General features: G+C 41.2%; 3 protein-coding genes across 3 annotated transcripts; 1 reads left to right on the forward strand and 2 right to left on the reverse strand.

Annotated features, from left to right (window-relative positions):
* The first annotated feature begins 1,365 nt into the window (after positions 1–1,365).
* On the forward strand, positions 1,366–3,922 carry LOC144462221 (uncharacterized). The gene has a single exon (XM_078166037.1). It carries the CDS (start codon positions 1,512–1,514, stop codon positions 3,375–3,377), a length of 1,866 nt encoding a protein of 621 aa, XP_078022163.1. The 5' UTR covers positions 1,366–1,511; the 3' UTR covers positions 3,378–3,922.
* Positions 3,923–11,736: 7,814 nt separating this feature from the next.
* LOC144462219 (retinal guanylyl cyclase 2-like) lies at positions 11,737–69,772 on the reverse strand. Its single transcript, XM_078166028.1, has 24 exons — positions 69,628–69,772; positions 43,786–44,035; positions 43,391–43,621; positions 41,440–41,595; positions 41,109–41,251; positions 40,595–40,750; positions 40,305–40,454; positions 38,842–39,061; positions 38,571–38,646; positions 36,658–36,742; positions 36,430–36,546; positions 36,240–36,323; positions 35,786–35,962; positions 32,546–32,699; positions 29,955–30,098; positions 29,645–29,793; positions 29,347–29,510; positions 28,708–28,831; positions 27,196–27,264; positions 26,607–26,781; positions 25,570–25,668; positions 25,379–25,464; positions 13,303–13,388; positions 11,737–13,112 (listed from the first exon to the last, which is right to left on the reverse strand). Exons 2-24 carry the CDS (start codon positions 44,024–44,026, stop codon positions 13,025–13,027), a joined length of 3,174 nt encoding a protein of 1,057 aa, XP_078022154.1. The 5' UTR covers positions 44,027–44,035; positions 69,628–69,772; the 3' UTR covers positions 11,737–13,024.
* An 11,105-nt stretch (positions 69,773–80,877) lies between these two features.
* LOC144462220 (eukaryotic translation initiation factor 4E type 2-like) lies at positions 80,878–111,731 on the reverse strand. Its single transcript, XM_078166029.1, has 7 exons — positions 111,569–111,731; positions 97,277–97,367; positions 92,025–92,159; positions 91,764–91,868; positions 89,996–90,148; positions 88,835–88,971; positions 80,878–81,066 (listed from the first exon to the last, which is right to left on the reverse strand). Exons 1-7 carry the CDS (start codon positions 111,583–111,585, stop codon positions 81,027–81,029), a joined length of 678 nt encoding a protein of 225 aa, XP_078022155.1. The 5' UTR covers positions 111,586–111,731; the 3' UTR covers positions 80,878–81,026.
* Positions 111,732–117,506: the final 5,775 nt, after the last annotated feature.

Consider the following 117,506-nt stretch of genomic DNA (forward strand, 5'->3'; position numbering starts at 1 on the left):
CATTGATTAAAAAAAACACACTCAATTCATGGGACACAATTAACCATAGCCACTTTAAACCCTAACACATGGACCTAATTGGCATTACCACAAATTAATGAATTAATTGACTAAAAATACATTCTCTAAAATTCTTAAAAATATTAAATAGGGATGGCATTAATTAAAAACACACACAATTCATGGGACACAATCAAACAACAGAAGACAAGCAGGATTCATACACAGGAACACAAGCAATTTTATTCAGGATAAATTAAAAACATGATTGGCAACACTAAAAACATAAATAGGAATCAAAACATTAGACAGATAGTTCATTTGGCATTATTCATAGAGGGCAAATCATTAATTAGGGGATTAAAATTAATTAAACTCATCCAGGGATATGTAAACATAATTGATCATACTTAAAAACATAAATAGGGATCCATAAATCAGACACATAATTAATTAGACACTATCTAAAACTGGGAAATCATTAATCAGAGGGTTTAAACCTGTAAAACTCATTATTTGGCTACATTAAAAACAAGGGAAGGGAAGCGGGGACTCACAAGGGGTTAAAAAATCTTGGCAGAGCACATGACTGATCATTGGTGACTTTATTGTTATACAATAAAATTAATTTCAGCAGGTTTTACTGTAATTTTCATTCGGAACAAGCTCAGGCTTATTCCTCCATTAGTGTGTGTGTGCTCAAACCACGTGGGAGGAGCCTGGACACTCACTCACTCTCTCACAGAGCTCACTTCTACTGCAGCAGCCAGAGGAGAAACAGCTCACTGTCTCAGCTCCAGTAGTGGGTCCAAACTTTGCAAGAGTGCTGGTCCTGAGGAAGATCCATATGGATCGAAACGTCGACAGACAGCACTAGATTCATTAGGACTAATTAAGGCTCAGCAACAGTTTTTTTCCCCTTGAGGGCAAACTTTTTCTCCCTCCCTTTGTCTCCTCTCTTGCCTTTTCTCCTCACTTCTCCCTTGAGGAAAATCCCTCCCTTTTGGAGTTTTTTTCAGTATTTCTCCCTCTTTCTGACTGCTTTTTGATTACTTTTAACCTTTAACCTTACCCCTTTTCTTTTTATTTTAGACATCTTCCTTTCCCCTTTTGGGAAAGCGCTTTTTGTTATTCATTAATTTTTTATAATTTCTATTTTCATTTCCACTATTGTTTTCTTTACTTTGTTTATATTTTTTATATAACAAAGGCTGCCCCAGGGGAACATTAAACACAAAAACAGTAAAGGACACTTACACACAAAACACAAACATTAAAGGACACTTACACACAAAACACAAACATTAAAGGACACACACACACACCAAACACAACATTAAAGGACACCTACACACAAAACACAATATTAAAGGACACATACACACAAAATAAAAACAGTACACACGTGCACACACATCTACATTAAACATAAAAAAACAAGAAAAATAATAAAAAAATACACCAAATAAACAAAAAACGTACAACAAAACACCACAAACACGTACACAACCATGGCTGATGGTGCCTGGACAACAGTCCAATATGGCAGGAAGCGCCACAACAAATACAGGGGGGGGCAGCATGGCTGGGGTGCCCCTGGGAGGATGGACAGTGCACCACCCTTCCCCTCTAGCAGGGGATGGGGTACAGTCCCCTATCCTAACCAGCGAGTGCCTCCTCCTTGGGTGCCTCGCTATGCTGGTCCCCAAGTACCCTCATATGCGGCCGCATTAAAGGGTCCCCCTTACCAAAACAAAAAACGTCCCCCTTACCAAAACCGAAAAGCCCCTGCATTCACTGCTCCACCGACGGGTGGGGTGGGGGATGTCAGAAGACAACCAGCTGACCCAGCATTTGGGCGCCTGGTCAGAAAAATGCATACTTTGATTAAAATGGTACACCACCTTCAAAATGTGGCTCCTAAGCCAGATAGACAAGAGCCTAAAATGATCTCCAGGATGGTCCACATCTTAACGACAATGATTAAACCTGCCACTCCCACTGATCACACAATGGATCTCATTAAGGGTAATGCAGAGAACTGGGGTTATAACACACTGACCATTCTCATGGACCATTACCAAACGGGCCTGGAGACCATTTTACAGGAGCTCACGGGAATGCTGATTCCACAGTGGAAATCAGCTTTCCAGGTAGCTGTGAGGTGGGCTAAGAGAAACCTACCACGCCTACCACAAGACGTAGTGGACCACGCCGAGGCTATGATAACGGACAGAGTGTCGGCGAGAGGTGGTCAGGTCGCCCCTCAGCAGGCACAGGTACCACCTAACCCGGCCACCGCCGCCACCCGTTCCTCGCAACAGTCCCCTCGGGGGGCTACAAGCCAAAAACATCCGTTTCAGCCGAACAAGAACATGGCAGCGGCCACCATGACCGAACCTTTTGAATATAAAGGGGAAGAAGTACACTCACCCATAGGGGAACCTCCTTTAGAGCGTAGAGACTCCGCTTCTGGGAGTCGCAGGAGAACCAGGGGAGTAGTACTGAATGAGGTAAACCGCCTCCCCCCGAACAATGATGACAGCGACCCTAGCGACTGGAGGGTTACAGAAGCTCCCGCTAAAGAGCCCACACACCGACAGTCTATGACTTTGATAGAGGACGAGGACGAGGAGGAAGAAGGACAAGGACAGGAGGTGGCAGAACCTGAAATCCAGGACCACGATGTCTCGGCTGAGACCCCTAGGCCACCCAACAGGACCTCCATTGTCACAACCGCCCACGTCCACCGACAGTACTTGGACTCGGACGAGGAGCTCTTTGATGAGTCATCTCAACACCTGACGGCTTCCACACCGCAACGTAAATTCCAAGTCCACAGGCACATCAACACTCAACGGAAGCTTACGGACTGGAATCTGGCAGTTCATCGGAAAAGACTCATCATCGGAGACTCCAATCTTTGCAGGTTACCAGATTACACCGACGCTGATTTGCAGATTGACTGCTTTCCAGGCGGACACTTTCGCCACGCCCAGGCCTTGATGGAAAAGACCTGCCCCCCTAGTGATGTCACGGTAGAACTGATTGTATTGGCCTTTGGTCTCAACAGCAGGGCAAATAAGTCCAAGGAGACTACAGTTAAGAACGTACAGGGGGCAATAAGGTCTACTAAGAAAAGGTTCCCTTATGCCAAAATCTGGATTCCCCTGGTGAACTTCTCAACAGAGCTCCCCCAGGAGGAACAAGAGAACTTGCACACCCTCAACGAGTACTTGGAGAGAAACCAGAACTATATTCCACTCTTGCCTGAGGACGAATTCAGTACTGAAACAGATGATGTACATTGGACGACACATACTGGAGAGGCCATGTTCCAACATTGGATGAGTGCTTTAAACTTGACCTCCCTCTAAGTCCAGTAGAGGAGGGGGTCAAAGGGACACAGTCCCTAGTTGCGCAGAATGTAATGGTCTTGGCCCCAAACTTCACTCTCTCTGGGCCACAGCGTGACCTTTTAAGTAGAGGCTTGACCTTTGTGCCTACATTAGGCCTAAATAAGGATCAAAAATTACAGTTCCAAGCAGATTTGCAGAACTATCACAGAAAAATTAAGTTGGCCACATATTTCAGAAATTCCCCCAAAAAACCGGCACGCCCCTTCGTAGGGCCTTCAATTTGGTCCCCGCCAGACGAAAAATTGCCACCTGATGTCAAACGACTAATTAAAACTGATCTGGACTCGTTTGACGCACACTTTAAATTAATTAAAGAAAAATGTAATTTATCACTGTCTGAACAACATGCCCTGAAAGAACTCAAACGCGCTAAGCACATTGTCATCAAACCTGCAGACAAAGGGTCTGCCGTGGTAATCTTGGACAGGGACCAATATATATTTGAGGTCGAACGCCAACTTAATGATACGGTGTATTACAAAAAATTGACTAAACCTATATATTTGGACACTATCCCTTTAGTGGATGAAATTTTGAAACAATTAAAGATGAAAAAATTTATTAATGGCAAGCAGGCCCGATACTTAAGGGGTGATTTTGAACCGAGAGAGAGGAGGTTTTACATCCTCCCCAAAGTACATAAAAGCCCAGAAAAATGGACGATACCATTTCAGCTCCCACCTGGGAGACCAATCGTTTCTGATTGTGGGAGCGAAACTTATCGCACAGCTGAGTATTTAGATTTCCATTTGAACCCATTGGCTTCCAAGCACCCGTCTTATGTTAAAGACACATATCATTTTATAGAGATGGTCAAGAACCTCACAGTCCCCTCTCAGTCATATTTCTTCTCAATGGACGTAAATAGTTTGTATACTAACATTGACATACAGGCAGGACTGGCTTCAGTCAGAAAAATCTTTGACAAATACCCTGACCCCAAGAGGCCTGACAAGGAATTGTTGCAATTATTAGAAATCAATTTGATGAGGAATGACTTCATGTTTAATGGACACTATTACTTACAGATTAAAGGCACCGCTATGGGGAAGAAATTTGCCCCTGCGTATGCCAATATTTTCATGGCTAATTGGGAGGAAAGTGTATTTGCCAAATGTAAACACAAACCCAGCCACTATTTTCGCTATTTGGACGACATATGGGGAATATGGGAGGGCTCCAGGGAGCAATTTCAGGAGTTTGTGGATGTTTTAAATTCCCATGATCCCTCAATCAAACTTGAAGCTGAGATACATGAACAGTCTATTGACTTCCTGGACACAACGGTCTATAAAGGCCCTACATTTGAGACCGATAACAAATTGGACATCAAAGTCTTCTTTAAAAAGACAGACACACATGCATTGTTGTACAAAACAAGTTTCCATCCAAAACACACCTTTAGGGGTATTGTTAAATCACAGATATTGAGATTCAAGCGCATCTGTACTCAGCAGGCAGATTTTAGGGAAGCAGTTCAAATCCTTTTCAAGGCCTTGAGAGGCAGGGGATACTGCAGGACATTTCTAAGACACTGTTTGAAACAGTTTCACAAAACACGAGAGAGGGATCAGGGGAATTTAATCCCACTTATCTCCACATATGGTTCGGTCAATGTAATTTTGAATGGAAAGTTTAAACACAATTTTGATAACATTATAGGAAAAACAGACCTGCTTCCTGATACAAGGGTCATTTCAGCCTACAGGAGGAATCCTAATCTTTGTGACCTTTTGGTTCGGGCTAAGTTGCCCTCATTGGCAGTGGAGAAACCCTTAATGTTGGAAAAACAGTTCTCCAGACTGCGTTTTGTGAAGAATTACAGTGATAACACTGTCATACAGCTCCAACAGGGCTTCTCTACCAAGTCTAAGAATTGTATATATTTGTTGTACTGTCTTAAGTGTTACATGCAATACGTGGGTGAAACTAAAAATACATTGTCCACACGTATGGTGCAACACAGGTATAATGTCAGACACCAGAAGGAAGTCGACACACCGTTGGTCAAACACATCCTCCTACACGGCATGGACTCGATCAGGCTGGCAGGATTGCAAAAAAATGTCAACTGGACTGATCGTGAACGTAAAAATATGGAGAGATTTTGGATTTATCAGTTAGGAACGATGGAACCTGATGGGTTGAACTTGAAACGCAATTGAAGCTACAGCTTCGGAGCTCAAGGCCCCATACAGTCGGTTAGCTTGAATGCTATACTGTACACATGATTAATGACTGAGCCTCATGACGCAAACTCATGATGTAACTAAAAACGGGATTCGAAAACGTAGTCTCTGGACCAAGGCCCCTTGGAGTCCCGTTAGCTGAACTGTCACACTGTTTACAGTAGCCACAGTAGCATAGGTTAACTTGAATTCATGAAGTGATCAAACTGTAGCCTCTGGGCTTAGGCTCATGAGCGCCACATTGGCTTGAATGTTATGCTGTTCCAGCTGGATCCTTGAATTTGGACCTGACCTTTGACCTTTACGTAATCACAGTCTTCTTCCCTAAACCTAGACTTATGACTCAAGACGAATCATGACGTCACTGTTGACATGCATGTCAGTGTTGCCCCGTATGTTAGTGTTTTAACTGCCTAAACCTAGATTATGACTCAAGACGACTCATGATATCACTGTTGGCACGTATGTTAGTGTTTCTAATGCCTAAACCTAACCTTGGCCTCCATATTATTTGGAGACTACACCCAACCCAGTTTTTAACCTAAACCTAACCACTTTAAACCCTAACACATTGACCAAATTGGCATTTCCACAAATTAATTAATTAATCAATTAATTGACCAAAAATACATTCTCTAAAAATATTAAAAATATTAAATATGGATGGCATTGATTAAAAATACACTCAATTCAGGGGACACAATTAACCCTAACCACTTTAAACCCTAACATATTGATCTAATTGGCATCACCACAAATTAATTAATTAGTTGACTAAAAGTACATTCTCTAAAAATATTTAAAAAATAATAAAAAGATTAAATATGGATGGCATTGATTAAAAAAAACACACTCAATTCATGGGACACAATTAACCATAGCCACTTTAAACCCTAACACATGGACCTAATTGGCATTACCACAAATTAATGAATTAATTGACTAAAAATACATTCTCTAAAATTCTTAAAAATATTAAATAGGGATGGCATTAATTAAAAACACACACAATTCATGGGACACAATCAAACAACAGAAGACAAGCAGGATTCATACACAGGAACACAAGCAATTTTATTCAGGATAAATTAAAAACATGATTGGCAACACTAAAAACATAAATAGGAATCAAAACATTAGACAGATAGTTCATTTGGCATTATTCATAGAGGGCAAATCATTAATTAGGGGATTAAAATTAATTAAACTCATCCAGGGATATGTAAACATAATTGATCATACTTAAAAACATAAATAGGGATCCATAAATCAGACACATAATTAATTAGACACTATCTAAAACTGGGAAATCATTAATCAGAGGGTTTAAACCTGTAAAACTCATTATTTGGCTACATTAAAAACAAGGGAAGGGAAGCGGGGACTCACAAGGGGTTAAAAAATCTTGGCAGAGCACATGACTGATCATTGGTGACTTTATTGTTATACAATAAAATTAATTTCAGCAGGTTTTACTGTAATTTTCATTCGGAACAAGCTCAGGCTTATTCCTCCATTAGTGTGTGTGTGCTCAAACCACGTGGGAGGAGCCTGGACACTCACTCACTCTCTCACAGAGCTCACTTCTACTGCAGCAGCCAGAGGAGAAACAGCTCACTGTCTCAGCTCCAGTAGTGGGTCCAAACTTTGCAAGAGTGCTGGTCCTGAGGAAGATCCATATGGATCGAAACGTCGACAGACAGCACTAGATTCATTAGGACTAATTAAGGCTCAGCAACAGTTTTTTTCCCCTTGAGGGCAAACTTTTTCTCCCTCCCTTTGTCTCCTCTCTTGCCTTTTCTCCTCACTTCTCCCTTGAGGAAAATCCCTCCCTTTTGGAGTTTTTTTCAGTATTTCTCCCTCTTTCTGACTGCTTTTTGATTACTTTTAACCTTTAACCTTACCCCTTTTCTTTTTATTTTAGACATCTTCCTTTCCCCTTTTGGGAAAGCGCTTTTTGTTATTCATTAATTTTTTATAATTTCTATTTTCATTTCCACTATTGTTTTCTTTACTTTGTTTATATTTTTTATATAACAAAGGCTGCCCCAGGGGAACATTAAACACAAAAACAGTAAAGGACACTTACACACAAAACACAAACATTAAAGGACACTTACACACAAAACACAAACATTAAAGGACACACACACACACCAAACACAACATTAAAGGACACCTACACACAAAACACAATATTAAAGGACACATACACACAAAATAAAAACAGTACACACGTGCACACACATCTACATTAAACATAAAAAAACAAGAAAAATAATAAAAAAATACACCAAATAAACAAAAAACGTACAACAAAACACCACAAACACGTACACAACCATGGCTGATGGTGCCTGGACAACAGTCCAATATGGCAGGAAGCGCCACAACAAATACAGGGGGGGGCAGCATGGCTGGGGTGCCCCTGGGAGGATGGACAGTGCACCACCCTTCCCCTCTAGCAGGGGATGGGGTACAGTCCCCTATCCTAACCCTAACCCTAACCCCCTAACCCTAACCCTAAACAAAGGAGATTAAAAAGTTAAAACCACTAAAAAGATTAAAAAAGACTACAAAAAAGTTGATAAAAAAGACTAAAAAAAGTTGATGAAAAGTTTAAAAAGACTAAAAAAAAGTTGATAAATACTAAAAAGCTAAAAAAAATTCATTGGACTAAAAACATTATTTCATGGAGTCTAAGTTCAGAAGGTGGTACAAGGACAAGTAGGAAAGACAAGGGAAGGAGATAGTAAGAAAGAGGAAAAGAAGACAAGGAACACAAGTAGAGCAAGAAAATACACAAAGAGTGAAGAGTAAGAAGTCAAGAAAAGACTAGAGAAACACAAATCAAGATGAAAACAGAGCAAGAAGAAACACAAGGACTGAATAGAAGAAAATTAAGAGAAGTCAAGAAAAGACAGGAACAGAAACACAAAGAAGATGAAAACAGACTAAAGAAAAAAACACAAAGACTGAATCCAAGTATAAAGAAAATGAATAAAAGTCAAGAAAGACAAATAGAGTAAGCACAAGAAGAGTGAAAGACAGGGGGGAAGAACAAACAGTGTACCGGACCTGATGAAGACACAATAAAAGGTCGAAACGTTGTCAACGGTACACTTAATACTTGATATAACAAAGGCTGCACAGAGAAGACAAACAGATCACAGATGGAAGACAAATAGATAGCAGAATAGGAAAAACAGGGGGACAAACACTAAATAGAGAAAGAAGAGTCACATAAAGTACAAATAATGAAGGATGGACAGAAACACAAAGACATAGAGGTCAAGGAAGACAAACACAGCAAACACAAAGTAAACAACAAAGAGATAGATAACGAGAAGGACGAACAGGGAGAAGAAGACAGTAGGAAGGAAGAACAGAAGACTAGAGGCACAAAGAAAGCAAGTACAAGCACAAAGAAGGAAAGAAGGCAAGGGGGTCCGGTCTAGCGGGGAGTCCTACGGGGTGATGGACAGTGCACCAGTCCTGTCTCCCTAGTTCGGGGGACAGGACTTTCAGTTCCCTAATCCTAACCCTAACCCTAACCCCCTAACCCTGAATTTTCTCTAGTCCCTATCTGTTCTTCCTGGTATAAAACATTGGCTTCCCCAAATAGGACTGTTCTGAGAAAAAGGACTAGTTTCTTTAGTAAATTTTTGTACTTCAAACCATACTCATCATATTTTTAAAAATTGGGTCAGTGGTTGGTTTTATGGGTTAGGGTTAGGGTTTGGCAGTGTATCAGAATAAAAATACAGGGGTAAAGGCAAGCACAGACATTCAGATTCCATTTCTTTCCATTGTGGAACATCCCTTGTTGCAAAATAAAATTTAATAGTCCTTAGTTGTACTGCCCAGTAATACCAAGTTATATTGGGACACTTTAAACTTCCATTACTATGCAGTAGGTGTAAGTTTAAGTTAAGACTTAACTTAATTAGTCCCGCGAGGGGAAATTTGAGTGTTTTCACCCTGTTGTTATATTTTTTATTGTCTTTTATTTTCACACATAGGCCTGAAACACACACATGCACAGGACCTATATACATGCATTAATATATGGAAGAGATGACAGAGTGAGGGAGCTGCCCCTTGGAGGCGCTCCGAGCAGTTAGGGGTTCAGTGCCTTGCTCAGGGGGCACCTTGGCTGTGCCCAAGAGGTGAACTGGCACCTCTCCAGCTACGAGTCCACACTCCATATTTTTCAAGCAATAGCAAGGATAGTTGATTTCTAGCTTTGCTGTTTTTCCATGTGAAACTAGTAAATAATTTTTTTATTCTCTTTAAAAAATCATCGGGTGGAAACAGTGGGATATTCTGAAATAAATACAGTATCTTAGGAAGTGTGTTCATTTTTATAATGCTGATTCTACCAATCAAGGATAAAGGGAGGGATGTCCATCTATTAACTGACTCTTCTATTTCCAATCACGGAAAGTGTGAAAAACAAAAGAAAGACCAGGGCAAACACAACGACTTTGGTATCCATAGGTGCACCATTGTAACAAAAAACGAACACGCAAAAAGAAGTTTAGAGTAGTCACTAAAAACTACTAAGTAAATTGAAAGAAGCTCAAATTGAACAGGAGCTGCTGCAACTGCTGCCACTCAGGGGCGGCACAAGCGCAATCTAGTAATTTAAATATGACTCCAGTATTCATGAGATTGTTGAAGACCACTTTCTCAGTATCTAAAGGCCAAAATGCCCAGCTTTTACCTTTGAGACCCTTTATTTATTAAAAATACAAAGGTGGCTAGAGAATGACTGAGACGTGTTTGGCCAAATATGGGTGTATGGAGGTACAGTCATGATCCCTTTGTCTCACACAACAGGAATTAACTTAAGTATTACTCAAAAGTTTCTCTGGTTGAACCAAGAAATATCCAGGCCCTTAGACCTATACACCCTTCGACCATCTGTAGGTGCTGGTGCTGGACTGGCTTGTTAAGTGAATCCTTGGGGCTACATCCACAAAAGTTTATACACATTATCTAGGCCCACCAAGGACCATGCCCTGTGAATTGCAATTGCAGATTGTTTTTTTTTAATATATACAATGAAAGGATGATCTCCAATGACCTTTGACACTGACTGAGGCCTTCCCAGACCAGTTGCTCTTTTGACCTCATTTGGTCATCAAAGCAGGTGGACGCCTGAAACTTGAACTAGTAGAAATAACTTAGAAATAAATTAGGGCCTCCAACTTCTAGAAACTGGTTTAGAAATGTTTAGTCAGTGATTCTGCACTATTGGTCAGATCTAACATTACAGTATAGACCATTTATTTATTAAAAGTACAAAGGTGGCTCGAGAATAACTTTGACCAGGTCACTGTGGGTCCCTAGAGTCACTCTGGCGGCCCATAGAAAGCATTGCAGACAACTCCAATGCATTTTAAATGAGTGGATTCTGTGGGCCCAAGATTGATATTGTTAGGGTCTAATAAAGATAAACTGGATGATACTGAGATATTGGCCTCCAGAGTCTTGATCAAGTGCCCCCTGGTGCCCAAAAATGCAACTACCATGAATAACTGCATACCTGGATACTGGCACTGCGATATTGGCTTACTGGCAAAATGGCCCCAATACACATGAATGAATGGCAGGCCCAACATAGCAAATGTTGTGAAAAACATTCAACTTGTAGGTAAAGCCAGGCAAAAAAGGCCAACTTCTCATGATAAAATCCTAACCCTGACCCTGACCCTGGTAGTGGTTCCTAGCCCCACACCTAACCCCGGCCAAAACTGGCCCACATGTGTTTCAACAAAGGTGGGCCACGTCTGTTTCATTTCATATGGGCCGCTTCAGGTTCACATCTGTTTTGTCCAGGCCAGAAGAATGCCTACAGTGCCGGATCATTGCTAGAAGTGGCCCACATCCATCTGCTATCTGGGTTGCCTCTGTCTCCCCACACAACTATGTTGTCGTTAGTCAACATAGGGAGAGACTCTGTGTATATCCCTTCTTTCCTAACCCTTTCTGCACTTATAACTTTAGTCATCTAAAAAACTTTTATCGAATCCCAACCCTTAAAAAAACAACACATGAATGAACACATACAAAGCAAAACAATCAAAGTTTGACTCTCAAACATTTTTCTGACAAATGAGCAGTATAATTAAAATTTTATTTTATTCTTGGTAACATGGCAACAACAATAACAAAACACAACGTGAAGAAGTGTTTCACTAACATGCACTTTGAGACAAACATCGTAATCCAGCACAGCATCCTGCATTTTAACTTTATTCACTGGAACAAGAACTGAATAACTAAACTCACAACTCCGTCAAACACATCTGACCTGCTGCTCTTCACACCTGCTGTCTTACTTTTAAAAGGTGGAAGGTGCCTTCAAGTACATCACATAAAATCCAAGCTTCAGTTCAGTGTGTGAAAAAATGGGAGGTGAATTGTGGGAAGTTTCTTCTTGTGTCTTTGATTCATTCTAACCTTGTCTTCACTTATTTATGATGTTTTATTTTTTTTTACACAACAAAATCAAAACTAAAAAATATAAGGACTAACGCGCCATCATCATGTGACTGAAAAACAAATAAGTACTTTTGGTTCCAACCACATATCTGCAAACTGATTATTTATTATAACAAGCTAATCACTGCAGCTCCAGTTTGATAAAAGGTAAAACACAAAAGAATATGATGGCAGATCCTGATGAAAAACTGACATTCATTCATTCATTCATTCATTCATACATATACATACATACATACATACATACATTCATTCATTCATTCATTCATTCATTCATTCATCCATCCTTTAACAGTCTCACAAAGGGAGTCAGGAGTATTTCCCAGCATGCATGCATGCACAGTACTCTAGGACATGTGACTACAGCATAAAAACATTTTTGTGAACTCTGTGTATCCACAGCTGGATGACAGGGTCAGTAATGTCATTACTTACATTGACCTCCTTAAGACAGTATTATTATTTTGTTAGTTATTTATTTATTTTTTTATTATCATTTTATAAAGGTATCATTTTCATTATACGAACTTATCACTTTATGAAGGTATTATTCTATCATGTCTGTAAGTCGTGTCGTAGACCCGTGTGAGGCACAGAAATGTACTGGTTCAATATTCACTGGATGAAAGGATGTTGACCATTCAGAGCTGACTGACCTCCAACTACAAACACAAAGTGATGTCACTGTCCACTCAGAACCTCATTCAGATTTCACGTGTTTTGGCTGAAACTTTCTCACCAGCTGAATAAATGTCCTTAAAAATAAATTCCAGTCCTGAGGTAGTCTGTGTATGTGTGTGTGTGTGTGTGTGTGTGTGTGTGTGTGTGTGTGTGTGCACGTGTGTGCACATGTGTGCATTTATTCATTTTAATAGGTGTGTCTGTGTGTGTGTGTGTTTCTTAGCATTATTTCTTCATCTTCTTCTGCCGATCCAGAAACTTCTGTCTCCTTTCAACTGGAATCTCATCCAGACTGATCCCATGATTACTGGCCCTGAGACACACACACACACACACACACACACACACAGAGACAGACAGACAAGTTAGAAACAGAGTCATAATTTTATTTAAGTCTAAAAATAAAATTTAAAAAATTATGCTTTGCAAATACGTGTGTGTGTGTGTGTGTGTGTGTGTATGTGTGTGTTTGTTTGTTTGTTTGTTTGTTTGTTTGCTGTTACCCTCCGGTCAGGTCTGGAGGAACGGGAAGAAGTTTATCGAAACCATCTCGTCCTGTCAGCCAGTACGTGTCCATCGTTCCCTTCACCTGGAGGTCAGTCACAACAAATACGTCATCACACACCAGACTACGAACATGTAAACATCTCTGTCACAGTACAGTCCTGAACCTGATCTGTCTCAGGTTAAACAGTATAACTGTAACAAAGTTAGTTTGAGAGGAAGTCAGTTTTAAATCCAGCAGCTTATGACGTGTTGATCCAACGTTGAGTTCTGACTTTAATATTTTGAAACAAACAGAATTTCTTCTTGATATTTTTTTTTTTACATCATTTCATCATATCATTACGTCATTACTCCTGAAAACATCACCACTGTACATTTGAGCCTAAATCAGTCTATTCTTTTTTTTAAAGTTAACACGCATCGGTCATAACTGACATCAAGTTGTCAAAACTCTTCACATGTTTAGTGTAGCAAAGTCTATGTGGACCTAACTGTGACTACCTTTCCAAAATCCACAAACTTGTTCACACCCTGCCACCAGCATCCACTCCTTATCTGCAGCACATTTTTTAAACATTAATACTCATATACATTAAACACAGGATGAAGTTAAATACATCAACATTTATAGAATACAGAAAGTGAAATTAACTATGAATCATTTTAAATTCAGCTGACTTAAGTGTGAGCTGAAAACCTGTCCAGGTGTCCTGATTTAGTCTCATTAGCAAACTAAGGACGACTGCCAACAAGATTTTAACTGGACAAATGGATCAAGACCGACAAGTTGTGGCTGGGAGAGGGACAATTCATGAAGGACAGCCAAGTGGAAGCCCAACAGACAAGATCCACAGTTATTATGTTGGGAACTGTCATCTCTCTTTGACAGAGTTCAATTAGTTAGAGTGCAGCCACATTCAGCCACTGCATCAACAGAACTTGTATTCTGGTACATCACAACACGTGTTTGTCCATCGGTGAGAACTCAGCTACATCTTACACCCTTGAACCCTGACTCAACTACATCTTACACGCCTGAACCCTGACTCAACTACATGATACACCCCTGAACCCTGACTCAGCTACATCTTACACCCCTGAACCCTGACTCAACTACATCTTACACCCCTGAACCCTGACTCAACTACATCTTACACCCCTGAACCCTGACTCAACTACATGATACACCCCTGAACCCTGACTCAGCTACATCTTACACCCCTGAACCCTGACTCAACTACATCTTACACCCCTGAACCCTGACTCAACTACATCTTACACCCCTGAACCCTGACTCAACTACATGATACACCCTGACCCTAACGATACATCATTTATCTAATAAAATATGTTTACATTTTTTCATGTATCAGTGATTAAAAACGAGCATGCACAGACCGTCCTGATGAAGTCAGCTCAACATTCTGGTTCAGTCTCTGTATCAGTACGAACTGTCACCCCCAGCCAATCAGGAACTCTGTTGTAGCTGATGATGTAATATTCAGGCCATATCTTGCAGAACAGTAACGGCATTTGCTGAAGCAACAAGCGCTAATCCTAACGTTAACAGAGTAAACACAACAATAAGTGATGTTACTGCAGACATAGTCAATAACAACAAGTAAACAACAACAATAGTTTGACCTCACTGAGTTTCTCACAGGCAGAGATGTCACCATTCTTCTGAATATATTTGGGAAAAGCTTGATTTATTGATGGGCTCTGATGGTGATGAAGAAGATGTTTCTGGTGTTTTCTTAGTCTGATTGGCTGAAGGACTCTGTCTGTCAAAGTGAATAATACTGCCCACTGCAAGTGTTTGTACGAGCAGCAAGTCCAGACGGACACAGGGAGCAAAACAGGATGTTGAGCTCACGTCGTCAAGACAATTGTGCCAGGCTAGGACACAAAGGATGGCTTCCATCAGAGGGACGGACAGAATATTTTCAGGTGCAACGGAAACTGTCGTTATTGACTTGGTTATTTGTAACCATAAAACTGTGGATATCACCTTTGGTCACAGTCAGCACAATAACACTGCAGCGTTCACAAAAAATGTGACATCAATGTGTCCAGGTAAGACCTCTGTTCAAACACAAAAAGGATACATGATGTGAAGAGCTGGAGATAGACCCAGACAAACTGCCAATACATTCATCTTTGTGGATGAAGCTTGAGATTGAACCTGACATTAAACTTCACAGGACGGATACTGTGATTGGACAAAGAGAGACTGTGGATGTCCAAGGTCAAAGAGGAGCTAACGTCACACTGGGCCTCATCTACAAACAAGTGCATAGAAATGTTCTCAGTCTGCGCATAAAATACGTGCATACGCAAAATTACCATCAGATTCATGACACGTGCACACTGGCTGATTTTGTTTTTACTGCCGTGCATACATTGGTGAATCAGAATCATTTTAAACTGACAGACGTCTACCGCTCTATTTGCCATCAACACAAAGCCACGTCCCCTTTCTCTATTCCAGGTGTGTGATGGAGAAATACATATTAAAGTCCTGACACTGCAGAGTCGGGCCGTCAGTCAGAAACAGCTGATCAAATATTCGTCTCTCTTTCTTTAAACATGTCATTCTCTGATTAGCTCTGTCCTGAAGGACTGGAACATCTTCTTACGGGGTCACGTACGACGTCCGAAATCCTGCTAGGAGATAAATCAGACTGTTTTATACACCCTGTTAATAATGATCATGTCATGGCAGTAGAAACAGTGGGAGGAGCCATATTACAGGCAGATCCAATAAAAACAATGTAAACGTTTTCATGTCAAAATGAACATTGTCAAATAAGCTGGACTGGGACACTCAAGTTTTAGAGTTTAATATTTTAATTCTGACAATAATTCATGAAGATAAAAGAGCATTATTAACCTGACAGTTTTATATATTGTTGTCTCTTGAAGCCTTTTTATTGGACATAGCTTTAATATGTTCATTAAAAAGTGTTTGAATTTTCTGAGACAGCCAGGCCTTCATCATTTCTGAGGGAAATCTAAACGTGTTCGCAGATCAGAAACAAATTCAAGAAAATATTGATGAATCCCAGATTTCTAGTAAAATGTACGGTTTAAGAGCCGATCTGTTTGTGAATGAGGCCCAGAGTGCAGCGCTGCCCATTGGTCCCTACAACACATAGAGGCTTATTTCTGTTCTGGTTAACCTGCATCATCTACTTGTGCCAACGGAGGAAAGAAGTCGAGGGGCAAGAAACTCCCCTACCTTCGATGCTGTGTGAAATAATGTGTCATCCCACAACTCTGCTGCAGTCGCAGACTGGTTTGCTGCACTTCCCCGGGAGAAAGGGTGTGCACAAGGCCGGGCTAAAGTTGCCCAAGCGGCAGCCCATTTGCCCTCTTTGGCTGAGCTGACACTCTGGAGGAAAAAAAAAAAAGTTTTATTTTTGCTGTTGTGGTTCCATAAATAAAACCTGGTGAGACCGTCCTAATGACGTCAGCTCAACATTCTAGATCCCTCTCTGTATCAGTGTAAAACTCGCTGTCACCCTGCCTCATGTCCAGGAACTAAAATCCAATCATGGCCAATCAGGGATCAACACCATAGCTGACAACGTCAGCAGCCAATCAGGGACTGTGTTGTAGCTGATGATGTAATATTCAGGCCGCATCTTGCAGAACAGTAACGTCATTTCCTGATGCCTTTCAGTCTGGATTTCGAGCACATCAAAGCACTGAGACTGCACTTGTAAAAGTTTTACATGACATTCATCTGACCACTGATGCATCAAAGATTTCAGTTCTGGTATTACTGGACCTCAGTGCTGCATTCGACACAGTTGACCATAATATACTACTACTCGACAGACTAGAAAAGTTTGTGGGACTTTCTGGCACTGTGCTAAATTGGTTTAAATCTTATTTACAAGACAGGGATTTCTTTGTGTCACTTGGCAATTATGAATCTGTGCAAACGAAAATTACATGTGGAGTTCCTCAAGGCTCCATTCTTGGGCCTCTTCTGTTCAACATCTATATGCTCCCTCTTGCTCAGATTATGGAATATCATAACATCTCCTACCATACTTATGCAGATGACACACAACTTTACATAACAGTGTCACCAGATGACTACAGTCCCCTATATCTACTAAATAAGTGCATTGACGAAATCAATATGTGGATGTGCCAGAATTTTCTACAACTAAACACAGAAAAAACTGAGATAGTTGTTTTTGGCCCCAAAGAACAAAGATCAATAGTCAGTGCTCACCTTGACGCCATGACACTAAAACCTACAAATCAAGCCAGAAATCTTGGTGTAGTTCTGGACTCAGACCTAAATTTCAATAGTCACATTAAGACAATTACTAAATCAGCCTACTGCCACCTCAAAAACATAGCAAGAATAAAAGAATTTCTGTCTAAACAAGTTACAGAAAAACTTGTTCATGCTTTCATTTTCAGCAGGCTGGACTATTGTAACGGTGTCTTCACAGGCCTGAGTAAAAAATCAATCAGACAACTGCAGCTCATCCAGAACGCTGCTGCCAGAGTCCTCACCAACACCAAGAGAGTGGAGCACATTACACCAGTGCTGAAGTCACTGCACTGGCTTCCTGTGTGTCAAAGGATAGACTTTAAACTCTTGTTACTTGTCTTTAAAGCACTAAATGGTCTCGGGCCTAAATACATCCCTGATTTACTTGTATGTTATGAAGCATCCAGACCCCTCAGATCATCTGGAACAGGTTTACTCAGTGTTCCCAGGATCAAAACCAAACAAGGTGAAGCAGCCTTTAGTTTCTATGCTCCCCGCCTGTGGAACAAAACTTTATGCAACTTAAAACATTACTGTTTACTGCAGCTTACCAGTGAACTACATATGTAACTTATTGTTAGGATAATCTGTAGCTATTGTTTTTATATTTGTCTGTTGTTTTTGCTTTATGTTTGCTTTTGTTTTTAATAATCTAAAACACAATTTTATTGTTCCTTTAGTGTTTTATTTTAATGTATTTCTCTTGTAAAGCATATTGAATTGCCTTGTGTATGAATAGTGCTACATAAATAAAATTGCCTTGCCTTGCCTTGAAGCAATAAGCGCTAATCCTAACGGTAGCAGACTAAACACAGCAATAAGTGATCTTACTGCAGACATAGAGTCAATAACAACAAGTACACAGGTTTGACCTCACTGAATTTCTCACAGGAACAAACATTGTCACCGTTATTCTGACAGGATTTGGGAAAAGCTCGATTTATCGACAGGCTCCGTTGGTGATGAAGAAGATGTTCCCAGAACAAATCCAGTGTTCACTGTTGTTTCACCACTAATGACGCTAATGACGGACCAGATATGAGCAGTCTCAAAATTAGAGATCACCACCGTGCAGAACAGTGTCCACAATGCTTCAGACATGTTTTGTTGCTCTGATTGGCTGAAGGAGATTGTCAAGGCAAGTACTCCGGCCCACTGACAGTGTCTGTGGTGGAATCCAGACTGATACAGGATGTCATCAGATGGTCTCACCAGGCAGCATAAATACAAGCAGCACCCCATATTTGCTTAAATTAGACCAAATTAAATCCCCACATCATCCAGACTTTTATTATTTTTGATCGCCATGCCTCCACGGGACACAGAGATGGAGCCACCCAGAGCCAGAAAAGAACACATCCTGAAAAGTGATGCCCTGTGTGCAGCCTGTCATGTGACACTGTGACCTCCAGACTTGGTACTGTCGTTGTTGTTGAGGGCTCTGGTGCCGTCATTCTCTCTAAGATGTGGGAATAATTGATGATGAATGGCTCAATTAATAGGATGCACTACAAATACAAATACAAAATACAAACTTAAGGAGGTCTTTCCTTTAGTTAACACTCATATATTAGATATGATCAATATATCCCTATTAACAGGCTATGTACCACAGTCTTTTAAGGTAGCTGTAATTAAACCTCTCCTAAAAAAGCCCACCCTGGATCCAGAGGTGTTAGCCAACTATAGACCAATATCTAATCTTCCCTTTATGTCAAAGATCCTTCAGAAAGTAGTCGCAGACCAGCTGTGTGATTTTCTCCAGGATAATAATTTATTTGAGGAATTTCAGTCAGGATTTAGAGTGCATCATAGCACTGAGACAGCACTAGTTAAAATTACAAATGACCTTCTGATTGCTTCAGACAAAGGACTCGTCTCTGTTCTTGTTTTATTAGATCTTAGCACGGCGTTTGACACTATTGACCATCAAATTCTACTGCAGAGACTGGATCACTTAATTGGCCTAAAAGGTTCTGCACTAAGCTGGTTTAAATCTTATTTATCTGATCGTTTTCAATTTGTTGACGTTCGTAATGAATCATCCTTACGTACCAAAGTTTGTTTTGGAGTTCCGCAAGGTTCTGTGCTCGGACCAATCCTATTTACTCTATATATGCTTCCTTTAGGTAACATCATTAGAAATCACTCTATAAATTTCCATTGTTATGCGGATGATACACAGTTGTATTTATCGATGAAGCCAGAAGAAAGTAATCAATTAACTAAACTCCAGAACTGCCTTAAAGACATAAAAAATTGGATGAGCACCAATTTCCTGATGTTAAATTCAGACAAAACTGAAGTTATTGTTCTTGGCCCCAAACAACTCAGAGACTCTTTATCTGATGACATAGTTTCTCCAGATGGCATTGCTCTGGCCTCTAGCACTACCGTAAGAAACCTCGGAGTAATATTTGATCAAGATTTGTCTTTTAATTCTCATTTAAAACAAACCTCACGGACTGCATTTTTTCATCTGCGTAATATTGCAAAAATTAGGCCTATCCTGACCCGAAAAGATGCAGAAAAATTGGTCCACGCTTTTGTTACCTCAAGGCTGGATTACTGTAACTCTCTATTATCAGGTAGCTCTAGTAAGTCCTTAAAAACTCTCCAGCTAATTCAGAATGCAGCAGCTCGTGTACTAACAGGAACTAAGAAACGAGATCATATTTCTCCTGTTTTAGCTTCTCTGCACTGGCTCCCTGTAAAATCCAGAATTGAATTTAAAATCCTACTGTTAACTTATAAAGCTCTAAATGGTCAAGCTCCGTCATATCTTAGAGAGCTCATGGTGCCATATTATCCCACCAGAACACTGCGCTCTGAGAACGCAGGGTTACTCGTGGTCCCTAAAGTCTCCAAAAGCAGATCAGGAGCCAGAGCCTTCAGCTATCAGGCTCCTCTCCTGTGGAATCATCTTCCTGTTATGGTCCGGGAGGCAGACACCGTCTCCACATTTAAGACTAGACTTAAGACTTTCCTCTTTGATAAAGCTTATAGTTAGGGCTGGCTCAGGCTTGCCCTGTACCAGCCCCTAGTTAGGCTGACTTAGGCCTAGTCTGCCGGAGGACCCCCTATAATACACCGGGCTCCCTCTCTCTCTCTCTCTCTCTCTCTCTCTCTCTCTCTCACTCTCATCCTATTACTGCATCTTGCTAACTCGGCCATTCTGGATGTCACTAACTCGGCTTCTTCTCCGGAGCCTTTGTGCTCCACTGTCTCTCAGATTAACTCATACCGCAGTGGTGCCTGGACAGCGTGACGTGTGTGGTTGTGCTGCTGCCGTGGTCCTGCCAGATGCCTCCTGCTGCTGCTGCCATCATTAGTCATTAGTCATACTTCTACTGTTATTATACACATATGACTATTGTCACACAAGTATACTGTCAGATATTAATACATACTTTCAACATATTGTACCACAGTAGCCAGAACTATAACTATAATATTATTACTTTCATTAATGTTGTTGTAAGCTACTGTCATTACCTGCATCTCTCTCTCTCTCTCTCTCTCTCTGTCTCATTGTGTCATATGGATTACTGTTAATTTATTATGCTGATCTGTTCTGTACGACATCTATTGCACGTCTGTCCGTCCTGGAAGAGGGATCCCTCCTCAGTTGCTCTTCCTGAGGTTTCTACCGTTTTTTTTCCCCGTTAAAGGGGTTTTTTTGGGGGAGTTTTTCCTTATCCGCTGTGAGGGTCTTAAGGACAGAGGGATGTCGTATGCTGTAAAGCCCTGTGAGGCAAATTGTGATTTGTGATATTGGGCTTTATAAATAAAATTGAAAATTGAAATTGAAATAAAACCCTCCACAAATACTTTGAAACGATGTTCAGCTTGTCACTCTTTCATCTCGTCGTGCCGTATCTATGCTTGCTAGCTAGCTGGCTAACTTCTAGGCAGCCAGCTACATGAAGGTGAGAGCCAGCAGATACAGAAAGAGCTGAAGAATGCTTCCCTCAGCTGGTAAAGGGAGAACAGAGCTGGAATCAGACAACCAGCAGCTGAAACATTATGATAGAAACATCATGTCAAATGACTGTACAATTAATAAAAGATCTAATGTGTAGGATTCAGAGATCTTTGACAGAAATTAAATAAACTAAGCACAAAAACTAATAAAATGTGTGTTTGGTAGATTATTTCTTTGTTGTAACAAAGCTTCTTCGCAATAAATCTTATGCCGTTGGAAAGCCTGTTTATTTCCCTTTAAAATGGTTACACATTTGTAAGGAATGTGCATTTGTGGTATGAGCAGCAGAGCTGAGTATGTGGGTTGCGCCCATGAAAAATTTGCCAAATCTTCCCAACCAATGCCAAACAGCTTTTTTTTCTTTTTTTTTTTGCAAATGTCATTACTTTTTGTGCTTTGTTTATAATGTTAATACACCTGAAAACATGGTTAGTGTTTTCTTTACCATAGTTTATGTCTACACAGGGAGCAGGTCCTTTTCTACAGAGATCGCCATGTTGCACTGTATGTTTCTACAGCAGCCAAGAAGGGACAAACAAACACTGACTCTAGATAGAGACATTCATGCTTTTGTGTTGGCCACTGTAGTTCTCCTACATACTTGTCACATGGAGAAGTTTCAGCTGGTTGTAATCTGCAGTCTCACTACTAGATGACACTAAATCCTACACACCAGACCTTGATTAGAAGTCAGCCCATTTTCTCAGAAGTATGTTTGCTTAGTTTGTAGGTCTGCTAATAACGAAATTAAATATGAAGATTTGAATAAATCATACACATTTTAATTTTTATATCTGTGCATATAGGGAATGAGTTTAGTTTTTAACATGATGTCAAACAAAGTGCTGCTGTGCTAAAGGCTAAGACAGCATCAGACAGCCTGGTGTTCAAATCAAACACTTCTATGAGAGCTACACTGAAATATGTCAAGCCACAGAACATTTTGTGATTGTTCTGTATTCGACAACATATTTTAACACACAACAACAGTTTAGTTCCTGGAATACACCAACAGTTATCGTGTCACTGGAAAGTAAGGAGAGCAGAACATCTGTATAATTTAGTTGTTCTTTCAATAATTTAATAGGTGTAAACACCTGTAAGAGCATATAAAAAAGCCTGAGCTTTAAGACACTTGATGTTACTGCAGAGTAAAAGGTGCATTCTCAAAATGCCTTTCTGCTCCACTGTCTCTCAGATTAACTCATATCACAGCAGTGCCTGGATAGTGTGACGTGTGTGGTTGTGTTGTTGCCGTGGTCCTGCCAGATGCCTCCTGCTGCTGCTGCCATCATTAGACCTTAGTCATACTTCTACTGTTATTATTACACATATGATTATTGTCACACGTGTATACTATCAGATATTAATATATTATTATTAATTATGATATTATTACTTTCATTAATGTTGTTGTAAGCTACTGTCATTACCATCTATCCTGCATCTCTCTCTGTCTCTCTCTCTGTCTCTCTCTCTCTCTGTCTCTCTCTTTCTCTCTCTGTCTCTTTCTCTCTCTCTCTCTCTGTCTCATTGTGTCATACAGATTACTGTTAATTTATTATGTCGATCTGTTCTGTACGACATCTATTGCTCGTCTGTCCGTCCTGGAAGAGGGATCCCTCCTCAGTTGCTCTTCCTGAGGTTTCTACCGTTTTTTCCCCGTTAAAGGATTTTTTGGGGAGTTTTTCCTGATCTGCTGTGAGGGTCATAAGGACAGAGGGATGTCGTATGCTGTAAAGCCCTGTGAGGCAAATTGTGATTTGTGATATTGGGCTTTATGAATAAAATTGAATTTAATTGAATTGAATTGAAAATAACCTGGAAAATTTTGGACACAGATTTAAGGTTAAATCCGGGGTGGGCTGTTTAATTTTGGCTTTGTTGGGAAAAACTCCCAAACTAACCTCTGATTATAGAGATAACTGGATGTCCACTCGTCCTCCTGTCTTCAGGACACTTTGTCCAATCACAGGACATTTCAGAGAGGCCGTGTTCCTACTGGCTGTTCTACAGATGGAGATGAGCGTGTCTGATTCAGTGGAGAAAATTTCTGTTCCTGCAGTGACGACAACAACTGTTTACACTGCAGAGCAACTCAGGACGGACTGATTAGACACAGAGTCTGACAACGAACCAATAATAACACCAGTCAGTGTCAGTAAAGAGTTTCAGAAATGGAGAGAAAATGTTGCCAACAGTTCAGCTTTGTGCTAACCTGAGCTAAAGGCTCACCATAACTAATGTTAGCAACAGCCTCAAATCACAGTATGTCCTCCACTTCACTCCCCGCTGTGAAAGACTACCTCACCTAGACTAACACCAAGAGCTGCAGCAGCCTGAATTCTACTGGATCAAACCCTTTCAGGACTTGTTGTTTTTATTTTTCACATATAATTTAAATGTGCACAGATTTAGGAAACATAAAACATATTGAAGCAAACTGCTGCAGCTCAGACTCATCCTTGTGACATTAAGTGATGTGTTGAATGTCTTAGGCCTAGTCTGCCAGAGGACCCCCCTATAATACACCGGGCACCTTCTCTCCTTCTCTCTCTTTTATTCTATTACTGCATCTTGCTAACTCGGCCATTCTGGATGTCACTAACTCGGCTTCTTCTCCGGAGCCTTTGTGCTCCACTGTCTCTCAGATTAACTCATATCACAGCGGTGCCTGGACAGTGTGACGTGTGTGGTTGTGCTGCTGCCGTGGTCCTGCCAGATGCCTCCTGCTGCTGCTGCCATCATTAGTCATTAGTCATACTTCTACTGTTATTATACACATATGACTATTGTCACACAAGTATACTGTCAGATATTAATACATACTTTCAACATATTGTACCACAGTAGCCAGAACTATAACTATAATATTATTACTTTCATTAATGTTGTTGTAAGCTACTGTCATTACCTGCATCTCTCTCTCTCTCTCTCTCTGTCTCATTGTGTCATGCGGATTACTCTTAATTTATTATGCTGATCTGTTCTGTACGACATCTATTGCACGTCTGTCCGTCCTGGAAGAGGGATCCCTCCTCAGTTGCTCTTCCTGAGGTTTCTACCATGTTTTTCCCCGTTAAAGGGTTTTTTGGGGAGTTTTTCCTGATCAGCTGTGAGGGTCATAAGGACAGAGGGATGTCGTATGCTGTAAAGCCCTGTGAGGCAAATTGTGATTTGTGATATTGGGCTTTATAAATAAAATTGATTGATTGATTGATTGATTGATTGATTGAATGTGACGTTTTAGGATGATTTATGTGGAACATAATTTAAAGATAAATGGTTTCTGTCATCCTCTCTGTTGTTGTCCATCATTATTAATGAGTCAAGGTTTTCAGAGTGAGAAGTGATATCACTGTTTTGGTCGAATCACCTGAGATGTGTTGGAAGAGTTTTGGTAGTTTGACTGAGTTTTGGAGTAGACATTCACTATTTGGATCAGATGCATGTTGATGTGCAGACTGTGTGAAGAGTTTTGAAAAAAGTGGCTTCAGTATTGACCGATGCTTGATCTGTGATAACATTGATTTGAAATGATTGATGGATCAGTAATTTTGGTCACTTGTTGAACACTTCAGTTGGAGCTTGTTAAACAACACGTCAGTTCTTCAGTTCAGACTATGAAATGTTTTTAGGCTCAGTTTCAGGAAATCAGAAATCTGAGTCATGAAATGTAGAAATTAAATTCAGTTATATTGTTTTTAAAATGTTCCCTAATGTTTCATGTTGACACCATGAAGTGATATTCTACATCTCTGAAGCTAAATGTCTGAGCAGGTGAGTATACCTGTGCCTTTCTGGTGTCTATATGGTATCCCGCCTTGAGACTGGTCAGGACCTTCACTGTGCTCAGACTGATGTGGATCCTGTAGGCTGGAGACCACAAACACCACAACAAGAGAAACACTTAGCTCAGATCAGAATATTTCCTGCACAATCTCTGTTAATAAATCTCTGATGTTAGTGTTTTCTACATACGCAGTCCGGTGGCTTCCATGTGTGAGGCCGTTGTCACTGTGTCTCCAAACAGACAATACCTGGGCATGGTGAGACCGACCACACCTGCTACCACCGCACCTGAAGACACAGGTTCACTCATGTGTTTCGTCATCAACTTTAACCCAGGTAAGCTTGTTTTTTTTTAACACAGCTCTTATCACGTAGACAAAAGTTTTATTTACCATGACAACAACCAAAATGACTGATCACCTGACAGTTTCTGACTCCTCAGAGTTTACTGACCACACAGAACATGTGGTCAGTGCACAAACTGTTTATGTTTAGTAGTTTGGTTATGAAGTTCCACAAGGTTCTGAACCTGGACCAGTTCAGTTCACTTTATTTATTATTTGCTTCCATTAGGTAACATCATTAGAAAACCCTCTGTAAACTTCCATTTTTATGCAGATGAAACACAGTTAAATCCATCAATCTTAAGAAACAGATCAGCTAACTAAACTTCAGGACATAAAACTCTGTCTACAAATATAGTTTCTCTGAATGACCTCTGACCAATGACACAACCCTAAGGACCCTTGCAGAAATATTTGATCAGATAAAACAAACTTCACAGACTGAGTTCTTCCATCTGTGCAATATAACAGAAATGATCCTGCCTCAGAGAAACTGCTCAGAACATCTGTCCTCTCTGGACCGGGGCATAACAAGTCTTTAAAAACTCTCCAGCTGATCCAGAACACCGTGGTACTGGCTCCCTGTAAAATTCTTCTTCTCACTTACAGAGCTCTAAATGTTGCGTCATATCTTAGAGAGCTCATAGTGCCCCATCATCCCACCAGAACACTGCGCTCTGAGAATGCAGGGTTACTGTGGGTCCTAAAGAGGAGCCAGAGCCTTCAGCTATCAGGCTCCTCTTCTGTGAGCTGGCAGAAAAGCTGGAGGACTGAACTGTAGAAACATGACGATGACCAGCAGAGTTTTTCACATATGAAAAAGTGATCAAATGTGTGTGTGTGTGTGTGTGTGTGTGTGTCTCTTTGTGTCTGTGTGTGTACCTGTGTGCAATCCGATGCGTATTTTGACTTTGATCTCAGGCATATGTCTGATCTTAAAAGCTGCTATCGAGTGCAGGATGTCCAGAGACATGTTGGCCACTTCACCTGCGTGTCGATTCCCATTTCTGTTGGGAATACCTGAAGCCACCATGTAGGCATCACCTATCGTTTCTACCTGCAAATACCACACACACAAACACCTTACAGCAGTTTGATGGGTACATTTATTAAAAATATATTGATCAGACATGTTTACTGATGCTCAATAACTCCTCATCAACAAAATCTTTTTTAAAAAATAAAGTGAGCATTTAGACGTCAATTGAGTGAAACGCTTTGACTCCACAAAGCTGTCTTGAGTCTCCAGGTGTTTAAGTAGAGATCACAGTGACACACCTGGACAAACAAAGGTGCGTAAATCTATTTTTGTTAACTTTTAGCCTATTTAAAATTTAAACTACGGAGAGTTTCAGTAAAACTCAGATTTAGTCTTAACGAAGCTTCAAACTGAGAGGGAAAAGAAGAGGAGTTTATTAATTCAACCTGTGGACGAACCAACAGTGGTGAGAGAAACGTTAAAGGTTCCTACCTTGTAAACATCATGTGTGGCAATGATGGCATCAAACATGGTGTAGAGGTCATTCAGCAGGTCGACCACCTACACACACACAGTGTCAGGGTTAGAGATGTGAAGAGGGTGAGGGGTCAGGGTCAGTAAGTCCTTAAAAACTCTCCAGCTAATTCAGAATGCAGCAGCACGTGTACTAACAGGAACTAAGAAACGAGATCATATTTCTCCTGTTTTAGCTTCTCTGCACTGGCTCCCTGTAAAATCCAGAATTGAATTTAAAATCCTACTGTTAACTTATAAAGCTCTAAATGGTCAAGCTCTGTCATATCTTAGAGAGCTCATAGTGCCATATTATCCCACCAGAACACTGCGCTCTGAGAACGCAGGGTTACTCGTGGTCCCTAAAGTCTCCAAAAGTAGATCAGGAGCCAGAGCCTTCAGCTATCAGGCTCCTCTCCTGTGGAATCATCTTCCTGTTACGGTCCGGGAGGCAGACACCGTCTCCACATTTAAGACTAGACTTAAGACTTTCCTCTTTGATAAAGCTTATAGTTAGGGCTGGCTCAGGCTTGCCCTGTACCAGCCCCTAGTTAGGCTGACTTAGGCCTAGTCTGCCAGGGGACCCCCCTATAATACACCGGGCACCTTCTCTCCTTCTCTCTCTCGTATTCTATTACTGCATCTTGCTAACTCGGCCGTACTGCATGTCACTAACTCAGCTTCTTCTCCGGAGCCTTTGTGCTCCACTGTCTCTCAGGTTAACTCATATCACAGCGGTGCCTGGACAGCGTGACGTGTGTGGTTGTGCTGCTGCCGTGGTCCTGCCAGATGCCTCCTGCTGCTGCTGCCATCATTAGTCATTAGTCATACTTCTACTGTTATTATACACATATGACTATTGTCACACATGTATACTGCCAGATATTAATACATACTTTCAACATATTGTACCACAGTAGCCAGAACTATAACTATAATATTATTACTTTCATTAATGTTGTTGTAAGCTACTGTCATTACCGTCTCTCTCTCTCTCTCTCTCTCTCTGTCTCATTGTGTCATATGGATTACTGTTAATTTATTATGCTGATCTGTTCTGTACGACATCTATTGCACGTCTGTCTGTCCTGGAAGAGGGATCCCTCCTCAGTTGCTCTTCCTGAGGTTTCTACCGTTTTTTCCCTGTTAAAGGGTTTTTTTGGGGAGTTTTTCCTGATCAGCTGTGAGGGTCATAAGGACAGAGGGATGTCATATGCTGTAAAGCCCTGTGAGGCAAATCATGATTTTTGATATTGGGCTTTATAAATAAAATTGATTGATTGATCGATTGATTGATTGATAAACATGGTCAGGGTCAGGCTCAGTGATGTAAACAGGGTCAGGGTCGATGATGTAAACAGGGTGAGGGGTCAGGTTTACTGATGTAAACAGGGTCAGTGTCAAGGTCAGTGATGTAAACGGTGAGGGGTCAGGGTCAGTGATGTAAACAGGGTCAGTGTCAGGGCTAGCTGGGTTTTCAACAGTTTGTACCTCAATGGGTTCACTGAGAGCTGAGATGGTTGTAAATCCAACGATGTCACTAAAGTAAAGCGTGCAGTCTGAATAATGTTCAGGTTGGACTGGCTTCCCTTTCTTCAGAGCCTGAGCCACGGACCTGAAACACACATGTTTTTTACGATTTAAAACAAACTTCCATCCTTCGTAAGTTCCTGAGCTTTCTGTTGTGTTAAATAAAGCTGCTGGTTTCTTTTTGTTTGCTGTTCTCTTTACAGACATGCTTTTTAATCCTCCATTTGTCTCCATGTTGTCCTGAGTGTCAGCTGAATGACGTGAGCAACTGCTGTTTGGATCAGCAGACAACAATCAACTGAAGAAAACTGAGACACATGATGATTCTTTATGGACGTTTATTCTGAATGGACATCAGAGGTAATGAGACGTCACACTGAATTATGTCAACATGTTTCTTCGTAGAAGTAGTAAGTAAATAAATAGATGTATGTAAGTGCTGAAGAAGAGGAGGAGGAAGAGTCTTCACTTTAGTGTCTCTGCCTCCACTTCAACTCTCTCTTGTCTTTGTCCTGCTGAATGTCCATGTCCTTTACAGACCATAATATCACCACAGTTGCAACATTCTGACTGCTGAGTTAAAGTTTAAATGTGTCTTACTTTGGCAGGAGTTGTCCGACCAGCTTCTCTGTCTTGTTTCTCTCAACCTCCAGTTCGTCTGTTCGTTCTCTGATCAGATCCTCCAGGTTCGAACTGTACTGCTCCAACATTCGCAACATGGAGTCAATGATGTTTGCTCTCTTTCCTCTGTTAATGCCACGAAACTGCAAACACAAAGGACAAACCAGATCATAACAAGTTTGAAGGGCTAGGACGTTCCCTGATTGAGAAAGAGTCAAACATACAGAGACAGTTCAGGACATGAGCCAGCAGGTGGCAGCAGTGCAGCTCGTCTTACCTGTTTAAAAATGTCATCAAAGCTCGGCCTCTTACTCGGATCTTCATTCCAACATTCATTCATCAGACTGAGACACTCAGCAGGAGCTTCATCCACTGAAACCAGAGGTCTACAGAGAGGAGGAGGCTGCTTCAGACGCTCCACGATCTCTGAGAGACAGACAGACAGATAGACAGACAGACAGGTGGTTAGACAGGTTGTCTACAGAGAGGAGGAGGCTGCTTCAGACACTCCACAATCTCTGAGAGACAGACAGACAGATAGACAGACAGACAGACAGACAGACAGAAAGATGGACATCCTGTCTCACCGTGGGCAGACATGTCCATCATGGCATACGGCAGGGTTCGTGAGATCACTTCCTGTATGATGATGGAGAAACTGAAGACGTCTCCAGCAAAAGAACCTCCCCGGACTGGATTCCTCAAGAGCTCTGGAGCTGTCCACAGCAGCTCTGATAGACAGACAGGTAGAGACAGAGGGACAGACGGGTAGAGACAGACAGGTGGAGACAGACAGGTAGAGACAGAGACAGACAGGAAGTCAGTGCGTCTTTATAACCTTTGACCTTGTTATTGTTCCTTGTGGTTCATAGAAACATTTCAGCAGTAGAAACTGAAAAAACCTTCAGCCTCACATTTCACTGTCAGAATGATGACGACAGAAAACCGATCGGTCAGAAGACTCGGAGCAATTTGGCGGTTCAGCTGTAACACTGTTGGATTTTTTTTAATGTGACTCAGTTCACTGAACTGAAGCGAACATTATAAAAAAAAATGTTGCGCTGTGGAAACGGCCGCTTGTCTGTTGGACAAAATATCTGAGTGAAACACTTCCTGGTCGCAGGCATGTTAGAGGAACACCAAATTTACTCTGTGTTTCTGGTTTTGCTTTGTTGTTAAGTTCGATCACGTTTATAGAAGGAGGTCATGAGCAGCATCTTGTTGAACCTTTCATCTTTTGAATGAGACAAGTGAGATTGTACTGAAGGAGCAAACGGGTCCTGATGAGAGACAGACAGATTATGTGTTAACCTTGTTAAAAAGACAGTGAACACAGATCCTGGGTCACTTCCTGTCATCAGGTCAGATCACATTCTCACCTGAAGTGAACCACATTTTAGTTCAACATTTTTGGGCAGACCAGTTTGGTTGTTTGGTTCACACCAGAATTTGAACAAACGTTGACACCACCTCAAACCAACCGGACCACACGACAAAACACTCCACTGTTCAGGTGAAATGGACCCAAAAGCTCAGGGACAGAACACCCATAAAGACCCTCATAGACTTTATCATTGATAGCCTTTTGTTTAGTTATTCTTGGTTTAATTTCATCTAATTTGTTTGTTTGTTTGTTTGTTTATTTGCACTTATAAAAAAGAAACATTACACAGATAAGAAAGAAAATAGACAAGATGTGCAGGAGAGGTCATAAAAAACCCGAATGGGCTTACAAGCGGCCCCCCCTCCTAACAAATAACAATTACAAAACTATATAAGCTTCGGACATAGGCTTACGTCTGAGCTTATACACACACACACACTCAAATTAATGCAATAAATGATATCTCAGAATCATATGATACCTCAGAATACAATTAAATAGTCCAAAGATATATTTGAATGAAATAAGAATAAAACGAAAAACACAAATGTGTTAAAAAATCGTTAAACTCTGCTTCAGCCTTCTTTTAAATGCAGATAATGTTGAGCATGTTTCACTTAGATGTTTTAAACTGTTCCACAGCACAACACCTTGGTAGATAAATGAAAATTTTGCAATAGCGGTTCTACAGAAGGGGATATGCAAATCATTCCTCTTTCTTGTGGAATAAGAATGATAATAAGAATTAAACTCAAAATAATTATGAAAATGCTTCGGTAAAGAAAATGGAAAACATATGACTTTGTACATCAAGATTCCTGTTTGATACTTATTCACATTGTAGATTGTTAGTATTTGTAATTTTTTAAACAGAGGTGTGGATGGAGCTAAATATAGAGAGTTAGTGGCAATTCTTACAAAGGATTTTTGGAGTCTATGAATTGGCTGTAAGTAAGAAGGATGAGTGCTAGCCCAGATTAAATTGCAATAAGAGATATGAGAATAAATTAAGCTGTAGTACAAGGTTAATAAAGTACTTATTTTTAAATAGGGTTTAACCTTTTTTATGATACCTAAGGATTTTGAGACCTTCTTGCACACAAATTCACAATGATTCTTAAAACAAAGTTTCTCATCAATATTGACACCTAAAAACTTTGCTGATGAAACATTGGAAAGTAAGTTGTTATTAATATAAATTTTAATTTTTTCTGGATTGTAATTCTTATTCTTGTTCTTAAAAATGATGAAATTAGATTTTTTGACATTAAGTGATAATTTATTTAACTGAAACCACTGAGCAAATTGAGTGAGCCCAGAATTTGCCTTATCAATAAGTGAATCAATATTACTGTCAGTAGCAAAGAGATTGGTGTCATTAGCAAATAAGATAGATTTATGAGTGTAGATTAAATGTCTCTGCTCTGAACATGGTCTGGCAAATTTCTGTCTGCACATGGACTCTGCTGCAGGACTTTAAGTTGAACTCACTGGTTCCTCTGGGACATTTCAAAGCTCTGCATGTGGTCGCCTATATGCTGATGTTAGGGTGTATTTTATCTGGTTGTGTTGGTCATTGCTCCTATGGTTCATTTAGAACAGATATTAACATAAGTTTTAGTTTTTCTTTGAACTGATCTCTTTTTGTTTTACAGCTGCATGTTGATTTTTAACTTTTGTTCTGTGTTGTAACTCCTACTGCTTGCCTGTCTCAGTCAGGACACTCTTGAAAAGAAGATTTGAATGTGAAGGTTTTTCTGGTGAAATGAAAGTTAAATAAATTTAAAAAAATACCTTGTGGGTCCTCTGGGAGGCTGAGGTTCTGAGAGTGAAGGATCATGGGAAGTCCGTAGTCTGTGATTTTTAGGACAAAGCGCCCGTCAACTAAACAGTTTGTGGACTTTAGTCGACCATGACTCAAACCTCGTAGATGAAGATACTTCATCCCCTGAAAGAGAAAACTGTGTTTGTTATCATTCAATAAAGATTTGAATCAGAGAGTAAAAAGTGTCACAGAAATTAAGCATCATACAAACACAGAGCTTTGTTTTGGTTTCTGTTTAAAGGCCGGATGATAAATACCTTATTCAGATGGTTTTACAAAACTTCAGCTGTATAAAGAGGGGCCTCCGCAATGCCAGAGCAAACTATTACTAAGCTTTAATAGAAGACAATAAGAACAACCCCAGGTTTCTTTTCAGCACTGTAGCCAGGCTGACTGAGAGTCAAAGCTCTATTGAGCCTTGTATTCCTTTAGCCCTTAGCAGTAATGATTTTATGAGCTTTTTAATGACAAAATTCTAACTATTAGAGGCAAAATTCAGGACCTCCTGTCCTCAGATAGTACCTATCTAACCTTAAACACAGCTGTAAGATCTAATATATATTTAGATTGCTTCTCCCCAATTTCTCTTCAAGAATTGACCGCAGTGATTTCTTCATCTAAATCATCAACGTGTCTCTTAGACCCCATCCCAACTAGGCTACTTAAGGAGGTCTTACCTTTAGTTAACACTCATATATTAGATATGATCAATATATCCTTATTAACAGGCTATGTACCACAGTCTTTTAAGGTAGCTGTAATTAAACCTCTACTAAAAAAGCCCACCCTGGATCCAGAGGTGTTAGCCAACTATAGACCAATATCTAATCTTCCCTTTATGTCAAAGATCCTTGAGAAAGTAGTCGCAGACCAGCTGTGTGATTTTCTCCAGGATAATAATTTATTTGAGGAATTTCAGTCAGGATTTAGAGTGCATCATAGCACTGAGACAGCTCTAGTTAAAATTACAAATGACCTTCTGATTGCTTCAGACAAAGGACTCATCTCTGTATTTGTTTTATTAGATCTTAGTGCGGCGTTTGACACTATTGACCATCAAATTCTGCTACAGAGACTGAATCACTTAATTGGCCTAAAAGGTTCTGCACTAAGCTGGTTTAAATCTTATTTATCTGATTGTTGTCAGTTTGTTCACGTTCATAATGAATCATCCTTACGTACTAAAGTTTGTTTTGGAGTTCCACAAGGTTCCGTGCTCGGACCAATCCTATTTACTCTATATATGCTTCCTTTCGGTAACATCATTAGAAATCACTGTAAATTTCCATTGTTATGCGGATGATACACAGCTGTATTTATCGATGAAGCCAGAAGAAAGTAATCAATTAACTAAACTCCATAACTGCCTTAAAGACATAAAAACTTGGATGAGCACCAATTTCCTGATGTTAAATTCAGACAAAACTGAAGTTATTGTTCTTGGCCCCAAACAACTCAGAGACTCTTTATCTGATGACATAGTTTCTCTAGATGGCATTGCTCTGGCCTCTAGCACTACCGTAAGAAACCTCAGAGTAATATTTGATCAAGATTTGTCTTTTAATTCTCATTTAAAACAAACCTCACGGACTGCATTTTTTCATCTATGTAATCTTGCGAAAATTAGGCCTATCCTGACCCGAAAAGATGCAGAAAAATTGGTCCACGCTTTTGTTACCTCAAGGCTGGATTACTGTAATTCTCTATTATCAGGTAGCTCTAGTAAGTCCTTAAAAACTCTCCAGCTAATTCAGAATGCAGCAGCACGTGTACTAACAGGAACTAAGAAACGAGATCATATTTCTCCTGTTTTAGCTTCTCTGCACTGGCTCCCTGTAAAATCCAGAATTGAATTTAAAATCCTACTGTTAACTTATAAAGCTCTAAATGGTCAAGCTCCGTCATATCTTAGAGAGCTCATAGTGCCATATTATCCCACCAGAACACTGCGCTCCAAGAATGCAGGGTTACTCGTGGTCCCTAAAGTCTCCAAAAGTAGATCAGGAGCCAGAGCCTTCAGCTATCAGGCTCCTCTCCTGTGGAATCATCTTCCTGTTACGGTCCGGGAGGCAGACACCGTCTCCACATTTAAGACTAGACTTAAGACTTTCCTCTTTGATAAAGCTTATAGTTAGGGCTGGCTCAGGCTTGCCCTGTACCAGCCCCTAGTTAGGCTGACTTAGGCCTAGTCTGCCGGAGGACCCCCCTATAATACACCAGGCTCCTTCTCTCTCTCTCTCTCTCTCTCTCTCTCTCATATGTCCTGTTAATACATCTCGCTAACTTGGCCGTACTGCCTGTCACTAACTCGGCTTCTTCTCCGGAGCCTTTGTGCTCCACTGTCTCTCAGATTAACTCATATCACAGCGGTGCCTGGACAGTGTGATGTGTGTGGTTGTGCTGCTGCCGTGGTCTTGCCAGGTGCCTCCTGCTGCTGCTGTTATCATTAGTCATAGTTCTACTGTTAATATACACATATGATTATTGTCACATATGTATACTGCCAGACATTTATATATACTTTCGACATATTACCACAATAACCAGAATTATAATTATAATATTATTATATCATTATTTTCATTAATGTTGTTGTAAGCTACTGTCATTACCGTCTGTCCTGCATCTCTCTCTCTCTCTCTCTCTCTCTCTCTGTCTCATTGTGTCATACAGATTACTGTTAATTTATTATGCTGATCTGTTCTGTACGACATCTATTGCACGTCTGTCCTTCCTGGAAGAGGGATCCCTCCTCAGTTGCTCTTCCTGAGGTTTCTACCGTTTTTTTTCCCGTTAAAGGGTTTTTTGGGGAGTTTTTCCTGATCAGCTGTGAGGGTCATAAGGACAGAGGGATGTCGTATGCTGTAAAGCCCTGTGAGGCAAATTGTGATTTGTGATATTGGGCTTTATAAATACAATTGATTGATTGATTGATTGATATTCTCAAAGAGCCCCGCAGACTGAATCTCAGTCACCTTCAGACTTCACACAGTGAGACAGGAAGTTCCTGTGTGATCGGAGGATTAAACGATCAGCAGAGAAATCAGAGTCAGACCACACAAAGCCTCGACACCCAGAAACACCACACAGGACGCTCAGAAACACCAACACATACCGGCAGGTTTCAGCAGGACATCTCATTACTATCATCATGACTATTGTTAGGGGAAGTTTTACAAGTATTTGTTGTGGTAGTTTCTCAGCAGCACCTTGATGAGGTCCATGAGCAAGGACGACTTGAACATCCAGTCCAGCCTCATGTCACTGTCGGCCAGCAGGTCAGCCAGACTTCCTCGAGGACAGTGTTCAACCACCAGAGCAAAGATCCCTGAGTCCAGAAACAAACCCACGTACAGGTTCATGTTCTCATGTCGCATGTCCCTCAGCTGGACAGAGGAGAGACACAGGAGGGACATAGGAGGGACATAGGAGGGAACAGGGAGGGACACAGGAGGGACAGAAAATATAGTGTAACAATTTTATCAGTTTAATGTCAACATATTGATCTACATCCTGACAGAAGATAATTCAGCACTGATAAAATGTCTTATCTCCCTCAACTTAACACAAATACACTGTAACAAAATAATGTGTAAGAATACAAACATGTACAAACATGTACTACAAAACATGTTTATCAGCTGTTCCTACTGTTCATCATACCTGACTGAACAAACTCTGGGTGTTTTGATTGACAGCTGTTATTGTCTTTTCAACAGGAATCTTCTTTAGCCAAACCCAGTCTCCCTGGTAATAGAACAACCAATCAGAGCACAGGCAGGAAGTCAGACAGACAGACAGACAGGTGCAGGCACAGGTGCAGGTGCAGTTAAGCAGACAGGTAAAGGTGTACCTCCAGTATTCCAATGTTGGAGCTCTCAGGTGTCGTCAGGATGTAACTTCGAGCAATCGAGCGGAACGGAGTTTTGATTTCCAGAAGACTCCTCATGATCGACTCATCATTCAGTTTCTACAAAAACAACAACAACCAAAGAAAAACATCAGCAGCAGTTCATCCTTGAACACTTCATCCTGTACTGTACTTTTAGAGAGAACTTTAGTGAAGTAAACAGTTTCTAACCTTCCTGCTGACTTGAGTGTCAATGAAGACGATGTCATCCAGAGTCAAAATGAGTTTGGTCATGTTCGCTGTTCTCTTGTACTTCCTGTGCACACAGATTATTATTAGTAGTAGTAGTAGCAGTGGCATTGTGAAATTAGCAGTGGTAGCAGGTAGTCTTAGTGCTATTAGATAAACTCCTCCAAGAATCACCATCTTAATGTGATGGTGATGGGGGTGTTGTGTGTCTCTGTAATTCTTGGAGCTGAGATGCCTGGGGCAGTATCTCCTGGAAGGATCACCTGGAAAATGGCAACTCAAACCCCCTTCTGGAACGTAATTTGGGAGAGGAACCCACCAGTGACTGTCTGGTGGCCGGGCCCTAACTGATGGGGTTCGACTGGGCACAGTCTGAAAGAACGACATGAGGCCACTGTCCTGTGGGCCCACCACTCGCAGGAACAGGCACTGTGGTCAGGTGCAGTGTAAGCAGGGTGGTAGGCAAAGGTAGGAAATGGACTGCACTAGTATAGCACCTTTCTAGTCTTCTGACTCAAGGCGCTTTTACACTACATGTCATGTTCACCCATTCACACACTGGTGGCTAAGGTTACCATAATGATGCCACCTGCTACTCAATAACCATTTACACGCACTCACACACCGATGGCCATCAGGAGAAATCCGGGGTTCAGTATCTTCCCCACTGATACTTAGACGTGCAGACCAAAGGAGCCGGGGATCAAAATGCTGATCTTCTGATTAGTGGACAACCTGTCCTGAGCCACAGCCGCCCCAACCTAGGGATGTTGAACGTCTCTGGTCTGTGAAGGAATCCGAGGTGGTGCAGGAGGTGGAGCAGTACCATCTAGATGAAGTTGGGCTCACCTCCACACATAGCACTGGTTGTGGAACTAAGCTCCAGAAGAGGGGCTAGCCTCAATCAATCAATCTCAATCAAACAATCAAACATTCAATCAAGTTGATCACCGAGAGTGAGAGGTGCTGGGCAGTTGGTGGGATACTCATGAGCCCCCACCTGAGCTGCACTGTGTTTGAGTTCTCCACGGGAAACAAGAGGGTCTCTCCATGCAACTGCAAGTTGCTGATGAGGTCTCTGACTCTGGATTGTGCTTATGGACCAAACAGTAGCCCAGAGTACTCAGCCTTGATCGAGTCTCTGGGTGGTGCCCTGGAAAGGATACCGACTGGAGACTGGGACTCTGACGCTCGCATAGGCAATGATGGAGAAACTTGAAAGGCGGTGATCGGGGGGTAAAGCCTGCCTGATCTCCATCCTGGGGGAGGTTGGAGAGATTAATCCAAGTGGGCCATGTTTAAAACCCCCATTGTTCGGCAGCTGCTGGCCGGAAGGGGTCCAGTTTGGGGACCTCAGACATCAGGGGACATCATCTGCTCTTTGTAGATGATATGGTTCTCTTGCAGCTGAGTGTGAAGCTGTCAGGATGAGAGTCAGCTCCTTCAAATCTGAGGCCATAGTTTGATTCTGGAAAGCAGCGGATAGCTCACACTAATACGTCATGGTCCAGTCCATCTCCATCCCAACCCTCACCTATGGTCATGAGCTCTGGATTGTGACTGAAAGAATGAGATCACAGATACAAGCGTCTGAGATGAGTTTCCTCTGTAGAGTGTCTCAGCCTTAGAGATACGGGGAGGAGTCAGACATCTGGAGGGAGCTCGGAGTAGAGCCGCTGCTCCTTCATGTTGAGGGGGTTCAATATCTGATCAGGATCCTCCTGATCCAGCTGGTAGGAGGCCCCGGCCCCTGGTCTGGGGACGCTCGGGATCCTCCAGGAGGACGGAGCTGGTCAGAGGGATGTCTAGAATACCTTGGTTAGCCTGCAGCCCCACCCCCAATGTATAGAACAAGAAACAGAATGGACTGTGTGTGTGTGTGTGTATGTGTTCACCTGATCAGGTAGATGAAAGCTCCAATCACAGCGCAGAGCAACAGGAAGACAAAGAACATCGTCACCGTGTCCAAACCTGAAAAAAAAATAAAGTAATAAAAGACGTGTCACTTCCTGCTGATCAGTGACACTAACCTACACTCATCATGGTGGACAGTAGGGTGGCGCTCAACAGAGCTCAGACCTTCAGACACCATGGACAGATACAGCTGATAGAATTCATTATATGCTACACAAATTTCCTACCCTCCCCATAGGTCAGTGAACACACCTCCCCTGCAGGCCTCCTCTGGACTGAACCAACAGAAGCTGGCAGTGGGGGGTTTTCCTCCGGGGAAGAAGAAGGAGCGACCCATCGGCCTCAGACCTCCAACTGTCCCATCGGTGTGTGTTGGAGCAAGTGAGTGCGTTGGTACAAGTCGGTCGCCATCGCTGTCCAACACCACATACCTGGCCTCTAGGCCACGCCCCTCTTTACCTCCGTATAACACCTGAGATAAAAAAGGAGAGAAATCAGGAGCTGACAATGTGTTCATCTGTAAATTCAGCTGTCATTAAAAAGAACATGTGAACGAAGGATTGTACCCGGGAATGTGCTTGGTCCACACATCTGAATGTAACGCAGAGCACTGATGTACATTCACCCGACAGAGAAGCCGCTCATCGAGTCAGCTGTCACTGTCGGTCTGTTTATCACTTCACTGATAAACTGTTTGTTTGCTGTTGTGTTGTCTCTGTGTCTCTGGGAGAGTTCGTACCTTCAATCATCAACACAAACTCCTGTTTTCACATCTATTTCATAACCAGACCAAATGTCCAAATGAGTCGCTGTTCTTCAGTAGTGACGGACGTTACCTTGTGTTAATCACTCTGTATGAACTCTCGCCACCACGCTGAGACTTCCTGTCATTACCTCTCTGTTGTCGTGTACGAAAAGAGTCCACATCACATGAATTTAATTAAAGACTAATACATACTATCAATAGTTTTTATTAAAGCTGGTGTTATGACCCTCAGCAGCACCCTTACTGGACACACACGCTGGATGCAAAAACAATAATAATGATAAATAAATAAAGATATTCAAAATGAAGACCAAAGTATTCATGTAAAAGGTCAGAGAAAATTGTTTTATAAATTTCCTCCACACAGAATTCAAACTACAAAGGATTTAATATTTTAACATTAGCACTACACTGTTCACTGTTTAATCCTGAGGAGCATCAGGCTGTGAAAGAGTGAATGTAGACCTGAATGGTGAAACAGACTTTAACACAATCATCTCAAAACAGTTAGAGTAAAGCAGGAACAGTTGTCTCCATCTCACAGATAAAGCAAAACATTGTCATGATACAGCCAAAGACACAGTGTGTGTGAATAAATACAGCTCATGAAAGGGGCATATTCTTATTATATTAATATTTTTAACTTCAAGTTTAAGATCCCTAAAAGAACCTGAAATAAATACAAACACTCGAAGAGATTAAAATCTTTGTGTCTGCCACTCTCGACACATCAATCACTGATGTGACATCATGTTTTAATGAACAGAAATCCCGTCGGCGCTCCATGTGGTTTCGCATGACCTTTTCTAAAGTGCGAGCTCGTAGCTCTGCAACAATCTGAACGTCAGAGTAAAACACAGAGGGTTGTGTTACCCTCCTCACATTCATTATAAATTAAGCGATTATATTGAGTGAGATTATATTTGTCAAGTGTCAAAATGTTTCTGACCTGATTGAAACCCTGGAAATCAAAGCCTCCATTTGATTGGACGAGCTGTTCGCCTGTCACCCAGTGCCCGCCCCCTGCCTGACGACGCTCCTCCACCGCCTTAGCAACAAAGTACACCATGTTGAAGATGGTCCCAAAGACAGGAGACACCTGCAGACAGAGGTCAGGGCACCATGAATCCCACGTGTCCAGTTTTCATTGATTAAGGACAAGAAGTGTGTTATTGATCATTAATTTATTTATCTGCTATGTATGTGCTCTGTGTTTGTTATTTATTTGTTGTTATTTACCTCAGTAGCAGCCACAGCAGAGCGGATCTCTCGGTTGAGTTGAGCCTGGCGAAAAGCTTCGTAGAAATTCTGATCGGACGCCATGGTAATGGTCAGAACAGCGCTGTAGGCGTGACGAAGCTTCGTGCTGTTGGTCAGCTGAGGGAATACTGTTTCCTGATTGGTAAGAGGAGAGAACCAGGAAATTTAAAACAAACAAACAAACAAAAAAAAACATCTTCAAATGAACGTTATTCTGAAAAAGGACTTCCTGTTTAAGGTCTGAACCTTTTGAGGATTAACAATTATTTTGAAACGTTTAATTCAGAAAACTTAATGATCAAATCAAACGGCTTCAGTGATGTAAAAACAACAACAATAAAATTAATAATAATAATATTTGTAAATCCAGTTGTTTGGAAAATGTCTATAAATGTAAAATATGGAACAAAAGTTGTTTTAATTTATTTTCAGTGATTAAAGTTTTCTGTTAAAGTTGTTGATCAATATATCAGGTATTAAATTGATTGGTTACCTGATAAGGCATGGCATACAGCAGGGCGTCGTATGGAATAAACACGTAGCCATCGGAAACCATCCCCAGGTCCAGAGCAGCCAATAGGAGCTCTCTCTGATCCTCTCCACCAATCAGGACGGAGCTCATGCACATTATCACCACTGGAAGGTTTAAAGGAAACTCAGAGTTTATCAGTTTTTAACATGTCAGACGTAAATGATAAGAGTGTCATCAATTCTGATCTTGTTCTGTAGTCAGAAACATTTCAACCTCCTGATGATGTCACAGCGTTTTTTTTTTGACATGTCGTTGAAACTCTATGACACAACCCATCAGATTCAGATCTGACCTTTGACCTTGTCGGCCTCTCTGATCACGTTGAGTGCCTCCCGTGGTCCACCTTTGTTCTTCGTTTCCATGGTAACCACCGGACCGACCGGCAGGCCCAGAGCTCTGAGCGCTGAAGCCACTTCCTGTCCAGTGCTCTCCCATAGGTCCGACGGAGCTGATGACCAAACAGGAAGTTTGTGAAACATTAAAGTGATGACAGTTTTTATAAATCTATGAAAACTTTTTTGTTAGTTTGACTTCACTGTGATCATGTGATTCATGTGTCTGAACGATGAGTGGATGAAATAATCTGTAAATCTACTGTCAACTTTACGCAGCCCAGAGAATATTCAAACTGATAAACTTTATTGTTCTGTGTTAATGAACGCAGCAAGACACTGAGACACATTGTGACATGTTCCAACAGCCTGGCTTCGTAGTGACAGAGTGCAGGTACCAGACTGACCTGCCTGCTGTCCACACCTGTCTCCCTCTGAACATGTGTGGGACATGATGAAGCGTCATGGGACTGTTAAGACACTGAAGTTGAATAAACTTCAGCAGTTCATTTCATCAGTTCCCAAACACTGACTGGGGTGATGATGTCACACAGTGACAGGATCATGCTCCTGTCCCAACTTTATTAAAACCTGCTGCAGACTTAGAACACAAGTTTATCAGTTTGAATATGAAACATCTCTGGGCTGTGTTCGTTAACTCAGAACAATAAAGTTTATCAGTTTGAATATGAAACGTCTCTAGGCTGTGTTCGTTAACGCACAACAATAAAGTTTATCAGTTTGAATATGAAACGTCTCTGGGCTGTGTTCGTTAACGCACAACAATAAAGTTTATCAGTTTGAATATGAAACGTCTCTGGGCTGTGTTCGTTAACAGAGAACAATAAAGTTTATCAGTTTGAATATGAAATGTCTCTGGGCTGTGTTCGTTAACACAGAACAGTAAAGTTTATCAGTTTGAATATGAAACGTCTCTGGGCTGTGTTCGTTAACACAAAACAGTAAAGTTTATCAGTTTGAATATGAAACGTCTCTGGGCTGTATTCGTTAACAGAGAACAATAAAGTTTATCAGTTTGAATATGAAACGTCTCTGGGCTGTATTCGTTAACAGAGAACAATAAAGTTTATCAGTTTGAATATGAAACGTCTCTGGGCTGTGTTCGTTAACAGAGAACAATAAAGTTTATCAGTTTGAATATGAAACGTCTCTGGGCTGTGTTCGTTAACACAGAACAATAAAGTTTATCAGTTTGAATATGAAACGTCTCTGGGCTGTGTTCGTTAACACAGAACAATAAAGTTTATCAGTTTGAATATGAAACATCTCTGGGCTGTGTTCATTAACACAGAACAGTAAAGTTTATCAGTTTGAATATGAAACGTCTCTGGGCTGTGTTCAGGTGAATGTGGGTAAATGAGAATTTACAAATCATCGTGTCTGTTTTTTTATTGAAGTTTTAAACTGTTGTCAATCAGTCAAAAAGTTTTAAAACACAGTTTTATTTTCTGCAACAAGATAAAAAAAAAAAGATGCTGATGAGCTGGAGAATAATGAGCTTAAGTCACAACGATTACAAATCAATGCGTTATTAAAAAGGACACACATCGATAGGTGTGCTGTCTTTAAATCTCAAACACTGTCAACCTGCCGGGACCTGCCAGGCTAAATCTGGCACATTTACATGAATTAAGTCGTCATGTTCATTAACGTGCTCTGTCCCCTTCTAAATAAATCAACATAGATAAACATAAATGAGTCATTAATTAAAAAAAACAAAAAACATTTCTGCTTTCTGAAAAACTGAAACTGAAAACATCTTCAGTCCAGTAAAACAGGAAAAGTTTATCTGAGATTAAGATAAAGTTTCATCCATTCTTTTACATGAGACTCTGAGGAAGAGGCCACGCCCCTAATGACAGGCCACGCCCTAGCTGTGACATCACTCACCTGAGATGACAGCGACGTGTGCCCAGCGGAAGAACCTGAGCACGGTGAACAAGACTCTGCTGGGCTGAGTGATGGGCGGCAGGTTTGGCCAGTCAGCATCCAGACAGCCTGGAGAGGCAAGCCCTGCCTCCCAGTGCTGAGCCAATAAGGAGGCAGCATGACACAGGGCGGGGTTAAAGGGCCCAATGTAGGCGTGGCCATAACCCTCCATGTCCCCGAGTTCTATGAGCGCTGAAATAAAACCAGAGAAGAAACGAGACGTGAACAAGAGTCAGTGGAACTAATTGTTTTATTATAATGTGTTATTATTATTTATTTACAATCATTATTATTATTATCATCATTATCTTTATGATGTCATCACTTAGGTCTCATCAGCTGATTGGTTAACAAACCTTTAGAAGCGGAGCAGTCTTCCTCCAGCAATTTGACGTCATACCAGTAACCTCTGCTAAGACCACTGTCGCTCCGTAACCGTAACAACGCCAGGTTAGCCGCCGCTGATGGCATCGCCCGGGAGAACATGGGGTCACATGACCACGGCCCAATCAGAGCCAGCTTAAAGGTCGTTGTCCATACGTGAGTAATGCATAGCAACCACAGACATGTCCCAAGCAACCGTGTGGGAAGCTGCATTGTGGTGACCTGCAGGAAACAAAGAAAAGACACTGAGCTGCGTTCAGCTCGGACGAGTGAACGCACGTGGGTCGGTTTAGGAAAACAGGAAGTGACCAGTGTCTCCTGGGTGGAAGTTCATCCACCTCCTCTCGTCCCGCCCTGCAGGGACGGTCCAGCTCCGGAAGTTATGTTGTAGTCCAGCAACATTTCACACACACACACACACACACACACACACACACACTGTTTTTGTGTCCACACTCACAGAGGACACCGTTTTTGTCTCTACACTCACAGAGGACACTGTCTTTGTCTCTACACTCACAGAGAACACTGTCTTCGTCTCTACACTCACAGAGGACACTGTCTTTGTCTCTACACACTCACAGAGGACACCGTCTTTGTCTCTACACTCACAGAGGACACTGTCTTTGTCTCTACACACTCACAGAGGACACCGTCTTTGTCTCTACACTCACAGAGGACACTGTCTTTGTGTGTCCACACTCACAGAGGACACTGTCTTTGTGTCTACACTCTCAGAGGACACTGTCTTTGTGTGTCCACACTCACAGAGGACACTGTCTTTGTCTCTACAGTCAGAGGACACTGTCTTTGTCTCTACACACAGAGGACACTGTCATTTTCTCTACACACAGAGGACACTGCCTTTACTCTGACCACAGCGGGCTTGTAATCCACGCTGATGCCAGCGTTCAGTAGAAATGGGTTGTGACTGTTTTGTCTTTAACCTGACCAGATGACGTCAGACGTTTGATGTGGAGCCTCCACCCACCACAGCTAAAGCTCCACCTGCATCATGTATCATATTTGTCCTCCAAAGGACAGACATTAATAAGGACACATCTCTGAGGTACGTGCTTTGAAGCAAACGGTTAGCTTCCCTGATTTGGTAATGTTTCTGTCGCTGACGAGCTGCATGAATTTTTATCATCATTACGACCTGATCCTCAAACACAAGGTTACACAGTAAAGTCAGTGACACATGTTGACACAGTAACACATGTTGACACAGCAGCTCAGTGCTGCGTTGATGCAGTGACGCAGTAATGTGGTGACGCAGTGACACATGTTGACGCAGTGACACATGTTGATGCAGTGGTGCAGTGATGCATTGACGCAGTGATGCAGTAATGTGGTGACGCAGTGACATATGTTGACACAGTGGCGCAGTGACACAGTGACATATGTTGACGCAGTGGCGCAGTGATAAGTTGATGCAGTGATTCAGTAATGTAGTGACGTCGTAATGTGGTGACGCAGTGACACATGTTGACGCAGTGGCGCAGTGATGCAGTGACGCCGTAATCTGGTGATGCAGTAATGTAGTGACGCCGTAATGTGGTGACACAGTGACACATGTAGACACAGTGGTGCAGTGATGTAGTGACGCCGTAATGTGGTGACACAGTGACACATGTTGACACAGTGGTGCAGAGATGCATTGACGCAGTGATGCAGTAATGTGGTGACGCAGTGACATATGTTGACACAGTGGCGCAGTGACACAGTGACATATGTTGACGCAGTGGCGCAGTGATGAGTTGATGCAGTGATGCAGTAATGTAGTGACGCCGTAATGTGGTGACGCAGTGACACATGTTGACGCAGTGGCACAGTGATGCAGTGACGCCGTAATCTGGTGATGCAGTAATGTAGTGACGCCGTAATGTGGTGACACAGTGACACATGTAGACACAGTGGTGCAGTGATGTAGTGACACCGTAATGTGATGACACAGTGACACATGTTGACACAGTGGTGCAGAGATGTGTTGATGCAGTAATGCCGTGATGCAGTATTGCAGTGACTCAGTGACACAGTGACACATGTTGATGCGGTGACACAGTGACTCAGTGACATGGTGAAGCAGTGACGCAGTGACATCAGTGACGCGGTTACACAGTGGTGTAGTGACGCAGTGATGCTGTGGCACGGTGACACAGTGACGCAGTGACACATATTAAAGCAGTGACCAAGGACGCAGTGACATGTTGAAGCAGTGACGCAGTGACACTTTTTGACACATGTTGATGCAGTGGCGCAGCGACACGTTGAAGCAGTGACACATCTTGACACATCTTGAAGCAGTGACACAGGCTGACACACCTTGAAGCAGTGACACAGGTTGACACAGGTTGACACACCTTGACGCAGTGACACAGACTGAAGCAGTGACACATCTCGACACAGTGACACAGGTTGAAGCAGTGACGCAGTGGCAAATGTTGATGCAGTGACACATGTTGAAGCAGTGACGCAGTGACACAGGTTGAAGCATTGACACATTTTGACACATCTTGGAGCAGTGACACATGTTGATGCAGTGACGCAGTGACACATTGTGACACATCTTGACGCAGTGACATGTTGATGCAGTGACGCAGTGACACATGTTGACACAGTGACACATGTTGACACAGCGGTGCAGTGCTGCATTGACGCAGTGACGCAGTAATGCAGTAATACAGTGATGCAGTAATGTGGTGATGCAGTGACACATGTTGACGCAGTGATACATGTTGACGCAGTGATGCAGTAATGCGGTGGCGCAGTGACGCAGTAATGTGGTGACGCAGTGACACATGTTGACACAGTGACACATGTTGACGCAGTGGTGCAAGTGATGCATTGATGCAGTAATGATATGACGCAGTAATGTGGTGACGCAGTGACATATGTTGACACAGTGGCGCAGTGATGCAGTGATGCAGTAATGTAGTGATGCCGTAATGTAGTGACGCAGTGACACATGTTGACACAGTGGTGCAGTGATGCGTTGATGCAGTAATGCCGTGATGCAGTATTGCAGTGACTCAGTGACAGTGACACATGTTGATGCGGTGACACAGTGAGTCTGTGACATGGTGAAGCAGTGACGCAGGGACACATGTTGATGCAGTGACGCAGTGACATCAGTGACGTGGTTACACAGTGGTGTAGTGACACAGTGATGCTGTGGCACGGTGACACAGTGACGCAGTGACACATGTTGAAGCAGTGACCAAGGACGCAGTGACATGTTGAAGCAGTGACGCAGTGACACTTTTTGACACATGTTGACGCAGTGACACATGTTGAAGCAGTGACGCAGTGGCACATGTTGATGCAGTGACACATTTTGACACATCTTGAAGCAGTGACACATGTTGATGCAGTGACGCAGTGACACATGTTGACACAGTGACACATGTTGACACATGTTGTGACGCCCCTCCCACTGTCTTGGAGAATGTTCCAGTCAGCCTCATCAGGCAGTTGGCTGACATGGGAGGGTCGTTACCTTGCTTCGGCTCACCTGGGCCTCCAGGCTATAAAAGCTGCCTCATGTGTTCACTCACTCTCTCCCTTCCTTCAGCTGACATCCACCGGGCATCATTGCTTTTTGGTTTGCACCTTCACCACCTCCACAGCACACCTGACACACCCATGCATGGCTTTTATAACTGACTTTGCTGACCTACACATTCCAAGGATTATTTCAGTTAATTTTAGTAAATTCTGCTTGTTCTTATGTGGACTTCCTAATTGTCACATTCACTGAACCAGTTTGTGACACATGTTGACACGTTGATGCAGTGACACATGCTGACACATACTGACACAGTGGTGCAGTAATGCAGTGACGCAGTAATGTAGTGACGCAGTGAAACATTTTGACGCTGTTACATATGTTGACGCAGTTGTAACCAAGATGATTTTGATATTCATTTATATACATATCCTTTTATTTACTTATTTATTTTCTTTCTATGAAGCCCTTATATTTTTTATTTTATTGTGAACTTCCCCAAAATCCGTTTCACCTGTAAATAGGTTCCTGTCATGTTGATTTTTGTGGCGTATCTTTTTGTTTCCCTGGGGACGTCATTTGCGTTACTCCGCGGGGCTCACGCTTCAGTGAGACTGTTTGCTCAGAGTCCGTCAGCTTAGTCTCCGTCGCATGGACACGTTGTTAATCTTGATGTTAGACCGAGTAAATTTAATGTTCGTCCAGCTAATTAGCCGTGTGTAACCCGGATGCAAAATGCAGCCAGTTGCTTTAAGAGTAGGTCATAATGTTATGTGACTGCTTGCCGCCAATCAGTACAGCATAAAGTTGTTTCAGGAAATAGCCTCCGTGCTGCCGAGCCGCGGTCGTAACATATGTTTGCTGCAGGTGAGCTAACTGTTGTTTCGTAAATATAGATATACAGTACAGGCCAAAAGTTTGGACACACCTTCTCATTCAATGCGTTTTCTTTATTTTCATGACTATTTACATTGTAGATTCTCACTGAAGGCATCAGAACTATGAATGAACACATGTGGAGTTATGTACTTAACAAGAAAAGGTGAAATAACTGAAAACATGTTTTATATTCTAGTTTCTTCAAAATAGCCACCCTTTGCTCTGATTACTGCTTTGCACACTCTTGGCATTCTCTCCATAAGCTTCAAGAGGTAGTCACCTGAAATGGTTTTCCAACAGTCTTGAAGGAGTTCCCAGAGGTGTTTAGCACTTGTTGGCCCCTTTGCCTTCACTCTGCGGTCCAGCTCACCCCAAACCATCTGGATTGGGTTCAGGTCCGGTGACTGTGGAGGCCAGGTCATCTGCCGCAGCACTCCATCACTCTCCTTCTTGGTCAAATAGCCCTTACACAGCCTGGAGGTGTGTTTGGGGTCATTGTCCTGTTGAAAAATAAATGATGGTCCAACTAAACGCAAACCGGATGGGATGGCATGTCGCTGCAGGATGCTGTGGTAGCCATGCTGGTTCAGTGTGCCTTCAATTTTGAATAAATCCCCAACAGTGTCACCAGCAAAACACCCCCACACCATCACACCTCCTCCTCCATGCTTCACAGTGGGAACCAGGCATGTGGAATCCATCCGTTCACCTTTTCTGCGTCTCACAAAGACACGGCGGTTGGAACCAAAGATCTCAAATTTGGACTCATCAGACCAAAGCACAGATTTCCACTGGTCTAATGTCCATTCCTTGTGTTTCTTGGCCCAAACAAATCTCTTCTGCTTGTTGCCTCTCCTTAGCAGTGGTTTCCTAGCAGCTATTTGACCATGAAGGCCTGATTCGTGCAGTCTCCTCTTAACAGTTGTTCTAGAGATGGGTCTGCTGCTAGAACTCTGTGTGGCATTCATCTGGTCTCTGATCTGAGCTGCTGTTAACTTGCGATTTCTGAGGCTGGTGACTCGGATGAACTTATCCTCAGAAGTAGAGGTGACTCTTGGTCTTCCTTTCCTGGGTCGGTCCTCATGTGTGCCAGTTTCATTGTAGCGCTTGATGGTTTTTGCGACTCCACTTGGGGACACATTTAAAGTTTTTGCAACTTTCCGGACTGACTGACCTTCATTTCTTAAAATAATGATGGCCACTCGTTTTTCTTTAGTTAGCTGATTGGTTCTTGCCATAATATGAATTTTAACAGTTGTCCAATAGGGCTGTCGGCTGTGTATTAACCTGACTTCTGCACAACACAACTGATGGTCCCAACCCCATTGATAAAGCAAGAAATTCCACTAATTAACCCTGATTAGGCACACCTGTGAAGTGGAAACCATTTCAGGTGACTACCTCTTGAAGCTCATCGAGAGAATGCCAAGAGTGTGCAAAGCAGTAATCAGAGCAAAGGGTGGCTATTTTGAAGAAACTAGAATATAAAACATGTTTTCAGTTATTTCACCTTTTCTTGTTAAGTACATAACTCCACATGTGTTCATTCATAGTTTTGATGCCTTCAGTGAGAATCTACAATGTAAATAGTCATGAAAATAAAGAAAACGCATTGAATGAGAAGGTGTGTCCAAACTTTTGGCCTGTACTGTATGTCAATTTAATACTTACTGTGACAACCCTTAACTCCCAGGAGCTGCCTACCGTATCACCGCGCTACCGCTGTGTTCCGAGGTTGTCACTAAAAAGCGAACTGTTGAGTGTCTGAACTGTTTATATGGCGCTAGCTTAGCTTAGCCGTCCCCATACGTTTAATGGGACCGGTTAGCTTTGCGGCTAGCATTACCAAAATATGGTTTGCATTACTGTGTATACTGTGTATATTGATGAAGCATTTACCGGGATGAATGTATGATTAAGAATTGTATCAACAATGCTAATTGATAATCATGATAATGATGATGATGACAAAAACCTTTCATATTATTTGAATATTATTTTAATGCATTTCAGTTAAAGGTGTTCTGTTTATTTTGTTTACTGTTGGATTGAATTATGTGTAAAGCACTTTTGTAGCTGCACTAAGCACTTGAGATAGTGCCTGTATGAACTTTTTATGTTGATTATGTATACATTTTGGTTATATTATTATGACTGAATATGAATATTTTGATGCAATGTGTATATAGTGAATGGGATTATGATAATGTGTACACTGAATTTAATGAATGGTCCTGTTCTATACACAGGCCAGATTTGATGGCGAGCTACAGGACATGTTAACCTGCCCGGAACTACAGCCAAGCTACCTCAGCCTAGCGGCCTCACTGCCGGTCCTGGTAGGAGGCTCCTGGCAGCCATAAAAAGACACTTAAGAACATTGCCCATACTACCCCTACACCCACCAACACTCTGCTCAGATGGACTCTGCTGATACACTCACTTGAACTATTGACTCTCATAACCTGGAAGGGGGACGTATTAATTTGGGTCGTTTTAGGTTGCTTATGGTCTATGGCTTGGGGTTGAATATGAAATGAATTTGAATACTGTGAAGCTGTGGTGAATATTGAACTGAATTTCGACTGAAGTACTAATTGCTAAATGGTCATTCAAGGAAAACATTTTTTTGCTTAATATTGTTTATTTGTTTTGTTTATTTATTATATCAATACATGGTACCACACCAAATAACATTACTGCCTTTGTGTGTGTGATTCACGACTGTCCACTTCCTCCCTGAGCCGAACCAGCCTCTTCTGTCACCTAGCCTAATTAACTAATCAAATATAGCAAATCAGTTGAGCTAGCATTCAAGCTAGCACAGTCGTCTTTTATTCATATATGCTAGCTGCGTCGCGGCAGTTAGCATGCTCGCTAATATTGACGCAATGGGTATTTTGACTGTCATTTTGTGGTGTTTTGATCCTGGAGGGTATGCTAGTCTCATGGTTTGATGGTGTGTGATGGATAATTGTGATGTGTCACTCATATGTAGCTTGATATTTGCTAATGCACTGTATTGCATATGACTTTGTTTTTTGTAGAATGTGGAGAGGAGCTGGTGCATTACTGACGTCCTATGTGTTTTTTATTCTGTTCCAAAAGGTATGCCTGTTACTCTGGTTATCTGAAATTAATGCTGTCTTGTTATGAAATGTTATTTGAATTTAATCTGTATGGATTAGTTGAGAGGTTAATAATATGCACTGATTTTGTACTTTTATACTGTTTATATTTACATGCCATCTTTATGGGACATTTTTTTTCTTTTTCATTTTCACACAGTGCTTAATGCAAGACAGTTATTGTCACTATATTAATTTGAACGCTTGAGTGAGACTGTATGCTCAGAGCTGAATGTGGAGAGGAGCTGGTGCATTACTGACGTCCTATGTGTTTTTTATTCTGTTCCAAAAGGAATAAAATTCCATGCAGACCTTCAGTGCTGGTGTGTGTCTCACTCAACGCAACACAACGCAGATTTGAGCAGAATTGAGTCGGCTACACAGTGACACATGTTGACTCATGTTGACACAATGACACAGTGACACATGTTGATATAGTGACATGGTGACACAGTGACACAGTGACACATGTTGAAGCAGTGACACAGTGACATGTTGATGCAGTAAAAAATGTTGATGCAGTGACACATTTTGCATCAGTGACATTGGCGCAGTGACACATTGAAGCAGTGAGGTAGTGCCACATGTTAACACATGTTGGCACAGTGACACATGTTGACGCAGAGACACATGTTGATGCAGTGACACAGTGACACATGTTGACGCAGTGACTTGGTGACGTGGTGACACAGTGACACATGTTGAAGCAGTGGGGCGGTGACACATGTTGATGCAGTGACACAGTGACACATGTTGACGCAGTGACACAGTGACACATGTTGAAGCAGTGGGGCGGTGACACATGTTAACGAAGGGACGTGTTGACACCTGTTGATGCAGTGATGCAGTGACAAGTTGACATGTTGACGCAGTGATACATGTTGATACATGTTGATGCAGTGACACTATTGACAGATTGACGCAGTAACACATGCTGATGCAGTGACACAGTGACACATGTTGAGGCAGTGACGCAATGACACTGACACGTTGATACAGTGATGGAATGGTGCAGTGATGCTGTGTAGCAGTAACGGGTGACACATGATGCAGTGACACATGTTGACACATGTTGATGCAGTGACACTATTGACACGTTGATGCAGTGACACATGTTGATGCAGTGACACTATTGACACATTGATGCAGTGACACTATTGACACATTGATGCAGTGACACATGCTGATGCAGTGACACTTGTTGATGCAGTGACACTTGTTGATGCAGTGACACAGTGACACATTTACGCAGTGACGCGGTGATGTAGTGACACATGTTGATGCGCTGACGCAGTGATCGTCAGCTCTGAAAATCAAATATAAATATATGACTTTATTATTTAGTTTGTTCAGTGAAAAAAAAGTTGGAAATTATTTTCAATTATTTATCAGAAACTTTGTTGTGTTTTTTTATTAGTAAACATCTGCTTATCTAAAAACTCATATCATCATTACGATATTCAACAATGTTACCATTTATTGTCTTCACATTGTGCAGCCTGACAGCGTACGCCGTGTACCCCATGTACCCTGTGTACACTGTGTAGGCCTTGTACCCCTGTACTTTATGTATCTCATGTACCCCACATATGCCGTGTAACCTGTGTACCCAGCGTAGACCATGTACACCCTGTATCCCGTGTACCCGGTCTACCCCATGTGCTCTGTGTACACCATGTGTCATGTGTGTCACATGATACTCATGACAGTTTAAATTAAAGGAACACATTTCTCATGCTGTCATGTTTATGAACACACAAAAACAACAACCAAAACAACGCAGACTCAAAACTTTAAACCAAAACATCAGATTTAATTTACCAGGCCTGGAAAACAGTTTCTATCATTTCACAACCTTTCCAAGAATTTCAGGATCATGGGAACTGTTTAACTCATAAACTGCACATTTTCACTCAAAGCACGTCACGCCTCAGACACCGTTCACACGTTCACCTGTTCACACATTCCTGTTTCTACCTGTCTGTCCGTCTCTACCTGTCCCTACCTGTCTGTCCGTCTGTTCGTCTCTACCTGTTTCTACCTGTCTCTGCCTGTCTGTCTGTCTGTCTGTTTGAGACAGTTTGTTGTTTCTCGTCTTGCTCTCAGACTCTGACTGATCACACAGATCGAACCCAGCTGACTGCGGTGACCTCTGACCTCTAAATCTTCACGTTAATGCCGACTGACCCCATTAGCTAATGCTAAAGAGCGCTAAGAATGCTAATTATAGCAACAATGCTAACGCTCTTAACACAAGTTGAGAGGGAGAAAGAGGACATGTCATCACCACCCGTAGGACCAACGTTCACCTGAATATCACCTGGTGACATCATCCAGCCATTACCTGGTGACAATCAGGACAGGAAAGAGGGATGTCGTATGCTGTAAATCCCTGTGAGGCAAATTGTGAATTGTGATATTGGGCTTTATAAATAAAATTGATTGATTGATTGAATCAGCTGTCACAGCAGAGGTCTTACTGACATCATCATCAACACACCTGTACCTGACCATACTGTGACATCATCATCATCATCAACATACCAGGGCCCTATTTCAGAGATCAGGCTCAACTAACTCTGATCCTGATCTTGAAGCTGAGAAACTCTGAGTTTTCAGTTCCAGAGCCAGTGATTTCATCCGAAACTGAATCAGAGATTTGAAGACATGAAAAATCAATGTGCTCCATCAGCTGATCAGAGTGAGGTGTGATGGGAACAGCCTGCAGAGCGTGTTCACATGTGAAGTGATGTCATGTGATGAGGTCATGTGTCTAACATACAGAAACATGTTTCTATCTTAACAGTGTTCATATATTTGAATATAAAGTATTCAGCTGTAATGTGATGTTGAGTCCCATCAATGAGCCAGTTCCATCTTTGAATATATGAGACGTCTTGATCAATGACCTCATCACGTGTCCAGGTAGACTCATGAACACTGACACACCTGCAGCTCTGTGGAAATGATCTGCTCTGATTTAAAAACAGCTCCAAGTCTCCTCAGAGCCAGAGACACTTTTCTGACGGCCCTACAAACTGTCTCGGCTCCGACGATGATGATGATGATGATGATGATGTGTAATATGTGATATATGTGGGTGGAACAGGTTGTTAGATAAATGATAGAGTGTGAGATCAAACAGAACCATAAGACGTCACCTTCTCCTTACACAACAGGCCCTCAGTCATTTCTGACTCAACGTCCACCACGTCTGTGGTGGTATTCAATACATTGCATCATACTCTTATGTGGAAAGGTTGGAGCGGAAGCTCTGTATCTTGTGTTATCGGATGTGCAGAAGCTTCATCAATAATAATGCAGTTCAGCGGAACATTTAGTTGGCCTAAAAGGTTCTGCACTGAGCTGGTTTAAATCTTATTTATCTGATCGTTTTCAGTTTGTTCATGTTCATAATGAATCATCCTTACGTACTAAAGTTTGTTTTGGAGTTCCGCAAGGTTCCATGCTCGGACCAATCCTATTTACTCTATATATGCTTCCTTTAGGTAACATCATTAGAAATCACTCTGTAAATTTCCATTGTTATGCGGGTGATACAGAGTTGTAGAGATATAACAATATGGAAAATTTGATATCTCGATTATAGTGACCAAATTATCACGGTAAACGATAATATTGCGATATTTTTTTAAGCGCTGTAAAATGTCCAAAAAATAGATATATTGACATAACTTCACTAAATCTTGTAACTTCCTTATCATACTAAAATGTTAATAGCCAAAATCTTATATTAAAATGAAACTTTCACATTAAAGGGGCAAGGGATTGGCACAGCAACAGAAAATTTTATTTTAAAAGAACAAAATATCTAAACACATTACAGGAGCAAAGCTTATTTGTCTGGTGCATTTTAACAGTCAGCAAAATATGTAAACAATTTATATATTATTAGCACGAGAGGAAAAATATATATAAAACAAAACAATGCAAGAGTAGAACAAAAACCCTACAATATATAGAATAGATATCACAAATGTGCAGGAGAAACCATAAAACCCCTAAGGGCAATGGTCATCATTACACAGAATAATTCACACATTAGAAGTGTGTATGTGAGTCAGAGGATTACCTGTATGAGAAAAGGAGTGCATGTTCTCGTGTGTGTGTGTGTTAGGTCAAGACTATGAGAAGTGAATTTAATTAACCTTATAAAAATGGCTCAAGTGTCCCGTATACGTCAAGAGTTACACATTATGACAATCTCAGTAAAACCGAAGTCCCTCACACAATAACTGACGTTTGCATAGCATAACTTGCATTGGCTGTAAAGCTGTGGATGATGGTCACGGAGATGAGCAGCAGATTTGTAGTGTTGCTACCCTTCGCAGCAACGTTCTTTCTGCATGTTCTGCACACAGGATAGTTGTCCTCCACCAGCTGTCCTTCGGCATTCTTCAGAAACCCAAAGGACGTCCAGACCTCAGACTTTGTGCGTTTAGTTGGGGGGGAAATGTCTTGAGTGTCGCTATCACCACCTTCCGCCATGTTTTCATTCTTTGTGTTTACACATGCTACGCATTCACGCAGCGCCTGCATCGCGAGACTTGAATGAGGCTGTTATTACATATCCTGATAATCCACCGCGATAATGCAATTAATTTAAACATAAACGGTAATTCTTACCGTGTAAAAATTAACTGAGATTTACCGTAATATCGGTAATCGTTACATCCCTACAGAGTTGTATTTATCGATGAAGCCAGAAGAAACTAATCAGTTAACTAAACTCCATAATTGCATTAAAGACATAAAAACCTTGATGAGCACCAATTTCCTGATGTTAAATTCAGACAAAACTGAAGTTATTGTTCTTGGCCCCAAACAACTCAGAGACTCTTTATCTGATGACATAGTTTCTCTAGATGGCATTGCTCTGGCCTCTAGCACTACCGTAAGAAACCTCGGAGTAACATTTGATCAAGATTTGTCTTTTAAGTCTCATTTAAAACAAACCTCACGGACTGCATTTTTTCATCTACGTAATATTGCGAAAATTAGGCCTATCCTGACCCGAAAAGATGCAGAAAAATTGGTCCACGCTTTTGTTACCTCAAGGCTGGATTACTGTAACTCTCTATTATCAGGTAGCTCTAGTAAGTCCTTAAAAACTCTCCAGCTAATTCAGAATGCAGCAGCACGTGTACTAACAGGAACTAAGAAACGAGATCATATTTCTCCTGTTTTAGCTTCTCTGCACTGGCTCCCTGTAAAATCCAGAATTGAATTTAAAATCCTACTGTTAACTTATAAAGCTCTAAATGGTCAAGCTCCGTCATATCTTAGAGAGCTCATAGTGCCATATTATCCCACCAGAACACTGCGCTCTGAGAACGCAGGGTTACTCGTGGTCCCTAAAGTCTCCAAAAGTAGATCAGGAGCCAGAGCCTTCAGCTTCAGCTAGTGCTGGGTCTGGTAACCCTACTACTTTTACAACTAAAGTTTTATATGAACTGTTAGGGGAAGAGTCCATTGGGCCCGCTCCGTTGATCAGTATAGCGCACCGCACCGGACCTGCCAGGAAGGACTCCCGATGCATGATCGCAAGGCTGTACAGCTTTGAGGTCAAAAGGAAGATTATTCGTCTGGCAGCAGAATCCCATTCTTTAATTCATAATGGGAGAAGGATCAGCATTTACCCAGATCTCAGTGCTGAAACCATGAAGCAGAGAGCAACCTACAATCAAGTCAGATCGGAGCTGCGGAGGCTTAATTTGAGATCTGGATTTATTCACCCTGCCACTCTCATCTTGACCTTCTGTGATGTGACACACAATTTTTCTTCAAGACTTCTTCGATCAACACATATGCTGTGGAGATTAGGCTGACGCTCCTTCCACTAACGGCTGATTTATTTATTGTTTCTTTTTTTCATTCATTCATTCAAAGCTCTAAATGGTCAAGCTCCGTCATATCTTAGAGAGCTCATAGTGCCATATTATCCCACCAGAACACTGCGCTCCAAGAACGCAGGGTTACTCGTGGTCCCTAAAGTCTCCAAAAGTAGATCAGGAGCCAGAGCCTTCAGCTATCAGGCTCCTCTCCTGTGGAATCATCTTCCTGTTACTGTCCGGGAGGCAGACACCGTCTCCACATTTAAGACTAGACTTAAGACTTTCCTCTTTGATAAAGCTTATAGTTAGGGCTGGCTCAGGCTTGCCCTGTACCAGCCCCTAGTTAGGCTGACTTAGGCCTAGTCTGCCGGAGGACCCCCTATAATACACCGGGCACCTTCTCTCCTTCTCTCTCTCTCTCTCTCTCCTTCTCTCTCTCTCTCTCTCTCTCGTATTCTATTACTGCATCTTGCTAACTCGGCCATTCTGGATGTCACTAACTCGGCTTCTTCTCCGGAGCCTTTGTGCTCCACTGTCTCTCAGATTAACTCACATCACAGCGGTGCCTGGACAGCGTGACGTGTGTGGTTGTGCTGCTGCCGTGGTCCTGCCAGATGCCTCCTGCTGCTGCTGCCATCATTAGTCATTAGTCATACTTCTACTGTTGTTATACACATATGACTATTGTCACACATGTATGCTGTCAGATATTAATATATACTTTCAACATATTGTACCACAGTAGCCAGAACTATAATTATAATATTATTACTTTCATTAATGTTGTTGTAAGCTACTGTCATTACCGTCTGTCCTGCATCTCTCTCTGTCTCTCTGTCTCCCTCTGTCTCTCTTTCTGTCTCATTGTGTCATACGGATTACTGTTAATTTATTATGTTGATTTGTTCTGTACGACATCTATTGCACGTCTGTCCGTCCTGGAAGAGGGATCCCTCTTTAGCTGCTCTGTGAAATGTGAACAAAAACAGAAGTGTTGTGTTCAAAGAGAGTATCTTCGTCCTGCCCCCAGTGGAGGGTAAAATAATTCACGGCTCAGCTGACTCTGTTCTGGGTCAAGGCACCTCCTCGACGTTAACATCTGATGACCTAAAAGCTGCTCTGTGGCGGGACGCATCGCCAACACGGTGAAGAATTCATAACTACATTTTTAGACCTGCGACCTGAAGACCTGAGGTTTATATCAATAAGACGTCAGACGTCAAAAGGAAGTCCATGTGTCCATGTGTCCATGTGTCCGCCGTCATGTGTGCAGCAAACATTCTGCTTCGTGGTCCAAACACAGAGTAGACATGAAGCTAACGATGCTAAGCTAACAGCCATGTGAGGCCTGGTGGTGATCTGTGTTTAGTTACATGATTCCATCAATACTAAATACCAGAGACATCAGGTCTCCAATATAGACAAGGTGAGGACAAGACGTCCCTGAGACAGAGACAGAATACTCAGTTGTTCAGTGTAACATTTACACATCCACTGTCCGTCTGTCCTTGCTGAAGGACGACCTGTCCTCAGTCTGAACTGTCTCTTTCCTTATTCACTGTGTAGGACTTGAGAGACTAAGGCCCAATCCCAAACCGGCCCCTATCCCCTCGCCCTATTCACTCCCCCTCCGTTTGCGCGGCCACGCAGAGCTCCACCACATTAAGGGCCATCCCAAACCAATTATCGCTGAGTGCGAGTGGACTGCTCAGTCCTTAGATAGCAAGTGTGCATCAGTGCAGACTTCTGATGAGCCCAGCAGGAAGCGCAACATCACAATGGAGGAAACAATGTACAAATGTAAGAGTTCCATCTTTCTACTTTGTAAAATATTGTAGATCAAACACACACATTTGTTTTCCTCACACTGACTTTACAGTCTCAAACAAACTCACAGAATATTTTAAGGTTTTCTTATATTCAGACAGACAAGATGTGAGGAGATGTGTTTTACTAGCCTGGTTCCAGACCATAGACCCCGCCCACTCAGCTGAGTAGGCTTGCATCTCTGGTCTGGCATACTGCAATGAATTTGCGATTTATCTCATCCAAAAGATGGAAGGACCAATGATCGCCGGGGGTGGGGACGGGTCTAGCGATTAGCCAATCACCGCCACGCTGATGTCAAGCTGTACGCCGGTGGGTAACTGGTGAGGATAGCAACAATGGCGACCGCTACAGATCCTACAGACCACATTAACGATGCTATCGAGGTATTTCGCCACTACTCGTATTAATGGAGGACCAAATTAAGGAAGCTGCTAAACTGGATTTAATGGCGATGCAGCTGGGCGTGCACGACGACGGAGACATTTTAAACGGGCAGTGCTCTCTTGTTTTCGGCACCCCCAAGGCATGGATACTAATGACGTCAGATTCTGGGTGAGTCGTTGATCTCTACTGATTGGTTAGGGAAAAATCAAATTCCCTCCCCCTTCTAAATCGCCTTCAATGGAAGCCATGTCAGACTGGAGGTTCTGGGAGCTTCAGTCTGACACTCAGGCTAGTGTTTTACCTGCTTGACAGTTTCGACTGAGACTCCAGTCTTCCTCAGAAGCGTCATCCGACATGCTGCTGACGTGTTATATATCAGCTGGTAGGCTTGACAGACCAATCAGAGTCTGTCTGGCCTACCCCACCTCCCGCGTCGTTGTTCGTTCTCTGGAGTAGGGAATCCCAGGTATGCGAGAGAGTGTACTCCCCCTCATCCTGGTTGATGGTGCCACTTGCCCGCTTCCTGATCTCAATGGCCTCTTTTATCCACCGTTTGAATTTATTGGTCTCTGATGTGATTATTTTGCTCCTGTCCCAGTCCATGATGTGGTTATTTCTTCTGCAGTGATCTGTGATGGCTGATTTTAGGTTTTCCTAAAAACCTGCTGTTCTGCTTTGTCTTTTTGTGTCCTTGTGAATCTTTCTGTGTCCTTGTGAATCGCCCCGCTGTCTCTTTTTCACATTCTTTTTGATGTTCTTTTTTCCTTGTGTTGAATGATCTGCCTGTTTCCCTGATGTATGTTTTCGTGCATGATTTGCATGGTATTTCAAATATGATGTTGCATTTCTTGTCCGGTTTGAACTCTGATTGGTCTGTCAGGCCTACCAGCTGATATGTAACACGTCAGCAGCACGTCGGATGACGCTTCTGAGGAAGACTGGAGTTTCAGTCGAAACTGTCAAGCAGGTAAAACGCATCTCCTTACATCTTGTCTGTCTGAATATAAGAAAACCTTAAAATATTCTAAATAAGAAGACAGTATGAACCTTATCAATCTAAACTCACAGAATGTTTGATGTCAAAAGATGAAAACCTACATGTCCATATGCTTATATTAACTATTTAAAACCGTCTAAAAAAATCCTCATCCCATTCTCATGATTTAAAAAAATATATAATTCTGTGTTCACAGGGACAGAAGAAAAAACAAAGCAATTAATCGATCTACGGATTAAAAATGAGAGTCTCTTCACTAAAAAGAGGAATGCTGCAAAGCAGGGATGGAGATAAGATTGCCCAGATGAATTAATCTGTAAATGTGTAAACTGCGTCTAGAAAATATGAACAAGTTAATTACTGTGATTACACTGGACTGTAACTCTTATCTGACTTATTCAAGTTTATTTTTAATTTAACTAATTTTAATTAATATTTAAATGTTTTTTTAATAGCCTGTTGCTCTATTTTGCTTTCACAAAGCGTCTGTCGGTATCCACGGTTACATCTGCTTCCTTCTTCCGGTAGAGTGGTGAGGGCATCCCATCTGTTTGGCTTCTCTTTCATACATTTCCCCTTAATCAAGAATGCCCTCCACAGCTGCGAGTGTCACTTGATTTGGAGTGACACTCAGTAGTGAAGTGGTAGTGGGTAGGGAGTGGTTTGGGACTGGGCCTTTGTCATTGGTGGAGACCTCCTGTTGTCACCTGTGATGTTTGTAAATATGACTGAATCTGTATCACCTGTAACATCACTTGCATCACCTGTAACATCACCTGTAACACCTGTAACATTACCTGTAACACCTGTAACATCACCTGTTTCATCTGTAACATCACCTGTAACATCAACTGCTTTAAAGGGAAATTTGTTAATTTGTTAAATTTGTTTCAAGTGACTAGTGACATAGAAATAATAGTTAGCATGTTAGCCGTTAGCCTAGATACAGCCGTAGCGTCAGACCTGTTAAAACTGATTGATAAGGTTCATACCTTACAACATACAACAACAGCACACGTATTGCATATTGCGGTAAGCGAGTTGTGTCATTTCCGGTGTTTCTGTGACAGCGTCTCTGTACTGCTCTGGTGAATTCTACTAGCCTGCTTTCTGCTCTCTCACTTCAGTTGCTTTAACGTCTACTCCAAGTCTTAACCCACACTGGTTCTGTTTAAGCACTTATAGCTCTCCTCCTTTCTACGACTTCCCTGCTAATCTCTTAGCTGTTGTTTGCACGTTACTAGCCTTGGTAGCTACATTAGCTTTACAGTTAGCGATGGCTTCTCCCTCTGCTCTTTCTTGCTCGGTGTGCCAAATGTTCAGTTATGCCTCTGCCTCCTTTAGCGACAGTGGTAACTGTAATAAGTGTAGCTTATTTGCTGCGTTAGAGGCGAGGCTTAGTGAGTTAGAAGCGCGGCTCCGCACCACGGAAAACCATTCAGTAGCTGCGGTAGTTAGCCAGCCCCCTGTAGCCGGTGCAGAGCCACATAGCATAGCCTTAGCCTCTGCTAACTGTCCTCCGGTAACTCCCGTTCAGCCGGGAGGTTGGGTTACGGTTCGCCAGAAGCACAGCTCCAAGCCGAAGCCCACGGCTCACCACCAGCCTGTTCACGTTTCCAACCGCTTTTCCCCACTCAGCGCCACACCCGCTGAGGATAAAATTCTGGTTATTGGCAGCTCTATTCTGAGGAACGTGAAGTTAGCAACACCAGCGGCCATAGTCAAATGTATCCCTGGGGCCAGAGTGGGCGACATTGAATCAAATTTAAAACTGCTGGCTAAAGCTAAACGTAGATTCAGTAAGATTGTTATTCACGTCAGCGGCAATGACACCCGGTTACACCAATCAAAGGTCACTAAAATTAATATTGCCTCGGTGTGTGAATATGCAAAAACGATGTCGGACTCCTCTCTGGACTTCTCTGGACCCCTCCCAAATCTGACCAGTGATGACATGTTTAGCCGCATGTCATCATTGAATCGCTGACTGTCCAGGTGGTGTCCAGCAAACAATGTGGGTTTCGTTAATCATTGGCAAACTTTCTGGGGAAAACCTGGTCTTATTAGGAGAGACGGCATTCATCCCACTTTGGATGGCGCCGCCCTCATTTCTAGGAACCTGGCAAACTTTATTAGTAATTTAAATCCCTGACAACCCAGAGTTGAGATCAGGACTCAGAGTCGCAGTCCTATTCGCCTCTCTGAGCTTCTAGTTCAGTTACCCAGCCATAGTTTTCATAGTTTAATACAAATGGTGTCTGTCCCCCGACCACCTAAATTATTTAAATCTAAAATTAAACAAAGAGGAGTTGTGCATAACAACCTCATAAAAATTAAAACCTCTTCTGTGACATAAAGACAAAACAGGAGAATTAAATGCAGACTGTTAAATATCAGGTCTCTATCATCTAAAGCAGTGTTAGTAAACAAATTAATATCAGATAATCATATTGATTTACTCAGTCTCACTGAAACCTGGCTGTGTCCAGATGAATATGTCAGTCTCAATGAATCCACTCCTCCCAGTCATAATAATACCCACATTCCTCGAGGCAGCGGCCGAGGAGGGGGAGTTGCAGCCATTTTTAACTCTAGTCTGTTAATCAGCCCTAAACCTAAACTAGATTATAATTCATTTGAAAGCCTCGTTCTTAGTCTTTTACATCCAACCTGGAAAACCTCGCAGCCACTTTTATTTGTTATAGTGTACCGTGCTCCTGGCCCGTATTCTGAATTTGTATCTGAATTCTCAGAGTTTTTATCCGGTTTAGTTCTTAAATCAGATAGTTATTATTGTCGGCGATTTTAACATTCATGTCGACGTTGATAATGACTCCCTGGCTACCGCGTTTATCTCATTATTAGACTCCATTGGCTTCAGTCAGGGTGTACATGAACCCACTCATTGTTTTAACCATACCCTCGATCTAGTTCTGACGTATGGAATTATAATAATAATAATACATTTTATTTAAAAGCACCTTTCTCAACACTCAAGGACACTTTACAGAGCATTAAAAACACAATTAAAGTCGTAATTAAATTAAATAAAAACAACAACAAGAGTGACAGAAAGTAAAAATGGATGTGGGCAATTAAAGGGAATATGCAATTTGGAACAGATGGGTTTTGAGTTGTGATTTGAAATGGGGTAGAGAGTCCATGTTTCTGAGGTCCGGGGGGAGAGAGTTCCAGAGTTTGGGAGCAGAGCGACTGAAAGCTCTGCTCCCCATGGTGCTGAGCCGGGCGGAGGGCACAGAGAGGTGGAGGGAGGAGGACGACCTGAGGGAGCGAGAGGGGGTGGCGATGTGGAGGAGATCAGACAGGTAGGGGGGGCGAGGTTGTGAATGGTCTTGAAAGTATACAGAAGGATTTTGTAATGGATTCTGAATTTGACTAGAAGCCAGTGAAGCTGCTGGAGGACAGGGGTGATGTGGTGAAAGGAGGGGGTTCTGGTGATAATGCGGGCTGCAGAGTTTTGGACCAGTTGAAGCTTATGGAGGGATTTCTGAGGGGCACCAAAGAGGAGTGAGTTACAGTAGTCAATGCGGGAGGTGACGAGGCTGTGGACCAGGATAGCCGTGGTGTGAGGGGTGAGGGAGGGGCGGAGACGGTTAATGTTTCGTAGATGGAAATATGCAGACCGAATTGAAATTGATAACCTAACAGTCTTTCCACAGAATCCCTCGCTATCGGATCATTGTCTGATTACTTTTGATTTCTTTTTCCTCAATTACACGCCACTCAGCAACAGTTACTATATTAGATGTTTTTCAGATAGTGCTGTCGCAAAATTTAAGGAAATGATTACTCCGTCGTTAAATTCAATACCAAGTCCCTCAGTAACAGAGGTTTCCTGTACCGACTTTAATCATTTTGTCGATAGTGCCGTAGGCTCGCTGCGAACAACACTTGACTCTGTAGCTCCTCTTAAAAAGAAGTTAAAAAAGCCAATAAAGTTCGCTCCTTGGTATAACTCTCAAACCCGTAAGTTAAAACAAATATCACGAAAATTTGAAAGGAATTGGCGATTAACCAAACTGGAAGAATCTCGTTTAATCTGGAAAGACAGTCTCAAAACTTATAAGAGGGGCCTCCGCAATGCCAGAACAAACTATTACTCAGCATTAATAGAAGACAATAAGAACAACCCCAGGTTTCTTTTCAGCACTGTAGCCAGGCTGACTGAGAGTCAAAGCTCTATTGAGCCTTGTATTCCTTTAGCCCTTAGCAGTAATGATTTCATGAGCTTTTTTAATGACAAAATTCTAACTATTAGAGGCAAAATTCATGACCTCCTGTCCTCAGATAGTACCTATCTAACCTCAAACACATTTGTAAGATCTCTTGACCGCAGTGATTTCTTCATCTAAATCATCAACGTGTCTCTTAGACCCCATCCCAACTAGGCTACTTAAGGAGGTCTTTCCTTTAGTTAACACTCATATATTAGATATGATCAATATATCCTTATTAACAGGCTATGTACCACAATTAAACCTCTACTAAAAAAGCCCACCCTGGATCCAGAGGTGTTAGCCAACTATAGACCAATATCTAATCTTCCCTTTATGTCAAAGATCCTTCAGAAAGTAGTCGCAGACCAGCTGTGTGATTTTCTCCATGATAATAATTTATTTGAGGAATTTCAGTCAGGATTTAGAGTGCATCATAGCACTGAGACAGCACTAGTTAAAATTACAAATGACCTTCTGATTGCTTCAGACAAAGGACTTGTCTCTGTACTTGTTTTATTAGATCTTAGTGAGGCGTTTGACACAATTGACCATCAAATTCTACTGCAGAGACTGGATCACTTAATTGGCCTAAAAGGTTCTGCACTGAGCTGGTTTAAATCTTATTTATCTGATCGTTTTCAGTTTGTTGACGCTCATAATGAATCATCCTTACGTACCAAAGTTTGTTTTGGAGTTCCGCAAGGTTCTGTGCTCGGACCAATCCTATTTACTCTATATATGCTTCCTTTAGGTAACATCATTAGAAATCACTCTATAAATTTCCATTGTTATGCGGATGATACACAACTGTATTTATCGATGAAGCCAGAAGAAAGTAATCAATTAACTAAACTCCATAACTGCCTTAAAGACATAAAAACTTGGATGAGCACCAATTTCCTGATGTTAAATTCAGACAAAACTGAAGTTATTGTTCTTGGCCCCAAACAACTCAGAGACTCTTTATCTGATGACATAGTTTCTCTAGATGGCATTGCTCTGGCCTCTAGCACTACCGTAAGAAACCTCGGAGTAATATTTGATCAAGATTTGTCTTTTAATTCTCATTTAAAGCAAACCTCACGGACTGCATTTTTTCATCTGCGTAATATTGCGAAAATTAGGCCTATCCTGACCCGAAGAGATGCAGAAAAATTGGTCCACACTTTTGTTACCTCAAGGCTGGATTACTGTAACTCTCTATTATCAGGTAGCTCTAGTAAGTCCTTAAAAACTCTCCAGCTAATTCAGAATGCAGCAGCACGTGTACTAACAGGAACTAAGAAACAAGATCATATTTCTCCTGTTTTAGCTTCTCTGCACTGGCTCCCTGTAAAATCCAGAATTGAATTTAAAATCCTACTGTTAACTTATAAAGCTCTAAATGGTCAAGCTCCGTCATATCTTAGAGAGCTCATAGTGCCATATTATCCCACCAGAACACTGCGCTCCGAGAATGCAGGGTTACTCGTGGTCCCTAAAGTCTCCAAAAGCAGATCAGGAGCCAGAGCCTTCAGCTATCAGGCTCCTCTCCTGTGGAATCATCTTCCTGTTACGGTCCGGGAGGCAGACACCGTCTCCACATTTAAGACTAGACTTAAGACTTTCCTCTTTGATAAAGCTTATAGTTAGGGCTGGCTCAGGCTTGCCCTGTACCAGCCCCAAGTTAGGCTGACTTAGGCCTAGTCTGCCGGAGGACCCCCCTATAATACACCGGGCACCTTCTCTCCTTCTCTCTCTCTCTCTCTCTCGTATTCTATTACTGCATCTTGCTAACTCGGCCATTCTGGATGTCAGTAACTCGGCTTCTTCTCCGGAGCCTTTGTGCTCCACTGTCTCTCAGATTAACTCATATCACAGCGGTGCCTGGACAGCGTGACGTGTGTGGTTGTGCTGCTGCCGTGGTCCTGCCAGATGCCTCCTGCTGCTGCTGCCATCATTAGTCATTAGTCATACTTCTACTGTTATTATACACATATGACTATTGTCACACATGTACACTGCCAGATATTAATACATACTTTCAACATATTGTACTACAGTAGCCAGAACTATAACTATAATATTATTACTTTCAGTAATATTGTTGTACGCTACTGTCATTACCTGCATCTCTCTCTCTCTCTCCCTCTCTCTCTCTCTGTCCCATTGTTTCATACGGATTACTGTTAATTTATCATGTTGATCTGTTCTGTACGACATCTATTGCACGTCTGTCCATCCTGGAAGAGGGATCCCTCCTCAGTTGCTCTTCCTGAGGTTTCTACCGTTTTTTTTCCCCGTTAAAGGGTTTTTTTTTGGGAGTTTTTCCTGATCAGCTGTGAGGGTCATAAGGACAGAGGGATGTCGTATGCTGTAAAGCCCTGTGAGGCAAATTGTGATTTGTGATATTGGGCTTTATAAATAAAATTGATTGATTGATTGATTGATTGATTAAAACGTAAGTAAACGGGCAACCTTCAAGTGCAAAGTTAGTCCACTAAACAAGCTTTTTCTCCACAAAGACCGCCTCATATCGTTAGGATAAATGTCAGGGAACATAAAGAAAACAACATGTAAACGTGTTGTCTTACCTTACTGGTGTGCTGCCATGTTTGTTTATCCCTCTAGCTCTGCTTTCCAAAGCGTGGCCGAAATATCGCGAGAACAAGCAGCGATCTCATAGCGTGCCTGAACAAGCAGCAACAGCTGGAAGGCAGAACCGGACAGTAGTCTGAAAAGTTCATTCATTTATTTTATGAAAGATGTATAGAATAATGGCTGACTTTTTGCCAGACTTTGACTTTGTGGAGGAGGAATTTGATTTTGCAGAGTTTGATGGCCGCCCTTATTTATTTGAGCCAGAATACACTGACGAAGAGCTTTGTGAAATTGAAGAACGGAGGAGGAGGGAGAGAGAGGCGCAACAGGTAGAGGACGACAGAGGAGGAATGGCGATTGGTGGTGTACCTGTGAATGCTGTGCCCCAGTGCCCACAGAAGAGGAATGCCTCTGTTGCAAGGAATGGGACCGGTTGCAGCCTTATTTTCAAGGTCTGGATGTGACCGAGGACGAGACACCTCCACCTGGAGTAGGATCCAGCTGGGCTTTATCTAGAGCTTGCCAGATATATTTCGGCCACGCTTTGGAAAGCAGAGCTAGATGGTAAACAAACATGGCAGCACACCGGTAAGGTAAGACAACACGTTTACATGTCGTTTTCTATATGTTCTCTGACATTTATCCTAACAATATGAGGCGGTCTTTGTGGAAAAAAAGTTTGTTTAGTGGACTAACTTTGCACTTGAAGGTTGCCCTTTCACTTACGTTTTAACAGGTCTGACGCTACGGCTGTATCTAGGCTAACGGCTAACATGCTAACTATTATTTCTATGTCACTAGTCACTTGAAACAAATTTAGGACGATAGGAGACGGGTTCAAATAAACCGAAATTTCCCTTTAACTGTAACATCACCTGCATCACCTGTAACAGTGACGTGATTTTGTTGTTCTGTTGTGTTTTTGTCGTCAGATAAAAAGGCATCAATTAGATTTCATCATCAAACTGTTTGAAGGTGAAATCAGAGATGAGGAGGCTCACCTCACACCTGTAATCCAACACACACACACACCAGTGAAAGCTCTAAATTCGATTTGTCAGAGCAGACCTGCAGCGCTCTGATTGGCTGGTTAGAAACCAGGTCAAAAATCTCTTCCTCATTTTGTCACTTTGAGTTTCATCATCTCACCTCAGTGGACATCATCTTCAGTGTTAACATTTAAGCCACTATCCACCAGTTTAACATTTAAACCACTGTCCAACAGTTTAATATTTAAACCACTGTCCAACAGTTTAACAATTAAACCACTATTCAACATGTTAACATTTAAACCACTGTCCACCAGTTAAACATTTACACCACTGTCCAGCAGTTTAACATTTAAACCACTGCCCAACAGTTTAAGATTAAAACCACTATCCAGTAGTTTAACATTAAAACCACTGTCCAACAGTTGAACATTTAAACCACTGTTCAACATGTTAACAATTAAACCACTATTCAACATGTTAACATTTAAACCACTGTCCACCAGTTAAACATTTACACCACTGTCCAGCAGTTTAACATTTAAACCACTGCCCAACAGTTTAAGATTAAAACCACTATCCAGTAGTTTAACATTAAAACCACTGTCCAACAGTTGAACATTTAAACCACTGTTCAACATGTTAACATTTAAACCACTATCAAACATTTTAACATTTAAACCACTGTCCAACAGTTTAACATTTAAACCACTGTTCAACATGTTAACATTTAAACCACTGTCCAACAGTTAAACATTTACACCACTGTCCAACAGTTGAACATTTAAACCACTGTTCAACATGTTAACATTTAAACCACTATCAAACATTTTAACATTTAAACCACTGTCCAACAGTTTAACATTTAAACCACTGTTCAACATGTTAACATTTAAACCACTGTCCAACAGTTAAACATTTACACCACTGTCCAACAGTTTAACATTTAAACAACTGTCCAGCAGTTTAACATTTAAACTACTGCCCAAAACTTTAATATTAAAACCACTATCCAATAGTTTAACATTAAAACCACTGTCCAACAGCTGAACATTTAAACCACTGTTCAACATGTTAACATATAAACCACTATCAAACAGTTTACTATTTAAACTACTGTCCACCAGTTTAAATGTTCAACATGTCAACATTTAAACCACTATCAAACAGTTTAACATTTAAACTACTGTCCAACAGTTTAACATTTAAACCACAGTTCGGTGTATGGTTCAGTTTTATATTCTATATTCTATCCGTTATAACCAACTGTGACATTTAAACTACAGTTCAACACTGAAACACATTAGCAGATGAAGAAAATGACTGAAACAAACTAAGACAGCTGATGCATCAAACCACACACACATTAACACACACAAACACACATTAGCACACATAAACACACATTAACACACATATTGTTTACCTGTGTGTCACAGATTCATTTGTACAAACTCGATCAGTCACTTTGACTCAATAAAAGATAAAAATGTTGAAACTGCTGCAGCGCTGCAGAAAGTGCTGATGTCAGGTCGAACTCCAGAGAGACACACACACATTCACACACACACACACACACACACACACAACTCAGAAGCTTTATGTTAATCTTGTTTAGCGTTCAGGAAGACGTTTGGATTCAGTTTAGACTCTGTAATGAGAGGATGGCTTACTTTGTGTGTGTGTGTGTGTGTGTGTGTGTGTGTGTGTGTGTGTGTGTGATGGTCTGACCTCGTTTCCTGTTGAATTTCTCTGAGGTCACTTCCTCTGACTAAATGTTGTTTCCTGACTGATGACATCATCAACCTCCCTCTGATGTCACAGTTGGAGACAGTCTACCTGAGGACAGGTGACTGTCATCTGTTGATGAGTTAAATAAAATAAAATAAAATAATAAAACAAATTAATTCTTCATCAGATTCAAACTAGTGACCTGGTCACAGACACACACAAACACACACTTTTATAAACTGTATTTGCACCATCGTCTGTTTTTAAAGAGACTCACCTGAAGAGTGTTTGAGGTCACGTGACAGGTAGTGACACAGAGCTGCAGTGAGATGGACAGTTCCCAACAGGAAGTCAGAAAGACATTCATTTCCTGTCAGATCAGGTCTGGTGTCGATCAGCTTACCTGAAACAGGTGTGTCAGATGCACCTGCTCAGAGAGACTTCACATCAGATCTGAGAACAAACATCACAGTTACACATTTAATATGGTTGTTGTTGTTGTTGTTGTTGTTGACTGACAGATGATGAAACCTCACATTACTGCTCATGTCCATATACTGAGGACACACGTGTTTATAAACAGGAATATGACTCAAAGACTGTAAAGTTCTAAAAAATAAACTATACTATACACCTTAACAAACACCTTTATGTATAACATAACATTTAACATAAAGTATCACACAATAAACTATAACTACAATATGTCACATCAAGTTTAACAGACCATAATATTTAAGACACAATAAATTAGACAACGCTCTATAGCAGATAAATTATTAAACTATATCATTTCATATAATTATAGGATGAATCTTTTCTCATCACGTTCACATATTTATTCATTTATTTATTTCAGTTTAACAGTGAAACTCATCTGAACCTTCAGACAAAACTTCCTTTTAAAAACTAAACACTTAAATCTTAAAATTTTCAACTGAAAACTTTCAGTTTTTATTTTTCATGTGTTTCACTTGTAACTCCACGAATATGCCGACGTCCTCGCTCCCTTCCTCCTCTGTTAAATGGTATCTCCCAGGCGCACTACGTCATCAAACCATGTGATGTTTGGTATTGCCGGATTCAGGAAGCTCTCGACTTTTCAAAAATAACATCGTTTTTCCTTTCTTTACTATGGATTTCGCACCAGAGCAGCCTAAACACACAAAGTCCAAAATCGCGATTAGTGCTGACAAGTCATGTCATGCCGTTTTTCAACAGGAAAAGTTACTCGCGATCTTATGTGGAGCTGTTAGTGGGGACTTAGCTGGTTTATAAAAGGTAAGAGTCTCACTCCTACCACTATTTTTGGCTCAAATGCACCGTCTAGAAAGTGGGATCATAACTTTCAGGTTTCATATGGCTTTATTTGGTGATATTTTATGGTGTTTCTGTCATAAACAACATCAGCTATCATCATCACACCTGATTTCAATAAGGTACAATGTTTGAAGCTGGCTGAGTGTTGTTTGATCACTGATAGTACTGTTTTGAAGCTGAGTGACCCACTTGTCATTTGGAGCTCCGTCTGGATCTTTTCATGGTAAAAACACTGTAGAATGGTCATACTTTGAGCAGTCTTCTTCAAATTTGAAACAAGTGTTCATTGATAGTGTGCCTACAGCCCCACAGTGTCATTTACCTGCTCAGATGAAGCCACAGACAGTTATTCATCCTGAAATTCATTTTTTATTTTATTTTAGGCAAAATCTTCAACTTCTTACTGACTTCAGAGGCCCATTACTCTGTCTCTGTATCACCTAGAGTGTTTCTGACACTTTCACAAGAAACTTCAAGAAACTTCAGGGAGTTTTCTTTCTGGCAAGACCTCATACATGCATGTAGTCAGAGCAGTTCAGAAGCTACAGTTAATTTGGGTTTGTCATTTTAGGCGTTTTTGCTACAAAATGGGGGTGGAGTGCAAGACATTTATCAGAAGTTTCCTCTGAAATACTCCGTCTAACTGAGGTGTGCCAGGAGGTCAGTCAGGTTACATTTCAGCTTTTCACTGTGTCAGTGTTTCAGTGTTTCAATGTTTCAGAGTTTCAGTGTTTCAATGTTTCAGAGTTTGTGTTTCAGTGTTTAAATGTTCTGCAGTGTTCAATAAAACAATCAATTTTATTTATAAAGCCCAATATCACAAATCACAATTTGCCTCACAGGGCTTTACAGCATACGACATCCCTCTGTCCTTATGACCCTCACAGCTGATCAGGAAAAAGTCCCCAAAAAAACCCTTTAACGGGAAAAAAATGGTAGAAACCTCAGGAAGAGCAACTGAGGACAGACGTGCAATAGATGTCATACAGAACGGATCAACATAATAAATTAACAGTAATCCGTATGACACAATGAGACAGAAAGAGAGCAATAGAGACAGAGAGAGAGAGAGAGATGCAGGACAGATGGTAATGACAATAGCTTACAACAACATTAATTAAAGTAATAATATTATAATTAATAATAATAATATATTAATATCTGATAGTATACATGTGTGACAATAGTCATATGTGTATAATAACAGTAGAAGTATGACTAATGACTAATGATGGCAGCAGCAGCAGGAGGCATCTGGCAGGACCACGGCAGCAGCACAACCACACACATCACGCTGTCCAGGCACCACTGTGATATGAGTTAATCTGAGAGACAGTGGAGCACAAAGGCTCCGGAGAAGAAGCCGAGTTAGTGACATCCAGAATGGCCGAGTTAGCAAGATGCAGTAATAGAATACGAGAGAGAGAGAGAGAGAGAGAGAGAGAAGGTGCCCGGTGTATTATAGGGGGGTCCTCCGGCAGACTAGGCCTAAGTCAGCCTAACTAGGGGCTGGTACAAGGCAAGCCTGAGCCAGCCCTAACTATAAGGTGTTTCAGTGTTTCAATGTTTTAATGTTTCAGTGTTTCAGTGTGTTGGTGTTTTAATGTGTCACTATTTCAATCTTTCAGTGTTCTGCAGTGTTTCAACATTTCAGTGTTTCAATGTTTCAGTAGCATCTTTTACACTGCCAGATTGTCGGTGAATGTTGGGCCGTTTTGCCGGCAAGCTGCGAGCGTTTAGACACGGACAAGGCCATTATCCGTCAGATGACGGGGACAGTGAAGAATGGGCCGACTTATGAGAGAATAGCCGAAGGACTGACCAGCCGCGGCTTCCCTCCCACGTCACTGTTTACGTCACACGCTGAGCTACACGTTTTGTTACTTGCTCACGCCCCCCATTGCCCCGAAAAAGGCACATTCTGTGTAAACAAAAGTACGTAGGCGGCATTTTGCTGCACTCCCCGATTTTGTTTTTATACTGCCAATGCTGAAAAAACCCTTCAGTGTTTCAATCTTTCAGTGTTTCAATATTTCAGTGTTTTGGAGTGAAATTGGATGACCTGGAGGCAGAAATATCTGGTTGTAGATGTTTTGCCTGAGGCATTTATTATTGTAGCTGACCTTGAATTGTTGCTGTTTTGGATGGTAAGTGTTTTTAATGTTTGTGTCCACTTTGTGTTTGTGTGTATGTGTGATTATGCTGCTGCCTGTCTTGGCCAGGACACTCTTGTAAAAGAGATTTTTAATCTGGGCATTCTGGATGTCACTAACTCGGCTTCTTCTCCGGAGCCTTTGTGCTCCACTGTCTCTCAGATTAACTCACATCACAGCGGTGCCTGGACAGCGTGATGTGTGTGGTTGTGCTGCTGCTGTGGTCCTGCCAGATGCCTCCTGCTGCTGCTGCCATCATTAGTCATTAGTCATACTTCTACTGTTATTATACACATATGATTATTGTCACACATGTATACTGCCAGATATTAATACATACTTTCAACATATTGTACCACAGTAGCCAGAACTATAACTATAATATTATTACTTTCAATAATGTTGTTGTAAGCTACTGTCATTACCTGCATCTCTCTCTCTCTCTCTCTTTCTGTCTCATTGTCTCATACAGATTACTGTTAATTTGTTATGCTGATCAGTTCTGTACGACATCTATTGTACGTCTGTCCATCCTGGAAGAGGGATCCTGCGAGGGTCCTAAGGACAGAGGGATGTTGTATGCTGTAAAGCCCTGTGAGGCAAATTGTGATTTGTGATATTGGGCTTTATAAATAAAATTGATTGATTGATTGATTAATCTCAATGAGTCTTTTCCTGGTCAAATAAAGGTTAAATAAAATAAAATAAATTTCAGTGTTTCAGTCTTTCAGTGTTTCAATGTTTCAGTGTTTCAATGTTTCAATCTTTCAGTGTTTCAATCTTTCAGTGTTTCAATGTTTCAGTGTTCTACAGTGCTGGCGTGTTGGTGTGTCGTTTGTTGTGTGTTGGTGTGTCATGTGTTGGTGTGTCGTTTGTTGTGTGTTGGTGTGTATGTGTTGAGCAGCTGTGGGTTCTGGGCTGAGCCTGATCTGTTAATCCTGATCTGGATTAGGTCCATCCTCAGAGATCACATCTTCCAGCTGGTCTGCAGCCAGGAATAGAGGCAGGATTAGAGCTGCAATGACCTGCCTGGAATGGCCTGGAACAGCCTGGAATAGTCTGGAATAGCCTGGAACACTGGGGCAGGTGATGTTATTGCCAGCTGGGTCAAACTGCTGCACTGCTGGAAATGTACTGAGTCACACTGAGGACAAGTTTTATTTAATGTCCTCAGTAAAGACCTGGAGCCTGGACACAGTCTCTGGGCTCATGGAGGGAACAGTGACACTCTGTCCTCAGATCTGTCCCACTGATGACATCATGATTTCACAGACTAAAGCCCTCCTTCTGTGTGTACGCCTCCTTCTGTGTGTACTGTGTGTACGCCTCCTTCTGTGTGTACACCTCCTTCTGTGGGCATGCAACATTTATAAATGAGGACTGTGGTGTCAGCAGCCACCAGAGGGCAGCACCGCAGAAATTTTATACAGGTATATACTGGTTCATACAGGTATATGCTGGTATATACTGGTTATACTGGTTTATACAGGTATACACTGGTTCATACAGGTATATACTGGTTTATACAGGTATATACGGGTTATACTGCTTTAAACAGGTATATACTTGTTATACTGGTTTATACTGGTTTATACAGGTATATATAGGTATATGTTTAGCCGCATGTCATCATTTAATCGCTGGCTGTCCAGGTGGTGTCCAGCAAACGATGTGGGTTTCGTTAATAATTGGCAAACTTTCTGGGGAAAACCTGGTCTTATTAGGAGAGACGGCATTCATCCCACTTTGGATGGAGCTGCTCTTATTTCTAGGAACCTGGCAAACTTTATTAGTAATTTAAATCCCTGACAACCCAGAGTTAAGATCAGGACTCAGAGTTACAGTCCTATACGCCTCTCTGAGCTTCTAGTTCAGTTACCCAGCCATAGTTTTCATAGTTTTATACAAACGGTGTCTGTCCCCCGACCACCTAAATTATTTAAATCTAAAATTAAACAAAGAGGAGTTATGCATAACAACCTCATAAAAATTAAAACCTCTTCTGTGACAGAAAGACAAAACAGGAGAATTAAATGTGGACTGTTAAATATCAGGTCTCTATCGTCTAAAGCAGTGTTAGTAAACTAATTAATATCAGATAATCATATTGATTTACTCAGTCTCACTGAAACCTGGCTGTGTCAAGATGAATATGTTAGTCTAAATGAGTCCACTCCTCCCAGTCATAATAATACCCACATTCCTCAAGGCAGCGGCCGAGGAGGAGGAGTTGCAGCCATTTTTAACTGTAGTCTGTTAATCAGCCCTAAACCTAAACTAGACTATAATTCATTTGAAAGCCTCGTTCTTAGTCTTTTACATCCGACCTGGAAAACCTCGCAGCCACTTTTATTTGTTATAGTGTACCGTGCTCCTGGCCCGTATTCTGAATTTGTATCTGAATTCTCAGAGTTTTTATCCAGTTTAGTTCTTAAATCAGATAAAGTTATTATTGTCGGCGATTTTAACATTCATGTGGACGTTGATAATGACTCCCTGGCTACCGCGTTTATCTCATTATTAGACTCCATTGGCTTCATTCAGGGTGTACATGAACCTACTCATTGTTTTAACCATACCCTCCATCTAGTTCTGACGTATGGAATTGAAATTGATAACCTAACAGTCTTTCCACAGAATCCTTCGCTATCAGATCATTATCTGATTACTTTTGATTTCTTTTTACTCGATTACACGCCACTCAGCACCAGTTACTATACTAGATGTTTATCAGATAGTGCTGTCGCAAAATTTAAGGAAATGATTACTCCGTCGTTAAATTTAATACCAAGTCCTTCAGTAACAGAGGTTTCCCGTGCCGACTTTAACCTCTCCCAAATTGATCATCTTGTCGATAGCACCGTACGCTCGCTGGGAACAACACTCAACTCTGTAGCTCCTCTTAAAAAGAAGTTAAAAAAGCAAAGAAAGGCCCGATCCCAATTCCTATCTTAACCCTCAATCTTAACCGTCAGTCTCAAAAATCTGCGCTCCCGCGAAGTGCTAGTGCTGTCCTGATTCTCGGTCACAACGGCAACTGTTCCCCTAGTGATCAAGCATTCTGTTTCAATATGAAATCAGCACAGCTGCAGATGGCATTGTCGAAGATTGTTGTTTGGTAACTGTACATTTGTTTTGGAGCTGCCCCTATACTGTCACTTTTTGGAAAGATTTTGTCGAGTATATTCGTTGCAACATTTATGTTCTATTTTCACTACTGTACAAAGATGTGCTGTTTGAATTTTATGATGTCAGCATTTCAAAACAAAAACAATTCTATATCATTAATCTATTATCTTAGCAAAATTCCATATTCATAAGAGTAAATTTTGTAACAGAAAACCCTTGTTCAAAATTTTTATGAATGAAATGCAGCAATACTTAGAAACCATTCAACACTCCACAAACTCCAAAGCTATAAAGACTCTGAAAATATGTAAACAATTTAATTGTTTGAGCTGCTGAACTTTTTTATTTATTTATTTGTTTATTTTATTTCTTTTTCTTTTCCCTTAACCCTGGCATATTTGTTCTGTTCATGTCTGTCACTGCTTGTTTTGTACAAAAATTGAAATAAAGTGTTGGAAAAAAAAAACTCATCATGTCTTTTTATCGACAACTACTGATGACATATATTTCTTCTTCTTTGAATTGACAGACTGGACAGAGTTTTGGCATATTGCTGCCCCCGACAGTCTTAAGACATATTTGCCTTTGAGGGGTGTCTCATTTTAAAGTCACAAGATAGCCCTTAACACTTGGTTTTGAGGCCTAGTGAGATTGAGGGTTGAGCTTGAAAATTAAGATTGAGGGTTAAGATAGGAATTGGGATTGGGCCATAGTTCCCTCCTTGGTATAACTCTCAAACCTGTAAGTTAAAACAAATATCACGAAAATTTGAAAGGAATTGGCGATTAACCAAACTGGAAGAATCTCGTTTAATCTGGACAGACAGTCTCAAAACTTATAAGAGGGCCCTCCGCAATGCCAGAGCAAACTATTACTCAGCATTAATAGAAGAAAACAAGAATAACCCCAGTTTCTTTTCAGCACTGTAGCCAGGCTGACTGAGAGTCAAAGCTCTATTGACCCTTGTATTCCTTTAGCCCTTAGCAGTAATGATTTTATGAGCTTTTTTAATGACAAAATTCTAACTATTAGAGGCAAAATTCAGGACCTCCTGTCCTCAGATAGTACCTATCTAACCTCAAACACAGCTGTAAGACCTAATATATATTTAGATTGCTTCTCCCCAATTTCTCTTCAAGAATTGACCGCAGTGATTTCTTCATCTAAATCATCAACGTGTCTCTTAGACCCCATCCCAACTAGGCTACTTAAGGAGGTCTTTCCTTTAGTTAACACTCATATATTAGATATGATCAATATATCCTTATTAACAGGCTATGTACCACAGTCTTTTAAGGTAGCTGTAATTAAACCTCTACTAAAAAAGCCCACCCTGGATCCAGAGGTGTTAGCCAACTATAGACCAATATCTAATCTTCCCTTTATGTCAAAGATCCTTCAGAAAGTAGTCGCAGACCAGCTGTGTGATTTTCTCCATGATAATAATTTATTTGAGGAATTTCAGTCAGGATTTAGAGTGCATCATAGCACTGAGACAGCACTAGTTAAAATTACAAATGACCTTCTGATTGCTTCAGACAAAGGATTTGTCTCTGTGCTTGTTTTATTAGATCTTAGTGCGGCGTTTGACACGATTGACCATCAAATTCTACTGCAGAGACTGGATCACTTAATTGGCCTAAAAGGTTCTGTACTGAGCTGGTTTAAATCTTATTTATCTGATCGTTTTCAGTTTGTTGACGCTCATAATGAATCATCCTTACGTACCAAAGTTTGTTTTGGAGTTCCGCAAGGTTCTGTGCTCGGACCAATCCTATTTACTCTATATATGCTTCCTTTAGGTAACATCATTAGAAATTACTCTATAAATTTCCATTGTTATGCGGATGATACACAACTGTATTTATCGATGAAGCCAGAAGAAAGTAATCAATTAACTAAACTCCATAACTGCCTTAAAGACATAAAAACTTGGATGAGCACCAATTTCCTGATGTTAAATTCAGACAAAACTGAAGTTATTGTTCTTGGCCCCAAACAACTCAGAGACTCTTTATCTGATGATATAGTTTCTCTAGATGGCATTGCTCTGGCCTCTAGCACTACCGTAAGAAACCTCGGAGTAATATTTGATCAAGATTTGTCTTTTCTCATTTAAAACAAACCTCACGGACTGCATTTTTTCATCTGCGTAATATTGTGAAAATTAGGCCTATCCTGACCCGAAAAGATGCAGAAAAATTGGTCCACGCTTTTGTTACCTCAAGGCTGGATTACTGTAACTCTCGATTATCAGGTAGCTCTAATAAGTCCTTAAAAACTCTCCAGCTAATTCAGAATGCAGCAGCACGTGTACTAACAGGAACTAAGAAACGAGATCATATTTCTCCTGTTTTAGCTTCTCTGCACTGGCTCCCTGTAAAATCCAGAATTGAATTTAAAATCCTACTGTTAACTTATAAAGCTCTAAATGGTCAAGCTCCGTCATATCTTAGTGAGCTCATAGTGCCATATTATCCCACCAGAACACTGCGCTCCGAGAACGCAGGGTTACTCGTGGTCCCTAAAGTCTCCAAAAGTAGATCAGGAGCCAGAGCCTTCAGCTATCAGGCTCCTCTCCTGTGGAATCATCTTCCTGTTACGGTCCGGGAGGCAGACACCGTCTCCACATTTAAGACTAGACTTAAGACTTTCCTCTTTGATAAAGCTTATAGTTAGGGCTGGCTCAGGCTTGCCCTGTACCAGCCCCTAGATAGGCTGACTTAGGCCTAGTCTGCCGGAGGACCCCCTATAATACACCGGGCTCCCTCTCTCTCCCTCTCTCTCTCTCTCTCTCTCTCTCATCCTATTACTGCATCTTGCTAACTCGGCCATTCTGGATGTCACTAACTCGGCTTCTTCTCCGGAGCCTTTGTGCTCCACTGTCTCTCAGATTAACTCATATCACAGCGGTGCCTGGACAGCGTGACGTGTGTGGTTGTGCTGCTGCCGTGGTCCTGCCAGATGCCTCCTGCTGCTGCTGCCATCATTAGTCATTAGTCATACTTCTACTGTTATTATACACATATGACTATTGTCACACATGTATACTGCCAGATATTAATACATACTTTCAACATATTGTACCACAGTAGCCAGAACTATAATATTATTACTTTCAATAATGTTGTTGCAAGCTACTGTCAGTACCTGCATCTCACTCTCTCTCTCTGTCTCATTGTGTCATACGGATTACTGTTAATTTGTTATGTTGATCTGTTCTGTACGACATCTATTGCACGTCTGTCCATCCTGGAAGAGGGATCCCTCCTCAGTTGCTCTTCCTGAGGTTTCTACCGTTTTTTCCCTGTTAAAGGGTTTTTTTTTGGGAGTTTTTCCTGATCAGCTGTGAGGGTCATAAGGACAGAGGGATGTCGTATGCTGTAAAGCCCTGTGAGGCAAATTGTGATTTGTGATATTGGGCTTTATAAATAAAATTGATTGACTGATACTGGTTATACTGGTTTATACAGGTATATACTGGTATATACAGATATATAATGGTTATACAGTTTTATACTGGTATATACTGGTTATACTGGTATATACTGGTTTATACAGGTATAACTGGTATATACAGATATATAATGGTTATACAGGTTTATACTGGTATATACTGGTTTATACAGGTATATACTGGTTCATACAAGTATATACTGGTTATACTGATTTATACACTGGTTTTTCCCGTTTATACAGGTATATACTGGTTTATACTGGTATATTCTGGTTTATACTGGTTTATATAGGTATATACTGGTTTATACAGGTATGTACAGATACACACTGGTTATATTGGTTTATACAGGTATATACTGGTTATACTGGTTAATATAGGTACTGGTTTATACTTGTATATACTGGTTATACTGGGCAGCAGTATAACCAGGGGAGGGTCGCCTGTTCAAGTCCCCGTCCAGACTTAAAATATGGAGCGGTGCCAGTTCACCTCCTGGGCACTGCCGAGGTGCCCTTGAGCAAGGCACCGAACTCCCCAACTGCTCAGAGCGCCTGTCATGGGCACCCTCACTCTGACATCTCTCCACTTAGTGCATGTATAGGTCCTGTTTGTGCATGTGTGTGTTCGGATCTGTGTGTAATTGACAACAGAGTGAAAAACATTGAATTTCCCCTCAGGGATTAATAAAGTACATAAAATTTAAAAAAATAAATAAATAAATACTGGTTTAAACAGGTATATACTGGTTATACTGGTTTATACACGTATATACTGGTTTATACACGTATATACCGGTTATACTGGTTTATACTGAACAGTTTGGATTTAAATAAAACGATCTGATCACTAATCAATCGATGTTTGAAACAATAAAACAAACAACTTCAGTCCAGTTCAGTTTATTGGTCCACGATCAAAAACACACACACACACACACACACACACACAAAAAAAAACAACCCTCCCATGGCCATTGACAGAGCAGAGTGTAACCATGGTGATCTGCATCCTGACAGGAGATAATGATTGTCTTCAGAGGGAGATCTTTGTGTTTCTGAAACTCGAGTTGTCCCTGAAACATACACAGAGGAAAACTGTTAACATGAAGGTCAATTTCTGGTTCTACAGGTCCTCACATGATAAAGGTTCCTCACAGATCATGGTTCTGACAGGATAAAGGTTACTCACAGATCATGGTTCTGACATGACAAAGGTTCCTGACAGATCATGGTTCTGACATGACAAAGGTTCCTGATAGATCATGGATCTGACATGATTAAGGTTCCTGATAGATCATGGTTCTTACATGATAAAGGTTCCTTAGATCATGGTTCTGACAGGATAAAGGTTCCTCACAGATCATGGTTCTGACATGATTAAGGTTCCTCAGATCATGGTTCTGACATGATAAAGGTTCCTGACAGATCATGGTTCTGACATGATAACGGTACCTGACAGATCATGGTTCTGACATGATTAAGGTTCCTCAGATCATGGTTCGGACATGATAAAGGTTCCTCACGAATCATGGTTCTGACATGATTAAGGTTCCTCACAGATCATGGTTCGGACATGATTAAGGTTCCTCACAGATCATGGTTCTGACATGATAAAAGTTCTTCACAGATCACGGTTCTGACATGATAAGAGTTCCTCAGATCATGGTTCTGACATGATTAAGGTCCCCGACCGATCATGGTTCTAACATGATAAAGGTTCCTCATAGATCATGGTTGTGACATGGTTAAGGTTCCTGACAGATCATGGTTCTGAGATGATTAAGGTTCCTCACAGACCATGGTTCTGACATGATTAAAGTTCCTCACAGATCATGGTTCTGACATGATTAAAGTTCCTCAGATCATGGTTCTTATATGATAAAGGTTCCTTAGATCATGGTTCTGACAGGATAAAGGTTCTTCACAGATCATGGTTCTGACATGATTTAAGTTCCTCAGATCATGGTTCTGACATGATAAAGGTTCCTCACAGATCATGGTTCTGACATGATAAAAGTTCGTCATAGATCATGGTTCTGACATGATTTAAGTTCCTCAGATCATGGTTCTGACATGATTAAAGTTCCTCAGATCATGGTTCTTATATGATAAAGGTTCCTCACAGATCATGGTTCTGACATGATTAAAGTTCCTCAGATCATGGTTCTTATATGATAAAGGTTCCTTAGATCATGGTTCTGACAGGATAAAGGTTCTTCACAGATCATGGTTCTGACATGATTTAAGTTACTCAGATCATGGTTCTGACATGATAAAGGTTCCTCACAGATCATGGTTCTGACATGTTACAGGTTCCTTCAAGATCATGGTTCTGACGGGATAAAGGTAGTCGTATTAACAGTAGTAGCAATAGTAGTAGTAGTAACAGCAGTAGTAGCAATAGTAGTGGTAGCAGCAGTAGCAGCAGCAGTAACAGTAGCAATGCTATGGAAAGCCCTTTGAGCATTAATTAAATATCCTTAATATCAAACGAAAGTGTCCTCAACTAGTTCAGTCTTTGGCACCATTAGTTGGACATTTTGTTGAACTAGTTCGCCATTTTACCGTACTAGTTGAACAAAACCTCATACTAGTTACGCTTTTCCAGCAACTAGTGACAGTTTTAGTTTGGACAAAAGCCGTACTAGTTGAGCTGGTGAACTAGTTAACTAGGAAAGTTCAAAATGCTTACTAGATACACTAGCAAGAGCCAAAATATCCACTAGTACTACTAGTAGGAGCCAAAATGTTAACTAGTTACACCAATTAAGAGCCAAAATGATTACTAGTAACACTAGCCAGAGCCAAAATATCCAGTTGAACTACTACCAGTGATGACATGTTTAGCCGCATGTCATCATTTCATCGCTGGCTGTCCAGGTGGTGTCCAGCAAACGATGTGGGTTTCGTTAATCATTGGCAAACTTTCTGGGGAAAACCTGGTCTTATTAGGAGAGACGGCATTCATCCCACTTTGGTTGGAGCTGCTCTCATTTCTAGGAACCTGACAAACTTTATTAGTAATTTAAATCCCTGACAACCCAGAGTTGAGACCAGGACTCAGAGTTACAGTCCTATACACCTCTCTGAGCTTCTAGTGCAGTTACCCACCCATAGTTTTCATAGTTTTATACAAACGGTGTCTGTCCCCCAACCACCTAAATTATTTAAATCTAAAATTAAACAAAGAGGAGTTGTGCATAACAACCTCATAAAAATTAAAACCTCTTCTGTGACAGAAAGACAAAACAGGAGAATTAAATGCAGACTGTTAAATATCAGGTCTCTATCGTCTAAAGCAGTGTTAGTAAACTAATTAATATCAGATAATCATATTGATTTACTCAGTCTCACTGAAACCTGGCTGTGTCCAGATGAATATGTCAGTCTAAATGAATCCACTCCTCCCAGTCATAATAATACCCACATTCCTCGAGGCAGCGGCTCTAGTCTGTTAATCAGCTCTAAACCTAAACTAGATTATAATTCATTTGAAAGCCTCGTTCTTAGTCTTTTACATCCGACCTGGAAAACCTCACAGCCACTTTTATTTGTTATAGTGTACCGTGCTCCTGGCCCGTATTGTGAATTTGTATCTGAATTCTCAGAGTTTTTATCCAGTTTAGTTCTTAAATCAGATAAAGTTATTATTGTAGGCGATTTTAACATTCATGTCGACGTTGATAATGACTCCCTGGCTACCGCGTTTATCTCATTATTAGACTCCATTGGCTTCAGTCAGGGTGTACATGAACCCACTCATTGTTTTAACCATACCCTCGATCTAGTTCTGACGTATGGAATTGAAATTGATAATCTAAAATTCTTTCGACAGAATCCCTCGCTATCGGATCATTATCTGATTACTTTTGATTTCTTTTTATCTTTTTACTCGAGTACACGCCACTCAGCAACAGTTACTATACTAGATGTTTATCAGATAGTGCTGTCACAAAATTTGAAAGGAACTGGTGATTAACCAAACTGGAAGAATCTCGTTTAATCTGGACAGACAGTCTCAAAACTTATAAGAGGGGCCTCCGCAATGCCAGAGCAAACTATTACTCAGCATTAATAGAAGACAATAAGAACAACCCCAGGTTTCTTTTCAGCACTGTAGCCAGGCTGACTGAGAGTCAAAGCTCTATTGAGCCTTGTATTCCTTTAGCCCTTAGCAGTAATGATTTTATGAGCTTTTTTAATGACAAAATTCTAACTATTAGAGGCAAAATTCAGGACCTCCTGTCCTCAGATAGTACCTATCTAACCTCAAACACAGCTGTAAGACCTAATATATATTTAGATTGCTTCTCCCCAATTTCTCTTCAAGAATTGACCGCAGTGATTTCTTCATCTAAATCATCAACGTGTCTCTTAGACCCCATCCCAACTAGGCTACTTAAGGAGGTCTTTCCTTTAGTTAACACTCATATATTAGATATGATCAATATATCCTTGTTAACAGGCTATGTACCACAGTCTTTTAAGGTAGCTGTAATTAAACCTCTACTAAAAAAGCCCACCCTGGATCCAGAGGTGTTAGCCAACTATAGACCAATATCTAATCTTCCCTTTATGTCAAAGATCCTTCAGAAAGTAGTCGCAGACCAGCTGTGTGATTTTCTCCATGATAATAATTTATTTGAGGAATTTCAGTCAGGATTTAGAGTGCATCATAGCACTGAGACAGCACTAGTTAAAATTACAAATGACCTTCTGATTGCTTCAGACAAAGGATTTGTCTCTGTGCTTGTTTTATTAGATCTTAGTGCGGCGTTTGACACGATTGACCATCAAATTCTACTGCAGAGACTGGATCACTTAATTGGCCTAAAAGGTTCTGTACTGAGCTGGTTTAAATCTTATTTATCTGATCGTTTTCAGTTTGTTGACGCTCATAATGAATCATCCTTACGTACCAAAGTTTGTTTTGGAGTTCCGCAAGGTTCTGTGCTCGGACCAATCCTATTTACTCTATATATGCTTCCTTTAGGTAACATCATTAGAAATCACTCTATAAATTTCCATTGTTATGCGGATGATACACAACTGTATTTATCGATGAAGCCAGAAGAAAGTAATCAATTAACTAAACTCCATAACTGCCTTAAAGACATAAAAAATTGGATGAGCACCAATTTCCTGATGTTAAATTCAGACAAAACTGAAGTTATTGTTCTTGGCCCCAAACAACTCAGAGACTCTTTATCTGATGATATAGTTTCTCTAGATGGCATTGCTCTGGCCTCTAGCACTACCGTAAGAAACCTCGGAGTAATATTTGATCAAGATTTGTCTTTTAATTCTCATTTAAAACAAACCTCACGGACTGCATTTTTTCATCTGCGTAATATTGAGAAAATTAGGCCTATCCTGACCCGAAAAGATGCAGAAAAATTGGTCCCTCTCTCTCTCTCTCTCGTATCCTATTACTGCATCTTGCTAACTCGGCCATTCTGGATGTCACTAACTCGGCTTCGTCTCCGGAGCCTTTGTGCTCCACGGTCTCTCAGATTAACTCATATCACAGCGGTGCCTGGACAGTGTGACGTGTGTGGTTGTGCTGCTGCCGTGGTCCTGCCAGATGCCTCCTGCTGCTGCTGCCATCATTAGTCATTAGTCATACTTCTACTGTTATTATACACATATGATTATTGTCACACATGTACAGTACAGGCCAAAAGTTTGGACACACCTTCTCATTCAATGAGTTTTCTTTATTTTCATGACTATTTACATTGTAGATTCTCACTGAAGGCATCAAAACTATGAATGAACACATGTGAAGTTATGTACTTAACAAAAGAAGGTGAAATAACTGAAAACATGTTTTATATTCTAGTTTCTTCAAAATAGCCACCCTTTGCTCTGATTACTGCTTTGCACACTCTTGGCATTCTCTCCATGAGCTTCAAGAGGTAGTCACCTGAAATGGTTTCCACTTCACAGGTGTGCCTTATCAGGGTTAATTAGTGGAATTTTTTGCTTTATCAATGGGGTTGGGACCATCAGTTGTGTTGTGCAGAAGTCAGGTTAATACACAGCCGACAGCCCTATTGGACAACTGTTAAAATTCATATTATGGCAAGAACCAATCAGCTAACTAAAGAAAAACCAGTGGCCATCATTACTTTAAGAAATGAAGGTCAGTCAGTCCGGAAAATTGCAAAAACTTTAAATGTGTCCCCAAGTGGAGTCGCAAAAACCATCAAGCGCTACAACGAAACTGGCACACATGAGGACCGACCCAGGAAAGGAAGACCAAGAGTCACCTCTGCTTCTGAGGATAAGTTCATCCGAGTCACCAGCCTCAGAAATCGCAAGTTAACAGCAGCTCAGATCAGAGACCAGATGAATGCCACACAGAGTTCTAGCAGCAGACCCATCTCTAGAACAACTGTTAAGAGGAGACTGCGCGAATCAGGCCTTCATGGTCAAATAGCTGCTAGGAAACCACTGTTAAGGAGAGGCAACAAGCAGAAGAGATTTGTTTGGGCCAAGAAACACAAGGAATGGACATTAGACCAGTGGAAATCTGTGCTTTGGTCTGATGAGTCCAAATTTGAGATCTTTGGTTCCAACCGCCGTGTCTTTGTGAGACGCAGAAAAGGTGAACGGATGGATTCCACATGCCTGGTTCCCACTGTGAAGCATGGAGGAGGAGGTGTGATGGTGTGGGGGTGTTTTGCTGGTGACACTGTTGGGGATTTATTCAAAATTGAAGGCACACTGAACCAGCATGGCTACCACAGCATCCTGCAGCGACATGCCATCCCATCCGGTTTGCGTTTAGTTGGACCATCATTTATTTTTCAACAGGACAATGACCCCAAACACACCTCCAGGCTGTGTAAGGGCTATTTGACCAAGAAGGAGAGTGATGGAGTGCTGCGGCAGATGACCTGGCCTCCACAGTCACCGGACCTGAACCCAATCCAGATGGTTTGGGGTGAGCTGGACCGCAGAGTGAAGGCAAAGGGGCCAACAAGTGCTAAACACCTCTGGGAACTCCTTCAAGACTGTTGGAAAACCATTTCAGGTGACTACCTCTTGAAGCTCATCGAGAGAATGCCAAGAGTGTGCAAAGCAGTAATCAGAGCAAAGGGTGGCTATTTTGAAGAAACTAGAATATAAAACATGTTTTCAGTTATTTCACCTTTTTTTGTTAAGTGCATAACTCCACATGTGTTCATTCATAGTTCTGATGCCTTCAGTGAGAATCTACAATGTAAATAGTCATGAAAATAAAGAAAACGCATTGAATGAGAAGGTGTGTCCAAACTTTTGGCCTGTACTGTATACTGTCAGATATTAATACATACTTTCAACATATTGTACCACAGTAGCCAGAACCATAACTATAATATTATTACTTTCAATAATGTTGTTGTAAGCTACTGTCATTACCTGCATCTCTCTCTCTCTCTCTCTCTCTGTCCCATTGTTTCATACGGATTACTGTTAATTTATCATGTTGATCTGTTCTGTACGACATCTATTGCACGTCTGTCCGTCCTGGAAGAGGGATCCCTCCTCAGTTGCTCTTCCTGAGGTTTCTACCGTTTTTTTTCCCCGTTAAAGGGTTTTTTTTGGGGAGTTTTTCCTGATCAGCTGTGAGGGTCATAAGGACAGAGGGATGTCGTATGCTGTAAAGCCCTGTGAGGCAAATTGTGATTTGTGATATTGGGCTTTATAAATAAAATTGAATTGAATTGAATTGAACTAGTTACACCAGTTAAGAGCCAAAATGATTACTAGTAACACTAGCAAGAGCCAAAATATCCAGTTGTACTACTAGTAGGAGCCAAAATGTTAACTAGTTACACCAGTTAAGAGCCAAAATGGTTACTAGTTATACTAGAAGCACATTTTGGACCTTACTAGTACTACTGGTAAGAGCCAAAATGCCCACTAGTAACACTAGCTGCGCTAAATGCTGTTTGCTTACTGTCCATGCAGGATAAAGCATGAATTAATAATTAGCAGTAGTAGCAGGAGTAGCAGCAGTAGCAGTAGCAGCAGTGGCAGCAGCAGTAGCAGTAACAGTAGCAGTAGCAGTAGCAGCAGTAGTTATAGTAGCAGTGGTAGTAACAGTAGCAGTAGTAGTAGTAGCAGTAGCAGTAGTAGTAGCAGTATGAGTAACAGTAGTTGTAGCAGTAGTAGCAGTAGCGATATTAGTAACAGTAGTCGTAGCAGTAGTAGTAGTAGTAGCAGTATTAGTAACAGTAGTCGTAGCAGTAGTAGCAGTAGCAGTATTAGTATTAGTAGTCATAGCAGTAGCAGTAGTAGTAGCAGTAGCAGTATTAGTAGTCGTAGCAGTAGTAGTAGTAGTAGCAGTATTAGTAACAGTAGTCGTAGCAGTAGTAGCAGTAGCAGTATTAGTATTAGTAGTCGTAGCAGTAGCAGTAGTAGTAGCAGTAGCAGTAGTAGTAGCAGTAGTAGTAACAGTAGTCGTAGCAGTAGTAGCAGTAGTAGTAGTAGTAGCGGTATTAGTATCAGTAGTCGTAGCAGTAGTAGCAGTAGTAGTAGTAATAGTAGTAGTAGCAGTATTAGTAACAGTAGTCGTAGCAGTAGTAGCAGTAGTAGTAGTAGTAGTAGTAGTAGCAATATTAGTAACAGTAGTCGTAGCAGTAGTAGCAGTAGTAGTAGCAGTATTAGTAACAGTAGTCGTAGCAGTAGTAGCAGTAACAGTAGTAGCAGTAGTAGTAGCAGTATTAGTAACAGTAGTCGTAGCAGCAGTAGCAGTAGTAGTAGTAGTAGCAGTATTAGTAACAGTAGTCGTAGCAGTAGTAGCAGTAGTAGTAGCAGTATTAGTAACAGTAGTCGTAGCAGTTGTAGTACCTGAGACTGTCGTTGTGGGTCTTGTACTCCATGATGGTGTTGGCTGGAAGGTTCAGGACTCGTCTTAAAGTGTCTCTGATTCTGGACGTTGTCATTTGGTCATTGGACGTTTTGTTCCAGATGGACAAGATGTCTTCCTGATATGGAGACAGGTAGAGACAGACAGGTAGAGTTAGGCAGGTAGAGAAAGACAGGAAGGGACAGACAGGTAGAGATGGACAGAAAGGGACAGACAAGTGGAGACAGACAGGAAGGGACAGACAGGTTCTCAGAGTATGTCAGTTTGTATTCCTGAACCAGGTCCTGGACAGACCTTATATTATCACTCTCTAATGTTATTGGACAGTTTGAACAAATCTATCAGTATTGTCAGAGTCACGTGACCTTTAGGGAGAATATATTTCTGGATCGTATTTAAGAGTAAGTGGAGTAATGAAATAAACACAACAGCTAAGAAGGTTCTAAATGATCATTAACAGTATGAACACAGACTCACACACAGAATCACTCTGTCATTTCACAGTGATCCATATTTTCTGTGTCACCACACACTTAGTGCTCCATCTCTACTGTGAATGATTCATTTAAAACTTTTATGTTTTATCTAGATCACGTTATTTAATAAATGTAATTATGTGACAGCGGGCACATTGGAAAGTGTAAATGATAAGGTTTCTATCTGATAAAAACTGGTGGAGACATGAATCCAAATAAATGACATATTAATCTAAATCCTGCTGAGCTCCACTGGCACAGGTTTCATTGAAGAGGCCCCACCCTCACTTCCAGCAAATCGTGTGCAAAGCATTGTGGGGATTTTAAACCTGCAGAGGATCCACAGATGCATCCTTGGAATTTCTCTGAGAGAAGGACTCAGTCCTTCGTGAAACTCAGAAGGATCCTTGACATTGGAACAGTCCTTCCGTGGGTATATGACGTAGCATCCTCCAAATTCGGCCGTTTGAGGATCCTTCCTTGACTTTGAGAAACACCCAGTAACTCATAAATCAAATGCAGCAGACTGTCAGTGCGGTCGTACTGCAGTAGTTCTGTGGTCTCTCTGCATTATTACAGCAGTAGTTATGCAGTACCACATCAGTATTACAGCAGTAGTTCTGCAGTGGTTCTACTGCAGTAATAGTACAGAAGTAACAGAAGCACCTGAAAGCGTATAGAGACCACAGCTCCACAGATCTCCTCTCCCACCATGAACTGTTCTCCCAACATGGCCAGTATGATGTTCTCCCAGAACCGACTGGCCAAACCTTTACGAAGACGAATGATCCACTTCCCCCCACTGCGGTTAGAGTCATCCTGGGGGGGCAAGGACAGGACAAGTGATTACGATGTCAATACGACTTCAGAGCATAAACAAATCAACAGCATCAACAGTATCAGTATCAATAGTATAACTACACTATAACTACAGTATATCAACGGTATATCAAAAGTATAAGTACAGTATATCAAAACTATAACTACTGGGGTGTCAGTGGATTAGTGGGAGAGCAGGCACCCCATGTACAAGGTTGTTGCTGCAGCGGCCAGGGTTCGACTCCAGCCTGTGGCCCTTTGCTGCATGTCACTCCCTCTCTCTGTCCCCCCTTCACGCTTATCTGTCCTATCAATTACAGGCTTAAAAATGCCCAAAAAAATCTTTAAAAAAAAAAAAAAAATATAACTACTGTATATCAACAGCAAATCTACAGTACAGGGTGGTGTTACAATAACACTACAGTGCAGTACAGGGTGGTGTCACAGTATCACTACAGTGAAACTACAGTACAGGGTGGTGTTGCAGTGTAACTACAGTAAAACTACAGTGCAGAATGGTGTTACAATAACACTACAGTGCAGTACAGGGTGGTGTTACAGTATCACTACAGTAAAACTACAGTACAGGGTGGTGTTACAATAACACTACAGTGCAGTACAGGGTGGTGCTACAGTGTAACTACAGTACAGTACAGGGTGTTGCTACAGTACAGTACAGGGTGGTGTTACAGTGTAACTACAGTACAGTACAGGGTGATGTTACAGTGCAACTACAGTAAAACTACAGTACAGGGTGGTGTTACAATAACACTACAGTGCAGTACAGGGTGGTGCTACAGTGTAACTATAGTACAGTACAGGGTGGTGTTACAGTGTTACTATAGTACAGGGTGGTGTTACAGTGTAACTACAGTACAGGGTGATGTTACAGTGTAACCACAGTACAAGGTGGTGTTACAGTGTAACCACAGTACAGTACAGAGTGGTGTTATAGTGTAACCACAGTAAAACTACAGTACAGAGTGGTGTTACAATAACACTACAGTGCAGTACAGGGTGGTGCTACAGTGTAACTACAGTACAGGGTGATGTTACAGTGTAACCACAGTACAAGGTGGTGTTACAGTGTAACCACAGTACAGTACAGAGTGGTGTTATAGTGTAACCACAGTAAAACTACAGTACAGAGTGGTGTTACAATAACACTACAGTGCAGTACAGGGTGGTGCTACAGTGTAACTACAGTACAGGGTGGTGTTACAGTGTTACTACAGTACAGGGTGGTGTTACAGTGTAGCCACAGTACAGTACAGGATGGTGTTACAGTGTAACCACAGTACAGTACAGGATGGTGTTACAGTGTAACCACAGTACAGTACAGGGTGGTGTTACAGTGTAACCACAGTACAGTACAGGGTGCTGTTGCAGTGTAACTAAAGTACAGGGTGGTGTTACAGTGTAACTACAGTACAGTACAGGGTGGTGTTATAGTGTAACTACAGTACAGTACAGGATGGTGTTACAGTGTAACCACAGTACAGTACAGGGTGGTGTTACAGTGTAACCACAGTACAGTACAGGGTGGTGTTACAGTGTAACCACAGTACAGTACAGGGTGCTGTTGCAGTGTAACTAAAGTACAGGGCGGTGTTACCTCCCACATGGGTTTGATTCCTTCCTTGAACAGGTGGAAGTCACTGTGTCCACTCAGATCACCTGGTCTCACCAGGTGACTGTAGAACCTCCAGAACTGCTCCACCTGAACACGCGCACACGCACACACACACATGCACGCACGCACGCGCGCACACACACACACACACACACACACACACAGCTGATGAAGGTGATGATGATCAGACACTGAAGATATGATGTCACCTGCACCTAAAGACACCTGTGTGTGTGTGTGTACCGATGCCACTGAGCCGATCTGTCGGATGTTTTGTTCGTAGCTCTGAGAACTTGCAGGACGACTCGGAGTTCTTCTGCTGTACCAGAAGGTGTAGTTATATTGGAGGGGGTGTTCACCTACACCTGGACACACCGCCTGCACACAGACAGGCGCAGACAGGTACAGACAGGTACAGACAGACAGATACAGACAGGTAAAGACAGGTACAGACAAGGACAGAAAGGTACAGATAGGTACAGATAGACAGGTACAGACAGGTACACACAGACAGGTACAGACAGGTACACACAGACAGGTACAGACAGACAGATACAGACAGGTAAAGACAGGTACAGACAGGTACACACAGACAGATACACACAGGTACAGACAGACAGGTACACACAGACAGATACACACAGGTACAGACAGACAAGTACACACAGACAGAGACAGACAGGTACACACAGACAGGTACAGGCAGGTACAGACAGGTACAAGTACAGACAAAGGAGATGGAGTCAGTTGATCACAGTCCGTCAGTAGTTAACTGAATGAATGAAGAATGAATGAATGAATGAATTCATTAATGTGTGATGTCACTGACCCACAGTTTCTGCTGTCATAATGAAACGTCATTTTTCACAGGTTTAAACACAAACATGTCTGACGACCCTGATAGTGTAAAAACAGAGACTGTCTCCCATCTGTGTCTCAGGGCAGAGCTCCACCCTGTCCTCTACAGCTCCATCACCATCTCCACCCTGTCCTCTACAGCTCCATCACCATCTCCACCCTGTCCTCTACAGCTCCGTCACCATCTCCACCCTGTCCTCTACAGCTCCGTCACCATCTCCACACTGTTCTCTACAGCTCCGTCAGTCTCCACCCAGTTCTCTACAGCTCCGTCACCATCTCCACCCTGTCCTCTACAGCTCCGTCACCATCTCCACCCTGTCCTCTACAGCTCCGTCACCATCTCCACCCTGTCCTCTACAACTCCGTCACTGTCTCCACCCTGTCCTCTACAGCTCCGTCACCATCTCCACCCTGTCCTCTACAACTCCGTCACCGTCTCCACACTGTTCTCTACAGCTCCGTCACCGTCTCCACCCTGTCCTCTACAGCTCCGTCACCATCTCCACCCTGTCCTCTACAACTCCGTCACCGTCTCCACACTGTTCTCCACAGCTCCGTCACCGTCTCCACCCTGTCCTCTACAGCTCCGTCACCATCTCCACCCTGTTCTCTACAATTCCGTCACCATCTCCACACTGTTCTCTACAGCTCCGTCACCGTCTCCACCCTGTCCTCTACAGCTCCGTCAGTCTCCACCCTGTCCTCTACAGCTCCGTCAGTCTCCAAACTGTCCTCTACAGCTCCGTCAGTCTCCACACTGTTCTCTACAACTCCGTCACCGTCGCCACACTGTTCTCTACAGCTCCGTCACCATCTCCACCCTGTCCTCTACAGCTCCATCACCATCTCCACCCTGTCCTCTACAACTCCGTCACCGTCTCCACCCTGTCCTCTACAGCTCCGTCACCATCTCCACCCTGTCCTCTACAGCTCCGTCACCATCTCCACCCTGTCCTCTACAACTCCGTCACTGTCTCCACACTGTTCTCTACAGCTCCGTCACCGTCTCCACCCTGTCCTCTACAGCTCCGTCAGTCTCCACCCTGTCCTCTACAGCTCCATCACCGTCTCCACCCTGTCTTCTACAGCTCCGTCATAGTCTCCATCTCTCTGTCTGTTAGAGGTGGGGAAACATCATCACAGCAGTGATATTAAACATGGTGATACAGTCTCTATTCAGACACCATGGATTTATCTTCCATTAAACATTATTAATTTTACATAAACACCTTTTAATCCAACTTTTGGTCCTGAATAATAAAATCAGCTGTTTATCAGAGGTTTGTTTCCTGCTGAGGTCAGCAGAGGTCTGAGTCAGCGCCATCAGACAGGAAGCTCATCAGAACAAAGATGGAGGCAGTGGAGACAGAAATAAGAAATGTCTCACATTCTCCAAACTAGAGCGGGACATTATCTGACAGGACAGGAGACCACTGTCTCACTTTCTCCAAACTAGAGCGGGACATTATCTGACAGAGGACAGGAGACCACTGTCTCACTTTCTCCAAACTAGAGCGGGACATTATCTGACAGAGGACAGGAGACCACTGCAGTGTTTCCCATACATTCATTTATCTGTGGCGGTGCACCACGTATAAATTATCTCCGCCACATATAGATTTTTCTGCTTTTGGCACAACCTGTTCGACCTCGCTCATAAACACATTATAATGGGACTCACTGTCTGTGAATGTAGCTTGTCATTACAATTCCGGTGCAATAGGTGGCGGTATGCATCGTAAAGACGTACTTAACGCACCTGGTCCACCAGAAGAAGAAGTAGAAGCAGACGTAGTAGCAGAACGGATCCAAAGACGAAGGTAAGACCTCTCGGTACAAATATGTGGGCAAACAAGTCCAAAAGTGGTCCGAACAACTCTAACTCATCATGTTATATTAGCCTGTGTCTGTATTAACATAGTTGGAAGCTAAACATGTGCCGAGACATTAACTCACGCTGTTAGTAGTGTTAACTGCAGCACGAATCCCATAGTAGCTTGCCCCCGTTAATCAATTACAGCGGCTGCACCGGCAACGAGAGTGGCACGGCAACCACCGCCTGTCACACGACAACTCTCTATTTTATGTGGCTCTTCTATTTTTGTCGCGCTACGCTCCCCTACGCGACCCTCCAGCTGATAAAAACTACACGAAATAGTGTGCTAAACGAGCACAATGTGTTTTTAAATGAATAAACCATTATCAGAGGTGATATGTGATGATTTTTTTTCATGCATTCACCCATGTTTATCCGTGACATTGTGTAAATGTCCATGGCGGACATTTGAAAGCGAGTAGATGACAAACAGTACAGTAAACCTGTAGATAACTCAAATATATGTAATAACTTAGATGGAAAATGCTTTAACATTTCATGCAGACTACATGCAGCCTCTCGGCTCGGCAAACGGTAAACAACCCTGCTGGCTTCTCTACGTGTCGCTTCCATACGCAGTCAGTGGAGCCCAAATGAATATGCCGTGACGCTACGCTGACTTGACACTCACGTTTGCAGCCGGTGGAGCCCGGCCTTAAGGTTCTGCTCGTTAGTAATTAACTCTGACGTTGGATGTTCACTTCTTCACAGAGATGAGTACTGAAAAATATTTTCAATACCCCTTGAAGTGTCTAAAGTCGGCGCCTGGAAGTGGGCCTGTAGGCTCCCGACCTTGAACCTCTTGTCTCTTGTCAGTTGTCCTCAGATGTCGATTTTGATATCTTAGGTTCAGCTGGTAAATACTTAAAGAAACACTGGAAACAGGCAAAGTCCGATGCAATCAAGTTTAATGTGTCAACAGGCTCTAACACATACAACTTAGCGAGTCAGACTCCGGAGTGTGACTGAAAACCTGCTCTCAGAGCCCTGGCTTATATGCTGGTGGAGATTCAAATGAGTCTCCACCTCTTTTTGCTAATCCTTCCCACTCAAGTCCAATTCTATTGGTGGAAAACTTTCCTTTGTGTCCAATTCTGATTGGGCCCGTTTTTAATGGTGTAATGCAGCCTGGAATTTCCCAAATCTTCTACCCTTAGGTCTGGTTTCGCTTTCACTCTATTTTTAAAAAACATGTGAATTTTGAGGACTTTTATACCGTCCTCAGTGCTCTCATTCTTATACAAAGTGAACCTTTAGAATACAATATGTGAATGTGTGTGTATATTACAACATTTGAGTATGTGTTTCATCATTAAACAAGACATAGTGTGTTCTTTCAGTAGGTGCATACAACATGATTACATAGTCTGGTGCTATGAATACTTTGACATATACAACAATGTTTTATCATATTCAGATGCAGATCAAGGAGTCTTATAATGCCTTGTACATGAAACATGATTATATGATCTTTTTGTCTCTTAATCAACTTATGTATCTTAACCTTGCTACTTGATTTGTTGAACACGAACTTTTACACTACACCCTCCATATGCCCCCCCCACCACACCACCACAAATAGATTCCTGTCCTGTGGGAAACACTGCACTGTCTCATGTTCTCCGAACTAGAGCGGGACATTATCTGACAGAGGACAGGAGACCACTGTCCCACGTTCTCCAAACTAGAGCGGGACATTATCTGACAGAGGACTCCAAACTAGAGTGGGACCACTGTGTCACGTTCTCCAAACTAGAGCGGGACATTATCTGACAGAGGACTCCAAACTAGAGTGGGACCACTGTCCCACGTTCTCCAAACTAGAGCGGGACATTATCTGACAGAGGACTCCAAACTAGAGCGGGACCACTGTGTCACGTTCTCCAAACTGGTCAGATCTGGCTGATCAATACGGATATTCAACACTTAGATTTTTTTCTGTGATGAAGTTTTAAAGTTTGAACGACACTCAACAGGACGTTCAGTGAGACCACCGCATTCATGTAACATTTAAAACAAGCTAACGGCGCTAGCGACGAATGTGCAACTTTTTTCTCCTCCTGACACCAGAAATCAAACAGGAAGTCAAAGACTGCATCGTATGAAGACTCGGTGATCCCTGTGATCTCTGCGTTGCGTCTGTCTGTACCCCAGAGTTATGTGACCGTGACAGAGCACTCACTCTGCATCAACGTCTGGAGACCAAAACGTCCCTGAAGTTCACAGCACAGCACGCCGGCTAAAAATAAAATCAATGACTGACCCGAAGAGATCTGACTCAACTGGAGACACGAGTCTCCAATTGAAGACACAAGTCTCCGACTGACGAGACGAGTCTCCGACTGACAAGTCGCCAACTGACAAGCCTCCGACTGACGACACGAGTCTTCGACTGACTTGTCTCCGACTGACAAGTCTCTGACTGACGACACGAGTCTCCGACTTTCAGGGTGCAGCTCTAGTTTGGACTTTTAAGCTATCTGATGGGACGGACCCTACTGGACAAAACATCCACTCGTCCTGTACAAATGGACGAAACCTGATGTCAAGTCCTGCAGACAAACAGACAGTCAGACAGAGGGACAGACAGAGAGAGGGATAGACAGACAGACAGAGGGACAGACAGAGAGACGGAGAGACAGACAGACAGAGGGACAGACAGAGAGACAGAGAGTGAGAGAAAGACGGAGAGACAGACAGATAGATGGATGGACAGACAGACAGAGGGACAGACAGAGACACGGACAGGTAGTCTCACCTTGCGTCGGTTATTATTGTTGTTATTGTTGGTCCCGTCACTGTTGTCATGGTGACAGTCTGTCTCTTGGTGGTCCTCCTCCTCTTTTGGACTGAAACACAAACAGGAAGTGTCTGTGAGGTCATCAGCTGATCAGTCTGTCTCCTCTGTTGTCTCTGTTTATTGTTAATAAAGTTATGAAGGTGGAACAGGTGAGAGCAGCAGCACCTGGACAAGGTGATGCCACTACTGTCAGTACTTTATAAACTACAAGTATGAACACTACTGTCAGTACTTTATAAACTACAGAAACAAACACTACTCTCAGTACTTTATAATCTACAGATACAAACAGTACTGTCAGTACTTTATAATCTACAGATATAAACACTACTGTCAGTACTTTATAAACTACAGATATAAACACGACTGTCAGTACTTTATAAACAACAGATATAAACACTACTGTCAATACTTTATAAACTACAGATACAAACACTACTGTCGGTACTTTATAATCTACAGGTATAAACACTACTGTCAGTACTTTATAAACTACAGATACAAACACTACTGTCAGTACTTTATAATCTACAGATATAAATACTACTGTCAGTACTTTATAAACTACAGATAAACACTACTGTCAGTACTTTATAAACTACAGGTATAAACACTACTGTCAGTACTTTATAATCTACAGATATAAACACTACTGTCAGTACTTTATAAACTACAGATAAACACTACTGTCAGTACTTTATAATCTACAGATATAAACACTACTGTCAGTACTTTATAAACTACAGACAAACACTACTGTCAGTACTTTATAATCTACAGATATAAACACTACTGTCAGTACTTTATAAACTACAGGTATAAACACCACTGTCAGTACTTTATAAACTACAGAAACAAACACTACTGTCAGTACTTTATAATCTACAGGTATAAACAGTACTGTCAGTACTTTATAAACTACAGATACAAACAGTACTGTCAGTACTTTATAATCTACAGATATAAACACTACTGTCAGTACTTTATAAACTACAGATATAAACACTACTGTCAGTACTTTATAATCTACAGATATAAACACTACTGTCAGTACTTTATAATCTACAGATATAAATACTACTGTCAGTACTTTATAAACTACAGATAAACACTACTGTCAGTACTTTATAAACTACAGGTATAAACACTACTGTCAGTACTTTGTAATCTACAGATATAAACACTACTGTCAGTACTTTATAAACTACAGGTATAAACACTACTGTCAGTACTTTATAAACTACAGAAACAAACACTACTGTCAGTACTTTATAATCTACAGGTATAAACAGTACTGTCAGTACTTTATAAACTACAGATACAAACAGTACTGTCAGTACTTTATAATCTACAGATATAAACACTACTGTCAGTACTTTATAAACTACAGATATAAACACTACTGTCAGTACTTTATAATCTACAGATATAAACACTACTGTCAGTACTTTATAATCTACAGATATAAATACTACTGTCAGTACTTTATAAACTACAGATAAACACTACTGTCAGTACTTTATAAACTACAGGTATAAACACTACTGTCAGTACTTTGTAAACTACAGATATAAATATAGCCGCGAGCGGCAATCTGCGGGTTCTAACCTGTTCCGCCCCAAACCAGCCACCGTGACCCTCACCACCCACCGTGACCCTCATCTGCCGTAGTGCAAGACGTTCCCCACTCTGTCCCTGAAAGCTCCAAGCAATACATACTCTTTCCAAGTCACACATTTCTTGAAATCGGGTTTTCAGCTAGCCTACATGCTAATAACATTTGTGGTATACTTTCACATAGAGACTCCATTTGAACATCAAAACATAAATTGAAATTTTACCTATTGATGCGTATTTCAAAGTTTCAATAGGTATTTTAATGTTTACCTTAAGTATACCTCAAAGCCACTTCTCTGTTTTCCCACTATCCTCTTGCTCCACCCTTCTTCACATATTTCAACAAGTCACAGTCTGCCAGCCTCTCCCTGTTCTCTACCAATCCGTCATTAGCTGTCAAATTTCTCTCTATGCTGTCATCTAGCTGTCATTTCAGCAAAACTCCCAGCCCACCTCCACCCCTGCACCACCTCCATCAAGATACAGACTGTCTTAATCTGGATCTTCAAATGAGAAGTTCCCTCATCCGGTCACCTCAAGATTCCCTACCTTCCCCAGTGTCTAGGCCGGGGGGTGGGGGTAACTTCTTCAGTTGCAAGTTTCTCATCCACAGATCAGTTTACTCAGCTGGTCTCCTCCCCATGGTCTAAGTGGCAAATTATCAAACCATTCTAAATATATTCGTGTGACCTCAAAAGTCACATAACTATAGCAACATGTGCACATGCAGGCTTTTTTATTCAAACATGACATAATAGCTTCATTTGCATGAAGTGGTATTATGTGGTAGTGAGGGTCCGTGTACCTTTTGATAGTTTGATATTTTGTTTTCAAAATGAAACGGATTTACGGAAATATGGCCGTTTTCCCGTTATTCCGTTTTGAGACACAAAACAAAATAACGGAAGTGCTTCCGTTTTCCCGTTTTCTCTTTCAAAACCAAATTACGGAAAAACCAAATTGAAACGAGACCCAGATGCATTAGCTAGGTACAAATAGGATAGGCCCAGTACTCTGTCATTGTTTTCTCTCTGCTCAATTCCTACAACATTGCTTTTTGTGTTTATCTTTCTTAACCCCACCTGAACAACCACTAGTCTATAAAAATGTTATGTAATGTTTTATGTTTCCAAATCAAATGAAATCAAAATGATAGTAGGCCTATTTACCATATTGTTCAACCAGGTGAAGTTCTAAAAACATAGGCTAATCTGTGGCATTTTACTAAATCTAAAATAGGCCTACATGTGCCGCCCTCTTCAAGGGTAAAAAATGTCCTGACATCATGTTTGTTTCACTTATGTTGTAGGATGGGAAGTCATCAAATATTAGCAAAACTCACAGAGTGAGAGAGATCTGCAATGTCTGTTTGTCAGTCTGTCAGACTGTCCTGGCCATAATAGTATTAAACTTAAAATCTGCACCATATCATTAATGATTAACAAGACTGAGTAACTACATTGGAGTTGGAACCCAGGATCAACTGTGTGAACATACAAGGAGTTATACATGTAAGCAGAAAGGAGAGTGGAGAGAAACATGATGTAAAGAGAAAGCTTGGGTAAATGACATGCAGTAATCATTTCATCCATCGCTGCTTACTTGGGTGACATGCATAAGATTTGTCTACTTCTCATGAGAATTGTGTCATATAACACACGCGGCCTGCGTCTAGGACACAATGCAGCGGATAAGGCACAGCGACTTGTTGTTGACAAACTCCTTGAGGAAACTGACATTCTTTGTCTACAAGAAACTTTTCTTGCTAAACAGGACCTGGACAAGCTTAACTCTGTTCATAGTAACTTCCATGGGGTGGGGGAGTCAACCACAGATTTGAGCTTGGGGTTGGTTCAAGGCAGAATACCTGGAGGTGTGGCCATTATGTGGCATAAAAAATATGACCCTCTGATCAGTGTGATTAGATTGAGAGTAGACGGGTGTGTTGCAATAAAAGTTTCTTATAATGGTAATGTTCTTATCATTTTGAATGTTTACACACCTTATGAATGTTCCAGTAACGAGGACCAATATCTTCAAAAGCTTGCTTTTATTGGCTCTTTTATTGAAGAAAATGAATGTACCCGTATTTATGTAATGGGTGATTTGAATGCAGATATCTCTGACAGGAAGTCTGTGTTTGGCCGATACCTAGTTGAATTTTGTCATGATAATAAGCTCTTGTTAACAAGTAAGATCCATTTGCCAACAGATAGCTATACATATGTCAGTGAGGCTTGGAATACAACATCCTGGCTAGATCATTGTGTAAGCACAGCTGATGCCCATGAATGTGTGGATAAAGTTGAGATTTTGTATGGGTTTGCAACAACGGACCACATGCCTGTCTCTATTATGCTCAATGTAGAAAACCTACCTACAATGACCACGGATGATAATCAGGTTAATCATGGTGGGAAAATTGAGTGGGCTAAACTCTCAGAGAACGACCTGCTACATTATCATGACTTGACTGAGAAGACCATAGGTAACATTGAAATTCCATATGATGCTATAATGTGTGATAATTTCAACTGTGGTATGCCAAATCACAAAGAAGAGCTATGTGTACTATATGACAGAATTGTGCAGGGTCTGAATAAGGCTAGTAAACCACTCATTCAGAGAAAAGCAAAAAAGTACAGCTTCAGGCCAGGCTGGAATGAGTATGTGGATGAACTCCACCAGCAAGCCAGAGAAGCTTTTAAAAATTGGGTTATCGCCGGTAAATCAAGGCATGGACCTGAGAGTGAAATTAAAAAGAAAGCTGTTGCTAGGTTCAAATATGCAATTGGGAAATTGGCTTTAAACAAATCCTGTGGCCTTCATCTGATCTCTGCAGAGCATTTGAAATTTTCATGAATGAAATTTTCATTTTCAAGAATGAATGAATGAGTGAATGAATGAACTAGAAAATTTCACATGGAATTTTGAGTGTGCCTGATGCTCGCTGCCAACTAGTATCCCCATACCAATACGCTAATTATTAATAGCAGTAAATGTATCACTGTGTGTCTGTGTGTGTGTGCATGCCTGAATGTGTGTATGTTCACGTGCTGTCGCGCGTTTGTGTATGTGTGAGTCTGTTTGTCTGTCTGTGTGTATGTCCACTTACAGATAGAAAAAACAGCTTAACTTAACAGCTAAAAAAGACTGCAGTCTAAAATGTCCAAGATGGACACAGAAAGACAGAGACAGACAGACCCAGACAGGCAGACTGACACATATGTAATTACCTCTGTATGATGAGGCTTTAACTGCAAAGAAGTCAGGTTGCTGAAATATTCAAATTTGACTGTGCTGTGACACACAGACGATTGGCCGAACGGCTGGAGTTGATTCAGCCAATCACCAGTTGGCAATGGCACAGTCAAATTTAAATACACCAAGAAAAGGCAGAAACTGAGCCAAAAGTTCCTCTCAAACTCCAACTGTTTAATGAAAAACCGTAAGTGCTACAGCTACAAAAAGCACACCGTGAGCGAGAGGACAGGATGCGGATCACAAAGGTGTAAATTTCATTTCTGTGGTGTGAAAAATGAGGCCAGAGCCATGATGGACATAAGTGGAATGGTCTGCTTTCTTCCAGAAATTTGGGCTCTCACTTAACATGGAATTCAAATAAACACAAGAAGTTTGTGCTCTAATAAAAAAAAAAAAAAAAGGGATCAGCACTCAGTGAATAATCCTCCTAAGCCCTACGATAAGCTATTATGGCAAGGCTTAACTATACAGACCCGTGAGCAGTGATAACTAACATGTCTTTGGGGTCATCGGGTGGGAACCTCCTTTCACCGGTGTTTCGTCAAGTTAGTCCCACGACACCTCCAGGAGGCTAGACAGTGATCTCTGGCGTCCCAGAGACACTCCCCTAATGCCAGGTCTCACTGCTCCCCACACTAACCGAACAACCTCCTTTATCTTACCTATACTACCACAGAGGAGGTAGACCCAGAGAAGGAAGCCTTGTTAGGCTATCACACTCCCCCGCCGGGTTAGGCTGTACAGTCTACCTCCCCAGGACGAGCCCTCACAACAATGACACCTCCAGGAGGCTGGACAGTGATCTCAGCCCAAACAGCACTGCCAACTTCAACCAAGCCCAGGCTCCGTTTATGCGAGCTCCAGGCAGAAGCAATGCTGATACTACCTTTACTAGCACATTCACCATACTCTATTTCACACGCTACATAGCATAACTACAATGTAAACTAAAGTTAAAGGAGATAAATGAACTCACAGGATCAGCAAACACACTCACTTTGCCGCATGGCCTCAAACAAAATGGATTCAAATAGGCCACTCCCACACTTAAATAACCTTCCTCTTCCTGGATTTCCTTCTTACTTACACATGGCTTTCTCAGCCCAAACAGCACTGCCATCTTCAACCAAACCCAGGCTCCATACATGCGAGCTCCAGGCAGAAGCAATGCTGATACTAGCTTTCCTGTCACATTCACCATACTCTATTTCACACACTACATAGCATAACTACAATATAAGCTAAAGTTAAAGGAGCTAACTGGACTTACAGGATCAGCAAGCACACTCACCTTGCCGCATGGCCTCAAACAAAATGGATTCCAATAGGCCACTCCCACACTTAAATACTTCCTCTTCCTGGATTTCTCCTGACAGGAAGTGGATCTCTCCACCTGATCTCAAGGAGTTATGTGCCCTGCTTAGTAGTTCCCCCTGCTGGCCCCCAGCTGACATTATTTCTTCTGTAATAGATAAACTGGCTGCATTTAATTGCTTCATCTGACATTTCCCTCACTGTCTTCCTCAAATTCTGTCCCCGCACTCCGAGTTCCCCCAGGAGTGAGACAGTTGATCTTGCTATGAATCCCCTACACCCCACTTCCACTGGACAAATCCTAGTCTTCCATCCTCGCTGCTCAGCTTCTGCTCCTAAGTCTGCATATCTGAGCTTTTTTCTTTCATAGGCTTCTTCCACTGAGTCTTCCCAAGGAACCGTCAGCTCAATGAAATAAACTATCTGTTGACTCACTGACCACAACACTAAGTCAGGCCTCTGCCTGGTACAGACTATTTCCTGAGGAACAACAAGCTTTCCCCCTAAATCTACTTGCATTTCCCAATCACAAGCACCTTCTAGGCGGCCACACCCTTGCCTCCTCACTAACTTATCCCTTCTGTATTTCTCTCCCTCACGGACAAACTGAATTACTAAGCCCCTATCCTTAACACCTTCTGAATTCACCTGTCTTCGTTTCCCTTCGATGCCTGCAGCTAAACATTTCAACAGCTGATTATGTCGCCATGTATATCGGCCTTGTGACAAGCTAACTTTACAGCCTGACAAAATATGCTTTAAAGTTGCGGTACGTGAACACAATGGGCATGATGGGTCCTCATTTACCCACAGTTTTAGGTTCTGGGGGGTTGGTAACACATCGTATGTAGCCCCTACCAGGAATCTAATACGATTCTCCTCCATACTCCACAGGTCCCTCCAACTAAGCTTCCTCTTCTCTACACTTTCCCAATTCAACCACTGTCCCTGATTAGCCTGGGCCACTACCTTTGCACCCCTTACTATCTCTTCCTGTCTGTGTATCTGTTCTACGACCAGCTTTCTTTTATTTTTGAGGCCTGCTGTATTCCATACCGGTTTACCTGAGCCAAGCCCCAGGCCTCCCCGGCCAAACTGAACATTACCTACAATCTCTGCATGTCTAAGAGCTGCCTCTGCCTCCTGAACTGCCGATCTTCGGTTCCACTTCCTCCCCTTGGTTGGATTTGGAACCACACTCCTAACTACCACGTCCTTACTCCCAGATAACAAGAGCTCTGTCCTGACCTTGGTACATTTAAATTCCTCTGTTAAACTAGATACTGGCAGCTGAAGTATCCCTTTTCCATACAATGCAACACTACTTAGGCACCTAGGAGCGCCCAACCACTTCCTAATGTAGGAGCTAACCGACCTTTCCATTCTCTCCACAACAGATATTGGAATTTCATAAACTGACAATGGCCACATTAACCTAGGATATAGCCCAAATTGCAAACACCACAACTTCAACTTTCCTGGAAGTTCTGATTTATCTATTCTATCCAATCCTTCAGCCACATCTTTTCTAAATTTCACCACCTGTTCCTTATCATTCAACTCTACATTGTATCACCTACCTAAGCTCTTCACTGACTTTTCCCTAATTGTTGGGATGTCCTCATCATCTATGACAAACTTCCTATCACTTAACTTCCCTCTACATATCAAGATGCTTCTAGATTTACTAGGCTTGATTTTCATGCTGGCCCACTTGAGGTTCTTATTTATCTTCTCTAGTAGCCTCTTTGTACATGGCATTGTTGTGGTCACCAGTGTCATGTCATCCATGTAAGCCCTAACTGGTGGAAGATGCAACCCATTCTGCCGTCTCTCCCCACCTACCACCCACTTAAAAGCCCTGATGATTACTTCCATTGCCATAGTAAATGCTAATGGAGAAATTGTACACCCTGCCATGATGCCTATTTCTAGCCTCTGCCAACCTGTTGTGAAACCTGCTGTACTTAGACACAACCTAATATCCTGAAAGTGAATGGGGCAGTTGGTTGGACTTGTTGTCCTTTTAGACCACCTGCAGCCAAAACCCTAAATCCATTTTCTTCAGCGGTCGCACCTCTGCGACCGGAACGGCTTTTCCTACAATTTGGTGTACAATTTGTGTATGTAGAGTGAACGATGTGGCCGCACCAGCGAGTTTAAGAGAAAATTTCTTGATGATTTCAGAGGTGCTGTGCACTCTAGTGATGACATCACCCACTCTAACTCTCAACATTCCACGCAATACACACCCATTATAAATTCTGAGAAGGGCTGAAAATTTCATGATTTTTAAACAGCTGGTGTAGAAAAACTAAAAGAGATATGGAAAATATGAATCAGTCACTGAAAGTCCATGGCAATGTCAACATTTCAGAGTTGGAATGGAGTTTCTACGTGAATGTATGAGTTCGTAAAGTGTGGGTGAAGATGAGTGAGTTTGAAGGATTTTCTCATTGACTTCCATTATAACCAAGTTTCAGAAAACGCTGAATATTTTGGAAAGTTTGAATGGGATTGAAAAGTTGAATCATATGTAAAAAGTCAAGGAATTGCTGAATATTTTCCAGTTTGAATGGAGTTTCTAGCTGAAAGTATGAATTGGTAGTTACCGTTTGAAATTTTGTGATTTTTGAAGATTCCGTAATTCATTTTCAATGGAGAAAACAGTGGCGCCCCCTATGTGCCAATCTCAAAATCTTTTTTTGGGTGTGTTCTTGGTCCCCTTCTGATGATCGTTACCCAGTTTTGTGACGATCGGAAAAACGGTTAACATTTTACAGCCGATATTCGCTAAGCCCCGCCCTTTCCAAGGACACTTTGCTTGACGGCAGCCGTGTTTTTCGTCCGATCTTGCTCATTTATAATAGAAATGAGTGTCTCGGTCCCTCGATGCCTCATACTCAGTTTGGTGTTGATAGCACAAATATTTCAAAAGCTTATTCATTTTACTGTTTTTAACATTATTAAAATTAGCAAAAATTCTGTAAGGGCGGCATTCATGGTGCAAGAGGCTTTTTTGTAGAGGACTATCAGGAGGATGTGTGTGTAAAATTTCAAGTCAATAGCACTTGTGGTGCGGCGGGCAGAGCCTTTCAAGCTTTACACTCTATGTTATAGCGCCCCCATAAGGCCGATTGGGACCAAATTTTTTGAGCAGTATTTGGATGTCATTTATAGTCCATGTACCACGTTTCATGTCCCTAGGTCCTTCCAGCTGGTCATAAATTAATAAAACGCAAATTATGACGGTTAATGACGAATAGGCCACGCCCACTTTCACCTATCAACATGGCACTCAAGATATGAGTTAATAGCCACCCCTAGAGCATGCATACCAAATTTGGTGAAATTCCATCCAATGGTCTTTGAGATACAGATGTGTGGCATTTATAGCGCCCCCTATAGGCTGAGCTCAAAATGCTTTGGTAGGCAGCTTCCAAGTCTCATTATGGACCTACCCACCAAGTTTGGTGATGATAGGTCAAAGGGTGTGGGAGTTATGGCCAATCAATTCTAAGCTCCGCCCACAGCAAAGATTCATTGGTCTGTGGCGGCCATGTTTTTTGACCAATCTGGCTCATTTATAATAGAAATGTGTCTTGTCATCCCCCAAAGCCGTGTACCAAATTTGGTGCTGATGAAGTCAAAATTGTAAAAGTTTATGTCACTTTACTGTTTTTCAAATTATGCAAATTAGCAAAAAATCTAGTCAGGCGGAGCTTAATGGTCCCAGAGGCTTTTTTGTAGAGCACATTGAGCTGGACCTGTGTGACAAATTTCAAGTCAATCAGACTTATGGTGTGAGGGGCGTGGCCTCCCAAAAAAGTCATTTTTAAGCCTTAATTACAGCGCCACCATGTGGCCGACTGGGCTCATATTTTAATAAAAGTTGATGCACATCATTTCCAATCATTGGGCCAAGTTTCAGGTTTCTGGCTCATTCCAGCTCACGGGAATTTGAGCTCAAGCGGCAGACAACAAAAAATAATAATAATAATAATAACAATAATAATAATAAACCGGTACAATCTTAGAAGGGTTCTACCCCTTTGGGGTTAGAACCCTAATAATAATAAACCGGTACAATCTTAGAAGGGTTCTACCCCTTCGGGGTTAGAACCCTAAAAACTACTGTCAGTACTTTATAAACTACAGATAAACACTACTGTCAGTACTTTATAATCTACAGGTATAAACACTACTGTCAGTACTTTATAAACTACAGATAAACACTACTGTCAGTACTTTATAATCTACAGGTATGAACACTACTGTCAGTACTTTATAAACTACAGATATAAACACTACTGTCAGTACTTTATTATCTACAGATATAAACACTACTGTCAGTACCTTATAAACTACAGGTATAAACACTACTGTCAGTACTTTATAATCTACAGATATAAACACTACTGTCAGTACTTTATAACCTACAGATACAAACACTACTGTCAGTACTTTATAAACTACAGATATAAACACTACTGTCAGTACTTTATAATCTACAGGTATAAACACTACTGTCAGTACTTTATAATCTACAAATACAAACACTACTGTCAGTACTTTATAAACTACAGGTATGAACACTACTGTCAGTACTTTATAAACACTACTGTCAGTACTTTATAATCTACAGATATAAACACTACTGTCAGTACTTTATAACCTACAGATACAAACACTACTGTCAGTACTTTATAAACTACAGGTATGAACACTACTGTCAGTACTTTATAATCTACAGGTATAAACACTACTGTCAGTACTTTATAATCTACAGGTATAAACACTACTGTCAGTACTTTATAAACTACAGATATAAACACTACTGTCAGTACGTTATAAACTACAGGTATAAACACTACTGTCAGTACTTTATAATCTACAGGTATAAACACTACTGTCAGTACGTTATAAACTACAGGTATAAACACTACTGTCAGTACTTTATAAACTACAGGTATAAACACTACTGTCAGTACTTTATAATCTACAGGTATAAACACTACTGTCAGTACGTTATAAACTACAGGTATAAACACTACTGTCAGTACTTTATAATCTGCAGATATAAACACTACTGTCAGTACGTTATAAACTACAGGTATAAACACTACTGTCAGTACGTTATAAACTACAGGTATAAACACTACTGTCAGTACGTTATAATCTACAGGTATAAACACTACTGTCAGTACGTTATAAACTACAGGTATAAACACTACTGTCAGTACGTTATAATCTACAGGTATAAACACTACTGTCAGTACTTTATAATCTACAGGTATAAACACTACTGTCAGTACTTTATAAACTACAGGTATAAACACTACTGTCAGTACTTTATAAACTACAGGTATAAACACTACTGTCAGTACTTTATAATCTACAGATACAAACACTACTGTCAGTACTTTATAATCTACAGGTATAAACACTACTGTCAGTACGTTATAAACTACAGGTATAAACACTACTGTCAGTACTTTATAATCTACAGGTATAAACACTACTGTCAGTACTTTATAATCTACAGGTATAAACACTACTGTCAGTACTTTATAAACTACAGATAAACACTACTGTCAGTACTTTATAATCTACAGGTATGAACACTACTGTCAGTACTTTATAAACTACAGATATAAACACTACTGTCAGTACTTTATTATCTACAGATATAAACACTACTGTCAGTACCTTATAAACTACAGGTATAAACACTACTGTCAGTACTTTATAATCTACAGATATAAACACTACTGTCAGTACTTTATAACCTACAGATACAAACACTACTGTCAGTACTTTATAAACTACAGATAAACACTACTGTCAGTACTTTATAATCTACAGGTATAAACACTACTGTCAGTACTTTATAATCTACAAATACAAACACTACTGTCAGTACTTTATAAACTACAGGTATGAACACTACTGTCAGTACTTTATAAACACTACTGTCAGTACTTTATAATCTACAGATATAAACACTACTGTCAGTACTTTATAACCTACAGATACAAACACTACTGTCAGTACTTTATAAACTACAGGTATGAACACTACTGTCAGTACTTTATAATCTACAGGTATAAACACTACTGTCAGTACTTTATAATCTACAGGTATAAACACTACTGTCAGTACTTTATAAACTACAGATATAAACACTACTGTCAGTACGTTATAAACTACAGGTATAAACACTACTGTCAGTACTTTATAATCTACAGGTATAAACACTACTGTCAGTACGTTATAAACTACAGGTATAAACACTACTGTCAGTACTTTATAAACTACAGGTATAAACACTACTGTCAGTACTTTATAATCTACAGGTATAAACACTACTGTCAGTACGTTATAAACTACAGGTATAAACACTACTGTCAGTACTTTATAATCTACAGGTATAAACACTACTGTCAGTACGTTATAAACTACAGGTATAAACACTACTGTCAGTACTTTATAAACTACAGGTATAAACACTACTGTCAGTACTTTATAATCTACAGGTATAAACACTACTGTCAGTACGTTATAAACTACAGGTATAAACACTACTGTCAGTACTTTATAATCTACAGATATAAACACTACTGTCAGTACGTTATAAACTACAGGTATAAACACTACTGTCAGTACGTTATAAACTACAGGTATAAACACTACTGTCAGTACGTTATAAACTACAGGTATAAACACTACTGTCAGTACGTTATAATCTACAGGTATAAACACTACTGTCAGTACTTTATAATCTACAGGTATAAACACTACTGTCAGTACTTTATAAACTACAGGTATAAACACTACTGTCAGTACTTTATAAACTACAGGTATAAACACTACTGTCAGTACGTTATAAACTACAGGTATAAACACTACTGTCAGTACTTTATAATCTACAGATACAAACACTACTGTCAGTACTTTATAATCTACAGGTATAAACACTACTGTCAGTACGTTATAAACTACAGGTATAAACACTACTGTCAGTACTTTATAATCTACAGGTATAAACACTACTGTCAGTACTTTATAAACTACAGGTATAAACACTACTGTCAGTACTTTATAATCTACAGGTATAAACACTACTGTCAGTACTTTATAAACTACAGGTATAAACACTACTGTCAGTACTTTATAATCTACAGGTATAAACACTACTGTCAGTACTTTATAAACTACAGGTATAAACACTACTGTCAGTACGTTATAAACTACAGGTATAAACACTACTGTCAGTACTTTATAATCTACAGATACAAACACTACTGTCAGTACTTTATAATCTACAGGTATAAACACTACTGTCAGTACGTTATAAACTACAGGTATAAACACTACTGTCAGTACTTTATAATCTACAGGTATAAACACTACTGTCAGTACTTTATAAACTACAGGTATAAACACTACTGTCAGTACGTTATAAACTACAGGTATAAACACTACTGTCAGTACTTTATAATCTACAGATATAAACACTACTGTCAGTACGTTATAAACTACAGGTATAAACACTACTGTCAGTACGTTATAAACTACAGGTATAAACACTACTGTCAGTACGTTATAAACTACAGGTATAAACACTACTGTCAGTACTTTATAATCTACAGGTATAAACACTACTGTCAGTACGTTATAAACTACAGGTATAAACACTACTGTCAGTACTTTATAATCTACAGGTATAAACACTACTGTCAGTACTTTATAATCTACAGGTATAAACACTACTGTCAGTACTTTATAAACTACAGGTATAAACACTACTGTCAGTACGTTATAAACTACAGGTATAAACACTACTGTCAGTACTTTATAAACTACAGATATAAACACTACTGTCAGTACTTTATAAACTACAGGTACAAACACTACTGTCAGCTCTGTGTATTGATACTGCCACTACTTTATAAACAAACCTGATGCTAACTGTTAGCCGTTAGCTGTGACAGAGTGCCGGCGAGTGGTGCCGGGTATGTTCCGGGTATTTATTGGTAAAATTGTGTCTCTTACCGCTCCAGCTGGTTCATGTCTCCTCCCTCTGTGTCTCCTCTCTCTAATGTCTTTTGGTTCCTTTTTATTTTTATTTGATCGTATTATATTCCGCGTGTATTCCCTGAGTCCTCGTGCAGCAGCGGCTGTGCTGCCAATGGCTCCTCTCTTCGCGCATGTGCAGCAACAGCAGCGGACGGGAGGCGAGAAGGGACAATTCTCTTTCGCGTTTTGTTTCCTTCTCTATAGACTGAACCAGATACTCTTACGAGAGTACTCTTACTTAACAGTTGTATCCGAGTATTTTACGTTTTTAAAATTTGTAGCTGCAGTGAACAGAAAATTGTCTGTCTGTCTCTCCGTCTGTCCCTCTTTCTGTCTGTCTGTCTGCCCCTCTGTCTGTCTGTCTGTCACTCTTTCTGTCCCTCCCTTAGAATCAGAATCAGAAATACTTTATTGATCCCCAAGGGGAAATTATTTGCGCTACAGGTGCTCCTTGCAAGAGTGGAAAGATAAGTGAAAACATAAGAAATTTAACAAGAATATTTACAAATACATAGTTCAAATACACAGGATTATTAACAAAAAACAAAAGTATATATATATATATATATATATAGATATATATATATATAGTAACCTAAACAAGATTATTTACACAATACATTTAGTATAAATAGATAATACACAGAATATTTACAGTCAAGGTGAAATGGGGTTATTGCACAAGTTACATTAAATTATTGCAAATGTTGACAGTGGGTGAAATAGTCCCAGGGCCACTCAGAGGGAGGAGTTGTACAGTTTGATGTGTGTGTCTCTCTGTCTCTCCATCTGTCCCTCTTTCTGTCTGTCTGTCTGTCTCTCCGTCTCTCTGTCTGTCTTTCCATCTCTCTGTCTGTCTGTCTGTCTGTCTGTCTGTCTGTGTGTCTCTCCGTCTCTCTGTCTGTCTGTCTGTCTGTCTGTCTGTGTGTCTCTCCGTCTCTCTGTCTGTCTGTCTGTCCCTCTTTCTGTCCGTCTGTCTGTCTGTCTGTCTGTCTGCCTGTCCTCTGCCCAGAGCCGGCCCAAGGCATAAGCAAACTAAGCACCTGCTTAGGGCCCTGTGACCACTAGGGGGCCCCAAGAGCAATGAACTTAAAAAAAGAAAAAAAAAGAAAAAAGTAATTAATTATTTTATTATTTTTATTTATTATTATATGATGATTCATATATTATCAAACAAAAAGACAATATTATGTTAACAGAGTGTAGTTTCCTACTGCCTCTCTGCTCTAAATGTCAGAGCTCCTAGTAAAGTGTGCATCCTGCTGTGCAGTGCGCACTGCGCATCCAAGGAGCTAGGAGCAGGTGGAAGGCCTAATAATGTCGCAACAAAGGACATACCCTTCAGGGACAGAAGAAAGAAAGAGGAAGAGGAGAAAAAACAACAAGATAAAGGTATGTTTGCATGTCTTGGTAATGTAACGTTTGGTGTCAAGGAGATTTTGAAAAGTTTCCTCAAATTAAAAAAGTCCCTAATTATTGTTGATATTTGGTTCCAACTATGTTAGCCTATAATAGCAAATTAGCTAGCTAACGTTAGTTCAAAACTAGAGAAATGCTAGAGAATTCTCAGTGTAGATATATATATATATATATATATATATACATATATACATATATATATATATATATATATATATATATATGTATGTATATATATACAGTACAGGCCAAAAGTTTGGACAAACCTTCTCATTCAATGCGTTTTCTTTATTTTCATGACTATTTACATTGTAGATTCTCACTGAAGGCATCAAAACTATGAATGAACACATGTGGAGTTATGCACTTAACAAAAAAAGGTGAAATAACTGAAAACATGTTTTATATTCTAGTTTCTTCAAAATAGCCACCCTTTGCTCTGATTACTGCTTTGCACACTCTTGGCATTCTCTCCATGAGCTTCAAGAGGTAGTCACCTGAAATGGTTTTCCAACAGTCTTGAAGGAGTTCCCAGAGGTGTTTAGCACTTGTTGGCCCCTTTGCCTTCACTCTGCGGTCCAGCTCACCCCAAACCATCTGGATTGGGTTCAGGTCCGGTGACTGTGGAGGCCAGGTCATCTGCCGCAGCACTCCATCACTCTCCTTCTTGGTCAAATAGCCCTTACACAGCCTGGAGGTGTGTTTGGGGTCATTGTCCTGTTGAAAAATAAATGATGGTCCAACTAAACGCAAACCGGATGGGATGGCATGTCGCTGCAGGATGCTGTGGTAGCCATGCTGGTTCAGTGTGCCTTCAATTTTGAATAAATCCCCAACAGTGTCACCAGCAAAACACCCCCACACCATCACACCTCCTCCTCCATGCTTCACAGTGGGAACCAGGCATGTGGAATCCATCCGTTCATCTTTTCTGCATCTCACAAAGACACGGCGGTTGGAACCAAAGATCTCAAATTTGGACTCATCAGACCAAAGCACAGATTTCCACTGGTCTAATGTCCATTCCTTGTGTTTCTTGGCCCAAACAAATCTCTTCTGCTTGTTGCCTCTCCTTAGCAGTGGTTTCCTAGCAGCTATTTGACCATGAAGGCCTGATTTGCGCAGTCTCCTCTTAACAGTTGTTCTAGAGATGGGTCTGCTGCTAGAACTCTGTGTGGCATTCATCTGGTCTCTGATCTGAGCTGCTGTTAACTTGCCATTTCTGAGGCTGGTGACTCGGATGAACTTATCCTCAGAAGCAGAGGTGACTCTTGGTCTTCCTTTCCTGGGTCGGTCCTCATGTGTGCCAGTTTCGTTGTAGCTCTTGATGGTTTTTGCGACTCCACTTGGGGACACATTTAAAGTTTTTGCAATTTTCCGGACTGACTGACCTTCATTTCTTAAAGTAATGATGGCCACTCGTTTTTCTTTAGTTAGCTGATTGGTTCTTGCCATAATATGAATTTTAACAGTTGTCCAATAGGGCTGTCGGCTGTGTATTAACCTGACTTCTGCACAACACAACTGATGGTCCCAACCCCATTGATAAAGCAAGAAATTCCACTAATTAACCCTGATAAGGCACACCTGTGAAGTGGAAACCATTTCAGGTGACTACCTCTTGAAGCTCATGGAGAGAATGCCAAGAGTGTGCAAAGCAGTAATCAGAGCAAAGGGTGGCTATTTTGAAGAAACTAGAATATAAAACATGTTTTCAGTTATTTCACCTTTTTTTGTTAAGTACATAACTCCACATGTGTTCATTCATAGTTTTGATGCCTTCAGTGAGAATCTACAATGTAAATAGTCATGAAAATAAAGAAAACGCATTGAATGAGAAGGTGTGTCCAAACTTTTGGCCTGTACTGTATATATGTATATATATAGCCTATACACATATATTCTGGGCCACTTTTTGGCATGAAAACAATGTTTTTGATCACAACGTTTGATAGCAAATGTTTAATAACAACTAACATTAATTACAGACACGGTGACGTTTGCTAGCGACATGTTTTTGCATTAATGAATTAACTTAGTTAACTTATAGTTTGAGATATGCTGTTTACTGCAGACCATAGTAGTTTATGTGACTAAATAATAAGTAATAAGTAAGTATTTTGGAGGAGGCACTGATATTCAGCCCAGGGGCAGTCCACCTCCTCAGGCTCAGCTCAGGGGCAGTCCACCTCCTCAGGCTCAGCCCAGGGGCAGTCCACCTCCTCAGGTTCAGCTCAGGGGCAGTCCACCTCCTCAGGCTCAGCCCAGGTGCAGTCCACCTCCTCAGGCTCAGCCCAGGGGCAGTCCACCTCCTCAGGTTCAGCCAAGGCTAATGAATCAGGTGAGGGAAAAACTCCATATATAACTCACCATATATATTTAATTTCTAGTCAAATTATCTCATTAAGATATACTAATATAAGATATAATTATATGACAAGGGACATGTTTTTCATTTTGGGTCCATCTCCATCCTCTGCTCTGTGCCTACTGTCCCCTCTGTGTCTGCTGCAACCTCAGCTCTACCTGGTAAGTTAACAACACAACAGCCTTTGTAATTGCTCAGTGTACTGCAGAACATTCTGAGATGAATAATTTTTAATATAAGACATAATCATATAAAAAAGGGACATGTTTTTAGACAAATGCATATTATGTTTTTATTATCCACTGTGCCCACTGTCCCCTCTGTGTTGCAGTTTATTTAAAACAAAAATAATAAAGCAGATTGTGTTTACAGTAAATGACTGGCTTATTTTGTAACTTTTAGTTGGCCTAGATGACATTTGGTATCCCACTTAGTACTATATCACTTTGAATACTAAGTGTAAACCCCAGGCTGCTCTTGTAGCTGAATTTGCTACCATTTCAGATTAAAACCCATAGATGGGTAAAACATGCCAGGCTGCTCTTTAAGGTTTTATGTATTGACTCTCTGTGTGGCCAGTAGGGGGAGTTGCTGACTTTGCCAAATATTAATTGAAAGATTTTTCAGCAAGTTTGCAAATCTGTTGTCTGCTTCCATGGCCTTAATCACTGTGGATTACAATCTAACTACAACAAAAAGTTCTCACATCTAGTTTTACAAGTGATGACAGAGTAGAACATGAAATAAATTACAGTAGGTGTGTGAATGATCAATAATCAGTATTATTGGCAGTAAGAGAGGGCCCCAAAATTAGATTTTGCTTAGGGCCCCATGTAGGTTTGGCCCAGCCCTGACTGGGACATGTAACAGTAAAATCACTGGACGGAGTTACACAGCTGCAGATCAATGTAAATACAAAGTAGCTTGTGAGTTCCTGGCGTGTGTGCTGCGTTGCCTGGCAACAGACTGGGGGAACTGTTTTTTTTGTTTTTCGCAGAGCTACATAACATGCCTAAATAATTTATTTCATCACCTTTTGTTAACATTTCCTTACTCAGCATTGCTGTTTAAGCTGTTGTTGAACTGTTGTATAAAAGCAATATCACACTCGAGGTCGTGATGTTGGACTGTATATCGTCACGGCTGTGATTGTCTTCTATGACCGAATCATAGCCGTGACGATATACAGTACAACGTCACAACCTCGAGTGTGATATTGCTTAAATACAAGGCAATTTTAGGTTTGCTTTCGTCTTACCTATGTGTCCTTACCATGCCAAGGAGTACTGGACAGTACTCCTTATGCTCCCATGACCTTTACCTACTTTCAGTCTCAAACGTCCGTACTGAGCTTGGGAAAAAGGCATTTGCTTATTCTGCCCCCACTGCATGGAACAATCTGCAAAATATCTTACAACTGGACTGCCTAGTTTCTCTAAATGAGTTTAAATCTAAACTTAAGGACTTAGAGGCGGCTTCAAGCTGTCAGTGCTCTTAATTCTGTGCAATGAACTAGTTTTTAAAATTGTTACTAATTTACTCTTTTTACTGTATGTACTTTTATGATGTTGTCCTTTTTATGTTGCCTGTAACTGTGTTTATTTCATGCTGCTGCCTGTCTTGGCCAGGTCTCCCTTGAAAAAGAGGTTTTTAATCTCAATGGGACCTCCTGGTTAAATTAAAAAAAAAAAAAAAAGATTATTGTCACCTTAACCCATATGTATACTATAATATATTAACATATACCTACAACCGTAATATATAGCCGTAATTGTAACTATAATATTATTACTTTCATTAATGTTTTTGTAAGCTACTGTCATTACTGTCTGTCCTGCATCTCTCTCTCTCTCTCTGTCTCTCTCTCTCTCTCTGTCTCTCTGTCTCTCTCTCTCTGTCTCATTGTGTCATACGGATTACTGTTAATTTATCATGCTGATCTGTTCTGTACGACATCTATTGCACGTCTGTCCGTCCTGGAAGAGGGATCCCTCCTCAGTTGCTCTTCCTGAGGTTTCTACCGTTTTTTCCCTGTTAAAGGGTTTTTTGGGGAGTTTTTCCTGATCAGCTGTGAGGGTCATAAGGACAGAGGGATGTCGTATGCTGTAAAGCCCTGTGAGGCAAATT

The sequence above is a fragment of the Epinephelus lanceolatus genome, unplaced genomic scaffold, assembly GCF_041903045.1.
Source record: "Epinephelus lanceolatus isolate andai-2023 unplaced genomic scaffold, ASM4190304v1 scaffold28, whole genome shotgun sequence".
Lineage (NCBI taxonomy): Eukaryota > Metazoa > Chordata > Actinopteri > Perciformes > Serranidae > Epinephelus > Epinephelus lanceolatus.

Excerpts from the sequence above, each read along its gene's own strand:
- LOC144462221 (XM_078166037.1), top strand. The coding sequence starts at position 1,512 with ATGGCTGATGGTGCCTGGACAACAGTCCAATATGGCAGGAAGCGCCAC.
- LOC144462219 (XM_078166028.1), bottom strand. The coding sequence starts at position 44,026 with ATGCAGCTTCCCACACGGTTGCTTGGGACATGTCTGTGGTTGCTATGC. Across the intron at positions 38,647-38,841 it reads AGAGGAGGCCTGCAGGGGAG|GTTTGGACACGGTGACGATG; the intron begins GTGTGTTCACTG and ends TTTTTTTTTCAG. Across the intron at positions 13,113-13,302 it reads CCTCCAGACCTGACCGGAGG|GGCCAGTAATCATGGGATCA; the intron begins GTAACAGCAAAC and ends TGTGTGTCTCAG.
- LOC144462220 (XM_078166029.1), bottom strand. Across the intron at positions 91,869-92,024 it reads AGATCGGCTCAGTGGCATCG|GTGGAGCAGTTCTGGAGGTT; the intron begins GTACACACACAC and ends GCGCGTGTTCAG. Across the intron at positions 90,149-91,763 it reads GAATCAAACCCATGTGGGAG|GATGACTCTAACCGCAGTGG; the intron begins GTAACACCGCCC and ends TTGCCCCCCCAG.